This window comes from Talpa occidentalis, unplaced genomic scaffold (genome assembly GCF_014898055.3).
Source record: "Talpa occidentalis isolate TD23 unplaced genomic scaffold, MPIMG_talOcc4v2.1 talOcc4.11, whole genome shotgun sequence".
Lineage (NCBI taxonomy): Eukaryota > Metazoa > Chordata > Mammalia > Eulipotyphla > Talpidae > Talpa > Talpa occidentalis.
In genome coordinates this window covers 3,222,036-3,325,407 of record NW_023601104.1, presented here as the reverse complement: position 1 = coordinate 3,325,407, position 103,372 = coordinate 3,222,036, and the positions used below count along the sequence as shown (strand labels likewise).

Genomic DNA, 103,372 nt, shown 5'->3' with positions numbered 1-103,372 from the left:
AAGGAACACAGGTGTGGTCAGACTTGTGAGTGAGGGACTTAATTTGGGGAAACACTGGGCTATTAGAGTGTGGGTGAGGGTTAGAGCTAAGTGCAGCGCCTAGGTTTGAGAATTAAGGTGAGGATGGGGTGGAGTTAGGAGTTGGGGTGGTGAACCCTAAGGTTAGAATTTGAGATTAATCACATCCTGTGACGATGGCTAGGGATGCAGGTAGGAATTTAGTGAGGAATCATGTTAGAGCTGTTCTCAGGCTATAGGTATTTGTTCCTTGGCCACCTGAAAATCCCATGGCACTGTGGACAGAGGACAGGAGCTTCTGAGGAGGACCCCCGACTATGGCACCCCAAGCGCAGCCCACCTCCCTCCATAGCACCCTTTTCTGGAAGCACTCCACAGGGGCTTGGACTGACTCACTGATCCAGTGCAGGAGTGAGGACTGGGACCTCGGGACAGGACTGGAGTCAGGCACCATTTTCTCATTTAGGGAGGGAACCTCCATCTCCCCAAGGCATCATCCTCATCCTACAAGAGGGGTGGGGGAGAGCAGGAAGCTTGAGTTTCTGGCTCAAGGTCACTAAACTTGCCTGTGACAGAGTTGGGATCTGCCCAGGAGGGAGCCTGCGTGTCTGTAGGCCACACTGTGGGGACATGAGAAGGTTAGGGGGCCGTTTCCTGCTCCCCCTTTCCTGTACCCTCCTGCCTGTCAATCTCACATGATATGAACTGCAGCCCCCGAGAGCTCACACCCCAGTCTTCTGGTTCCAGTGCTTGAATTTTTCCCAACTCTAAGTTCTTCTGGGGCAGTGCTTCTCAAAACTTCCCCCCACCATAATTGCCCCCTAAGAAGCCCTTTTCAATATTTTCCCTTGTTCTGGCCACCCCCCCATTCCCCCCCGCCCCCCGCAAGGAATTTTAATCCTGTACACCGTGGGATTTCCTCCATGCAAGATCATGTTATCTGCAAATAAAGCTTGTTTCACTTTTTCCAGACTCAGATATACTTGGTGTTTGTTCATGTACTGGGAGCCTTTGGAGAGCTGGACACCGTGGTAACCCCCTCCCCACCCCCACCCAGTGAATTTTCACACAATGAATTTTCATCCTCTGGGAGGTGATATTAGGCCTGTTGAAAATGCATGATTTCAGTCAATGTCCCTGTTCTGTTCCCCACTCTGTCTCTGGTGAATCATCTCCCCCCTTCTGTGCCCCCGCACCTCTGGCCTGTACCCCAAGTATTGTATGTATAAATAAATAAATCTTAAAAAAAAAAAGAAAATGCATGATTTAGGGTAAGCCCCACAATACAACGAAGGAGTAAGTGTGTGTGAGGGAGGTGTTAACCCCTCTGTATGACTCGGTCCACAGGTGGGGATGAGGCGGGCAGGCTGCTAGATGGACCAGACCGCGGGCAGAAGTCTCCGAGGACGCGCTTCCCTGGAGTGGCCTTGGCCCTGGACTCAGGCCAAGCCCACTGCACCTGGGGCTGGGGGAGAGTTGGGGGCATCACCATCATTTGATTTTGTCTCCAAATCCAGGTGTGGGCCTGAATAAAGCAGTTGCTTCACTCCATTGTGAGAAGGGTAGAATTTCAGCTGACTCCCCTCCTCCCAAACAAAACAAAACAGAAAGTTTGGAAGTCTCTGTGTGCCTTATCCGATGCATTTGCTGACAAGTGAGGGGAAACTTTTCTCATTCTTGGCTCAAGGAACTTCCTTAAACTCAGCCCAGAGGAATTCTGTGAAGACCAGCTGCCCAGACTGTGCTAAAACCAGTTTATAATTATAAATATCCCCAACTTGATAGCCAAGCAGAGCACAAAAGCTAGCTCACCACAGAAAATTCCCACAGCGCTAGCCAGCCTAGCAAGTGCGATGGGAGAAGTTGTGAAATCCAGTGTCGCTTGTCTGATTGTCTAAACGGTGTTTTCACAGGCTGAGCACAGAGGGCCCAGGGCTGGCTTTTCCCCGCGGGCCAACTCTCCTGAGCTTCTACAGCCACCAAGCCCTGACTGACACCAGGTTGGATGATTCTATAGTAAATAAAAGGAAGTGAGGAGGCAGCGGAGGGGGAATGGAGATTACTCAGACTTGGGGTCACCTCTAGAATAACCTTTTTCTGGGAGAACATCGAGGCGAGATTTTGTCATCGTGAGAAGTCATGCCCCCCTCACCTCCAGCCACCAACTTGACACCCCAGATCTCTCTCCCATCCCTTACTTCAGGGCATAAACCCTCAGTCTGTCCCCTTTCCTCAAGAATCGATCGCCATGTAGAGTCTCCATATGCATTTAATTAGATTTGTTCTTTTCTGCTATTAATCTGTCTGATGTTATTTGCTTGCCTGACTAAACAAAGATGAACTCCAAGGGCTGGGAAAATCTCACCCTGCTCTCCTACCTCTACGTCTGTCGAAAACTGCGGGGATTAAATGATTTGACACACATAAAGCTTAGTGATAAAATATAAATAACAAATCCCTCTAGAGCCAGCCCAGCAGAGAAGGCATTGTGTTGACTCCCAGAAAGAATGTGGGTTTTTTCCTCTCCTCTCCCCTTGTCTGCCTCTGTCCGCCTCTTTTTCTTGGTTCTGTCCATTTAGGATCTGGGTGACCTATCTGTCCTTCTGTCTCCAAGCTTCCTTGACTGTCTCCTCCACCGCGCCGGGGTCACCTGCAGGCTGGAGGCTGGACGGATTTATAGCAGAGCCCTCCCTCTCCAGGCCTCCCCGGCTACCAGAAACAGCCATATGCTGGAAGGTCACTTTCGTGCCTGCGCACTGGCAGACGTGTGGGTTGGACAGAGGAGCTGGGAGAAGCAAATAAATACATCAAGTTTCCAGCTGGGTCTGGAGATAAGGGCTCAGGGAGACAGGCTGATGCGCTCACAGGCACCAGGAGCCGCCCAGTTCGCTGTCCTAGCCTGACGGTGCTGGCTTCCCAGGGGAGCATTTCAAAGAAATGGCAGGGACCTGTGCTTGAGGACTGCCCCTCCTGGGAAGGTCCTTCCAGAATGGGCCCTGCCTCAGTTGAGGATCTGATAGGGACAAGTTTGAGCAGGGAGTTAGAATGTGACAGGTCTGAGCCACTGTCCTGCAGAGGAAACGCCATTAGCCCCACAGTTCAGGAGGGGTAACTGAGGCCCAGAGGGAGAGAAAGACTTCTCCAAAATCTCACAGGAAGTAAACTGTGGAGACCGCCCTCTAAGCCCTGATCCCCTGCTCTGGACCCCTTAGGCTGCACTGTGCCTCCAGAGTGGCCATGAGAACCCGCCTAGCGGAGATCTGAAGTGGGAACACTTGCCCCACCCAGAACAGACATCAGAGAGGCCACAACTGTGCAGGAGTCTCTAGGGCCTCCTAACCAGCAAGGTCAGCAGTGGTCAATGAGCTCAGCCAGACCTTGACCGCACTGCCCTAGGGGGCATCTCAGAAGCTGCACACTGGGGCCATGTCCCAGCCCCCATCCCTGTGAGTTCCTTCTTTTTTTCAAAAAAAATATTTATTTATTTATTTATACAATCAGAAGCGCGGGAGGGTGAGAGAATTCACCAGAGCCAGAGCGGGGAATAGAACAGGCAGACTGACGAAATACACTGCTGAGGGGAGCAGCGGGCACAGCAGGAGAGGTCTGCCATGCCTTGTGGGACCCTTGCTGGTGGCCAGGGATGGAACCAGTGCTGCAGAGGCTGCGGGCAGCTTCACAGCCCAGAGCTCAACTGCTGCGCCACCAGGCGAGGCCCTGTGATTTCCTTCTTGACCTCAGTCTTCCTGCCAATAGAGTAAAGGGGTGGGACCTTTCCAGCTTGGTCCAGGTGGACTGAAGGAGCAGATGGAGCCTGGTCTGGAGACATTCATTAGCCAGGGAAGCCCCAAGTTTTGTGTGGAGGTGATCTGAACACACTGGGAAGTGCAGCGGCCTGCAGGCTCTCTTAGGGCAGAGGCAGCATCTGCCTGGTTCATGCTGCACCCATGCCGAGCTCGGCACCTGGCAACACAGGCAGACACAGTGACTACGGGTGGTGTGAATGACACAGCAGACAGTGTCCAGTCCTGGCCTGTGCTTTGCTTCTTACAGCTCACCCCTTTGACTTTCCACTGAGTCCACCCTTGGGCCACTAGAGCTAATTGACAAAGTCACAGAGAGAGGGAAATGCCTGGAAGTTTCAAAACCCAGGAGCAGCTCCTGCCCAGAGTCTGCCTTGTGTGTGTCCACGGGGGCCAGAAGCTGAGCTGCTCTGCCTATGTTGGGACAAACTCAGGTGTGATTATGGCCAGAGCTCCCTGGGACCTGGCATGGCTGAGGCTGCCTGAAACCCCACCCCGGCTGGGCCTCTTCCCTTCCTCTCCTGCTTCCCCTTCCCCTTGCACATTTCTGCTGAGGCATGTCCACTGTCAAGCCCATGCACAAGGACACTCATCTCAGATCTGCTCTGGGAAACCACTTCTGAAAGAAGCGAAGAGCCTGTTGGTAGTGAGAGACTGAAGATACTAGGGAGGAAATTCAGTTTATTCCTTGCCCAGTGTGCCCATGGTATTCTGACCCGGGCTTCGATGGGGACTGTGGATGAGAAGGCTCCGGGTGACCTGCCAGGAGCACTAAGCCTGGGCAGGGAGGAGGAAGAGATGCCCTTAGCCTCATGGGCTCTGGTGGGGTGACCCAAAGGGTGTTTTCTGTGGCCTCTCTTCAGTTCCTCTGATGGAACCATGCAATGGAGAAATGAGGATGTCAGGTCAGGGAGGAGTGACCAGTCCTGCTGGAGGAGATGGGTTTCCTTCCTGTTTGCCCCCCCACCCTCACCCCAACCAGGGAGCCCCTGGCAGCTTTGTCTTTCCTCCTGGGCCCAGACAGGAGGATCCTGATATCTTCAGTGATCTTGGCTCCCTGCTCCCCCTAAATCCTACCAGGTGAAGGGCCTTTGGGGGGTTGTTTAGAAGCAGGACTTTGCCTAACCACAGTGTAATGAGCAGTAGTTTGGGGAAGGAGCTCCCAGCCCAGGTGTGCTGCTGACCTCAAGAGATGCCAGGTTGCAGCGTGATGGAAGAAACTGCGCAAAGGCATGAGGAAGGCGAGCTGTGGTCCCCATATGTGAGACCTGAGAAGACTGGTCCTGCAGGGAGCCCCAGAGGTCCTGAGAGGCCCCAGCTCAACCTGCAAACTGGCTTCTTTAATCACGGCTCCAAGGAAAGAATAGAACCCTGGGAGGGCCTCAGAGCACCCCTAGCCTGCCCACCTTCACAGGGGAGAAAACTCAGCAGAGAGGGCAGAGTTGTTTAAGATCACCCAGCGAGGGTGGGAAGTTGGCAGCTGTGAGCTGCCTCTGCATTCTTGGTAAGACCAGGCTAGATTCTTCCTTCTGTTTGCCACCTCGAGAGTGAAGTGCCTCTCTTCGCTGCCACGGAACCGGATGACATGTTCAGGATGTGAAGTCCTGTAGAACAGCTTTGCGTTCATAAACAACTCTCGTTCGTCAATATGCAACGAAAGGCTGAAGCTTCCACTGCTCCCAAAATAGCTTTGGATCCCAGCACAGGCATTTTCAAGAACAGATTTTTCGCCTTTCAAGAATTCTGTGAAAGCAGAGAATCTTCTAGTTTGTCTGCCTACCCCAGAGTGTTCCTTGATCCTGGTCACACACTAAGCCCTAGTCCTGGTCACACACTGGGATCTAAACCTGGCTACACACTGAGCCCTAGTCCTGGTCAATACTCAGCCCTGATCTGAGTCAGCTCACAGGCTGAGGACAGAGATGTCTAATCTCCACAGAAGGGGTAACGACTGTGGTGTATCTGTAATTATGTCACTCTCATTTCAGTTTATTTGGACACGATATTAGATTACTCTGACCACACAATTCCCAGCCCTCCTGTTTAAAGGGGATTTCTTGCTTGTAGTGTCTACTCTAAATTACTTTAAACAAGTCAGTTCCTGCCGTTTGCCAGTGATTGGCTCAGGGGTACAGAGTCCTAAGACCTACGGAGAAATAGCTTCTGGAAAGAGAATCCAGGATCTCCCTGGTGGTGCATGGGGTTAAGCACAGCACTATGAAGCTTTCCACAGTCTCTGCAGCACAAGTTCAATCCCTGGCTAGGGAGCTACCCACATGGCACGGCAGACCTCTCCTGTCTCGCCCACTGCTCCCCTCAGCAGTGTATTTCAGTCAGTCTGTCTGTTCTGTTCCCCACTCTGTCTCTGGTGAATCTTCTTACCACCTGCACCTCTGGTGAATCTTCTCACCACCTGCACCCCAGTTCTTGTATGCATAAATAAATAAATCTTTAAAAAAAAAGAGAGAGAATCCAGACTCGGTAGCCTCCTGGTCTGTTACCCGTGAGCATATTACCCCAGCCACTGCTGAAACACTCTGACTGCACCAAGGGCCGTAACAGGCTGAAACCCTGTTACAAAGGGGACAAAGGAGAGAGACAGAAAGAACCTGAATTAACCAGACCTGCTTTTTGCTTAACACTTTCAAGCCCTTTGAGATGGGAATTTATTATCTGCAGCTGGATATATCTGCCATCCCTTCCCCTACATCGCCCTGCCTGGGAGATGCTGTGGTGGTGCACCCTGCCCCCAGGAAGAACCCGTTGGGCTGGGCTGGGGAGAACAGCTAAGCACGAGCCCCTCATGGGAAGCAGTGTTGCTTTTCCAGGCAGGAGTTCCCCAGCTTCAGACAAGCTTAGACCCAGATAATTACATGAGATGCCACTGGAAGAGCTGTCGTTAATTTTGATGGCAATAAAGGGCCTTGCCAGCATGTTAAACTAATTTCATGAAAGCTCTGGGAGGAAGGTCATGGACTGGATCCCAGATTATTAATAATGTCGAGCTTCATTTGAACCATTCAGAAAATTCCTCGCTGTTGCCTCCAGCAAACTGCCACAGGTTGCCACTTTCCTCTGAAATCAACAGTCTTCCCAGATGCAAATGTGGAGTTTTTGTTTTTCCCTAGAAAATAATTAAAGTTATAAAGCCCATAAATACTTAAACAGATTGTGGCTTTAATTAAAAACTTCCACCAAGGCTGCAGCTGCAGGTCTATCTTCCTAAATAGGCATCCGTGACAGGAGAATTTGGATCTAAGTATATGAGACCAGAAAAATTTACAAATAATTGTAGCAATGCTGGTCAAGACCTAAGCTCTGTGTGTGTGTGTGTGTGCGTGCGTGTGCACGTGTGTGTGTGTGTGTAGGGAGGGGGGAGTTAGTGACAAAAATAGTGGAGACAGGACACAAGGTTGCAGGGGCCTGTGCAGCAGAACCTCCCATCAAACCTGTACCCAATTGTGCAAGACAATCAAGATGGCTAATTCTAGCCATTGTTGAAAAAAATAATTGCTCACTTCTGAGCACTAAGTGCCTGGGGCTAGGTGCTTTGCATGCACTGACTAATTTAACCCCCATAGCAACCCAGTAAAAGAGTTTTTCTAATTCATACCCTTTTTTCTCCAAGAGAAGTTAAGTAACTTGGCCAAGGTCACACCGCTAGTACATGGTAGAATCTGAGGCCAGAACCTTTCCTCCCAACCACTACATAGAACATGTATGAGGGAAAGGAGGGGTGGCAGGAAAGAGGAGAGCTTAATAAATAGGGACTGGCTTCCCAAAAGGTGAGCTTTCTGCCGGGGATAAGAAAGGGAAAGCCGCTTCCTGGGCAGAGTGGCCCAACGCTAAGCGAATGTGAAGCAGGAAGTTGCTAAGTGTGCTGCTTGGACTCTGCTGCTTGCTGGAGCAGAAACTTCCTGCAGTGTGCTGCTCGCCCACAGTAGCATCCAGGCTACCTTCACTCCCTTCCCAAACAAGAAAGAAAGTCTATGATGGATGGGTAACAAGCTTCCTCATATGAACTGTATAAAACCTTACCATTCCTGCAATTCAGGCCTCAGGCTTTTGGGAGCGATCCCACTGAGCCTGGCAGTGTGACAAGTCAATCTCTCTCTCCATCTCTCTGAGTGCCGCCTGATTCCTCTGGGAAACTGCAATAACAAATGTGCGTGTCCTGGGTGTGTGTGTGGGGGGGGGCGGTGAAGCCAGGATTGCAGACACTGCAAGGTGGGAAGTCCTGGTTTAGGAGACTCTGGCTGGAGAGCAACTGAGGGGAAGGTCTCCGGGGCAGGCCGCTGTGCTGGGGATAGTTAGCACATGTGCTGCCCAAGCAAGCACTGTGCAGGGGATATTTAATGTCCTGCTGGGCCCTGTCTTTCTGACTCTCACAGGTTCTCCCACGTCCATTAATCATCCACCCGCCACATCAAATACAGAGGCACACACAACCAGCAGTAGTTGCAGCTGAATCATTTGTATACTGTTACCCATCCTAAACAGTTAATCAAACATCTATTACTTTCAATTTTGCAATTTTCTTTTCCCTTCTTTTTCTGGTCTTAGACATTTTATAGGCCCCTGACAAAGTCTTAAGACAAAGTCTTCCAGGGCCTGTAGAAGACTCACTTTTGTGCTCAGGCCAAAGGAAGGGATGGGGAAAGATTTCTTCCCAGGAGAATAAGCTCATGCCCTCATGCCAGCAGCCTCCTTCAATGTATGGAGGATGCCTACCCCACCCTGGGCTCTGGAAACAAGGGGGCAGGAAGCTGGAAAACAGCCCTGTGTTGGGCAGGAGAGACGAGGTTGTAGATTCCTGGAATGAGTCTGGGTAGGTAGATGAAGGAAACTTCTGGGCCTTGGTGTAGTGTCCCTCACTTTGGGGCACTGGGAGGCGGAGGGACAGCAGAGTCCAGGACCGCTCCTGCGCTGGGGCCTGGCTCTGGCTGCAGCTCTCCCTGTCCAGTCCCCGCCTGGCGCTGCCCAGGGCGCTGCACCCGGCAGGTAGTGTCCAGCAGGGGGAGCGCACGGACCAGACCTGGGCCCGACACCCCGCGCGGACAGAGGCAGGGGAACCAGTGGCCGGATTCCCGGAGTTTCTAGCCGCTCCACACCCGGGACCTCTTGGATGGGCGAGGTCGGCGTGAAAGGCCGACCCGCAAGAATGCTGTCTGCATTGTCCGATCTCTGCCCCTGGGTCTGCCGAGGGTCGGGACCTCAAAGCCTGGTCACAAATCCTTACCCAGATTCTGCACGGTGGAGCCTTGAATCGGTTCTCGCCCCGCACCTACTTCCACACACCTGACGAGGCGCCTATTTCTTTAACGATCAAAGACGTGGGCGGCGGGTGTGGGATCCTTTCTTCCTTCCCCGGCCCGCCCGCAGCCGCACCGTTATTAGGCGGGACAGACTTGGCACCCCCTGGGCGCGCAGGGCGGCGCTGGGCGGGGACGCGCAGCCTTCCCGGGGGCCGAACTCCGCGCCGCGGCTTCTTCCCCGGCGTGGCGGGTCCTGCCCTCGTGCGCGCGGGGACTCGGGCGCCAGCCCCGCCAGAGCGGGCTCTCCAGGGTGCAAGGCGGGGGTAAGGGCTGTCTCCCCCCCCCCGTGCCCCCCCCCGCCAGGGCGCGCGGAACAAAAGCGACGGGCGGGGGTGGGGTGCGGTGGGGTGGGGGGGGTGTGCGTGCGGCGCGCGGGGAGGGGGTGGCCTCGGGGGCCCGCGGGGGGCGGCGCCCCGGTCTGGGTGGGCCGCCTTGCCCTCGGCTGCCCGCGCGCGGCCCTTTCAGCTCCCCTCGGAAGACAGCAAGGAAAGGGGTTCTGGCCTCGACTCCGGGACCCTGGAGGTGTCTGGGACGCTGACGGGGCTGGTCCCAGCGATCCGGGCCGCTCGTCGCTGCACTCCACTCCTGCCCACCCGCCACCCTTCCAAGTTCCCCGCCCGCAGCCCGCCCCGCGCCCGCCCCTTCGCCCCAGGCAAAAGGAGCCAGAAAAGAGGGGAAAACTGGGTGCAGGCCCACGAGCAGGGCGCCTCCACGCGGGAGCCTGGGTCCCTGCTCCAAGCCAGGCGCGCGCCCCACCCCCGCGCGGGGAAGTCTCCCGGGCGCGCCCTCAGGGACCCGGGCTGCTGGGCCCCGGCTCCCCAAACTCCTATTCCAGGGACGTGGCTCCCAGAACCGCCCCCCTAGGACTCCCTAGACGCGACCCTGCGCCCAGGGAGCCTCCCACCCCCGGCTGCGCAGACAAAGAGGCTCTGCCCCGCGGGCCCGGCGCACCCCGCCCCAGCCCAGCCCAGCCCACCCGCAGGCGCCGACTCTCCGGCTCGGGGCCCGCGGGGCTGCCCGGGTTAAGGGGCGCTCACCCTCCGCCCTCCCCGAAGACTCCTTCTCCCAGGGGGCGTCCCCACGCCCTCCGTGGGGTCGGCTGTGCAGACCGCGGGCCCCAGTCGGCAGCGTGAAGTTGGGGTTCTGCTTCCCGGCGCAGCCGACGCGGTGGTTCCAGCCGGCTGGGCTGCCCGCAGCGACGGCAGGAGGTGCAGAGGGAAGCCTGGCACTCGGCACGCGCCAGTCTGTTGGTTTCTAATTTACAAAGGATTCCTGGAACCTTTGCTTGGTGGTCTCTTTAGATGCAGCGCTCCTAGCCCCCCCCCCTCCCCATCTCATTAAAATGCTCCACACTCAAATCCCAAGATTGATCGCCGCAGAGGCCCCAAACCCGCGCCATCGACCCACACCCTGAGACCTCGCCGCCCGGGTGAAGGCTGGGGGAGGGGAATTTGTCCTCCAAGGGCTCAGTGTCCCCCCGAAAAGATGGGGGTGCGGGAGGCTCTGCGTGACCCCCAGAACCTGTGACTCCTTTTCCAATTCTTGCCTCCAGGGCTGCTGTTGGCAGCGAGGAAATGGGGGGGGGGGGCGCAGAAATCCGGTTTTAGGCGACATGCCCTCGCCTCCACCTGCTTGTCGCTGAAAGAAATGTCCAGGTTTTGTCAGAGACAGGGAGAGCCGGGAACAGAGAGGAAGGAGTCCTGGAGTCTGCAGAGGCCAGCTGTTGTGTGAGGGTGTGAGACTGTGGGGCGGTGGGGGCTGCGTAGGCTTGGGGGATCGTGTGTGGGGTGGATGGTGCGTTTGCCTGAAAGGCTGCGAAGAGACTGGCTGGGGAAGAGGAGGGAGAGAGATGCTGGGGCCTTAAGTCCGCAGCCCACGGTGTTCAGAAGAGCAGACATCTGCAGGCATCCCTTTTCCTGCTGCTCCCGGCTGCAACACCCGCACCGCGTCGCCTCCAGCGGGCAAGCGAAGCGCCTGGGTGCATTCAGGCCGGCTTTCGGGGAGCCCAGCTTGACAGTCCACACCGCCTGCGCGCAGGTCCGGGGCTCCAAGCGCTGGCTTAGCCACTAAAGACCAGAGGTTAGGAATTGGGCTTTAAGAGGCTCGGCGGGGACGGCAGTGATTTGGGCAGGAGGCGGTCACTGCCCCGCGCGCCCTGCTGGGTCTTGGTTCCCTTCCCCGGGTGGGACTCGTGGGGGTGGCGGAGTCCAGAGCTCGTGTCTGCCCAGATCCAGGCAAAAAAAAAAAAAAAAAATGGCAGGGAGGGTGAGGTGCTCTGCTAACACCATCAATTATGCATCGTGTTGAACGTGGCTTCGGGGAGGAGGAGGCCAGCAGGGGGAGGGTGCGGGCAGGCAGCGCCCGCGCGAGCCGGGCTGCGCGCCACTCCGCTCCAGGTCTGCCCGCGCCGCCGCGCGCCTTGCAAAAAGAGTTTCAAAGCAAAGACACGCCCCACCCCCGTTGTGCGCCTTTCTTTCCCCCAAATTCCTCAAAGATGGTTTGTCTCACGTGTCGCGGGGTGTAAAAGCAGCTCGCGTGCAATTAGCAGCGAAGTTGGCGGGCCTGGAGGGACCGGCGCGCGAGGGTGAGTGGACGCCGCTGCGTGGGCGCGCGGGAGGGCGCGGGTCCCGGCGACGCTGTGCCTGGGGCAATGTGCGGGGGAGCAGCGCGAGCGCAACACTTGGGCGCGATCATGCCGTGACCACGGCTGGTTCTCCCCTGTGAAGGCTGCCCGCGGGTCGTGCGAGGCTCTCTGTGTCTGAGCGTCTGCGCGCGGGGAGGGCACGGGGTAGGGAGGGGGAGAGACCAAGTCAGCAGATGTGTAAATGGGGGGGGGGTTAATGGAGGTGATGGGCGTGGGGGCGCCCCGGCGACCAACCTGTTTGGGCCACCGGGAGAACGTCTACGGCTTTAACAAATGTAGCCGAAGCAGGAGGTGGGAGAGGCTGTGCGCGTCCCTGACGAGCCCGGGCGCGCGCGAGGACTCTTCCATCGGCAGCAGGCGGGACGTGGGAGAAAGACGAGCAAAAGAAAGAGCTGAAGTGGCACCTCCGGGCCAAGGGAGTCCCCACACTTACCTGTCTTCTCTGCCCCCGCCCCCCATCTTTCCCACAGCCCCTGCAACAGATGTGGGACTCGCCCTTGGGCTGTCGTCCTGGCTTCGCGACACCCCGTCTGGAGCAGAGCTTGCAGCCCGAGGGCAGCGCGCCGGGAGTCGGACAGCAGCGGGTGAGCCTGGAGGACTGCCCCACCGCACCCACCCAGGTGTGGGCGCACGAGCCCGGCGGCACCCTGACCGCCAGACTCGGAGGGGAGGGGAGGTGCTCTCCCCCTGGTGCCCCCGGAGCAAAGGCGGAGTGTGTGTGTTGGGGGTAGTGGGGGGTGTGGAATCGGAATTCCCAAAGGCCGCGTGTGGGAGGGGCTCTGCCCAACCCGTGCGAGCCCAAGATGGGGGCAGGGAGTCTGTGTGTGTGTGGTGTGTGTGTGTGTGTGTGTGGCTGCGGATGTGAGGGTTTTAGGGGGGCGGGGAGCGGGGTCCAGCGCGGAGGAGCTGCGGGAAAGGAGCACCATCTAGTGCCTTCTGCCTCCGTAGATAGGGGACCTGTCGATTGGGACTCCACCCCCTCCCCCAGCCGCCGGGGCTCCGACGGGCCAGAAGGGGAATCTTTACTGACGATCCCCGCGGTCCTGGTCCGTGCCAGGAGAAAGCCCTGGTTCCTCCCTCGTGGGAGCCTCGACCAGAGCGGAGAGGGCCTTCCCCGGGTCCCACAGGTCTTTCTCTCCCACCACCCCAAGTTCTTGCACTGCGATCCATTGGGGCTTCAGTCTCAGCGGAGGGTTTTGTGCTCATCCAAGGGCGCACCTGTATCCCTGTGCGCGCGCGCAGGGGTCGGTTCGCGAGAGGACTTGTGCCCTTGTGTCTATCGATGCTCACAATGAACAGAAAAGTGCTTTGCCTCGTGGTGGAAAACGCTGTGCACATGCCTGGGTGCAGCCTGAGAGAACAATGAGGTCCCCAGGGTATACGGTGTTCACGTCTGGGTGCGTGTGTGTGTGTGTGTGCGTGTGTACGAGGTGTGTTATGAACCTCTAACCCCCTGCAGAAGTTGGCGGTGAGATGGCAGCCCCGGCGCGGGTGTTTGCATTGTTGTGCTCGTGCATGGCTGTGGGTGCAGGTGCTGTGCGTGGGTGGGACAAAGAGTTCGAGGGAGGGCAGCCGGTCAGGAACAAAAATACACTTTCTCTGCATCCCTTTCACGGGGTTAAACAAGGCTGGGGACCGCAGACGAGTCAGTGCAGAAGCCAGGGCACCTCAGTGAGCGGCGGCGCTGTGGAGGGTCCAGCGCCAGGGTGAGGGTTCAGGCAAGAAAAAAAGAGGGAGGTAAGAATCCTCTGGAAAGGGGTCTCGGGGTCCCGAGAGGAAGCAGGAATTGAATCCGGAGGCTTTCCCTGAGACCACTCGTGCTCAAAAAAGTCTCCTGGGCCCCGAGGGCAAGCTACCAGCGCCCCGGGGCTTGCTTTGGCCAGGATTTCGGAGCAACTGGTTGCTGGGGAGGAGGGGAAACCGAGTCACCTCCTCCCGTTCCCCGGCTTCCCTCTGCAGGACCCGCGATGATGCCGCTGCGGCTGCTGGGGCTGGCCTGGGCGCTGCTGGGAGTGGCGGGCGCGTGCCCAGCGCCGTGCGGCTGCGTGGACAAGTATGCGCACCAGTTCGCGGACTGCGCCTACAAGGAGCTGACGGAGGTGCCGGAGGGATTGCCCGCCAACGTGACCACGCTCAGCCTGTCCGCCAACAAGATCGCGGTGCTGCGGCGCGGGGCTTTCGCCGACGTTACGCAGGTCACGTCGCTGTGGTTGGCCCACAATGAGGTGCGCACGGTGGAGGCCGGCGCCCTGGCCGTGTTGAGTCAGCTCAAAAACCTCGACCTGAGCTACAACCTCATCTCTAGCTTCCCGTGGAGTGACCTGCGCAACCTGAGCGCGCTGCAGCTGCTCAAAATGAATCACAACCGCTTGAGCTCGCTGCCCCGGGACGCCCTGGGCGCGCTGCCGGACCTGCGCTCCTTGCGCATCAACAACAACAGGTTGCGCACCTTGGCTCCCGGCACTTTCGATGCGCTGAGCGCGCTGTCCCATCTGCAGCTCTACCACAACCCCTTCCACTGCAGCTGCAGCCTGGTGTGGCTGCAGGCCTGGGCTGCCAGCACTCGGGTGTCCTTACCGGAGCCCGACTCCATCGCGTGCGCCTCGCCTCCCGAGCTGCAAGGGGTGCCCATCCACCGCCTGCCGGCCCTGTCCTGCGCGCCGCCCACGGTGCGTCTGAGCCCCGAGCCGCCACCCGAGGAGCCAGGCAGCCCCCTGCGCGCGGGCCAGACGCTCGTACTGCACTGCATCGCCGAAGGACACCCCACGCCCCGCCTGCAGTGGCAACTTCAGATCCCGGGGGGCACTGTCGTGTTAGAGCCGCCGGCCCTCAGTGGAGCAGGCGGCGGGGACGGGGCGGACGACGGGTTGGAGGATGGAGATGAGGACCAGCCGACACAGACCGAGGCCCCAACTCCGTCTCCCGCACCCGCCTGGCCCGCGCCCCCGGCCTCGCCGCGCTTCCTGGCCCTCACAAATGGCTCCTTGCTGGTGCCCGTCCTGAGCACCAAGGAGGCGGGCGTCTACACGTGCCGTGCGCACAATGAGCTGGGCTCCAACGCCACGGCAGTCCGCGTGACGGTGGCGGCGGCCAGTCCCCCAAAGCACTCCCCTGGCGCGGGGGGAGACCCCGATGGACAGACGCCTTCCTCTGAGCGCAAGTTCACGGCCAAGGGCAGGGGCAACAGCGTTTTGCCCTCCAAGCCCGAGAGCAAAACCAAAGGCCAAGGTCTGGCCCGGGTCGGCGTCCTCGGGGACACGGAGGGGACCCCGGAGGAGGAGCTCGGCGAGGGCGCGGAGCAGGAAGACCCTCCCGGCGACGCGGCCGAGGAGCAGCGCTGCGGCCGCGGGGACCCCGCGCGGTACGTGTCCAACCACGCGTTCAACCAGAGCGCGGAGCTCAAGCCGCACGTCTTCGAGCTGGGTGTCATCGCGCTGGACGTGGCGGAGCGCGAGGCGCGAGTGCAGCTCATGCCGCTCGCCGCCCGCCGGGGCTCTGGCGGCGACGGGGTGGGCGGGGCGGGGCGGCCCGGGCGGCGGCCGGTGCGCCTGCTGTACCTGTGCCCCGCGGGGGCGGCGCGGCGGTGCAGTGGTCGCGCGTGGAGGAGGGCGTCAACGCCTACTGGTTCCGCGGCCTGCAGCCCGGCACCAACTACTCCGTGTGCTTGGCGCTGGCCGGCGAGGCCTGCCACGTGCAGGTGGTGTTCGCCACCAAGAAGGAGCTGCCTTCCCTGCTGGTCATCGTGGCGGTGAGTGTCTTCCTCTTGGTGCTGGCCACCGTGCCCCTGCTGGGCGCGGCCTGCTGCCATCTGCTGGCCAAACACCCGGGCAAGCCCTACCGTCTGATCCTGCGGCCGCAGGCCCCGGACCCCATGGAGAAGCGCATCGCCGCGGACTTCGACCCGCGCGCCTCCTACCTCGAGTCGGAGAAGAGCTACCCGGCCGGCGCGGGGCCAGGCGGGGAGGAGCCGGAGGAGGTCCCCGGGGAGGGCCTGGAGGAAGACGCGGAGCAGGGGGACCCCGTTGGGGACCTGCAGAGGGAGGAGAGCCTGGCGGCCTGCTCGCTGGTGGAGTCCCAGTCCAAGGCCAACCAGGAGGAGTTCGAGGCCGGCTCCGAATACAGCGACCGGCTGCCCCTGGGGGCCGAGGCGGTCAACATCGCCCCGGAGATCAACGGCAACTACCGGCAGACGGCTGGCTGAACCCCAGTCCCCGGCCCGCCGTTCCCAACCCCCACCTGGGTCCCTGGGAGCTGAGGCCTAGGGCTGGCTAGATTTATGACCCCCCCCCCTTGGCCCCCTATACACCCCTACTTCTTATTCCCACTACCGCCCCATCTTGGCCGCTGGGGCTTCTACTGGGAGGAGCCCGACTTGACCAGCCCTCCTGCCGCCCACGACTGTCCTGCCCGTGTGAACTGAAGTTCCTGCCCAGTGAAGCACCTGCGCGTCCTCGCTATATAGAGGCCGTGCGCTGGCCGCGAGGCGAAACCCACGCTCTCCATCCCCATCACAATTGTTATCTGCAAAATTCACCCTCCAGCCCGGTCCTCGACGGGCGCAGGAGTCAGCGGAGACGCGGCTGGACGCCCGGAGCGTCTGGTGGTCGCGCTGCGGCCGCAGGGTCAGCGCGTCCCGGCAGAGAAGTCTGGACTGGGGCGCCGCGGGGGGCCCCTCCCCGGCCTTGCTCCGCCCTTTTCGGTTGCGCTTTGCAGAAACCACGACTCGGTGGCAAGTCCCTCGTTTTTTAGTGTTCAAGTCCCCTCCCGGCAGGGAACGCCACCTTTTTGGCTCCCCACCCCCTCTCTATTCCGACCAGCTGGGGCCCAGTCGGGTGCCCGCGGCGCCTTTCAGCTCCGCGCCCTGATTTTCGTATTTTCGTTGTTTCCAAAGACAGCGACTCTGCAGGTCTGGTGCTAGCATTCCCTTCCCGACCTCTGGGGGTGGGGTGCGGTGGGGTGAGCGTTCGCGGGGAGGGAATCCGTCTGCTCGCCCCTCGCTCCTAACTGAAAGCCGGGCGCAACCCGTGCCCTTCTTAAGCGCAGACGCGGGCTGGGGCCGGGGCCAAGGCCAGTTTCGTTGAGGCTGAGCTGCGGTTTTCAGAGATCGGGGCCCTCGACCGCTCGGTTCCACGGCTGCGCCTCGCCCGGACCCCGGCCCCAGCAGCCCCCGCCGTAGGGAGCACCCGTGCGCCCCAGGCCGGGTCTCCAGGGGGGCTGCGCCCTGGTTCTCCCCAGCCGGCGCGTGAAGGTGCTGGCGGGACCCGCGGGGAAAATAGCCCCCGGTGCTCGCGTCTCCCCGCCCTGCCTCCTCCTGGCGCGAGAATTCTGGCCGCGCGCGCGGTCCTAGACGGCGCGCCCCGTAGCAGAAAGTCTGTCCTGTCGAGTGTAACCGTGTAGTGGGGGGTAGGGGGGCGGGGGGCGGCTGGGCGGGGAGGGAGGGGCAGAGCGGGTGGGAGCCGCGAGGGCACTCGGGCTGGGGTCTTCTTTTTTTCATTCCGCAGGAAGGGTCGGGGTTGGGGGGTGGGGGGTGCTGGGGCTTGGGGACCTGCCCTGTCGGCGAAGCGCAGCACAAGTGCGGCCCGGGGCGGAGCAGTCCCCGGGGCCCGCGCCCTTTTTCTACACGCGTCTGTACCTAGACAGTCAATAAAACAGTCGATTTGAACCGGGCTCTGTGGTCCTTTGTGGGGGACAGAGGCGGGAAAACTGGGGCGAGCAAGAGGAAACCTCAGAAGGAAGGATCCCCTGGGATCCTCCCGTTGGGATCCTTTGTGTGATTTCGTGCTTGTTTGATGGTCCTGTGATTTTGCCAGGGGGCCTGCTCGCGGAGCCCCCACACAGGGGGAGGATGAGGGAACCCCCAGTGGCCAGCAGCGGGGTGCAGGGAGGGGAGAACGTGCTGGAGGGGAGAATGGGGCTCCACAGACTGAGCAGGGAGTGTGTGCGTGAGTGTGCTGTGTGTGTGCACGGTCCTGGCTTCCAGACAGTTCTGCAGCAGGTGTGGCAGTGTGTGAGCACGTCCCCAGCTTCTGTGTCTCAGTACCAGACTGTGAGTTCTCCTCTGTTGGCAGCAAGGGGGTGGGGTCCCCAGAGGGGCCAGGCTGCTATAGATTGAGCAAAAGAAGTCACAAAGTCCCGGGCAGATAATGATGGGGAACAGAAAAGGGTGGCACCTGGCAAAGCTGACTCCACAAAACAATAAAAGCTTCGCCCTGTCCCCAGTGCTGTGAGTGTGTCGGGGAGGGCTGATTATCCTGCATGGGAAACTGGGGGGTATGGGAAGCTGTGGGGCGCTAAGGTGGATGGACACACATGTACCCTCTGGGTTGAAATTACGCTGAAATAATAGTCTTAAAAATGGGACTTCGTGGGTAAGAACAAGAGAGACAGCGGGATCAGTTGTGGGTGCAGATTCCTAGTGAACCTGGAGCAGAAGCCCTGGGGTTTGCCTGACTGTGGGTTCAGCTGAAGCCCCCAGGGGCTCTGGAGAGGGGGTGGCCAGAAAGGGCAGTGGAAGAGGAGAAAAAGGAAACAGAGGATCTGGTGAATTTCCTCCTCTATCTTCCCTTCTTCCTGCTTCCAATCCCTTCTCCTCTCCTCCCTCCCTGTGGGCGGCAGATCATCTCATTGAACCAGGCCAGGTTTGGGACCAGGCCCAGGGGCAAACCCCCAGTATCCAGCCCAGCCTGTCTCCTGGCAGAGGTGGTGGTGTGACACTTCCCAAGGACCCCACTCTGGTGCCCTGTCTGGAACAGCAAAGCTATTGCAGAAAAACTCCCCTCTGAGGGCCAGGGTTTGAGCCCTGTCACTACAGGCACCCTGATATCCGAGCTGAAGCTCAGAGCTGTCTTATAAGTAAACGGCTGCTTTGTTCTACCAGCAAAGCCTGCCTCTGAACAGGGGTCAGGGGTTGACCCAATTGTTATGACTGGCTCAGGAATCCTTCCCCATGACTGTGTCTGGGCACAGGCCTGGTGGGCTGTGAGTGCTTATCCATTCTGGTCCCACCCTGTTCTCCGGGCTTAGGGCAGAGCAGAGAAGGGCCTTTCCTGTCATTGTCTCCTCTATCCCCCACCCTGTGGCAAGGATGGAAGGCCCTTCTGGAGACCACTTAGGATGTTGAGCGCCTTCAGGGGAATGTTCAGGTTTGCTAAGAGGTCTGCCCCTTCTTGTCCCAGGTCAAGCTTCCTAGGCCTCATGGTCCCTGTGCCAAGCCAAGCCCAAAGGGTCAGCACACAAGACAGGAAGCAGTGTGTGATGGAAGTGGAGGTCTGGGGTGCCTGACACTCCTCTGACTGCCCACCCAGATACCAGCCCTCTCTGGAGTTTTCCAGTTTCTGTCCCATTGTTTGGTACAAAACGGTCTCCAACCTCAGACCTTTCTTTCTGTTTCCTTTTAGAGTTTATTCTTTCATTTCCACCTCCCCCATCTCTCCACTTTGTTCTTTTTCCTTCTACCACTTCCCCTTTCCTTCCTCAAGAAATCTCATCATTAAAAGGGGCCCTGAAGACTTGTCAATTCAACTCCCCCATTTGAGGTTTCATTCAAACCTGTAGCTGCCCCCCTCAAGTGGTTGTGCTTATCCAGAGATGCAGAGCTCACTCTCACCCCCTTCTATCAAGGAACCAGCTATTGAGCCCTCTAAAATGTGGCCTTCGGGCCTCCCTGGTGGTGCAGCGGTTGAGCACTGGGCTGCGAAGCTGCCCGCAGCATCTGCAGCACTGGTTCGATCCCTGGTCGCTGGGCAAGGGTCCCACATGGCACAGAGACCTCTTTTTTTTTTTTTTTTTTTTTTATAGAGGCATGTTTTATTTATTTATTTATTTGTTTGTTTGTTTGTTTTGTTTATACAAGCACTGGGTACAGTCAGAAGCGCGGGAGGGTGAGAGAATTCACCAGAGCCAGAGCGGGGAGCAGAGCAGGCAGAAGGACCGAAGTACACTGCTGAGGGGAGCAGCGGGCGGCAGGAGAGGTCTGCGCGCCATGTGGGACCCTCCTCTGGTGGCCGGGGAGCAGCCGGGGATCGAACCGGCGCCACAGAGGCTACGGGCAGCTTCGCAACCCAGAGCTCAACCGCTGTGCCACTGGGGAGGCTTCTGCCGCCCACTGCTCCCCTCAGCAGTGTACTTCGTCTGTCTGTCTGTTCTGCTCCCTGCTCTGGCTCTGGTGAATTCTCTCACCCTCCCACACTTCTGACTGTACCCAGTGCTTGTATGAATAAATAAATAAATCTTTAAAAATAAATAAATAAAATGTGCCCCTCCCTCACTTGCACCCTGGGGCTGGCAGATACTCTGTGAGAAGCTGCAGAGGCTTGGAAGTGAAATTCCCACCTCCGTTCCTCACTGCAGGGCTCCAAAGCTTTTCATTCAGCGCATCATTTTTGAACATCTACTCCGTACTTCAGGTGCTATGCTGGCTTAGGTCTTGCTGTTGTGTTTTGACTTAAAATTTGTCTTGCATGCTACATGGGGGAGGGGCCTAATGGGTTGAGGACAGAGAAACAGAGAGACAGAGAGAGACTAAATGTGTGTAGGGGAGACCTGGAAAATGATCAGAGAATGCAATGTGACAGCAGTAGCCTTGGAACGTAGAGCAATTCATCAGGAGCAGTAATTCTTTGAGCTACAGAAACCAGATGCCCAGGATGTGGCCTTGAATCAGATCGGAAACCTGTCTGCAGAAAGGCGATTTAAAGGAAAGGCATCCTGCCCCTAAAGATCCCTTAAAGATTAGCTAGAATGAGAACCTTCTCAAAGATCATTAGAGAAAGTCCATTAATACAGAAGGACAAAGGGAGGCAGGGCTTCTTTGAGGAAGAGGCAGCTGGTGTGGGGTCGCCTGCTTCCTGCTCCTGTGTCTGGAATGTGGGCCTCAACTCATGGCATCTAACCACAGTGAATGCTGAGGCCTCTACAGAGCCCTCTAGTCAGTAAATGTTTGGACTGTTACTCCCTGGAGATTGATCCTATCAGGTTTTCCCTTCTGAATCTCAGACTTTTTTTTTTTTTTTTGAAGATTTATTTATTTATGCATACAAGAGCTGAATCTCAGACTTGCTCTGACAGCCTTGCCCCCTATTTGTTAACATCAGAAACACAGTTATGACACACCCCACCAGGAAAGAGGGCCCTTCTGTCTGCACAGAAGGAGGGAGGCATCATCTGCATGGAAAGGACCATATTGCATGAGTACTGGGCAACAGACACAGGGGCTTTGTCCTTTCATATGCCAAAAAGCCAAGCCCAGGTACCAGGACACCAGAAAGGCCCCACTCAGAGGCCACAAATCGTCAAGTCTGATCTAACAAATCTCTAACATAAGAGGAGAGCAATTCTGCTGAAACAACGCGGATGGAGCCAGCAAGTCATTTCAACTGTAATGTGTCAATTAATTGATTGCATTTGCAACACACCCACCCACACATATATGTTCGATGACAAGATTTTGCCTTAGGACTCAATAGAGAATAACATTATATTGAAAATGAAAGATCTGCTGTGACTGGCATATAAAAGAGATTGAATTATAAAATGTCTTGCAACATTAGTGTTTAGTTCAAAATATGGCCAGTGTACTTAATGAGACTTGATAGGGAGAAAAAAAACAAAAAACAAAAACGCCATCCAAAAACCCCACAATAGATGGAAAATAAAACCAACTTATTGGGGAGTTGGGAAAACTTTGTATCATCCTTTGGCTGAATAAGTAATTTAGGTAATTTGAACTGAAGAGGGTGTAATTTTTTTAAACTGGCTAATTGTGTGTGCTTTGTCTGGACATGTAAGTGTAAGTTTAATAATGAAATTTAAACCCACATGGAATAAGGAGAATAAAAGTGTTTATATTTTTATTAACTGTTTACTGCTTAAACATGTCCCCTTGTGTATTAGGAGTTAATTTGGTTTTGGCAAATTAGATGCATTTTCTCTAAACAACATTCTGGCAAACTGGTCCTCCAATTGAGGCTAAAAGCCACTTAAAGCATCCAGCCATTTGAGAGAAAAACTGCCACCATCATTGAAATCAGAGAGGAACTTTATAAGAATTGATCAGTGCTGAAATTGGCAAAGAATGAGATGAGGATTAATTAATTCTGAAAGTGGCTCATGGCACTTTATATTGGCTAAAAATGCTAATGGTCACCTAATGTTAATATTAATACCAATAATACCAAAGGCAACTAACATTTATTGAACACACCATTTCCAGGCACACACTATAGAATTTATAGCATTATTTTATTAACTTTTATAATCCTATCAGATAATGATATTATCATTCCAATTCATAGGCAAAGAAATCAAAGAGCAGAGAGGGTTTGTAATTTGCTGCAAGTCACATAGCTGATTTCCAGGTTGAGGTTTGTACTTTTGCCACACCAGTTCCTACCCACCAAATTAAACCTCCTCCCCATACCTCTATAAATCAGGTTAAGTGAAAGATAATGTATTTTATGTATTGTTTAGTTTGCTGCTAATTATAAGTGGTTTAGAAAAAAGGTTTCTCTTATCCGTCTCCTTTCTCAAAATAACACTTTCCCCTTCTAAGGGATCATAAAAGTTATGCATAATTATATACTATGTTTAAGTATAGCCACTTTGTAAAATTTTGACAGTTTACTAAAATTAAAGATACACATATCTTAGGAATCAGCAATGTCATTCGTGGACAACAGAAAGGAGCACTAAGTTTGTAAAAAAACGAGTCTTTTTGGAGGACACAGGTGCAAGAATATCCATAGCAGCTTTCTTTGTAACTGGAAATCACACAGATATCTACCAAGAGTAGAAAGGGGCAGGAGGAAACTCTAGTATTTTCATACAATGGAATATTTTACACCAATGAGAAAAAGCAAAGTGCAACTACATACAACAGCTTGACATCATAACGCCGAATGAAAAAAGTCAGACACAAATATGTGAAGTTCAAATACAGGCAAAACTAATTTTTTTTTTAAGTATTTACTTTTTTTTTAAGATTTATTTATTTATTTATACAAGTACTGGGTACAGTCAGAAGCACGGGAGGGTGAGAGGATTCACCAGAGCCAGAGCAGGGAGCAGAACAGGCAGACTGACGAAGTACACTGCTGAGGGGAGCAGTGGGCTGCAGGAGAGGTCTGTGCACCATGTGGGACCCTCGCAGGCTGCTGGGGATGGAACCGGCACTGCAGAGGCTGCGGGCAGCTTCTCAGCCCAGCGCTCAATCGCTGCGCCACCAGGGGAGGCCCAGGCAAAACTAATTTTTGGTGAAAGAAGTCCAAATAGTGTTGGAAGTTAACTGGGATTGGAAGGGTGCTCAAAAGAACCTTCTGTGCTAGAAATATTCCATATCTTGATGTGGTAGTTTCATTGGTGATGCATATATAAAAATTCATCAAATTATATGCTTAAGATTTGTGCCTATTATGGTGTTTGTTTTACCCCATTTTTTAAAATAGGAAAATGGCCCTTGAAAAAGGCAACAAAGTTAATATACACTCTTTATTGAATAACATTGTCTAATACAATAGCAATGACCACATGTTGTTACTTAAAATTAAATTTTAATTAATTAAAATTAAGTCTAGTTTCCAATTACACTAAACTCATTGCTAGAGGCAACTGCATAGTGGACAGCAGAGATATAAAACACTTCCATCATTACAGAAATTTCTACTGTTAATGCTATTCTAGAAAATTAAAAAATATAGAAGTGTATAGAAAAAAATTTTATTTATAATACTCCTACCCAATGAAAATCATAGTTTACATTTTATAGTCTTCAGCTATTCCTAAAAGAAATTTGATTAAATCATGTAACATAAGAATGCATTCTTTCTTGTTCCAAAATCACCAAATACTGATTGAAACTCTCCTTGACCATCACCTCCCAGAATCCTCCCCAGGAATAACCTCCTTATCAGGGTAGCAGGTATCTTTTTAGACTACACTTTGCATGCATTTATAAATATGCACACATCCATATGGGAGTATCATCGATGTCATTTCAACCACCCCAGTGCAGGGAGGTTCCACCTAGTTCAATTCAGTCTCCCCAAGTGCATTGTGAAGGGTGCTGTCCTGACATCCACACTCCATGGGGACAATTCTACTGTTATGGCAATTTCCCAGAGAAATCAGGTGGCACTCATAGAGATGGAGAGAGAGATTGAATTGTCACATTGGCGGGCTCAGTGGGATAGCTCCCAAAAGTCTGAGCCCCCGAATTGCAGGAATGATAAGGTTTTAAACACTTTGTATGAGGAAGCTTGTTACCCATCCATCATAGACTTTTGTTTGGGAAGAGGGTCAAGGTAGCCATAGCTACTGCTGTGGCAAGCAGCACACTGCAGGAACTTTCCTCTCCAGCAGGCAGCAGAGTCCAAGCAACAGACTCCAAGCAGCAGACTTAGCAACTTTCTGCTTCACTACTATCTCTCATTTTGATTTTCTGTGGTCCTGGGAATGTCCCCTAGTCAGATCGGGACCAAGCACAGTCTCAGTGCAGAACTGGCAGTGCCACTTCTAGTGGGTACTTCTGGAACGGGCATTCACTATAGAGTCCTCACTCCATCCTAACCGCCTGGAGAGGTGGCTTGGGGTGCAGGCCAGCCTGACTGCAGGGCGTGCTGCTGGAGTCTGGAGGTGCGTAAGCATGACTCAGCTCTCACGGGCCTCTCAAAGAAGTCTTCTGTGCCATACAGCACAGTGGAGCAGGGAGCTCTTTTGTGAGGCTGCGGAGGAGCTAGTTGGCACCACATAATCATTTTCTCTCTGGGGAGCAATGCAGGGACTCAGAGCACAAGCTCTCTTTGACTCAAATCAATATAGCTCCTAGTGTTTACTTTTTGAGTCCAGTTCTTAATTCATTAATTTTTCAACTTCTTTCACTTTAATATGTGCCTTTATAGCAATTAATATCTCCCCTAAGAACCACTTTCATAGCATCCCCCAAGTTTTGATATGTAGTTGTTTGCATAGTCATTTAGTTTTAAATATTTTATTTCCATGAGATTTGTTCTTTGCCTTATGAATTATGTAGACACATGCTTTTAAATTTCCAAATGTATTGTTTCTGTCACTTTTGTATTGGCTATTAGATTATTTAAGTTTTCTCAGGGAAATAGTATTTAGCTAACTTCTAATAAATGTTCATATATGTTGGAAAAGAATATTCTTGAATTGCTTGGTTCATGATTATGTGTTCATTAGATCAAATTTGTTAATTTGATTATTTATATCTTCTATTTCCTCACCAATTTTTTGGTGTGCTTGTCCTATTAATTTCTGAAATCGGTGTGTCAGAGTCTCCTTCTATCATGAATTTATCTATTTTTTTCTTTTAGTCATGTTCATTTTGTATTCTTATTTTTGAGGCAATGTCATAAGATGTATTCTTTTTCAGTTAAATTTTAATCGAGGGCCTCCCCAGTGGCGCAGCGGTTTGAGCGCCACACTGTGAAGCTGTCCACAGCCTCTGCAGTGCAGGTTTGATTCCCGGCCGGCCAGGGAGCTACCCACATGGCGCAGCAGACCTCTCCTGCCTCACCCGCTGCTCCCCTCAGCAGTGTATTTTGTCAGTCTGCCTGTTCTGTTCTCCATTCTGTTTCTGGTGAATTCTCTCACCCTCCTGCGCCTCTGACCTGTACCCCAGTTCTTGTATAAATAAATAAATCTTTTAAAAAAATTTTAATTGACAGGTAACAAGCATATAGAAAAGCATTTTCACAAGGAGAAAACATGTATAACCTGCACTCAGATCAAAAAGGAAATGGTCAGCCTCTTTCTAGTCATTTCTCTGCCCCCACTATCCTGACTTCTAAAGTCATATAGTTCAGTGTTGACTGTACTTACCTTATAGTTTCAAGATTGGTCTGTGTAATTGCATAGTTTGTTTGTTTTGTGTAATGACATAGTTTGTTCATTTTTGCTGCTGTATAATGTTCCTTTATGTGAACATGTTACAATTCATTAATTCATACCACGGTTGAAGGACATTTATGCTGTTCTAATTAGAGACATAGAAATAATGTTATTAGGTGTGGCTGACCTCTCCTGCCGCTCCCGCTGCTCCCCTCAGCAGTTGCCTGTTCTGTCAGTTTGCCTATTCTGTTCCCTGCTCGGTCTCTGGTGAATCCTCTCACTCTCCTGTGCATCTGGCCTGTACCCTGGTTCTCGTATAAATAAATAAATAAGTAAATAAATAAATAAATAAATAAATCTTTAAAAAAAATCATTAGAATCATTTCTGTATGTGGGGAATCTAAGGGAATTTATGCATTTTTGTAGGGGTGGAATTACAAGCCCCCCCCCCCGCCCCAGTATGCATATGCTTGGTTTTAGTAGATGCTGCCATTAAGTACTTACTGAATACTTGCCCCGGCAGTGAGAGTCCCCACCAGCACTCGGTATTGTTTGCTGTGGGTTCAGAACTTCTGTTGGGTGTGTAGCACCATTGCACTGTGGTGATAGTTGATATTTCACTGATGATTAATGAAATAAGCCATATTATTTTTATTCACTTGAATGTCTTCTTGTGTAAGATGTCTTTTGTCTATTCTTCTATTGGGTTCTCAATTCTTATCGATTCATAGTTGTTCTTTATATATTCTGGATATGATTTCTTTGAATTTAAATATCCTCCACCTCTTTTCACTCTTTTAATGGTGTCTATTTATGAAGAGCTGTTCTTAAGTTTAATGGATAATAAGCCCTCACTTAATGTCTCCAATATGTTCTTGGAATCAAACAACACTATGCTCCAGGATATTGATTTTTTTTCCTCTATGGTATTACTTTTTCCTACCAGGATTAAGAAATCTTTGGTATAACCAAGATCATGAAAATATTCTTCGATGTTTTCTTCTAGAAGCATTATTTTTTCACCTTTTACATTTAGATCTATAATCCATCTGGAAGTTATTTTTTGTGCATGGAGTAAGGTTGAATTAAAATTTATTCTTTTTTAAAAGATTTATTTATTTATGTATACAAGAACTGGGGTACAGGGCCTCCCTGGTGGCACGAGGGTTAAGACGCAAACTGTGAAGCTATTCGCAGCCACTGCAGCACGAGTTCGATCCCCGGCCAGCCAGGGTGCAACCCACATGGCACAGCAGACCTCTCCTATCTTGCCTTCTGCTCCCCCCAGCAGTGTATTTCAGTCAGTCTGCCTGTTCTGTTCCCCACTCTATCTCTGGTGGATCCTCTCACCCCCCGCATCTCTGGCCTGTAACCCAGTTCTTGTATGCATAAACAAATAAATCTCTGAAAAAAAAGAACTGGGGTACTGTTCAGAGGTGTAGCGGGTGAGAGGATTCACCAGAGACAGAGTGGGGAACAGAACAGGCGCATCTACTGAAATAACCGGCTGAGGGGAGCAGCGGGCGAGACAGGAGAGATCTGCTGTGCCATGTGGGTAACTCCCTGGCCGGGAATTGAACTCATGCTGCAGTGGCTGCGGATAGCTTCATAGCACGGTGCTTAACCCCTTGCGCCACCAGGGAGATCCCAGGATTAAAATTTATCTTTTCTACGTGGATATCCAGTTGATCTGATACCTTTTATTAAAAAGATGGTCTTTCCCCCACTTTCAGGCCAAGGCACCTTTGTCATCAGCTTGGTAACTGAATTTGTTGTTTCCCCCTGAACTCTGACCCTGCTTGTGATTGTATCTTTTTCTGTGACACTCTTTTGTGTCCCTCCTCACTTTTAAAGTCTTTATGATAACATTAGGACTACCTGGATAATACAAATTAACCACTCCCCTTTTTAAAAAAGTCAAATCACCCCCCTTGAAAAATCAACTGATTAGGGGCATCCCTGTGGCACAAGGGTTAAGTCTCTTCACTGTGAAGCTACCACTGCAGCACGATTTTGAGTTCGGAAGTGACCCACATGGCGCAGCAGACCTCCCCTGTCTCGTCCACCTCTCCCCTCAGCAGTGTATTTCAGCCAGTCTGCCTGTTCTGCTCCCCACTTTGTCTCTGGTGAATCCTCTCACCCCCTGCACTTCTGGCCTGCACCCCAGCTTTTGTATGCATAAATAAATAAATCTTTTAAAAAATCAATGGATTAACAATTTTAATTATATCTGCAATCTTAAATCCCCTTTGCCGTGTATCCTATGTGTCCCACACATAGGGGCACATGCCTTTCAAGGGCCATAATTTTTTTAACCAGAAGTGATTCTGTTTTCTTGAATCCTTGCTAATGTTTGGCATAGTCTCTAGTTTTTATTTTGTCATGCTAAGAGGTGTACGGAGCTGTCACATTGTGATTTTAGTTTGCACTATCCAGAGGCTAATGATGTCGAACAGCTTTTCATGTGGTTATTTGCCATTTGTATATTCACTTCAGAAAAATTCAGAAAATTTAATTGGATTTTCTGGATTTTTCACTGTTGAGTTTTAAGAGTTCTTTGTATATCCTTGATACCAACCCTTTGTTGAAGATATGGTTGGCAAATATTTCCTCTTAATCTGTAGCTTCTCTTTTCATCCTATTAACTGGGTCTTTCATACAGCAAACATTTTAAATTTTGAAGAGCCTTACTTAGCAATTTTTCCTTTCGGGGATTGCGTTTTTGGTGTCAAATTGAAGAACTCTGCTTAGACCAAGATCCTGAAGATTTTCTTTTCTTTTTATAATTTTATAATTATAGCTTTTACATCTAAATCCATGATCCATTTTAAATTGACTTTGGCATAAGGTGTGAGATTTAGGTAGAGAAGCTATTGCTTCTGAATGTTCAATTGCTCTACCACCATTTGTTGAAAAGGCTATACTTCCTTCTTCCATTGGATTGCTTTTGTACCTTTGCTAAAATCAGTTGGGCATATTTGAGTGGGTCTATTTCTGGGTTTTAGAATAAGCTTGTCTATGTTTATAAAAAAAACTTGCTGAGATTTTTATAGGAATGACATTCAACTTGGAGACTTCTTTACTATGTTAAGTTTTTTAGTCCATGAAATTTTATGTCTATTTATTTAGCTTGCCTTTGATTTCTTTCATCACCATTCTGTAATTTATTTTCAGCATGCAGATTCTGTACCTATTTTAAGTGCATAAGCAGTTCCTTTTCTTTGGGGTGATTATAAAAACTTTATGCTTTTGGCTTTCACATGCTCATTATTAGTACATAAAATTTTAAGTTTTATGTGTTGATCTATTCTCTGCTTTTGTTGTGCTCACTTAGTCTAAGAATTCTAAGAGTTTTTGTAGATTCCTTGGGATTTTCCAGGGACTTATTTTTTTAATGAAGATTTATTTATTTATGCATGCAAGAACTAGGGTACAGGCCAGAGGTATAGGGGGGTGAGAGGATTCACTAGAGACAGAGTGGGGAACAGAACAGGCAGACTGACTGAAAGACACTGCTGAGGGGAGCAGTGGGCGAGACAGGAGAGGTCTGCTGCGCCCTGTGTGTAACTCCCTGGCCTGCTGGGGATCAAACTTGTGCTGAAAAGGCTGCGGACAGCTTCACAGTGCTGTGCTTAACCTCTTGCGCCACCAGGGGGGACCCTCAGGGAGTTATTTTTTTTTTCCAAAGATTTATTTATTTATTTATTTATTTATTTATTTATTTATTTATTTATTTATTTATACAAGCACTGGGTACAGTCAGAAGTGTGGGAGGGTAAGAGAATTCACCAGAACCAGAGAGGGGAACAGAACAGGCAGACTGACGAAGTACACTGCTGAGGGGAGCAGCGGGCGCGGCAGGAGAGGTCTGTCGCGCCATGAGGGACCCTCGCTGGTGGCCAGGGGTTGAACCAGTGGTGCAGAGGCTGTGGGCAGCTTTGCAGCCCAGCGCTCAAACGCTGCGCCACCAGGGGAGGCCCCAGGGAGTTATTTTTAATGTTATTTTTGTTTTTCTACATGATCATGTCCTTATCACTTAATATTTTTTCTTTATGTCTCCTTCCTTTTTCTGATGAAATTCCCAAATTGTGGACTTTTCAAAAGAAAAATAAAACCCAGCTTTTATTTTTGTTGATTAACTCTATTTCTTTTGGTGTAGTTCATTAATTTCTGATATTTATTTTTACCGAATTTTTTCTTTCTAGTTTCTTTTATTTATTTATTACTTCTTTCTAGTCCTTGAGTTGAGAACTTAATTAATCTTTTTAACCTTTACTGCTTTTAAGTAAATTCAAAGGAGGTTATGGATCGTCTGCCTTTTACTTTTAGATAAATCCCACAAATTTTACTGTGTAATGGTTTTGCTTCTTTAAAAAACTGTGCTTCAGTGTAGGATGATGAAAAATGTCTAGGGATGGATGCTGGTGAAGGTTAAACAACAGTGTGAATGAAGTAAATACCACTGAAGTATAGATGGAAAGATCGTGAAAATTTTATGTAACATATTCTGCCACCATAAAAAAGTTTGTAATTCTAGTTTGAAATTTCTTTTTAATCAGGATTTTTAGTAAGTGTATTTTAAATCTCTCAGGGGGTTAGTTTTGTGGTTGTCGTTACTATTGTTTTATTTAACTGTTTTTTTACTTTAATTTTGTTAAGTGTGATTCGTGAAGGTGCCATATATGATTTCTGTTTTTTGAGTTTATTGATTTTTGGTGTAGCTAAAAAATGTCTCATTACTTTTTAGAAAATTTCATATAGGCTTGAAGAAAATATTTACTTTTTAATGACTGGAGAAAATATTTTAGATTACTTTTATGATCAAGCAACTTGATTATTACCAAGTCATCCATAGTCTTACTTATTTTCTTTCTGTCTGATCTGTGGACTTCTGAGAGATGTATTAGCAATATCCTACATTTTTCATTTAAAACTTCTTTCTATTGGGGTAACATTGGTTTATAATACTGTATCACTTAGGGGTACAGGTTCACACCCCTTCAGATGTATATTCTTTCACTTCACCCACCGCTGAAATCTACCATTTTGGCTGTCGATCTGTTTTCTCCTATCTCTAAAAACTATATTCATAGGTGCACAGATGTTTATGCCTATTACATCTTCTTGGTGAGCTATCATCTATTAATATGAAATAGACACCTTGTTCTTTTTAATGAGTTTTTCCCTCAAATTTTCTCTTTTCTGATGCTAATATTGCAACTCCTACTTCTTAAAAAATGTAAAAAATGTTTATGTCAAATATATTATTTCCTAGTATTAAAATGTCTTCTTAATCAAACAATTCAGAAAGGCTTATATTGAAATAGCAGCCCTGTACTTTATCCATGATTTCATTTCCAATGGGCAACTGCTGTCAACATTTTCAGCTATTTCTTCTATTATTTCTTACCATATTAAAAAAACTTTTCTGTTATTTTTTCAGCTTTATGTATTACCTCTTGAGTTTCTATAGAAGTTGAATTAGGTTTTTCTCTCTCATATACACTCACACACATGTGCGCACACGCACACACGCCTGCACTCCTCCCTCCTTTATTCTTCTTTGTTAAATTACGATTTTGACATAAATCAGTGTTCAATGTTTACAATGTGATAATCATGCAAACATTTACAGCTGGTCCACATACTGAATTATGCTTCTATTTTTTTTCTATTCTCCCAGAATAATTCTCCCCAGAATAATTGCCTTGCTCTTTCCTTTGCTTATTTTTGTTTCTATTACTATGTTCCAAAACTCATTGCAAAAATATAATTTTTTTAAAAAGATTTATTTATTTATGCATACAAGAGCTGAGGTACAGGCCAGAGGTGTGGGGGGGGGGTAAGAGGATTCACCAGAGACAGAGTGGGGAGCAGAACAGGAGGATCTACTGAAATACACTGCTGAGGGGAGCCCCAGGCGAGACAGGAAAGTTCTGCTAAGCCATGCGGGTCACCTCCCTGGCCGGGGATCGAACTCATGCTGCAGTGGCTGCTGGTAGCTTCATAGTGCTGAGACTTAACCCCTTGCACCACCAGGGTGTCTCCCAAAATATAAATTTCTTCTCTATACATTTTAAAAGGGAGATATTTAATCACTTCCTCTTCTCGGTGGTGCTGCCTTACCTCGTCCACCATGGAGGTGAGCCTGGAGGGCAGAACTAGAGTTACAGCTATTTCTCTCCAACCTACAAATCTCCTTCCCAAATATCTCTTGTGGTCACCCTGATTGGAACTGAAGAGAATCTGGGAACGAGGACTCTAGCCTAGCCAAGTGGATATATTACAAAGTTAGCAGCACTTCCTGATGGTAATGCTTTGCAGTGTTTCATATTTTCTGTCATGAAAATAAAAAGCTAACTCAGTCTTTTTGTTAACATGTTTGATCACATTTCCCCCTCTTATTTCTAGTTGAAATTTCACAGGAGCGGATTTGATGTTTCTTCTCTTGTCATTTTGCCTCCCACCAATGCAGGGATGCTGATAAATTCTATTTCATGTGATTCTCGCTCAAAAAGAGAAACACATGACTTCACATTTAATCAATAATTTGACTGGGTCTAGTAGAATTCTAGGTTTGAGAGTACTAAGACCTGACTTCCCTTAGTGTTTGGAAGGTATTTTGCAATATTAAATATATTTTTGATGGGACACACTGTATTGGTGTTGACAAAGCTTCAATAAGAGCTATGCTCGCCTTATAATTTTGTCCATCTGATAATGAGGAGTTTCCCACAGTCTGGCCTGTGGTTCCATACTTCTCAAACCTTGTTTATTCTCCACTACCAGCACATTGGATTGCCAGTTGCCAAATTCATATTACGATACAGCATTTGGCCTGCCCCTTCACATCCCAGTGCAGGGAAGACCAGGCAGGGACCAGCAGGCCACCAAACAGTTTTACAATCGGATGACTATCCAGGAGAACTGTATATGGAATGACTGAAGAATGACTTAAATCTGTTAGCCCAAACTATCAATAAATGCATCCATCCCCCAATTCAATATAATCTCAATCTGACCCCAAATATGCCTGCAGTCACCAAGACCACCTGACATGAGCTGAAAGTGTGACTGCCCTGACCTATAGAAGGTTCTAGAATGATCATTTGAATCCTGAGATTGGGTCTTCAGGGGCTTGCAGCTCCCTCTTTCTTGAAAGTGCCTGGCCACTGTGCTGTGAGGAAGACCCATCAACCTCCTGTGGAACGAGAGGCCATGAGGACGAGGACCGAGGAGCCCAGTGGGCAGCTGTCGCCAGCTGCCAGCCTCGTGTCCGGTGCATCATGGACTCTGCAGCCCAGTTAGGCCACCAGTTGCCAGCAGCCACTCAGGGATCCAGGCAAGCTCAGCAGAGGATTGGGAGAAATGGCAAGTCACTTTTGTCATTAATCACTAAGTTCTGGAGTGGTTGGTCATGGAGCCATGTGTGAATCACGTATATTTATTTGGATTTTTGGAACCCAGTCTGAATGCCTTTCTTTCCATTGGCAACAACTTATTCACAATCTGCTGGACTTTCATCTCTTGGGATCTCTTCCTAACACCTTATTTTGAGTTTTCTCCCTAACACCAGTTTTGTTTCCTATCTTCATCTTGCCTCTTGCCTTGTGTTAGCTAGGTGAGGTTTTATTTATTGCATTTTTCTCATTTGGTCTGGAAGATACAAATTCTATTTCCTTCTTCTGGCTTTTTTATTTAGGAAATAAAGGCATAGAGCTAAACCTGCTTCCTCATTTTTCTTTGGCCACGGGGTGTGCTTTGGATGTAATTAGGTTGAATTTGCCCATCAGAAGCTACTGTTTGTGGCCTACAAAAATATAAAATATAGAGTAAAGCAATCAGAATCACCACAGGATATGAGCCGTATGGGTCTGTCTATATAGGGGAGTGTGAGTGGATGGTTATTGGCTAATGGTCGAGGAATATCACTCACTCATCAGCAGAGGCCTTGTTTTTATCAGGCCTCCATCTGGCACTTATGAGAAGCATTGGTTCCTGGCTATGTGCCAAGTGTCCACATGCCCATTCCTGATACTGTTTTGCCTTGACCCCACTTTAAGCAGGCTTCTCTCCTTCCTACAGGCCCTGAACACTGCTTATCCCTCTCCCCAGCCTGAGAGAGCACAAAAAGTGGGATGTGCCCCACCCCCGTTATCAGCTTTTCCTTGCAATTGACTGACCACCAGCGACCAGATCTCACTGTTACCTCTTTTCATGTTCAGCTTCCAGCCAAAGATTCTGCTGGTCTCGGCTTGTCTCTCCTCTACCCTGCGGGAGAAAACCCTTTTGACCTAAACATACTTGCAGATTTCTGAGGGAAGAGAGTTCTCCCCATTGCAATAGTCTGTCTTTCTAATTAAAGGCTCTCCATACTGAGGCTAGATGTGTTCTTTACCGGCCAGACAGAGGTATTGCTTGCTGGGTGGGGAACAGAGACAACCTAGGAGCCTGGAGGGGAGACTCCTGACAGGCAGGAGGGGGGTCTACTCACCTTCTTTCCTAGAACTTCGTCATGCCGTAGGCTTGGAGGGACTGAGGATGTGTTTTCTGAATGAACAAATGAACAGGTGCTCAACTCAGGATACAGTAAGGAAGCTGGGAGATCTGGTACCTCCTCTCTGTCCTGGAAACAGGTTCTCCCCATTCACAACTGTAACTACCAAGGATTCTTCTGGAAACATCTATCTGCCTTGATGATATGTGCCATTGCAGAGGTCACAGGGAAAGTTTAAGTCACTTTTCTGAGAGAACCACAGCATTGAGAAGCAGATCTCTTAAAGGACTTGCTCCTGCAAGAGTCAGTGATGAGTGACAATGGTGGCGTCCACGTGGTTGGTGCTGACAGTCTCCCTCAGAGCTATTACAAATGGGTAGAAATGCAAAAGTTTTAGCCAATTACTTGCGCTCCCCGCCAGCCTTTTCCTAGCTTTCTCCATGTTGACCTTCTCCAGCTTCTTGCAACCCGGTGTACCTGCATCTCCACTGCGGCCTGGCTGCCCTAGTGGCTGAGGCAGAAGGTTGACCTGCTCGTCTTAGCTGCTTTTAACAGTTGCAGCCACTAAAATCTGTCCACCCTTCCTCTGAAGGTGCAGCTAAGGCTGGTCCCCACCCTTGGTGGCTTTGCCAAGACTCTTTTATGCTCGCCCCACTCCTGCTCCACTCCGAACTATTTCTGGATTGTATGTGGGTCCTCTGACAAACCCCACATCATCGCCACCTTTCTGGTACCTAGACTCTGAGTGGCGTGGAAACCACAGCACTGTCTGACAGAACCTGTGTTCCACTGTGTCAAAAGAAAAAGAAAAATCGGCTTGTCAAAAGCAATTTGAGCACACAGGGATGTCTCCATCACTGAACACCCCCACTGGCCCCCATTGGCTTTTCCCACAGAGAGATTTTGCACACGCACTCCATCATTAAGAGTTGTCATTGTCTGATTTCAATTTTGGTGCATTTTTTTCTTCCTCATAAATCATTTAAATCCATTTTTGCCAGGCCTCCCCTGGTGGCGCAGTGGTTGAGCGCCACACTGTAAAGGCGTCCGCAGCCTCTGCAGCGTGGGTTCGATCCCGGCCAGCTGGTGAGAGTCCCACATGGTGCAGCAGACCTCTCCTGTCTCTCCCGCTGCTCCCCTCAGCAGTGTATTTCGTCAGTCTGCCTGTTCTGTTCCCAGCTCTGTCTCTGGTGAAACCTCTCACCCTCCCGCGCCTCTGGCCTGTACTCTGGTTCTTGTATAAATAAATAAATCTTTAAAAAAAATTAAAAAATCACTCATTTCTGCCTGCTCATTCTGTCTCTGGGCTGTTGTAGTAGAAACGCTGTGACCACAGGACAGTAGGGGACATCCCCCCGCCAACCTGGTGTGCGTATCCTGAGCTCACTGGCCTCCTCCCGCTTTCTCTGAGCTTTCTTCTCCCCAAAAGATACTACTGCTTGGGTGAAGCCAATGGCCACTGAATTCGCCTGGGCATATCACTCAGACCAACTTTCATTCCCTTATTTTTTTTGTCGCTTCACAAAACTAAGTGAAGCTGTAGTTCCTGGGGCCTAACTCTCATTTCCAACCAGATCGGTCCTTCCCAGTCTGCTAGCGCAGCCTCTCATTCCCAGGACCCCGGCTGAATGGAGGAGAGTCGCGCCCACTCCACCCACAGGCAAAGATGCTCCTGATCTGTGCCCTCAGCGTGCCCCCTCTTCCACGAACACAGTTTGGATCTCAGGAGCTGTATTTGCTCATTCTCTCTGCTTTCTTCCCCACGGACAATTGAGGTTATTATGTGAGTGAAATCCTCCCATCACCCACAGTGCCAAGCCCTTTGCACACCTCTCAGTCTAGGCTGGCCTCGAAGCAGTTATGATGACCAGTTATGCTCCCTCTCCATCGGCCAATTGAGAGATGCATCCGTCTAGAGCAGTCACCCTGAAAACCAGCTCTGGTTTGCAGAGGGAACTCATTTTTTAAAAGAATTATTTATTTATGCTTACGAGAACTGGGGTACAGGTCAGAGCTGCGGGGGGTGAGAGGATTCACCATAGACAGAGCGGGGAACAGAACAGGCAGACTGACTGAAATCCACTGCTGAGGAGAGCAGCGGGTGAGACAGGAGAGGTCTGCCTCGCCATGTGGGTAGTTCCCTGGCCTTCGGGGTTGGAAGTCGTGCTGCAGAGGCTGCAGACAGCTTCACAGCGCTGTGCTTAACCCCTTGCGCCACCAGGGAGGCCCGAGAACTTTCTTGTTCTATTATATGAGCCATTCTTCTGCTGTCCTTGCAACATAAAGCATACCTCCTGCGCTGGGCACAGCCCCTGGCTGGGGATGGTGGGGTGTGAGCCGCATATGGAGGCTCAACTCACAAGTCTGGGATGGACAGTATTTCTGCAAACCCAGAGCTTTCAATTCCCCCAAAGATACTACTACTCGGGGGAACTCAGCAGCCCCTGAATTCACTGGGTATCTCACACAAACCAACTCTTGTTCTTGTGGTGTTTCTTTGATTGCTTCACAAAACTAAATGAAGCTACAGTTCCTGGTTCTGAAGATGCCACTAAAATGTCCTGTGGGGAAACCGAAGGGGAACATCTTGCTGGATGCGGCTGTCAACCCTTTACAGTAAGAGCAGATTTCGTGAGCTACTCCAACAAACATACATCCCTCAATGTATCAAGGTATGTGTTGAACATGGCAACAAAGAGGCGTTCCCCCAGCTCTTAGGGATTTTGATCTGAAAGATGGAGTTTCAAATCATTTTTCTGATCTCTATGAATAAATCACAAATGTATGAAACAAAAGATGGTTCGTATCTTGTCCAAATGCAAACTAGCCTTTGCTCATCCTGTTTGTTGAAACAGTTCTCACAGAGAAAAATCTGTGGGACTTCTAGATTTCAGATTCTCACTTTGATTATCAAGCAAACTCTTTATCTATCATTGAGGCTTTATTTCCAGTTAACTAGCTCGGAGTGAAATCGATAGACTGGATGGTAAATGTATGCTTCGCTTTTTCCCAAGGAAGCATTAACAAGTTCCTGAACATGAGCCTGAAGCTGTGCAAAACTAGAGAAGGTATCGCTGTCAGTGGGTCTCCCCCATGCACTCACAACCGCAAGAGACAACTCAGACTGATAGTGCAACAACACTGAGATTTATTAGCACAGGGGAAACTGGGAAAAAGGAATTTCTAAGGCCACAAATGGTCACCTGTCCTACCCAGGTAGTGTCCAGTTGTTTAAACCCAAAGCTGCTCATACAAGATGGCGTTGTCCTTCTGACAAGAGCCTGGAGCTTGTGGCACACCGACAAGTGGTTGACCAGGACCCAAATCTTGGTGGCAGCAGGAGGTAGTCACAAGTGGCACTGCTGAGGTGGCACTCAGCAGCCAGCAGCACCTATCCAAAGGGACAGTGCTGGTCCTCAGGCAACAGCACTAGGAAGTGGTACTGGATGTGCAGGAGGCAGGGGTGGTAGTCACGAAGCACTGCCAGAGGATCAGAAGTGGTGGCCAGCTCTTGGAAGTGGTCAGGCACAGGTCAGCAGTGCCAGTCAGTGCCGATCAGCAGGCAGAGACGTGGAGAATTGAGTAGTGTTGGACGGCTCTTTGAGGCGGCGCCAGAGGATCAGGCACCTGTGTGCAGCTCTTTCAGAGGTTCCAGGCACAAGCCAGTGGTACCTCTCGTAGGCCCTCTGGAAGCAGAGCCGGAGGCAGGAGCAGCAGTCCGGAAGCCAGCCAGCAGTACTCAAGGATTTGAAGCTATGAGTAGAAGGGAAGGCAGGAACAGAAGGTCTTTCCAGGAGAGATGTCTTGGAGGTCTGAGTCTCAGAACTCAGGAGTGAAGGAGGTCTGAGTGTGAATCTGCCTGCTGCCCAGGCGTACATGCCCTGCAGGGTACCTGGGTCTCAAACCTGATTGGCATGTTTTCAAAGTCATGCTGGTTTCAAAACTGAAACCCCATGGGCAATCTGACCCCATACGGTGGTCGGTGGTCAGTGGTCCGGGTCTGTAAAGGGCAGGACTGGACATGGTGCAGGTTTTCTATGATCCAGCAGACCGGGTAAAGGAGGAGTCAGAGTCCTCAGTGGCTTTTGCAGGTCTTTTATTGGGATTTACCCGGTACACAGCAGGCAGGGGTGCTGGGGGGCCGGGAGGCTGGCAGGCCTCCCAGCCCCCAGCAAATCCTCACTCTATCTGGGCTCTCCGGTGATCTCAGCTTCTGCTTCTGCTTCTCTTTTGGCTTCTGCTGGCGTCCCCGTGATGCTGCCCTTAAAAGCCCAGTCTCAGCCCAGGTGAATCCCATCTACCTATGCCCACACCCTACTCCAGGTGCCCGCCATCAGGCATGCATTCAGGACAAGGATCCATCATCTATCCTGATGGCGGGAGGGCAGAAAAGCCTGACATTTTTCCTTACCCTACAGGGTCTCACACTGGGACGCAGCAGAGCGGGGCAAGCTTGGCTGCATCTCTGACCTGGGAACCCCTCTTCCAAGCCCAGATTGTTTTCCAAAGTGCTTGCACCATTTCGTGCTCCCCTCAGCAATGTATGAGTTTCTCTGCCTCCTAATTAGCACTTGATAATTTCAGAGTTTTATAAAATGTTTTCTTTTTCAGCCATTCTGCTATACTGCAGTGGTATTGCATTATCCTAAAATGTCACAGCAGCCCTTGGATGGACGTTCACAGCTGTCTCCAGTGGAACTGGGACAAAAACAAAAACAAGGAAAATTCCTTCTGTGAAACTGGAGAGTGGGACAGGTGTGGGCAGGATCCTGGGAGCATGCTTGATGCTGAGCTTTTTCTGGGGAAAATAGCAGCTTTTGGCCCGGGAGCAGCATGAGGGAGGATCAAACAGGCTCCTCCCCAGAGTCCTGGAAGTTCTCAGAGGAAAGAAGGAGGGGGGGAGGGGCGGGCGCCTGCTGGCTCAGAGGCTGGCAGCCGCTGAAGCTCTGGGAGGCAGCCTGCTGTCAACCTTGGCCCTGCTTCTCCCCAGAACCTGCCTCGCTGCCCACAGCAAGAGCCCAGAGGGGAACATGAACTGAAATAGTGTCTAGACTGTTGGGGTTGCTGCCTCCCGCCACCCCTTTGTGACTGGCGCCCAGGAGTAGGCGCTGCGTTCTTCCTGCAGGCTAGAGGAGAGCCCCCTTAGCCCCCCTCAGGCCCAACGTGTGTCCCTTCGGCCGTGTCCTTACATCCCTCATACCTGCTTATTCCCCTGCCCCCACCTGCCCCCTGCTTCTCCCTGTGCCGGGCACGCCTCTCCCCGCTTCCTAAGCTAGCAGATCTGCACCAGGTGCTGTTCATAAATCCTAGCTCTTCTGTTGCCCTCACAGCCATGTGTTGCACCAGCACCCTCCCCCCACCTCCGCCCCCCCTCCCCGGCACCCTGAGAGAGCAGCCAGTGGGCACCCTGGCCCCGACTCCCTTCAAGCATGTCAGTTCCCACTGGCCCTCCGCAGAGCTTGGGCTTTGGGCTTTGGATCAAATTCCTCCTACGTGTCCTTTATCCTTCTCATTCCTGTTGAAGCCACATCCTAGGCAGCCCATAAGCCCTCTCAATGGAATGAAAGAACTACTAGGGCTGGAGAATCCGATAGATGTGAGTTTGAACCGGTCCCCTATTTCTAATCAAGGGGCATTGAAATGCCTTAACCTGGACCTTAATGCTTTTATGTCTAAAATGGGCAGTGCAAATACCTACCTTCTGTGTGGTTGTAAGGAAGGAGTATTTTTTTTAAAGATTTATTTATGCACACAAGAACTGGGGTACAGGCCAGAGGTGTAGGGGGTGAGAGGATTCACCAGAGACAGGGTGGGGAGCAGAACAGGCAGATCCACTGAAGTACACTGCTGAGGGGAGCAGCGGGCGAGCCAGGAGAGGTCTGCTGTGCCATGTGGGATGCTCCCTGGCCGACCCCGGGGATTGAACTCGTGCTGCAGAGGCTTCGGATTGCTTCATAGTGCGGTGCTTAAACCCCTTGCGCCACCAGGGAGGCCCTGTAAGGAGGGAGTATTATAAAATATCTAACACATAGTAGCTATTTAAAGAAAGGTAGATATGAGTTTTGGAGAGCCTCATGCTCAGATGTGAACACTGGGGCTCCTGGGGGGCGAGCAGAGCAGAAGCAATGGAGCGGTGAGCCACAGGACGCAGTCCTTGACTGGGAGCTGCAGGAGGACATCCCTGAGTGGGGACTGAGCTGAGTGGGAGGGGCACCAGAAAAGACCAGTTGTGGGTCCGGGTTGGTCCAACAAAGGGAGCCTCAAAACTTCTCCAAAGAGAGGGTCTTCTTGGAGTAGAAAGTTCCCAGCTCTGACAGTATCCCGGGAGGGACATTATGGTCACATACTGGGGAGGAGAGTGTGTTCTCTCTACTCGGCCTCCTATTGGGTCCTCAAGTTGAGAAGGCTTTGGGGTTGCCAGGGGCTTCCAACTGCTTGCAAGCAAAAATAAACAGAAGGAAAAAAATAAACAGAAGGAGCCATAGGCGGATGAAGCAACTAATTAAGAAAAGTAGGAGCCGCTGATCCCAGGCGATGCCAGCGCGAGGGGATGGATACAATGCTGGGTCATTTTTAGTGCTTGGCAAAGGCATAATGTTCTTTTGACAACTAGAATAAAGAAAGCAATTAAAAGCCCCAGGAAATTAAAAACTGGACAAAAAAGCCATCACCCAAATAGAAAGGAAGCAAAATGTGGCTTGTCTCTGAACAATTGATGGGCCTAAGGAAATGGAATATGTTTATTTGACCTTGGTGTGTTCTCAGCCATCTCTCTCGAGGTGTCTGGGGATCGGGGAGAAATGTCATTTTTGGATACTCCTGGATGCAGCAGCATGAGGATGTGATATTCTTGATTGATTTCTTGAACTTTTAAAGTCAATCTGTGGGGCCTCCCCGGTGGCGCAGCGGTTGAGCACTGGGTGGCGAAGCTGCCCGCGGCCTCTGCAGCGCCAGTTTGATCCCCGGCTGCTCCCCTGCTCCCGGAGGAGGGTCCCACATGGTGCGCAGACCTCCCCTGCTGCCCACTGCTCCCCTCAGCAGTGTACTTCGGTCCTTCTGCCTGCTCTGCTCCCCACTCTGACTCTGGTGAATTCTCTCACCCTCCCGCGCTTCTGACTGTACCCAGTGCTTGTATAAATAAATAAATAAATAAATAAATAAATAAATAAATAAATAAATAAATAAATAAATCTATAAAGTCAATCTGTGTACAAAATGCAACTGTGCTATTATAAATTCAGCAGAGGAAGAGGTTTGCAGACTTAGGTTGAGAGGCAGAAACTTGGGGAGGTAAGAGAAGGGATGGGAATGATCCAGTTCTCATTTTATGTGGTGGGAACTCGTTAGGCTGTGGTCTCTACAGAGTTGGAGGTAAGATGTATTGTTTAGGGCACACATAAAGCCCATAGAACAACCAAGGTCATTTTAATTAACAAAAACCAGGAGTAGGGGCCTCCCTGGTGGCACAAGGGGTTAAGATGCAACCTATAAAGCTGTCCACAGTCACTGCAGCATGAGTTCGATCCCCGGCCAGGGAGCTACCCACACGGCGAGCAGACCTCTCCTGTCTCCCCGCTGCTCCCCTCAGCAGTGTATTTCAGTCATTCCGCCTGTTCTGTTCCCCACTCTGTCTCTGGTGGATCTTCTCATCCCCCCGTACCTCTGACCTGTACCCCAGTTCTTGTATGCATAAATAAATAAATCTTTAGGGCCTCCCTGGTGTTGCACGGGGTTAAGCACCACACTATGAAGCAAACCGCAGCCTCTGCAGCACAAGTTCGATCCCCGGCCAGTCAGGGAGCAACCCACATGGAGCAGCAGACCTCTCCTGTCTCGCTTGCTCCCCTCAGCAGTGTATTTTGTCACTTTGCCTGTTCTGTTCCCCACTCTGTCTCTGGTGAATCCCTTCATCCTCTGCATCTCTGGCCTGTACCCCAGTTCTTGTATGCATAAATAAATAAATCTTTTTTAAAAATTAAATAAATCTTAGGGGAAAAAAAACAGGAGTAGGGGAGAGAAGAAAGAGTCTCTAAATGACCCAAAACCTTATTTTCAGAGGCGAGTGTATTTGTGTCCAACGGTTGCCATAAGCAAGTACTAAAAACTGCGAGACTTAAACAACAGAAACACATTGCCTCGCAGCTTTGGAGGCCAGAGGGCTGGGAAATAATCTGCTTCTAATCTCCAAGCTTCCGATGACTTGCCAGCAACCTTTGGTGCTTGTGGGCTTGTGAATGCATCGCCCCAATATCTGCCTTCATCTCCATCTCCCCTGTGTCCCTACATTGTGTGCCCCCCAGGTTCCTTTTTATTTTTATTTATTTATTTGTTTATTTATTTTTAAATATTTATTTATGCAAGCACTGGGTACAGTCAGAAGCACGGTAGTGTTGAGAGAATTCACCAGAGCCAGAGCGGGGAACAGAAGAGGACAGGCAGACTGACGAAATACACTGCTGAGGGGAGCAGCGGGCGCAGCAAGAGAGGTCTCCATGCCATGTGGGACCCTCGCTGGTGGCCAGGAATCGATCCAGCGTTTTAGAGTCTGCGGGCAGCTTAGCAGCCCAGCACTCAACTGCTGCGCCACCAGGGGAGGCCCTCAGTTTCCTTTTTAAGGGAATTATACTGGGTTGGCGCTCACCCTAATGACTTCATTTTAACTTCCTTCTTTAAAGACACTATTTCCAAATAAGGTCACCTTCTGAGGTAGTGGGGATTAGGGCTCCAATGCATCCTTTGAGGGACACAATTTAACCCATAAGAGAGTCATTACATGCTGACTATAATTTCTATACCAAGACGAGGTAATCTAGGCATCCATTCAGACATAGGCAGGTCAAAGCATTTAAATCCACACGATGGGGTGCCTGGGCCCAAGCCCCATGCTTTAGAGGGCTCTGCTCTGGCCCTTCTGTAGCCTAGAGTTGCCAAATTTAGTTGATTTTAGATCAGCAATGAATAAGATTTTGTTGTTGTTGTTGTTATTTTAGCATAATATAATAATATATCCCTTGTAATATTTGGGACATACTTACCCTAAAAAGTTATTTGCCATTTGTCTAAAATTCAATTTTTTTTAAGATTTATTTATTTATGCACACAAGAACTGGGGTACAGGGCAGAGGTGTGGGGGGGTGAGAGGATTCACCAGCAACAGAGTGAGGAACAGAACAGGCAGACTGACTGAAATACACTGCTGAGGGGAGCAGCGGGTGAGACAGGAGAGGTCTGCAGCGCCACGCGGGTCACCTCCCTGGCCAGAGATCAAACTCACGCCGCAGCGGCTGTGGATTACTTCATAGTGCTGACACTTAACCCCTTGTCCCACCAGGGAGGCCCTGAAATTCAAATTTGACTAGTGTTCTATATTTCGTCTGGAGCCCTACCCTGGCCTTGCCTCTGCCAGGGGGAAACCTAGAGCCTGCGTGTCCACTTCTGAACCTGGGACCCTGGGATTCTCTGCCCAGATGAAATGGCCTTAATCTGCTTCTGGGACCTCTGTATTTTTACCTTCTGCTCCTCTCCAGTACTGACTACCCCTTCCCAGAAAGGACTATACTTACCCCCCTAGATGTGAGGATTGGGGTGCCTACCTATTAAACCTGGGGTCCTTAGTGGTACAGGACGGAGCCTGAACTGGGAGAAGAAATATGGACAACTTCAGGCTGGGGGCCGGGGCTGCCTGCCTGTCTACTTCTGGCCTGGGACTCCAGGGGTCTAAGAATTCTAAATTCTGAATTTGAACTAGGCCTTCAAGTGATTATGAAGGTACATGCGTCAAGGTAGAAGAATAGAAGATAATACATAGTTTGTAGGATTTGTAACTTTTAAGCACTTAGACATACGGTGTGTGTGCCTCCAACTGTATCTGTGCCCCAGGCCCTGTACATATTATGGGCAGGCCCGATGCGTGTAACCGCAGCAGAACCGAAAACAAACCATCCGAGGTTGTTGCTTCTGGGGAATGGATGGGGGAGGGAAAGAGGGAGAGCAGAAAACCATGGCATTTTGTTATAAGCCAAGCTGTCCATTTGATTTTTTTTATATAAAGATTTATTTATTTATGCATACAAGAACTGGGGTGCAGGCCAGAGGTTCAGGGTGTGAGAGGACCAGAGAGTGTGCGGGGAACAGAACAGGCAGACTGACTGAAATACACTGCTGAGGGGAGCAGTGGGCGAGGCAGGAGAGGTCTGCTGCACCATGTGGGTCACCTCCCTGGCGGGGGATCGAACTCGTGCTGCAGTGGCTGCGGATAGCTTCATAGTGCTGACGCTTAACCCCTGGCGCCACCAGGGAGGTCCCTGTCCATTTGACTTTTCTTTCACCAGGTGCATGCTTTTCTTTGATGAAACATGAAAACTATTCAAGTCCTAACTCTTCCCTCAAATCTTCCTGATCCCTCCTGCTTTCACCTCCCTTCCTGTCCTATTTCAGGACTTCTACAGCCCTTAGTGGCTGTGTGACATTTTGTCCCGCCCAGTTCACTTCCCAAGTTTACTTGGCCGAGGTCAGCATGGCCTGTGAGGCCCACTCCTACCCCCCTTGCCAGGTGCTGCTTCCAGGTGCAATGGGCTGGGGAAAGCCCAGGGGCCTGGCTGCAGCCTCTTTCTGGGGGTTGGTGGAGAGCGTCTCACAGAGACAGCGCTGCAGCCCCACCTGCAGATGCGAAGCAGGTGCCGAGTGGCTTTCTGCTGTCAACCAGACCCTCCACCTTCCTCCTGCTGTCACTGGTGTTCCCCACCCCTGTTTTCCTCATGCCTAGCTCTCTGTCTGCACCCCAGCCCCCCAGCTCTGCCTCTGCCTCCCTCTTTCCCCTTAGTCTTTCTCTTTGCCTTACTCCTTAGTCCTCTGCCTGCTGCTTGGACTCCACTCTCTCGACAGGACAGAGACTGTGGCTACTCTCCCGTCTATACTCCAGACTCTGCCCTCCCCGCTGAGCCTGAATCCACATTTAGACACTGTCTTTTCTAGCTGACCCCTAATAAATGCCCCTGGCCCATCCCTAGGGCCCACTGCCCCTGCAGGTGGACTAGGGTCCTGCTCCTGTAACTTGGGCCCCCACCCAGCACCTCACACCCGCTCTCATTCATAACACACCCAATTCCATCCCTGGCTTTGGGAGTGAGTGGCTGCGGCTGAAAGACGGAGATCTGCTATGTGCCCTGGGTGTGTGGCCAAGGTCCGCATTCCTGGAGATGGAGGGATCAGCCCAGGGAGGAAGAAAAATAATTCCTATGAAATGTACCCCAGTCAGTGCTGCTGCAAATGTGCCTGAGGACTGAGGGAACGTTCTGGAGCGAGCTGTGAGGATGGTGAGGAGCAGGGGCGGGGGGAGTGGGGGAATGCTGTGTGGGGAGGTCACAGAGGGGAGGGGCAAGGAGGGGCTGGGGACTCCAGGGCAGGGTGCAGAGGCTTCCTGTGGGAGCCAGAGGGATCCTCCAGTTCTTCACCGGCCCTTTCCCGAGCAGCCGAGTGGCTGGACCTTTGGCAGGCGCTGGGGTGAGGAAGTGAGCGAGCACCAGGTGCAGCTCCCTCTGGGGCAAAGAATATGCCCACAGCCACGTCACGTCATGGCAACGACAGGAGGGGGGCATAAGGTTCAGGGCGAGGAGCAGAGGGTGACAGGGCTATTAATTTGGTGGCATGGGAGGACCTTTCTGGGGAGCCAGCCTTTGAACAACTCTAGAAAAGAGCACAAAATAGGGGTACAGAGTACCCCCTCCAGGTGGGAGCAGGTGATGTGCAGTGCTGGACACAACGAGCAGGGTGGAGACGTGGCTGGAGAAGTAGCCAGGGGCCAGCCACTGGCCCGCGTGCCGGTAGGGGTGCGCGAGAGCGAGGTGGAGAGAGGGGAAGGACAGAGGCAGAGGCCCGCTGTGGGTCAGCCTGGGAACAGGTCAGTGGGCTGGGCCTCCCGCCAAGGTTGCCGTCGGGGAGAAGACAGGCCTGCTCTCCGCTCCACCCACACCCAGGGAGCCACGCTCACAGCACCCCTGTCACCCACCCATGTGCGTGGAAACGCAGCACAGATGCACACGTGTGTGAACACAGACAGGCACGCAGCTGCCGGGTAGGGATGTAGGTATTCACTAGAAATTTTAGAAGGGCAGGACCGAACTTTAATCCAGTTCCACCACAGCACAGAAGAACCGAGGCCCAGAAGGGGGGTCACGTTGTGAAGTCCCCACACTTGGGCGATCTGGGAACATATGGATGTCCTCTGTGCCCCACCTCCCCGAGCTTGTGTGCACCCGCAAACATAGGCACCAGCAAGATGCCTCTGGAACCCCATCTTCTCAAGGACCAGGCCAGCCTCCGCCTGCAGGAGACTCAGAGGCTTCAACATGTCCTGCCAGGAGTCTGCTGAGCTTCCTCCCGCTTATTCCAACAAGCTGCTTAGAGACGGGTTGAGATCCAGACCGGCCGGCCCCTCTGGGCCCTGTGGCCAGGGCTCGGCGAGAACAGCTGGCCGCACATCTGAGCCCCACTGTTTCCTTCCTCTTGGGGCTATTCCAGCCTCCTCCAGATTCCTCTCCTCTCCCTCGGAGGCTTGCTGCCCTCCTTTACTTTCTGTCTTTACTCTCTGTCGACTGGCGCTGGAGGCCCAGGGCCTTCCTCCTCCTCTCCCGCCTGCCCTCCCCCCCACCCGTTTCTCCACCTCTGGTCTCTCTCCAGTTCTCGCCCTGCTGAGCTCTGGACCTCCCACTCCATTTGCTTTCTCTCTCTCTCTCTCCAGGATCTTTTTTTGCCTTCCAGGAAAAGCTGACGTGGCAGTCAGCAGCCCCCAGGTCGCTGGAGTGGGGCCTCTTTGGGGTGGGAGAGTCCCAGCTGAGCAGGACCCAGAAGGCGGGATTGGCCGCCAGGGCGGAGGCGGAGTTGGTAGGAAGGGGAGGAGGAAGGGCTGGGCCTCTGAGGGTTGAGGAAGGGGGAGCAGGAAGAAAAACTGGGGGAAGAAGTGAGCATCCCCTCCTGTGCTGTGGTGACCAACAGCCCTCGTTTGCATGGGACTGTCCAGATTTTAGCTCTGAAAGTCCATGCCCCCTAAAACCCCTCAGTTCTAGGCAAACCTGTTGGTCACTTTACCACAAGCTACTCTGAAGCCCACAGGAGCAGGACCAGGGCTGCAGGAGGGGACCCCAAGCCTGGGCCCTTAGTCCCCCCGCATCCATTCTTCCTTCCACTGCTCGGGGCTGCTGAGGACCCCAGGGAAGGGGGAGCGGCTTGAAGGTCTGAGAGGAACGCTCCAGGCCTGGGCATCTAGGCCTCCATCTGTATTCTGGGACAGTTAAGAACTGCAAGGGCTCCACCTACTCCCCGAGGGCCCCATCTCCAGGACTGAGTCAATCTTGGGGTGGGGTTGGGACAGAGAGGAATGAGTTTCTGAGCCTTGAGGAGGAAGGGGAGCATCCCTCTGGCTTGTCTCAGGCCTGCTTGAATTTTCTCCTGTGGGATGAGCCTTTCAAGGGAACTTTTGGGGGAGTGGAGGACTATCTAAGAGGCAACCGGCCCCTTAGTGAGCCTCACCCATCTTGAAAGGTGTGTGACTAGCTGGGAGGTAGAGACGCCTGCTCCTCCTCGGGCTCCACGGGGTGGCCCTGGTGTCCCCCTGTGAAATGCCTTGGAGGATGGGATGGTTCCTAGCTGAGGCCCCCTGGGCGCTGGTGGTCCTTGCTCTGCCACCCTTCCTGATGGGGTTGGGGCATAGTTGCCCCTCAGCAGTAAGGGGATCTGGGCAGCTGGGGAGGAGAGAGCTGTTAGTGATGCGTTTCCATGGTGGTGGAGAGGGAGGGCCTGGTCTCTCTGATTTCTCCTGCCTTCACCCCATGACTTCCTCAGTGGGGTTTTGAGGGCAGCCTAATGTACATCTGCCATCAAAGTCTTCAGTGACCAGAAGTCGGGACCCAAGGGTGCCCCTTCCTGGGAAGGCTGGGTCTCCACGTGTGAGAAACAGTCGTAAAACATCCTGTCATGAGGAACCGCTCAGCCTTGGACCCATCCCTCCCCCTGTCTGGGCCCAGAGGCCCTGTCCGTAAAACAAAGAGGTGAAGAAGCTGACCCTAAAGCCCTTCTGTTTCCGGCATCGGGCTGCCTCGCCCATTCATCCATTCATTGACTCAAGAGATGTTTTCTGAGCTTCTCTGTGCCAGTGATGAACAGCCATTGAGAGGGCGAGACCCACCCCTCACCAGGCTTCTGCTCTAGCAGAGAGAAGCTCTCGTACTCAAGAGAGGTAAAGAAATCACTACAGATGACAGTTAGAACCATGAATAAAAAACAGGAGGTCTGTGAGGGCAATTAAAGGGGGACCCTATGTCTCAGAAGGGCTACTCTGATGAGGTGATGTTTAATGGAATCCTGACATGCTTTGCCGGGAGGCGCCAACCACAGCAGGAGGGGCAGAGAATAGGGAGATCTTCGCACTTTGACCCTGGTGTGCTTTGGAGGAGGGCAGGGTAAAAACTGAGCTCCAAGGAAGTGAGGTGTCCCCTATATGGGTAATAGTGGTTTATGGTCTGTGCCAAAGCAGAGGGAAGCCCCCCTCCACCAGGAAGTCCTCCCCGACTGGTTTATTGAGCCCTGGATATGTGGGCTTCTAGCCTCAGACTGATCCACCAAATTCAGAACTTTCCTAAAAATTCTCCAGCACAACAATGATGCCAGAGAGGGCTTCACCGGCGGTGGAATGGAGCTCAGGCTATAAGGATATCATCAGCATCAGCCTGGGTGGGGGTCATGCTCTGAGTCACTTTGCAGGGAGCACACTGTGCTTACCAGGACTTGTGTGCCCTTGCTCAGTGGCAGGGGACTGTACGTGAGACCAGCCGGGATGGGGGCCCCTTGGGGATGCCTTCAGCCTAAGCTACACCCGTTTGTCTTTGGCCTGCCAAGAGGGTAAATTGAGTCATGAGCAGAATTTAGTCAGTTACACAGAGAGAAAGGGAAGGCAGTGTGGGCGGATACCTGTAGGTGTATGTTATGCCGGACAAGATTATCCAGTCCACAAATTTCCATTCTGGGGGCTCGCTCATCTTTTTATCCTCCAGCTTTCTTGATTGGGGCTTCTTCCTTCTTACCACTCTACTCCCCTGGGCCCTCCAGGGAAAAAGTTTCAGTTATGGTCCCCTGGAGATACAGGCCCCTTTCATACATTGCTAGGAGTCCCGTGTCCAGAGAGGGCAAGGCTGCCCCCCAGTTATGCAGCACCTCTGGGGGGTGGGGGTCATGCTCTGAGTCACAGAGAGAATATTCGGCACTAGACTTTAGCCAAAAAGCCAAGAAACAACACAGAGAGCATATTCTGGAAGGAATGAGGCCCCTCAACCTCACCTCTGCCTGCCAGGTGGGCTGTCCTCGGTGACGGGTCCACCTCTGAGCCTCTGTGTTTCAGAATCCCAGCCAGGGAAGGCGGAGCCCAGCTGGCTCCTGTTCCAAGCTTTCTGCTGTGGCTTCTGCTCCCTGTCACCTCCCACCCAGCATGGGTCTGGAGCCTTGGCACCTTGGGACCTGCTTAGACAGTGAGGTGTGTTCAGAGCAGTCCAGTTGGGTCCAGTCTCGGACCCAACAGGACATGGGCCAGGGGGACGTGATTTCCTTACAAAACAGGACCAACACTGTGGCTTCTCATAGAGGCGCTGGGGCCTTGTGAGTGTTCGTACACTCTGGCCTTCTCAACTTTTCAATGAAACACATGCATCACCCACACAGACACACACAACCCAAACACACATCCAAACTCACACCTATCACCACTAAGTCTCCACAAACTCACACACAGACAGCCGCACACCTACACAAACACACACACTCAGACATTCCCAGACACACACAAATTCCCATACACAGGGTCTTGTACCCACAAGTACACAAACTCATCTGCACACATAGAGATATCGCACCCACACGCGTGTACACACAATGGGGATACACACCCGCTCAAACAATCCCGGCTTGGTGAACTCCCCCCCACTTTTTTATTCTTGTTTGAAGCGAGGTTAGAAGTCCCCTGCCTTCCATGAGATTCAGCCAGTTTCTCGCTTTTCCTCCATAAAAGCCCTTCTGGCCCCTTCTTTTCTTGGGTCCTGTCCAGATCATGCTGTGTCTTTAAGGAAGCTGAAGCTGCTAAAAGTGAGTGAGAGAGAGGGAGGGGGAAAAAAACCCCAAAAAATTTGGCATCTTTTCTCCCTCAAGTTTCTGGTGTCACTTATGAAACACGGGTCCTTGTTGCTGCAGAGAAGCGGTTGTTTTTCTGGACGGAGGGAACGCGGGCCTGGGCTCCTTCTCCAAACTCTAGCCTCCTCTCAGCAGAAGTCCTAGGCACCCTGTAAGGAGGGCAGGCGCAGGGCAGGGGCGGGCATGCCAACCCAAGGGGGTAGGTAGGGGCCAGGCTGCCCTTCTTCCAGCATCTTGGGCGTCCCCCGGTGCTCTCTACCCGCCCTGCAGACTCTCAAGCTAATTTTGTCCTTTGTTGCTTTTTGGGTCCATCTTAGAAGCGACTCAGCTACCAAGAAAGAGTACTTTGAAGGTAAGTCAGTGGGAGAAGGGGTGGTCTATTGCGCTCAGGGCCAAGCCCCTCGGGGCACGTCCTTGTTGGCTTGAGGAGCTGGGCCCCATCCCCTGCTGGGATCTGTCCAGGGGCATCTTGCCCCTCTGACAGCTGCAGCCTGGAATCTCAGCAGCGTTTTGGTTGAGCAAGTGGCCTCGCCCAAGCCAGCTGAGAGGTTGGGGGCCGGGGGTGGGGGGTGGGTTATTTAGGCAGCTGCCTGGTGTAGTTTGAACAGAACAGGCCACGGGTGTGATTCTATAGAAAGAGTCTGGTGTCTGCTGTGGTCACGGCCCATAGGAGCGGGAGGGGGGTGGGGCGGATGGGGGTGGTGTGCACTGCACAAGGAGCCTTGTCTGGACTAGGGCAAAGCATACCTATGGGGGGCTCTGGTGGGAGGGACTGCAGCCAGGATGTGGGAGGGCAGGAGGGAGGTTCTGTGAAGTGCTGGGGGAGGGGGCGGCTGAAAAGCAGATTTCAAGTCATAAAGTCAGCTAGAAGCTGTCCGGGCAGGGAGAGCTCTCTGCTGGGAGGAGGTGCTGGGGCTGCTTCTGTCCTGTCTTCGCCCAGCCTGGCTGCATGACCTCAGGCAAGTCCTGGTCCCTTGGGCCTCAGTTTCCCTTTCTGTGGAATGGGGGTAGTGGGCTAGGTGGCATGGGGTCTTAGCTGGGTTGTGTAGGGCATGGCCTTCTACTGGGGGAGGGCTCTGAACCGCGGTCCTGAGGGGGTGAGCTCCTTCCATGGGTCTTTGGGGTCACCCGGGTGCCTTGTCTGTCTCCACAGGAGCAAGGATGCAGGAGCTTTATCTGCTGTGCTGGGTGGTCCTCCTGGGCCTGGTGCGGGCCTGTCCCGAGCCCTGTGACTGTGGGGAGAAGTATGGTTTCCAAATTGCTGACTGTGCCTACCGAGACCTGGAGGCTGTGCCACCCGGCTTCCCGGCCAATGTAACCACGCTGAGCCTGTCAGCCAACCGGCTGCCAGGCTTGCCACAGGGCGCCTTCAGGGAGGTGATCCTGCTGCAGTCGCTGTGGCTGGCACACAATGAGATCCGCACGGTGGCCGCTGGCGCCCTGGCCCCTCTGGGCAACCTCAAGAGCCTGGACCTCAGCCACAACCTCATCTCCGACTTTGCCTGGAGTGACCTGCACAACCTCAGTGCCCTCCAGCTGCTCAAGATGGACAGCAACGAGCTGACCTTCATTCCCCGCGACGCTTTCCGCAGCCTCCGTGCCCTGCGTTCACTGCAGCTCAACCACAACCGCTTGCACTCGCTGGCCGAGGGCACCTTCGCGCCGCTCACGGCGCTGTCTCACCTGCAGATCAACGATAACCCTTTCGACTGTACGTGCAGCATCATGTGGTTCAAGACGTGGGCCCTGACCACGGCCGTGTCCATCCCGGAGCAGGGCAACATCACTTGCACTTCCCCCCACGTGCTCAAGGGCACCCCACTGAACCGCCTGCTGCCTCTGCCTTGCTCCGCGCCCTCCGTGCAGCTCACCTATCAGCCCAGCCAGGACGGCGCCGAGCTGAGGCCGGGCTTTGTGCTGGCGCTCCACTGTGACGTGGATGGGCAGCCGGCCCCCCAGCTCCACTGGCATATCCAGACGCCCGGTGGCACCGTGGAGATCACCAGCCCCAATGTGGGTACCGATGGGCGCGCCCTGCCCGGTGCCCTGGCCGCTGGCAGCCGGCCGCGCTTCCAGGCCTTTGCCAACGGCAGCCTGCTCATCCCCGACTTTGGCAAGCCGGAGGAAGGCACCTACAGCTGCCTGGCCAGCAACGAGCTGGGCAGCGCGGAGAGCTCGGTGAACGTGGCCCTGGCCACGCCGGGTGAGGGTGGTGAGGATGCCCTGGGGCACAGATTCCACGGCAAAGCGGCCGAGGGCAAGGGCTGCTACACAGTTGACAATGAGGTGCAGCCTTCGGGGCCTGAGGACAACGTGGTGATCATCTACCTCAGCAGGGCAGGGAGTCCTGAGGCTGCAGTAGCAGGAGAAGGGGTTCCCGGGCAGCGGCCCCGCCGCCTGCTCTTGCTGGGCCAGAGCCTCCTCCTTCTCCTTTTGCTCCCTTCCTTCTAAACTCGCCCCAACCTGGGCTGGGCTGGCGGCTCCAGAGCCTCCCCGGCTCCTCCCGGCCTCTGCTGCTGTAAGTACTGCAGAGCTCGCGGGGGCGGGGAGGGCCTCCACATCTTCCTACCTCCCCCCCTCATCTCTTCTGGAACACTCACCACCCCTAACTTCTAGACTTGCTCCAAGCTAGTGACTAGGACAGATCTGATCCCCAGATTTCCCACCTAAAGTGCTCACTGCTGCTAACCACGCTGCCCACGCTCCCTCGCTGGGCGGCACACTGCCGGGGCAGGGCATGTCCTAGACAACTGGTGGCGCCTCACTGGTGGGAATCCGGGTCCTGGGACTGATCAGGGGGTGAGGGCTGGGGGCAGGGTGCGGGCTGGGCAGGGAGGTAGGGCGCAGGCGCAGGCGCAGGAGAGATGGGTCGGATACAGGCTGTGGCTGCAGGGCCCGAAGCTCTCTGAGCTCCGGCCCCCCTAGTTGCTCTCTGCTGACTGGGGGCTCAGGAGTCTCTTTGTCTGAATCTCAGACAGGATCTGGGATGGGCCTTCATCTCCCCTCACCCTTACCCTCGGCCTGCGCTCCTCCACCCTGCACGCCAGCCCCTCCTTGCTCTCCAAGCATCCATCTGTAGCCTGCTGCTCCCAAGAGGCCAGTCAGCCTGGGGCCAGCAGAGAAATAAACAGCATTTCTGATGCTCTCCCATGTCTGCCTGGAGTTTTGTGTGTATCTGGGAGCCCTCAGTGGGGCACAGGACCAGGAGCTGCACCGTCAGGACGGCCAGCACCAGCGCCGGCCCACATGTGACAGGAGCCCTCGACCAGGGGGCAAGCAGGCTGGAGGGCGGGGCCGTGTGGGCGAGGACCGCCTGTTCCCTCTCTCCTGAAGAGCTCCTGCGAAATCAGGGGTTCGAGCCTCACCACCATTTCAGAGGCCTCCCTGGGGCACCCAGTGGCACTGAGTGGTCCTTTAGGCCAGCTGTGGCCTGAAGCTGCATTTTGGAGGGGGGCCTGGGTTGTGGCCCCTCTCCCCAGTCCTGCTCTTGGAAGAGATGTTAGGGAAGGGGGGAGAGTAAAAGGGCGGGGGCAGGGTGTGTGCAGATAAGGGGGGATGGGAACAGGGAAGGGACAGGACTGGGGAGAGAGAGGGGAGCGTGAGACCCAGAGAGACGGAGAAGGAACACATCTGAAGGAGCAGTCAGAGAAAATGAGTGGTGCTTTCTAGGAAGAAGTGGTGTTCTGGAGGCAAGTTTTTCCCTAGGAGTCTCTCCCGAAAGAGCAAGTAGTACTGGTCTGGAGGGGAGGTGCTGGCAGCAATCTCGGGGTTTCTTAGAATGGGAACCGTGAGAGTGGGGTCAGAACCTGGAGCTGCAGAGCCCCTTATCTGTGCAGAGTCAGAGATGTCTCCCTACTGCTGTGGCCCTTTCAAAATCTGGGAGTCCACATGGACAAGACCCGTGGGAGGGGCTCTGCAACCTCAGCCCAGAGCCCCACAATGGCCGAACCCAGCAACTCAGAGGCAGGGAGGCCAAGGAGCCTGGGGGCTGACTAGACCCCTTCCCCATCCTCCTGTGTGTAGAGCCTCCCTGCCCCTCAGGCCATGGTCACCCTGGAGCTGCTGCTGAGCTGGTGTCACCAGCAGCCAGTCAAGGATGGCTGCACAGCTGGCCTCTGAGGGCAGGGTGGAGCCCAGTCCCTGTGCCGCGCTGCCTGTGGTAAGTTGCTCTCTCTCTCTCTCTCTCTCTGGGCTTCAGTTTCCTGAGGTGACGGACAATGGGGTAGGACATTGAAATGCTTAAGGGTCCAGTCCACGATGATAGCCGAGTCTTGATCATCCTACCCCCTGGCATCTCTCGCTCCATTCACAGCTGAGCAGGCTTGGATCAAGTTCCCCAGCCAGGCTCATGGTCCCTTGGACTGGCTCTCTCATGTCACCCACCCTTTTCCACCTTGCTTGGGATGCTTTAGCAACTGTCCCCTTAATGCTCTGGGATGTGTCTTCCTCTGTGCCTTCACTTATGCTGCTCCCTTGGTCTGGACACCCTTTCCCTGCTCATTTGACTAAATTAGCTTTCCAGACTTGGCTCAGGCACCACCTCCTCCAGAAAGCCTTCCTAGATGCCCTCTCCTCATCTGGATCAGGTCGCCTCCTCTGGCTCACAGCCCCCCTGGTGCCCGGTGTCCCAGCCTGGTTACGCCCATTGTGACTATTTCTTGTGTAGGACAGAGACCCAATCTGCCTTCCCGTCCCTGTGACCCTGTCAGTCCCCAACACAGGGAGGGCCAGGAAGACAACTTTCAACAGGCTGCTGTGGAATCAGTTTGCCCTCCTGAGGAATGGACCCCCGAATCCGTCTCCACACCCCTGCTAGCGGCCCTTCCTCTCTGCACTCGCAGGCACAGCCCCCACCTTCACACCTTGACCCGTATTACTTCCCCATCTCCTGAAATCTCTCTTCCTCCCTACATCTTGTCATTTCTTAAGACCAGACTAAGTCTTCCTTCCAAAGCCAATGCCCACACCACTCGGGGGTGACATCATGGGGCCTCCTGTCCACCACCCAAAGGGGAGCAGAGATGGGGCCCCGCCCACTGCTCAGCCCAACGTGTGACTGGACCACCCCACCCCCACCCAAGCCTCATGACATGCTGATTTACTGAGTGTGGCCCGTTTTCCCTGCGCCCCTCTCTCCAAGGAGGACTGTTTCTCAAGGACAAGTTTATTACGCGGAATACACTCACCTCTTTCATAATACCTAAAGACACACCAGCTACAAAAATATCTGACTCTCAAGTGTGGGCAGCTCAGGGTGTGGGTCCTGGTTGGAGCTGGGACTTTGCTGCTGGTGGGAGCACAGAGCTGCCTTGCAGGCCAAGAGGCCCCCAGAGAGGAGAGGGCGGAGTGGGAGGAGAGACAGAATCCCTGCGTCTGGTCCCCGGTGGTGAGGCTGAGGGTGAAGCGGGGCTGAGCTGGAATTTGAGGCTTCCCCAGCCTGAATCACCTATTCCGCTCAGGAAGAGGCCCAGTGGCACAGCCAGCTTGGGGAGGGTGTGGCTCTCTTGGACCAAGGGCCTAAACCACTGATTGCTTTCTCCAGAGTCCTCACTTTATAAGGCTAATGAGGCAGACTAGAGTCTTCCCAAGGCTGGTAGTCCAGACACACCTCCACCCAACTCCTGGCTCAGAGCCCCTGGCCTCTGGGACTGGGTACTGGGGCGCTGATCCTGGGGGAGCTGTTGGCAGAGCTGGTGCTAAGCAGAGAGGCAGCCATGTTTGGGGAGATGCTAGGAGAGCCAGGCAGGGAAGCCCCCAGTACAGATGAAGACAAGGTGGCTGGGCCTTAAGCATCCTTAGGACTGGGCACCTAAGAGGGCCGGCTTCCGGAAGGCTTGCAGGGCTGGGTTGTGCAGCAGCGTGTAGGCCAGACCCCAGCGGGCTCTGCCTCGGTGGGCCCTGGACCCAGCTGCCTTGGCTGTAGTGTCTTTCGTCTGCAGCAACAGCATTCCTGGGAGGGAGAGACCTTTTGTGAGTCACTCAACAAACCCCTAGGCTAGACCCCTACCACCCAGACGTGAGCAGAGTCTAAAAAACCCATGTATAGTATGAGAAGTTGCTTATAGAGTTGGGGAAAGAGTGTGGCTACATGGGGCCTCCCTCGTGGTGCAAGGGGTTAAGACGTAACTAATGAAGCTGTCCCCAGCCACTGCAGCATGAGTTCGATCCCCGGCCAGGGAACAAACCACATGGCACAGCAGACCTCTCCTGGCTCGTCCCTGCTCCCCTCAGCAGTGTGTTTCAGTCATTCTGCCTGTTCTGCTCCCCGCTCTGTCTCTGGTGGATCCTCTCACCCCCACACTTCTGGCCTGTGCTCCAGCTCTTGTATGCATAAATAAATAAATCTTTAAAAAAATAGAAGAGTGGGGGCTGCAGCGAGACCTCTGCCACGGCTGGGGATGTCATCCTGCAGGTGGCAGACAGAGAAGGAGAAGGATGAGGCCTGTGGCAGGACAGGAGGCAGCTCAGGGGCCTGTCCTTCCGCAGCAGTGGGAAAGTGGGGGGCATGCTTCTGGGGGTGGGGGACAGCAGAGTCCCTTAGAAAGACAGCGATTTACCCCTCTGCGGAGGTGGGATGTGTGCTCACATGTGGAGAGAGAGAGAGAGAGAGCGCACTAGCATGGAAAAAGTGACCCCGAGATAGAGCTAGACCAGGGAAACTTTCCCTGCCTCCCTCCCACAGGCAGCCGAGAGAGGAAGGCAGCATTTTCCTGGCATGGCCCCTGGCCCGCGGTGGGGTGGGAGGGGCAAGCCGCCTTCCTGGGAGGAGCTGGCTGGCTTCAGCGCTCGGTTCGGGGTGGAATGTGCACCTTCTTCCTCCTCCAGCCTGGGGCCGTCCTGGGGCGCTGCCGCGAGCCGGGGCCTCTGCAGGAGCAGGGCGCAGAAGGCGGTCACAGCCGGATGAGACTGGCTGACCTCTATCTTCAAGAAGTTGCAGTACGTGTGGTAGCCTGGGGGGGCGGGCGGGGGTAGTGCTGGGGGACGAGGGCCACCAGCAGGCCAGAGGCCCCAGAGGACCCCAACACATACCCAGGGCACCCTGCACCCCCTGCCTGTCGGCACGGGCAGTACACACGGGCACACGGGCCATGCTAGACGCACTGCAATGCACATGTCCCCGCCCGTGGTGACAGGCACCTCCCCAGCCAGGCTAGGTCAGGACAAGCCCTCCGTCACTCAGTCGCTGAGCAGCCGGCCCTGGCTCCTGCCCAGGGACCTTACCAGGGTCGAGGGTGGTGGCTCTAGGGGGCAGCAGGCCGAGGTCCATCTGGCCCAGGTGGACAGCGTTGTAGAGGGCAGACAGGAGCACCCGCCCGGCAGCCACCAAGGCGCCCACCAGCACGTTGATGGGGAAGAGAAGAAAGGTGGTGGCATAGAGCGCTCGCCTGGGGAGAAGGAGAGGCTGAGGCCCTGCACAGAGCCCTCCCAGGTCAGGCCTCAGTGTCCACAGCTGCTGGGCATTTATTGAGTACCTCCTGTTTACTGCGTACCTGTGTACCTGCCCTGTGCTCGGTCCCCTCTCTCACCCCACTCTCTCACCCTCATGGGGGACTGGCCGTGTCACCCCCTTCTGCAGAAGGGAAGCCGGGGCCCTGAGAATTTTGTGACTTAGTTACAAATGAAGGGTTCTGAGCTAGTCAGTGGCAGGGCTGGGGTTTAAATTCAGGTCCACTGGATCATTCTGAGACCTCACAGTGTCCCCCTCCCTCCTGTGGGTCCTAATCCACTGACTCCGAGTCCCTCCTGAGGCAAGTTTCTCCCATAGCCTTGCCATCGGACACGGAAAGAGCGCTTCTGTTAACCTCCCTCCTGCAAAGGAAGATTCTGTGGTTTTGAGGGATCAGAGGCTCCAGGGGAGAGCACTGCCTGTCCCCAAAGCAGAGAGAGCTCATCAGGGTATTTTGGACTCTATGGCAGATAAACAGAGGTATTTGGGAGGAGGCTGCACCCCTGCCTCTTTCTCTGGAGACAAGGCAGGTTCTCCTCACTGCCTGCTGCTCTCCCTGAGAGAAAGGAAGAGATGGCAGTGGAGGGATAAGATCACAAAAGGAAAGACACTTGAAGAAGAGCCTGACGGCCCGAGGAAGCCACAGCCCAGAAGTTGGCTTACCGATTGGTCAGCTCTGGGCGTCCATGGTGCGTGTCCAGGAAGACCCACTGGGCTGCCATGTTCTGCAGCATCACAGCCAGGACCAAGGTCAGCCAGAAGGGCCTGCAGGTGGGGTGGGGTGGGTTTTACATTAGCAGACCTCCGGGAAGGGGTCCCCGAGCCCTCGGCCCCTCGCCTCTCTTACCACGAGAACTCCAGGGAGCGGAGGAGCAGGAGGTCCCTGCCATGGAGCATGGGCATGAACACCAAGAAGGCGAGGGTCACGGTCCCCAGGAAGAAGATGATCTGCTGTACCAGGAGCCCTGCCAGGGTAGGCGGAGCAGGGGAGGCCACCAATGTCAGGGTCTGCGGGACCCAGCCTACCCCCCCACCCCCCCGGGAGCCTCGGGGCTTTGGAATTGGCCTGGCCTGCCTTTAGGTCACTGCTAGGCCACTGCCTGCTGTGAGAGGTGAAATTCTTTACCTCTCTGGGTCTTGGTTTCTTCCCCTCTAATGTGGGAATGGCGGCCCTGACCTGGGAGGGCTGCTCTGAAGATCCAAAGAGATAATGTCTGGGCAACTCTCTGCAAACCATAGAGTGCTTTGCAAACCTTATTTCTCCCCGATTGCTCTTGAATCCCTCCGGACAAGACTGCTTATAAAATGAATGTTTGCATTCCTCGTGCTAGGGCCTGGCCCGGGGCAGGTGCTTGAAGGTGGTCAGTTGAAACCACCGGCTAATTGTTTACCCGGGATAATGTGCACAGAAGGGCTTGGGCGGTCTAAAGTTTACCAAGATGAGGAATTACCGCTTCTAGTAATTCCTCTAAGCGCTAATCACCCTTCTCCTCCTCCCCTGTGGAGGCGAGCCACAGAGAGGGAAAGCAGGCCTTGCTTTAGCAACACTGGCCCCAGCCCCTTCATACTCAGAGGGCTTTACTGACCGCAGGGCCCAAGGGGAGAACTGGGGCGGGAAGGGGTCCTAGAAGTTAAACTAGCCAAGGGGTCCTGGAAGTTGCCTCAGTCAGACTCCCTCAGGGCAGCAGTTTGACCATGACTCTGCTTACATACCCCCAGTGACAGGGATCTCATCACCTGAGGCAGTGGTGGCGTGGCCTCCCCTACACAGCAGGAATGTGTCTCAGGAAATTCCCACCTTTGGGACCTGGGCCTACCCTCTGTCTAAACACCTGGCGGCTCCCAGGTCCAAGCTTTCATGAGGGGTCTCCTGCTCTCATCAGAGTGAGCTGGCTGAGGAAGGCCAGGTGCCCCACCCCGCCTCCTGCTTTTCACCCAAAGACAGATACAGCAGACACCTGGGGCAGCCAAAACCTGCTGGGATCTCTCCCCTCCCCCACTGGGACCCCGTCTGGGGTTGGTGGAGGCCAGGGGCTCTGGATAAGGGGGCGCTTACCGAGGCAGGTAAAAGCAGTCTGGTAAGCACAGAAGCTCATCCAACAGAAGATGGCATGGCGGGAGGGGTGGAGGCTCTGGGGCAGAGGACCCAGGTCCAGGGGGGCCCCTCGGTGCAGAGCCTGCAGGTTGGCCCTGGGTGGGGGTGAGGAAGGCGGGGACTTCAGGGAGCAACACACGCACCCTAAATTCCTCCTCTGGACCAACCCCTGACTGAACTCCCAGTCTCAGTACAACCCGCAGCCCTGGGCAGGGCAAGTCCAGTGGAGGCCGCTAACCCAAGCTGGGAGGCCAGAGAGGGCTTCGGAAGAGGTGATGGCCCAGCAGTCTTAAAGGGTGAGGAAGAGTAAGATGAAAGGGTGAGAACGGGGGAGGGAGGCATCGAGGGAGACAGGCAGGAGACTCAACCTGAGCCAAGTCAGGGCAGTGAGAAACAACAGCAGGAAAAGAAAGAGACAGGCAGCTCAGCCGTGAGGGCAGCGCAGCCCCTCGGTGCCCAGGTCCCAGGAGGGTAGAGGCTTAGGGGCCTAGAATATCAACTGAAGCAGGACCCTGAGGTGTGACAAATGCACAGTGACTGTGAACCAGTTCTCTGACATTGTTAAGCGCCTGGACTTCCCCTTTCGCACCCACCCTGTTCTCTTCTAGAACCTTCTTTTCCTCTTTGCTCAAAATCCCTCAGTACTTCTTATCACTCATCACAAAGGACACATTCATTCTCCAACCTAGAGGAACCACAGGCCGCCCCTCCTTCCCCCAGCCCCTGGCAGCTGGGCCTGCAGAGCCTCTCCCTCCCTCCAGCTCCAGACTCCTCTCTACCCCCAGGGCCCGAGCTCAGGGCTCCAGGCTGTAGGACTCACCTCTTCCCACAACTGCACCGGGGATTCTGAGCCTGCCACTAACCTGTGTGTCACCAGCGAGCGGATCAGCATGAGGAAGGTGAGCGAGCAAGACAGGACCAAGGCAGAGATGTAGCAAACTGGAGAGGCAGAGAGGGAGCAAAGTCGGAGATCAGGGCCTGCAGGGGCTCCTGGGTGCCTCCAAGCCCTGCCTGGTGTTGACAGCCTTGGCCACCGATGACCAGGGGGAGGAGAGGCCACCACTGAGGCTGCAGACCCGGCCTTCATTCTGGTCTTGTGCTTCCGCTAGGATTCCCAGTGAGAGACTCCATCCAAGCTGGCAACTGCCCTCACCTCCTCCACTTCCTAGGCATGTGGCCTTAGGGAAGGGGCACTTCCTCTCCCCTAGCTCAGCTGCTCATCCAGGCACTCTGCTAGGCTGGTCCTCTCCCAGCATGACAGGAGCCAGAGAGCCCCACCTGTGCCCACGTGGCCTCTGCTCAGGGCACAGAGAATGCGAGCGCACGTCAGCTTGGCCTGAGTCCATCAGAATGTGGAGGTGGCCACTGCTACCCATCAAGGGGAGGGCCTCACCCTCTCTTCCCCACCCCCCCTCCCATGCGCACAGGTCATAACTTCCCAGCAGCCAGGCGAGAACGCAGGACCTGCTCTCACCAAGCCTGGTAGTTTAGCAAAGCAGGGGCAAAGCGCAAGCCCCTCCCACTCTGCGTCCTCATCCAGCCTCACTCCGCACCCTCACAGCAACCCCACAGGAGAGGCACCGGGTCCACCAGGGAACTGAGGAAGTGACTACTGCCAAGAAATGCCGCGGGGAGACGTGCAGTCCTCTCCCAGCAGACCCAGGATGTGCCCCGTTCCTACACCTGAATTCCCCAGTGAGTCTGGGGAGGTGTTCCTGGTTCCTGTGTTCCCCCACTTCCTCCAGAGACTCAGGAGGGGAGCGAACACACCCAGCCACAAGGACTGGAGAAGGGGTCAGTCCTGGCAGCACGTTAGGGTCACTTGGAGCTGTTAACACCTCCCATGGCCCAGGCTGCACCCCGGGGCCAACTAAATAAAAATTTCTGGGTGTGTGACCCTGACTGTAGCCTTCATGAAAGTACACTCGGTGATTCCCAGGTGCAGTGAAGGTTGAGGGCCACTGCCCTGGCGGCTTCCAGAGACAGAACCCCCAGGACTTATTTCAATCAGCAGTTGAATGAAATCAACCAAGCAGGCACATACAGCTTGTCTCCGCCAGTAGTTCTGGAACTTGGGCTTGTATTAGGGTCGCAGAGGCAGGCCCCACTCTGAGGGTGCTGCAGTTCTGCATGTGGCTCGAGCCCCGGGATTTTAACAAAGTTACCAGGTGCTTCCCAGTCCCAGGAGGGTTGCTACAGAAACCTGGGGCCTCTGTCCCCGGCTCCCTCCTCCAGTGGCAGGAGGGGACAACATCGTTCAGAATTCTGGAGTGGGGGAAAACACTGGGCACAGACAGCTCCACTCTGCTCCATCTGTTCTTCCAGAGCCAGCTTTGCACCAGCAAAAGTGTGTCCTAGATTGCATTTCTACAGAGGTGAGGAGTCTACCCCTGGGCCCGCCCAGGTAAATGCATAGGTTAATGCAGTGTAAAGGGTTAGCAAGTCCCTGGGCCCTGTTGGGCTCTCCTTACTCGAAAGTGCCAAGGGTGTTAAAAGCAAACATGCAGGGGCCTCCCCTGGTGGCGCAGCGGTTGAGCTTGAGTGCTGGGCTGTGAAGCTGCCCGCAGCCTCTGCAGCGCCGGTTCGATCCCCGGCCGCCGGGCGAGGGTCCCACATGGCGCGCAGACCTCTCCTGCCGCCCGCTGCTCCCCTCAGCAGTGTACTTCATCAGTCTGCCTGTTCTGCTCCCCGCTCTGGCTCTGGTGAATCCTCTCACCCTCCCGCGCTTCTGACTATACCCAGTGCTTGTATAAATAAATAAATCTTTTGAAAAAAAAAAAAAAGCGAACATGCAGCTGTACTGCAGGCAGGGCCATCGAGTGAAATGAAGGAGCTTGCCCAAGGTCACCCAGCTTGGGAAGAAACAGGAATTCTGATCTACTCTGCCTGACTGGGTCTGAGGTTTCTGTGAATGACAGCAGGCTTATGCTTTTAGGGAAGCCCTAAAACAGGCTCTCAGATCTCAGAAGACTTTCGCTACCCTCGCAAAGAACAGACCAAGGGCCCCAAGCCCAGATCTAATCTCAGTTCCTCCCTTGGCTTGCTGAATTGCCATGGGCACATCTCAACCCTCCTGGGCCTCAGTTGTCCTACCCTGTAAAGTGGAAGAATAAACGCAGCTCTGTTTGGCCCCTGCATCCAAGAAGCCAAATGGGAGCATTTGCTCTTGGGAACTACAGTATGTGGATATAAATGTCAGGCGTGATGCAGAGAATCAGAGTCCGATGTCCCAGACATGTCAAGTCCTGTATCAGGGCCTCAAATTCCTGCTCTGTGAGACGGGAGCAATGCTGCTGACCCTTCAGGGCTGCTGAGAACGAGGCCTGAGCTTGGATGTGAGCTGACATGAGCTGCGGCTGCTCCTGCCTGTGGCTGCGCTTACAGCCAACTTGGAAAATCTTCCTGGAGATATTATTTTCAGCCCACCCAGAAGCTGTCACCTGTCCAGTTTCTAGCACTTGGCCACAGTTCCAGGGCAGCTTCTGGTATGGGAGTGGAGGAAGTCAGGAGGGCGGTGGAAGTGGGGGATCACGCCCACCCCATGCCCTGCCTGTCTCCATGCCCAGCACGTGCAGTTGGTGGGGCCAGGATGCTGTTAACCGTCAGGAACACCCACCAAGCAGTTCTGCTTCCACCGGCCATGCTGGCAGCCTAAGCTCCAACCACCGCATGTTACTCCTCAGGAACAGGGTGCCCATAGCAGCCTGGCACTCCTAAGTCAGAGGGTGTAGGCCTGTGACTCCTGGCTGCTGGGCTCTGTCTCTATGTGGTGGAAAGAGCCCCAGCGGGGGTGTCAGGAAGCTGCGCTCTTCCCTGGGCCCCGCTTCTGCCTTGCTGTGTCCCCCCCCTCGCCCCCCCGCAGGGTTGTCGGCAGGGCCTGGGAGGTGGGAGGTGGGGAGAGGGTAACAGCTCAGGACTGAAGGAGACATTAGACCACAGAGGGGAGGCTGGTATGGTTCCCTGGCTTGAGGCGCATGTCAAGGGAGGGAGGAGAAGGGAGGTGGCCTGGGAGGGCAGCCCTGGAGGAGAGAAAGCCTTGCCCTGCCAACCCCGCCTACCGGCCTGGGGATTAGCTCAGGGCCCAGCCCACCCTCCCACAGGAGGCCTCCTGGCTCCTCCCCCGCACTTGGCAAGAGCCCAGGGCTGTGTCCCCTCAGCTCACACATTCCATAGCCTTCCTCCTGTTGGTGCCCCGGGACCTGGCAAGGATGAGGGAGGCCGGGGTGGGGGTGGGAGACACCCAAGTGACAAGGCTCTGCCCTCTGGTCTCAGAGACTTGAAGCAGGAGGCTCCAGCTACCCCGATTCGGAGATGAGGCAATGGAGACTGAGCCAGGCTAGGACTGGCATGGATGCCTGGCTGTGGCTCCTCAGGGACTCCCGGACTTACCCTCCAGAGCCCACAGGTGGTGCCTCACCAGCTCCACCACCTCCTGCCTGTCATCCGAGAGCACGATGCCGAAGCCAGCCAGCATGTAGGACACGTCCGTGCTCACGCCTGCCCTCACCTTGTGGATGGCGGGCACGACGCCCACCAGCAGCAGCAGAGCCACCTGGAAGGGCACCAGGATCAGGGCTGCAGGGCCTGGCTGTGCTCACCCCAGGCATTCCCATCCCAAGAAAAGCGTCTTCCAGGCTGACGGGAGACCGCAGGGGAGACAGTGCCACCCCACACGGGCGGCCTCTGCGCGGTTGCCATCTGCTCTGCCCCTCAAGCAGCTGCCCAGGCCTCCAGCGCGTTAGCGACAGCCCTACGGCCCCCAGCCGCCAGGCCTGGTGTCAGGGTGCACCTGCGGACATGGGACTTTGGTCTAACAGGCCGCTAATAGCGCTCAGGCAGCACACCGGTGCCTCCGGCTCTCTCTCAATCACCTGTCTAAACTTCAGAATACAGAGCTCTCAATACTTCCATGTTGGAGACAGCAAAAGACCTTTGTTAGGGGGACCTGGATTCCACTTTTCATTACCCTGAGAGATTCGTTGCAGGATATTGACCAAGTCAGATTCACCCATCGGAGCCTCAATGTCTCCTGCTTGTAAAATGGAGCAAAATCATGACACCCACCAGGATTTTGTTTGTTGTTGCTTTTGAAAGGAAATGTAGGTGATGGGGGATTTAACCAACATAGACTAAATTCTCCCAACTGCCTAAAGAGGAAAGGAATTCTGTTTCCTCCCTCTGACCGCTGAGCTGATGGGCTCAGCAATGTTGAGTAGCTTGCCGGAGGGACATAATCAGCGCATGTTTATGTCACCCTAAAAGCTCTGCTTGGACGCTCTAGAAGCCCCACAAGAGCTCACACTCCCTCCCCAATGGGTGGGTCAACTTCCCAAGATGGCCAGGAGCAACTGGGTGGATTGCGGCTGGAGCTATTGGCGAGCTGAGCTGAGCCTAAGCGGTCCTAGCTGGAGTTGAGGCAAGTGACACCTCGGAGGCAGGACATACCTGGTAAATGGCTGTGCCCGTCAGGGTGGCTGAAAGTACCAGCTTCAGGGGGAGTTGAAATCCTGCAGTACCCAAAAGGAGGGTGCATGTGAATGCCAGCACTGCACAGACCCAGAGCCCCTCCTCTTTCCCAGGACACCCAGAAAATGGGTTAGGGTTCACAAGCCCAAGGCCACGCCAGGGGCTCCCCCTTGTCCCAAGCTGGAGGTTGTTCTTCCTGATGACAAGGGTTAAGAGGGGGGCAGGGCAGAAGCTGGCCTTCCACTATGACGGTTCTGTGCAAGGGAGGGAGGGGGGGCCATGTGTCACCCCATCGCCAGTTCCCCCTCATACCTTGCTGTGGAGTGTAGATGTAGTGTCTGAAGCAGATCCGAGTGCAGGACAGGAAGCCCTGCTTGGAACTGGGGGAGCTGGAGAAAGACCCAGGCAGGAGGGGCCCTCAGGAGGAGCCCCTGCCCTGAGCCGAGCCCCACAGCTTGGCTCGTTGCTCATCCCTGCCCTACCATGTTGCCCAGTGCCAGCGCCCCAACCAGCCAGCCCACCAGCCCTGTCCACGGCCTGCCCAGGGTGTGCCTACGACCTCACCTGCTTCCCAGCTTCTTCCGGCAAAGGAGAGCCCTCAGATATTCCTCAGAGTAGCTACTCTGCAGCCCCTGTGGAAGCAGACAGACCCACGGGCAAGCTGGTGAGACCCGCCTTGAGCCATCCCTGGTACCCCAGCTCAGGGAATCACAGTGGGCACCCAGTAGATGCCCTGTAAAAATTCAGGGTGAGTATGTGCGGAAGTAGGGGCCCACCCATGAGAATGAGGCCTGTGCCCCCAAAGCTGCCCTTTGCTCCTCCACAAATATAAGGCTAGTCAGTCTCCTATCTAAGACCGCGCTGGGAAGTTCTTCCTACGGTCTACCTCCAACGCTTCTTGCTTCAGCTGGTCATAGCTCATCACTGCGTCCCCCCCGGCCCTCTGGCCTCTGCCAGCTGAGACTGAGGTAAAGGGATGACTATGTCCTGCAGCACTTGGAGCCAGGATACAGGAGGGGGCCTTCTGGGTCAGATCCCGCAGCCTCTCCTCCTACTCAAGGGAGGTCACAAGGGAGACCAGATTTGTCTAAGCCACATCCCAGGACTTAGGCTGCCTGCCAAGCAGCAGAGGCCCATGGGAAGACGGGGTGGGCCCCTGGTATTGGTCATTAAAAGAGTGTGGGACCTTGGCACCTGTTGCCATGGCAACCTTGAGATCCAGGGCAGGGGTGGGTCAGCTCAGTCCTTGACTATGTCCTTTGAGGCTTAAACCTCTTTGCCCAAGGCCCAGAGAGGATTTTCTTTCTCTCAAGACTCCTCCAGAGAGAAGTGAGGCAGAAAAAAATTCCTGGACTAAAGGGAACAGGATGGGGGTGGGGTGGGGGTAGGGTAGAGACCTGACAGGTGCACTGTGTATTCTGGGCAGCTGTTCCCCACTTCTGAGGGGACACAGACGAGTGTGGGCATAAGGAGGGCAGTAGTGACAAGTACCGAGAGTCCTACCACCTGCCAAAGCTGGGGCAGGTGGGGGACCTGAACCCATTGGCCTCTCCAGCCCTTACCCTCCACCCTTCCCTGAGGGGCTCACTCTTCCTTTGGCTTCAGCCCCAAGTCCTCTCTTGAGCTCCAGGCCCAGAATCCAGCTGCTTTCCAGACCCTTCAAGGCCACACACTTGAAGCACGCATGGCTTATCTAGGTTCCAGATGTTAACAATGGCACCCCCTCCCCCACCTGCCATCTGTCCTAGTGGCCACTCCCCAAACTTTTTCTCCTCATCTGAAGAGTAACCAGCCCTTTTGCCTCTGTGCCATTCTCGCTCTCTCTCCTGAATTTGGGGTCCCCCGGAACAATCCTCCCTCTTCTCTCTCCAAGAAGACTACTCGCCCTGCCTCCACCTATACTCCCATGGTTTTGGATGAGTCCTGGTGCATTTTCACATGGCACTGCAAATATTTGTTGCTGCATCCTGTTCCCCCAGCGCCCTGGCAACTCCTGGAGGTCAAACCTGGGGCAGTTGGCTCCAGGTCCATTGCACCCAGCCCAGGCCTGGGACACGTAGGTGCTTAGATGGCACCTCCATAAGCTTGCCATATCTTGTAAGAATTCTCTCTGACCCTGAAGTATTTATCCACCCACCCACCCATCTCTGCAAAACTTCAGAAATATTCGTTGTCTACTATATGCTGCGACCTGCCCCAGGCCACACAGCAGACATGAAGAAACAGAGGTAACCGACTTCTCCCCTCTGCTCATGCTCTTTGCTATGCCTGCAGTACCGTCTCTTTAGTCTCTCCCTACTCCAGGTCCTCCCTGTCTTTCATGCCCCCCAGTCTGCCTCCTCCAGGAAGTCCTCCCAGCCTGCCCTCCCCTTTATCTGACTCCATCCAACTTAGAGTTGATTCATAATGCAGTTCTACCCCAGGTGCTTCCTGAATCATTTCAGCAGCCACAGAGGTCCTAGCACACAAGGCTCCTGGCCTGTCTCATTTCTTCAGTTTCAGTGTTTTAGAAGAACTTCTGTCAGAGTCTATCTCCTGGCCAGTTTCTCCTCTGCTGAATTCCACTGTGCACACAGCTAGGTGCCTGGGTGCGCACAGCTAGCCTTTGCCCTGGGAGGGAGGACTGACCAGTCCCTCAGTGGCCGCTATGTACTATGATCACCCATAGGGACCAACAGACATGGGCGACCCAGTGTCTTGGGTTCTGAGTAGAAGCCCAGCCCAGCCCTGCCCCTTTACCTTAGCGCCTGCTCCTGTCCTGTGGCTGAGGCTCCTCGCCAGCTGCACCGGGTACCAAAGGCTCAGGAATCCAAGACCCAGAAGGAGAGGCAGGGAAGCCAGGAGGGAGTAGTACTTGTAGATCTGGACAAACAGACACCAGCACACCTGCCTGCCGCCTTCCTCCCCCAAGCCGAAGACCAGGATCATGTGCCTCCCGCCTTACATGGGGCCCTGAGGGTGGGGTCAGGTACCCTGGAAAGGCTCTGGTTCTATTGCTCCCCGCACTCCCTACCCCCAGGCTCCTGGACTGTCATGTCTCTTAGAGGAGCCAAAGCGGGGGATTATGTGATTTCCTCCTCCCTGCCCCAGGGGTCTAAAATGGGGTGGGGGAACCCACTTTCTATGTTCCTACATTCCTACTGCTTTGGACACGTGCCCCTAATTTTGTCTATGCACAGTCTGCAACCTGGGCATCAGCAAAGTACATGCCCTGCTTCCCGAGGCTGGGCCCTTCTATGTTCGTTCATCGATTTGTTAATTCAACAAGTTTCCATGGAGAGCTTAGTATGTGCCAGGTTCTGAGTGGTGAAAAAGACCAACCAGTCCCTGCACTCAAACCAGCTAGTCATCATCTCTACTGGGAGGGGTTGGTATTATCAACTCCGTTTACAGAGGAGGCCTGAGTTACAGTGGACGTGGCTTCCTTTAAGCCCCTGGCACCACCCGGCATCTCTCTGCACATCTCTGCTTATTTTATTGTGTCTCCCCTCCCAAATGGCAGCACTTGGGATGCCAAGGTCTTCGTTGGTCTTGGGATGCCAAGGACTTTGTTGGTCTTGTCCACAGCTGTATTCTAGTGCCTGGAATTGTCTCTGGTACAGAGTGTGTGCTTCAAATATGTTAGTTGAATAAATGAACGAACGAATGAATGAATGAATGAAGTGGATTCAAATTCAAATCCTGGAGTCCAAAGCCGACACCTCCACCCTTGGGACCGCAGCCTGGGCAGCTTTACTCATGTGCAGCAGCCTATGAACCAGGTTCTGAGGTTCTGGAATTCTCTTTTTAGCCCTCTGCCACCTCCTCCAACAACCTGATCACGTCCTTTGTTGCTCTTCACTCTCACACCAAAGGAAGGGGAATCAGTTGGGGGGTGCGGTGGATGCCGGACTTCTCTTCCTCCCCCCCAGCCTGCTTGCCTCTCCCTGTCCCCTTCCGGACAGGAAGGTCCTGGGGGAGGGACAGCTTCCTCATCTCCCGCTTGTCCCACAGAGGGGCGAGCTTGGAATGGGGTGCAATGTGAGTGGAAGCCCATGTACAAAGGAAGGCCCCAGGGATCATAACCAGAGATGCAGGACCCCTGCTGGCGCCAGTATCCCTCCCCGCCCAGGCTGCTGGGAGTCCGCGGTTACCTGTGGTGCCTGGGGACACTCCGCTCTCTGCCAGACCTGGACCCCAAAGTGAGCCCAGGCCAGCGCACTGCCCAGCAGGTGTGCAGCTCCATGCCTGACCGTGGCACAGGCGGCCAGAGGGTAGTACAGGGCGGGGTAATAGAGCAGGGCCACCAGCTTCCAGGCTTCTGAAAACCAGACAGGCAGAGTGAAGCAGGGACAGATGCGGGGCCTGGGAGCAGCCCACACAGGACTCTGTCTCCATCTTCCAGGCCCCTCAGCTGGTTCAGTGCGCAAGAGCCCAGGTTTAAAATCCAGGCTCTGCGATCTTGGGCAAGTTACCTCTTGGAGTTTCGGTTTCCCCGTCTGTGAAATGGACATAATAGTGACATATCAGTAAAGCCAAATGGGGCACCCCATGTAGCCCAGCACCTCTTCGGCACTCCACAAAGTAAGCTCTGCTGCTTCACTGGCTCCTTCGGCAGCCCTGACGCCTGGGGCGAACAGCCACACTCGGCTGAGTCACCGTGAGCACTGACTGACCAAGGTCAGCCTCCTGAGGGCAGCTGTCCTTGTGATCATCAGCTGCATGAACCCAGCTCAGTTCTCAGGAGCCCTTTGTACCCCCTTCCCACCTTCCTTCTCACACAGGGCTGAGCTGTCTGGAGGACTCAGCCTGTGCCCACGCACAGCTTCCCTCATTCCCCCGCGCACAGGTGCGGCTTGCATGAAAACCAGTTCTGACCCGAGCAGGTGGGACCCCCAGAGGGGAGGTTTCAGGTATGGTGGCAGGACAGTGGGGAGACTCATGGCACAGCCCCTCCTCAGGATGGCTCATGACAGGGCACAGGGAGCTGCGTGGCTCACTCTGGAAGCAGCCTGCTCTGATGCTCTGGACTGGCCCCCACACCCCCACTTCATCACTGCAGCCCCAGGGCCTCAGCTACACTGGGTACCTTGGTCGGGTGGCAACACCAGGGTCAGGAAGGGCAGCGGGTCCTTGTCGGGGAGCAGCAGGCACAGGGAGCTGAAGAGGACCATGAAGACAGCGGTGGGCACTGCCCGGGGCCTGTCCCCCGCCAGGAAGTCTGCAGGGCTGGTGCAGAGGAGGAGAAGAGAATCCCTCAGGCCCCCTCACCACCCGTTCCGCAGGCCGCGCCCCACCAGCGGGAGCTGTGGAGTCAGTTCCACTTTCCAGGCAGGGAAACTGAGCCGCAGGGAGAAGCCGCTTTGCCCATTCATTCCACAAATATTTGGGGAGTGCGTGAGCTCTGCGCTTGGTCCCACCAGTACCCACACAGCAGGAACAAGCCTAAGCTCCGCTCCCTCTGCCGCCCTGGAAGCGCCAGGAAGGAGCCGCCTCCACACTAATGGGTCTGTCTGGGCTGGCAAACCTTCAGAGAGCTCGCAGAGTCACAACATCCTTGTGCAACGGCTGCTGCTCTGGCCTGGGTGTAGCCGCGGGGCAGAGGGCAGATGGCGGGCACGGCCGTCCCAGGAGTGACACCCCCAGCAGGACCAGCTTCTTCTATAGCACCCAGAGTGTCAGTCACCCGGGGCTACCTCCCCAGAAAGGCCGGGCACACGCGCTGTGCTGACAGGTGTGGGATGCCCGGATGTCTACAGTGGGGCTCTACCTGCCTCACCCCACCCTTAGGTCTGCCCCATGTGAGCTCAGGGTCATCCCCACACTCAGCTCTAGGGTTGCAAGTCTGAAGCCGGCTACAGGCCAGTCCCTTATAAATCCACCTGCAGCATCAGGGCCCCATGGGTATCCTCAAGGGAAATGGAGGGCACCACGGCCTGTGCAGGGGGGAGTCCTGGAGCTGGACCCTGTTGGGTTTTGTCTCCTGAATAGGGACTGGGCCCCTCCCCCTCCCTCTGGGGGTCCCCACCAAACCTGGAGAGCTGAGTGGAGGTGGGAAAAGCCCCCAGGCTGAGCGCGGTGGGAGTTGCCACTGAGGCCCCAGCTGGTTTCTTGTTACCCAACAAGCCACCACCTTCCTGAAGTGGCCCTTATGGCTGGGTCCCCTGAGAGGGGTGTGCCCAGGCCACGGCACCCACCTGGGCAATCCGGGCCTGCCACGCCCACAGTGGGGCCAGAGCTGGCGGCGCTGCTGTAGCACGGCCAGCAGCAGCGACACGAGGACCTGGAAGGACAACACAGAGGAGGGGCTGGAGTGCCCAGGCCTTTCCCAAGGGGCTGAGTCTGAGGACTTGACTCAGTTCCCAGGACGCCCCAACCCCCACTGCACACTCATGCATCCTGCATCCTAGTTTGGGTCCCCAAGCTGGGAGAACTCCCAGATACCCCCTCCCAGATTTGGGGCTCTTAGGGTCCCCTTTCAGCAGCCCCAGCAGGAAACATGAGTTCCCTTGCTCAGGCAGCGGTAGCTCAGTAGTCAGTGTGGACTCACCGACAACACGGCCAGGCAGGCATGGAGGAGACTGGGTGGCACACTGGGGTGGCAGGAGGGCACCACTCTGCAGAATAGGGGAAGGCTGGGTCAGGCCGGTGTAGAGACTGCCCAGTATGCACCATACCTGGGATTTCAAGTTGCCCGCACTGGCGTTCTACCCACCACCTCCCTCTATCCTCTGATCTCTCCTACCCAAACTCGCCCAGTTCTGTCTCCTCAGGATCTTTCTGGGGCTCTCATGCCCTGCTGTGTGCTGGCCCCATGCTGAGCACTGAGGTTGCAGGACTAAAGGAGACAGAGGAGTCCCAGGGGAGATATGGGAGAAGCCAAATGGGCCGGCTCAGCTTGAACCATTCCTCTTTCCCACCCAGACCCTTCCCACCCTTGAAGGCCCACTTCATCCCTCCCGCTTCCAGGAAGCCTTCCTGATTGCCCCGTGGCCCACAGATCTCTTCTTAGAACTGGGTCAAGCAGGTCAAGTAATCAGGTGTTTGGCCCTACATTTCTTTTTTTTTTTTTTTTTATAGAGGCATGTTTTTATTTATTTATTTATTATATTTGTTTGTTTTGTTTATACATGCACTGGGTACAGTCAGAAGCGCCGGAGGGTGAGAGAATTCACCAGAGCCAGAGCGGGGAGCAGAGCAGGCAGAAGGACCGAAGTACACTGCTGAGGGGAGCAGCGGGCGGCAGGAGAGGTCTGCGCACCATGTGGGATCCTCCTCCGGTGGCCGGGGAGCAGCCGGGGATCGAACCGGCGCCGCAGAGGCCGCGGGCAGCTTCGCAACCCAGCGCTCAACCGCTGCGCCACCGGGGAGGCCCTGGCCCTACATTTCACTCGCTAGTATCTGAATTTTGTCTGTCTCTTTGACTAGAATGATCTTCCTTGGTCTTTGAGAACAAATGTGTCTTCTTTTTCTGTTTCCCTTTCATGAAGGGCTGCCTCGTACAGCTGGGCAGTTTACACACCGCACAAGGATGCCCAGCCAAGAGAGTGAGTGTGCTCTGCGATCCAGGCCACACTCCTTCTTTCTAATTACCACAGAGGCTCCATGGCCTGGCAGAGATCTTGCTATTATCATAACTGAGCACAGAGGAGGTAAGCCCATGGCAGAGATAAAAAAAAAAAATTGATGAGGACAATTAGGGCCTCAACTTCCCTGACTGAGAAGAGAAAGGAATATTGTGGCAGAGAAAAGGATCAGGCAGGTTCAGGACCTGACCTAAGGGGGACCCCAAGGCCCCATCTACCAGGGTGACTTCACAGCCCTAGGACCCTATGCTGGGAGCACTCAGTGTCCCCTGAGGAGTCACTCCAGGGAGTGAGAAGCAGGAAAGACCCTGGTTCCTCGGGCTTGTCCTTGGGCGGAGGGCAGAATAAATCTTTCTTCCCATGGATGGGGCTGGCCATATAGAGGACCAGACTCCTCGATCTGCACGCCGACCTCCCCACTTCTAACTCTGAGCCTCTTACTCTGGCTTGGTGGGTGGGGTTTGGGGAAGGCAGGCCCCTGTGTAGCCCTGAGAGTGCAGAGGATCCGCTCCACGCCTGCTCAGCCTGCACTCCTCGCTGCCTTGGTCCTGCTCGACCCTGCACCCCAGACCCAGCCAGGTGGGTCTCAGCACACTGTCCCTGGAGCAGCCTGAATTTTCCTACTCACCCCAAAACAGGAGTCACCCCACCCCACGGATCCCCTCCAGGGCCCTGTCTGGGGGAAACTCTGGTCTCTTCTGTACTAACCAGATTCCCCTACCTGTCCCTTAGCTCAGTTTGACTGAGGATCATGGACCCTCAGTGTTGATCTGAGCATCAGAAATTTGACTAACCAAAGGCTTGGCTGCTGGGCCCACCTGTGTGCTGTGGGACAGACGAGAGGCACAGACCCAGAACACACACCTCAGGGAAGGTGGGAAGCCTGATCCTCAAAGAGGTACAAGGAGATGCTGGAGGATTTCAGGGAAACAGACATCTCCCAGATGTGAGGTGGTATTGCACGGTGGTTTTGATCTGCATTTCCCCGATAACAAGAGATGGTGGGCATCTTGCCACGCCCTGTTGGCCATCTGCGCATCTTTAGTAAAATGTCTGTTCAGAGCCTCTGTGCATGTTTTAAGTGGGTTGTTTTGTTTTCTGTTATTGAGTTGGATGAGTTCTTTGTATATTCTGGATGCAACAAGTGTTGGAGAAAAGGAACCCTCTTATACTGATGGTGGGAATGAAAATTAGTGCAGCCACTATGAAAACAGTACAAGGATGCCTCAGAGAATGACCAAGTACCATGTGGTCCAGTCAGTCCACTTCTGAGTATTTATCTGAAGGACACGAAAACACTAATTCGAAAAGACACAGGCATCCCTGTTCACTGTGGCCTTAGTCACAATGACTGGACAAGGAAACAGCCCGCATAGCTATGGATGGCTGAGAAGATAAAGAAGAGGCGGCATATATACACAGTGGAATACCAGCAGCTAGAAAAAGGTGACATCTTGTCATTTGTGACAATGTGGATGCACTGAGGGGCCAATGCTAAGTGAAATAAGGCACATGGAGAAAGACATTTGTCTTTCTGTATGATTTCACTCACATGTGGAATATAAAGAGACAAAGCAAGCAAACAGAACAAAACAGAAACAAATTTAGGTATAGGGAACAGAAAGGTGGTTACCAGAGGGGAAGGGGGCTGGTGGGGAGTGGGTGGAGGGCTCGCCGGGGGTGCAACAGATAGAAGGGCGTCAGTTTTGTGGTGAGGGATGGAAAGGAGACTTTCGTGATGCTCGTGCCGTTGTGGACACAGGTGCCCGATGACAATGCTGTGCACTTGAAACCTGCAGACTGTCAGACACTGCTACCTCAATAACTAATGTATGTAAAAAAATAAAAAAGGGGCCTCCCTGATGGCTCAAGGAGTTAAAACGCAACCTATCCGCAGCTATGGCAGCATGAGTTCGATCCCTGGCCAGGGAGCTACCCACATGGCACAGCAGACCTCTCCTGGCTCGCCCGCTGCTCCCCTCAGCAGTGTATTTCAGTAGATCCACCTGTTCTGCAACCTGGTCTGTCTCTGGTGAATCCTCTTACACCGCCCACCCCCCACACCTCTGGCCTTGTATGCATACATAAATCAATCTTTAAAAAAAATAAAAAATAAAAAAGGATGCAAAGGAGGGAGAGAAACTTGGGGTAAGGCATCAGAGGGGGTGTGGTTTGATGTGGGTCTAAGATGGTTTGTATCTCTTCAGGCAAAGAAGGGGGACGGGTGCCCCATGCAGAAGGAGTTGCTGGAGGAGAGAGGAAATGAGGCGACAGGCAGTAGACAGTGTGACTGGGGCCAGGGAAGGCATTCGGTTTGACTGCGGCCCGGAGGGTAGGCCGAGAGCAGGTTATAGCAGGCATGGGAGGCGCTGGGGTGTGTGAGCGGGACAGTGTCTGGGTTTTAGATTCCATAGCTAAATCTCAATAACAATGGCAACGGCGGTAACTATTGACATTACTTACTAAGCACTCATGAGTGCCAGGTTTTTTGTTCCCTGCATTAACTTGGTTAGTACTTAAATGATGGTTGCTGTGATTATCCCCTTTGTGTGGACAAGGAGACCAAGGCCCCGAAAGGCTACATCTCTTGCCCAAATCACACAGCTAGTCACGTGGCGGTCAGGATGTGCATGGAGCCGGCATCTGATGGGGAGCACATGGGGGGAGATATTAACTTGAACCATATGAAGCTGCCATTTCTGTGCAGCATTAACAGTCACATTGTTAACGGGCGCTGTGTCAAGAGCTGCTGCGGGGTGGAAGCGCCGCTGTTCTCGGAGGCCCTTAGGAGGAAGTATGGACTCGCTTGATGTGGAGGAGCAGAGGGAAAGGGAGTTTCCGGGACGGTCATAGGGTTCTGGGCCTTCCTCCAAGAGGAGGGGTGTAGCCCCAGGAAGCTTGACTTGGTCTTGAACCCTCTAGGACAGAGGCCGATGGTGTGGCGAGGATGCTGAGGCAGGGAAGGAGCAAGACAACTGTTTCTAGAAGTTTGGCTGTGGCGGGAGCCTATAAAAAGCTCCATCCAGAGAAGAGGGAAGAGCACATCCCTGGGGCGTGAAAGGCTGGCCATCTGGAGTGGGGGGTCATGGCCTGAGGTTCCCAAGGAGGGGGAGCTCTGTCTCCTGACACATTCCCCACCCTGTAATGGGGCCTGTGAGCACACATGGTGGGCGGGCCAGAGGGAAGCCCTTTGAAGTGGTGGGGGGTGACACCCTGGATGGCTGCCACAGGCACACTGGTGTCCCCAGGCTCTAGCTGGGAAACTCAGTGTTGATGAGGATGGAATACACAGGGGCACATGCCAGGCTGGGCACATAACCTGGCTAGAGGGGCCTCTGGGGTAGGAAAGAGCTAGTTCGATTTGCACACATCAGTCCTGTGCCCCACCAGATTCACCCCGACCTCCTCAACCAGGTCTTGGCACCAAGGGGGCACCTGGGTAAGTGTGGCCAGGTGAATGAGCCCGTCCAAGTCCATCACCAGTGCCCAGCAGCCCCCACTCCAGCCTGCCTGGGCACATGGACAGGCAGGGGATCCCAAGGTACAGAGCTCCTCAAATCTTTGCCACACCAGCTCCCTGGGGTATCTGAGTCACACTGGGAGAGGTAAACCCAAGTTCACCTCCTTGGGATTCCCCTGAGAACCAGCTTCCTGCTCCCACCTTTTGGTGGGGAGAGGCTTAGGCAGCTGGGCTTAGTTTGGCAAAGCAGATTCAAACAATCCTCTTTATTCTTCCCTGAAGCAGTAGAAGGAAACTGCAAATTCTAGATGTCACCCACATTAGAAGCAGTATTCCTCATCACCCAGTCCCTGCCACTACCGAGCTTCACCCAGACACCTTCTCTAAATACCCAAACCACAGATCTGGCTGCCGGCCCAGCCAGTGCCCAGGTCCTGAGGTTCAGACGCCCAAGGACACGGGTTCAAACTCAGGTCAGGGTCTGTGTCCTCCTGGGGTTTCTGGGCCCCTCCCCATCCTGCTGTTCCTTTCATCCATACATAAACAGCAGAGCAGACATGCCCGGATTCTCAAGGCCAGCCAGGGAAGGGGAGTAGGGGCACACCCTCTCCGCCAGCCAGCGGGGCTACTTTCCAGGTGGTGGGAACCCTGAGTCCTCTAAACAACAGCTCCTTCCCCCAGGCCTGGGTGGGGCCTCCATCCCTGCTGGGTGACCCAAGCCTGGCCAGGCCACAGCCCCAGCCCCTGGGGAGACACGCGAGCAATTTTCCTTCTTCAGTTTTGGTCATTGATGGAGAACAGATGTGCACACATCTGGTTCGGCACCCCCCTCCCTCCCCCCGGCTCACCTTTCTAGTTCCCCAAACCCTCAGACAGAGCAGGGAGGCGGAGGATGGGGCCTGGGCCAGGAGCAACAAGGGGAGAACTGGGCTCCGGGGCTCACACAGGCGAGGCGTCCTTGGCAGCTGGCGGGGGCCCAGAGGGGCCCAGCCCCTCTGCCAGGGTGCCCAGACTAAACAAAGTGAGAAAGGGTCTGCACAAAGGCAACCGTGGGCTGAGTCCTCGGGGCACGTTGGGCTGGGCAGAGGCCACCTCCCTCCCCTGGGCTGGCATGAGCCGATCTGCTATGGAGAACAGACTTCATCTTCAGGGAGACACTGAGACCGGCCAAACACAACAGGGGCGGCTCTTTCCACAATGGCTGCCCCCCACCCCCACCCCAGGCTTTCCTCCTCAAGTCTTCTCCTGTGCTGCCCGACAGGCCAGCCCAGAGGACCGAAGCTTACTGACACAACACCCCAGATACTCACCAGTGGGACCAGTAACCCCTCAGGGCAGTCCAGCTCCTCTCAACCACTCCCCCAGCACCCTCCATCCTGGCTGCAGGCCAGAATCACCCAGGTGGCCTCCTGAGACTGGATCTGAATGATCAAGATGCAAATCTAGGAATCTGCATTTTGGACACACCACACAGGTGCTTTTTAGGTGACCAGCCTGGCTCAGGTCCACCGTCTCACGTCTCTCAATCACAGAGCAAGAGCTGTTCTCCGGGCGCAGAGGCGGGGAAGGAAGCCCAGCGAGGCTGCGAAGTGCCCAGGGTCACGGAGCATCAGAGCCGCAAAAGCCTATCACAGTCACCCCCGCCGGGGCCTCCCCTACCCCGCCAGTGACCTCTGCCCCCGGGCCCACACAGAGCCAGGGGTTCCAGACTCACTCTTCTGGCTGGAGCTCCTGGCCGCCGGGGGGCTCGTCGATGTACCAGCTGCCATAGTCATCTGTGGCCCCGAAGGAGGTCTGGTTCGCCGCTGCCTGGGAGGACATTCTCTTCTCTCTTTGACCCCGACCAGAGAGAGAGAGAGAGAGAGAGAGAGAGAGAGAAACCACTACAGATGTGAAAAGAGACTTGGGGGTGGGGGTAAAGAAAGAAAACCCAAACGAAGAACTGTTTCTCTGGAATCCTAAAGGTTACTTTCTTGCTTTTAGCTGTCTGGGAAAAGCCCGTCTTGGAGTGTGGGCCTGGGCAGCTGGCACAGGAGGAGGGGAAGGGCTTCTCATGTCCCCTCCCGTCCCTTCCCGCCCAGTCTTGCCCGATCCTGCAGGAGGTTATCCCCTTGGGGAGAGTGCACCCCCTGCCCCCCGCCCCAGGGTCCTTGGCTCCAGCTAGCACACCTGTCTTTCTGTCTGTCTGTCCGAAGGGCCACCAGCTGACTGACCATTGCTCAGAAGACCCCTTTTAAAGGAGGTTTGTCCAATCCGAGCTACCCACAGAGCCCCTTTTCCTTTCCTCTCCCCACACCCCCCCCCCAGATGGACCCGCAGGCACCCTCAAGGAAGGAACAGGGAGGAAGGAGCTGCAGAGATGAAAGGCTGGGCGGGCTCTGCGGCCCCTCCTGCTCCCGCTGTCGGGGGTCCAGCCCAGTGCTCCCTCTTTGTTTGGACTCCCTCGAGACCTCTTCCCGGGGACCCTCCACCGCAGCCTGACCTTTGCTGGCTCCTTTGGGCCTAATGGTGGGAGCACACCAGGTCCTGACAGAGCCCCTGGCCAGGGAGGCGCCTGGGCCCTCAGCGCCTGAGCCAGAAGGGTGTGGCCAGATCCCCCCACCCGCACCTGCCTGCCTGGCTACCCACACACATACCTGCCCTTCGCCCACCACATCGGCAGTGCCCCACTCGTTTTAGCAACCAAGGTGGCCACGGGGGCTGGGCTGGGGCTGGCGGCAGGAGGCAGAGCCTTCCATTCCTTCTCTTGGGCCTCCACGTGTCTCTCACTGGTAAAACCTTTTTGTTTCTCCAACTTGATTTCACAAGGAGATAACTCACCCCCACAAGGCGGAAATTAGTCCTTTAAACGGGAACCAGACCCGCAACAACTCCGCCTGCCTCCTGCTCCTCCGGGAGTGTGGGTTGAGGGTGAGGAAGACAGGGCAGGACAGGGACTGGGGATCCTCTCTATCCTCCCTCCCCAGAGAAGCTGCACCCCGGCAGGACCCCCACCCCAACCCCCCAGGCCCCAGCCAGGAGACAAAGTCTCCACAACCCCACAGAGAGCCTGGGCGGTGGGGCTGCCCTGGCATTTATCCTTTTATTCTCTGAACACACATTCATTGACCACCTACTATGTGCCAACTTGCTCTGCACCCTGGGACAAGAGTTCACAGTTGGTGGGCGGCAGGTGGACACAGACGAGTAGGCAAATAACCTTGAGTCTGAGGGAAGCACAGAGTGTCCAAATGTGCGCACCGTTGGGGATGGAAGTTGGTCAGAGGGAAGGGGGCATTCCTGAAGAAAGAAACCTTTCATCTGAGATCTGAGGCAGGGAAAAGTCAGCTCAGCAGGAGGTGGGGGGGTGGGATGGGAGTGGGGGTGAGGGGAAGCGTGTTCCCTAACAGAAGAGCCGCAGGTGAGGCTCAGAGGCGACAGGACTTGAAATCCAGACCCCTCCGGCCAAGCCGCCAGACCCACAGGCCTTCCAGGACCAGGGCCTCTGATGGTTTTGGTTTCTCCTCCTTCCCAAACGGTCCCTCTTCCAGGAAGAGGCTCTGCCCACCCTTCTCACAATGCTGAGGAGTCTGTGTCGCTGACTCAGAGCTGAACCTGAACTTTATTTGATGTAATGCAGGAACCAGCACCACAGCTGTCTGATCCCGGGGATTTGGGGTGAATCCAGCCTCCCAGGCCGGGCTGTGAGCTCCCTGAGGGCAGAGCTCCGCTTCTCCTTCAATCTCTCCCCGCTTCCCCTGGTGCACAGTGCTGGGTGGGTCAGAGGCACTTAAAAAACTGGGGTTGGCAAGTCATTGCTTATCTTTGAGACTATCGTTCCTCCATGCACCTGCCCCCTGAAGCCTCGGGTTGGGCCACGGTTTCTCCAGCCACAGCAGCAGAGCCCAGCATTCCCTCCCACTGCTCAGGGGCCTCAGGCCTGTAGCTCAGGGAACCACCAACTCTAATCTGAGTTTAATGCCTCCTTGTGAGAGCTCTTGATCATTAAAGTCAAGTCTGTGATGGGGAGTTCACTCCCTCTCCAAGGCAGATTTGCCCCCAGTCTGGTTTGGTCATTCATTCATTCATTCATTCATTCAACAGATGGTGATTGTAGGTTAATTATGTGCCCAGCCAGGTTCTCCACCCCAAGCCTACAGCAGCAAGCAAGACAGATACAGGCCTGCCCCTCAGGGAATGTAACCTCTAGTAGTGGTCGCAGGGCTGGGGTGGGGGTGAGGGAGACAGAAACAAGTCACTAGTGCTGAGAAGGAAAACAAGGTAATGCAAGAGAAGAGAGACAGACAGACAGAAGTTGATTATTGAAGGCTGGAGGGTCAGGGGCGTCCTTGCTGAGGAGGCAACATTAAAGAGAGATCTGAGGGAAGGAGGGGCCACCTTCCTGGCCCTGAGCTCCCCATCCACCCTGGTGAGGGCCAGGAGGCTGGCCAGGTGGAAGCTCCATGGTTCCAGAGTGACCACATGACTCAGGCTGGGAAGGGGACCCCACTTCTCGAGCCCTAAGTACCTCCTCAGCTTGGAGCCACAACAGCTCGGAGTTCCTACCTGCAGTCTGGGGTTAGCCCAGAGGGGTTAGGAAGGATGTCACTGGCCGGGGAACATATTGAGAAGAGAAAGCCAGCAAGGAGGTGCTCCTGAGGAATTCTCTGAAGGCCTGGCGATTGTACTCAGGGCCTGACCTCCGGAGCAGGCTTTCCAGTAGCAGACTCACACCCAGAGGAGGAGACCAGCACCTGCCCTCAGGAAAGGAGGGGCGGATGAGCAGAGGGAAAGACTGTGAGGCTCAGGGAAGCGGAGTGGGGGCAGGGAGCCAGGAGGTGGCTGGGGCAAGGTGGGAAGCTCTGAAGAGGAGGGCCTGGTCAGCAGTGGTAGCAAGAGCCAGATGGGAGTGCCTGAGGAAGGTGGACGGGGGAGTTTGAGGGGCAAGGAGAGAGCAGGGGAGGGGCAGGACTGCATATAGTGACCCACGTGGGCCTCCCTGGAAACACTCAGATAAGGTTAAAGGCAATGCCCAGGGAGCAGCCCAGGCCAACAGAGCTCCCATCCATTGGGGCACAGATTGGGGGGTGGCCAAGCCCTGGTCCTGTTAGGGGGAAAAGGCTGTCCCAAAGCTAATTCCATACAGGCTTTGTGGACTCCACCCCCTCCCAGGCCAAAGCCAAAGACACTGGGAACTCCAAATCCCATCACCACCCAAGGGAAGGTGGCTGGGACCTGAGGGTGGGGTTAAGCAGCCAGCTGGATATAAAAGGCAGACATGTGGGCTTTGGGGGATCCCCATTTTGGCTCTCCGCCAGCTCGCAGCGTCCGGCCAGCTCTGAGAGTGCCTTTGGGTTTCCAGGTCGGCGGATCGGGTAGGACGCATTAAAGACTTTATTTCCCTATTTTCTCCCTGAGTTGTACATTTTCCTTATTTCCTTTTCCCTTGTAAATAAACCTTTTATGAACCTTTTGTGTGTGTCTGTAGTGGAGTATTCATAAGTCCCTTGTAAGCGCGCGGGTGAGGACCCACAGCCAGGAACCCGTTTAATATCAGGGCTGCTCTATAACAGTCCTTGTGAGAGAGGGCCCCGAAAAGCTTCTGGGCTCTGAGCAAAGGCCGTCTGCCGTTTTTGGACCTGGCACCGGAGCTTCCCTGCCCTGCCCTCAGGCTGGAGCTGGCCTGTGAGGCCTCGGGACACAGCTTCCTTCCTCCCTGTGTTTTTGTTCAAGTTGATTAAATCTGAGGTATTTTTGTGTCTAGGAACAGAGGCTGGCGTGCATGCCTTCAGCAGCGTGTGGTTATCAAAATCCTCAAAGGACAAAGTGCTAAACGTAAAGCAAGCCAACAGTGGACGCCAAAGAATGGAGAAGGCCAGCAGCATCCCCAGCTCAGAACCACCCCCAGAAACTCCCAAATCCCCCATGCTATCTCCAGAATTTTGGGAGCACCACAAGAACGCTGGGGTCTCAGTATCACCTCCATGAACCCCTGAAGTTCAGTAACACCAAAACCTCCCAGAACCTGACTATATTCCACGGACCTCCAAACTGGCTAATCAAGCACAGGTCAGGTCAAAACCATGCTGAGCAACTGCAAAAGGCCTGGACACCCCCACTGCTCACCCCCCTTCCAGCAGTCCTTGGCTTTCAGAGTCCAACCGCACCCCCCCACACACAAAGTTCTATAATATTCAAACCTCAATGACACAGCACAGCAAAGAACACCCGGTGTCCTCTGGCCCAGGGTTGGGGAGATGTGCCTGCCTGTGCCGCCCAGCTGCTCTGTGAACTTGTGGGTAAGAGGCCAAGACAGGTCAACCCTGTGGAGGCCAGCCCCTAGCTACAAAGTGCACTCACGTGCGCACATATCCAACTGCCCCCGGCATGCACATGGGCCTAACCCTGGCTGCACAGCCAGCCCGAGCCCACGCAGTGGGCGAGAGGCAGGGGATGTTGGCAGCTAAGCTCACAGTGGGAGAGTGTGGATGGCTCTCTGCTTCCTACCTCCCTCTGGAAACCCATGCCTCCCTCACCAGTAACACCAACGCAGCCAGGACCAGATCAACTGGTATGAGTGTGGACACTGGTGAGAAGGGGGGTGTAGCTAGCTATTCCAGGGAGCAGTTTGGGTTTTTCCTTCCCAGAGAACTAGGCTAGAAGTGACTTGCAAGAGGGAAGGGAGGGAGGCAGATTTCAGCTCAGGACAAAGGTAACTTTCTGACTTCACAGAGTAGTGAACCCCTCATCAGGGGAGGCATCCAAGGAGCTGCAGAGGGTCTTCTGCCTCCAGAGGATGGCATACTCATCTAGCCAGGAAAGCCTGGCATTGTCCCTTCCCAGCACGTCTCCTGGGGTCAGGCCTGGAGAGATGGGCTTCCTGCAGCCCTCCTTCCTCAGATTGTTCCGGCTAATCACGCCGCAGGGCGCTCCATAGTCTCTTGCCCACAGGCATCAGACACAGCCCTTTGGCCCCTTGTGCCTTTTGGGGCCCATACTAGCTCACCCCACTCCCTGAGTACAGCTACCTCCTGGTCTCGGACCTCATCTCCCAGAATTGTTCAATCTCCCACTCCTGCCCCCTTCCTGTTTCCACCCTTTGTTTGTGCTCAGTCCCCCCTCCATGCCTTCTCCCTGCTCCCCCAACTGCTCCAGTCCTACCTGGCCTGCAGGGCTTGGCTCCAGCCCCGCTTCTGCCACGTGCTCTCTTGACCTCTGCCTCTTGGGCCTCTTCCTCTGCTTAGTGATCCCCCCAGAGAATCTTGTCCCTCCAGGCAGACAGGGTGCTCCCCAGTAACTGGGGCTCCTCTGAGGGCCAGCACCTGCTCCAACAGGGATCCTGGAGGGAGAGGGATGGCTGCCGGTGGGGTCACAGCGGTTGGACCCACCGGAGCAGCATCCCGGGCACCTGCTTTAAAAGGTGTTTCATCTCCTCCTCCACACAAGCAGCCCCCTCCTTCCGCCAGCTCTGGCCCTGCCCCTCCTCCCGCCCCCCAAGCCTCCTGCCCGTGATTTCGGGATCAGAGAAGCCCACCCCACCCCCATTTCTCCAGTTCAGCCCACAGCAGGGCTGGGGCCCCACGTAACACACAGGACGGCTTGTCTCCGGAGGAGCCTCTCCACCCCCAAACCATTTGCCAGAAACTTGATCTCCTTGGCCCTCAGAATCACCTCTTGGAGAAGTCTGCCTCGGGCTTTGAAGACTGAGCTTCCCCAGCTGTGGCCCTGGATAGGCTCAGGAACCCCCCACCTTCCCTCATTTGTCACCAGTCTTCACTCCCAGGGGGCTGCTGCCTGATGAATTGCACCAAGCCGAGGGGAGCCACCACCAGCTTTTAATAACCGGATCAGCAACCCCCGCTGCCCGGCTGGCCTGAGGGCTCTGACCTTGGGAAGGGGGCAGCTTGTCACACTTTCAAGGGGCTTTGGGGCTCAAATTTCAGGTAAGAGCCACTCCAGGGGGGCGCCAAAAGGAGGGCTTTCTCTTCAACTCCTCACAGCCCAGCCTCTCTCCTGACCAAAGTGGGGGTCTGAGGCCTGTTGCTCACCCCAAGCACATTCCTGTAGCAGCCAAAGCTGCAGGGACAGTGACCCCCAATCCTGGTGTTGGCTCACCAGGCTCTACTCTCCCCCAGTGAGCAGAGGATTTAACGACCACTGGGGAAGCCAGAAAGGGCTCAGAGGGTAATAAAATGTGGTGCGTGGTGGACAGGGAGGAGAGAAAAGGATAAAGGAGGGCCAGGAAGCAAGGCCCTAAGTTCTCAGGAGAAGAGAGTTGGGGCGTCATCTTCTTTCTCAAAGGAGAAAAGGGGTGCAGTCAATAAAAGGGTGAGGTAGCTCAGGGAGCACAGACCTTGGGCCGTGGGATTGTTTTTCAGTCATAGAAGAGTCCCTCCCCCTCCCCCTGCAAGAGGACACAGTAGTGATGGCTAGACCAGGCTGGGGGGGGGGTGGCGTGTGAGGGGGGTCGGGGTGTTGAGAGAGAGAGAGAGAGAGAGGAACTTGTGAGGGAGTGGGAGCACACACAAGGGCACACAGCCCAAGCCAAGCCTGGAAGGGGTCCGCCAGCTCTGACCTGACCCCTCCATTTTCACCAAGGACAGGAGGGTGTTTAGGGAGAAAGGGTTAAACCCACTACCCAAAAAGAAAACAAACCTTAGGCGTTCTTGGGGACCCATCCTCAAGAAACTCTTGCCTGTGTACGTAGAGAAGATGCCCAAGGCTGTTTGTCATGGCAACACACTGGCAGAAAGTCCACCTCCGCCAGTAAGCTTTGACAAGCGGATGGTGTTCGGGCGACACAGAACAGGGCGCTTCCTTCTGGCCTGGCGGGGTGGCCCTCCAAGATGGCCAAGTCACTGCCGCTGACCACACAGGTCCCGAAGTCGCCGAATTGCCGAACAATACTTGATCCTGTTTTGTGCATACGTGTGCATGTGTGTGTGCGCGTGTGTGCGCGTGTGTTCAAACAGAAACCAGGAGTCTGGCAGACACACGGTAACTCTGCATAATGGCCACGTTTTGGGCAGAGATGAGTTTTGGAGAAGGAAGGGATTTTCACTAGTTTGAAATGATGATACAGGGTAAGTAGGTGTGTAATGGTTGATCATTTCTCTCTCCCTCTCTCCCCCCCTGTAAAATCACTATGCTGTACCCTGAAAGTAATATATATCCAATAGATTGCAATGAAAAAAACTTCTATTGTACTATATATTTTTAGTAAGCAAAAGGAAATCGTAAGGCTGTGTTGAAGCTCGCTGTGAGAGAGGCACTGAGGACACCGCTGAGGTGTGTAAAATGGGTTTCATGCCCCCCAGTATAGCACACTCCCCAGCCCCCCTGAAGCTAGATGCAGTCCTGAGACTAAGTGTCGGCTGGTGAAATGAAAAGCTGGTGAAATGAAAGTGGTGCTGAACATCATTTTCAAAAAGAGGTATTCTTCCAAAAAAGAGGTGCTTTCTTTACTCCTTCCTCCCAGGTGACTGAAATGCAGTTGTGATGGCAGGATATCAAGCAGCCGTAGTGGACCATGAGGTGGAGGAGGTCGTGACTAAGTAAGAGGGCAGTGAGTTAGCTATGAAGACGGAGCCTGAGCTAAGCTAGATTACAGCGCTGGAGGGGCCCTCACAGGCCCCTGCTCTGTCTACCCTGTCCATCACGTCCAGAGGAAACAGACCAGAAGTCACAGGATGTGCTGGGGCAGTGACTGAGCTAGTTTTCCCAGAGATACTTCCACCCCCACCTGACCCTCCCCTCCCCTCCCCACACACACAGACACACACTCATACACACACAGCTCATGGCTCTTCCTAGACATTTCCCTTCCCAGAGTTTGGTCTCTGCTCCATTCTGTAGCTGGAGGACCCCCTTTGGGGCGTTGCCCCTGGGGTTGGGGCAGGCACCCAGAGTTGGTAAAGTAGCAGGTTGGGGGCACACCTCTCAGCCTGCTGTCTGATGAGGACAGAGCAAAATCCCCGCCACTGGTGCCCTATTTGACTTCTTCCTCAGTCTGTCTCTCTATCCTTCTGTCTGTCTGTCTGTCCTGGTCTCTCTTTCCATTTCTACCTCGATCTGATTCAGTCTATTCTGTATTTTATTTCTCTTATCTTTCTGTCTCGCTTTTTGTCTGTTGCGTTCTTTCTCTCTCTCTGTTTTCTGTTCTTCCCTTTCTATTCCTCTCTCTCCTGCCATTTTATTTCTCTCTCCAAGCCTGGATGTCAAGTTTGTCTTCCTCCTAAAGTTTCAGGCAGTGACTTTCCTTAGACTGTGCTGGTGCTAGCTCAACGCCGCCTCTGCCGGTGCCTGTGCCTCCCTCCTCCCCCTTTCTTCTTACCTGCTGTCATGGTCGGCGCTGCAGAGACTGCACTGGGCTCAGGACAGCAGGGCCCGCAGTGTCCCTTAGCGAATCAGACACCTCTGGCTCAGGGGGGTGAGTTTTCAGAGTCAGTGGAACAGCTGGGTCGCTGGGCACACAGAAAGCTGCTGAGATCAGTCTCTCCCTCCGGCCACCCTCTGAACTTTATTCTTCCCAAAGCAAGGCTGACAGAGGGGGGCTGTCAGAATGAGCCCAGGGAACATGTGTACAGGCAGGCTCCCCTCTACCTTTTTGCCATGCTGAAGGCCAGAGCTAAAGAACTTCAGGGATGGGCCTCCCCGATGGCGCAGCAGTTGAGCGCTGGGTTGTGAAGCTGCCCGCGGCCTCTGCAGCGCTGGTTCGATCCCCAGCTGCTCCCCGGCCACCAGAGGAGGGTCCCACATGGTGCGCAGACCTCTCCTGCCGCCCGCTGCTCCCCTCAGCAGTGTACTTCGGTCCTTCTGCCTGCTCTGCTCCCCGCTCTGGCTCTGGTGAATCCTCTCACCCTCCAGCGCTTCTGACTGTACCCAGTGCTTGTATAAATAAACAAACAAACAAACAAACAAATAAATAAAAAACATGCCTCTATTAAAAAAAAAAAAAAAAACTTTAGGGATAACCCAAGATTCTCCTGATTGTGCTCCAGAGCCTGGAGGGGGGGCGGGGCAGGAAGGGAAGGGTATACAATCTGAGGGGGGCAGGAAAAATGGGGACAGGATCAGAGTTATCACTTAAAAGGGAAACTTTCATGTAGCAAGGCCTCGGCCCTAACCGCCACCATGGGTGGAGGGAGGAGACCAGGCTTCTGATTGTGTCTTTTCCACTTACTAGCAGAGCGACCGCAAGCAGGCACTTTCCTGCTGTGGGCCTCAGTTTTCCCATCTGTGCAGTGGAGAGCGGCTGGCTGTTGTGCTTGACTTTGCCAGACTGTGCCTGCGAGTCTATAACCACATGAGCCTCTGGCACTGTGGTGCCCAGGGAGTGGGGCGAGCCCCTAGAGCGGTTCCGTTATGGAGCTGTAGCTGAAGCCCCAAGGCAATGAGGGTCACACGGTCACACCGGCGTGGGAATGCAGAGGCCATTCCTTGGCTCACCCACCTGATCTGCCTGAGTCTGTTTCCCGATCTGCAGAAGGGGCCAGTAGTCCCAGCCTAGGCCCTGAGGCGGATCCAGTAAATTCACAGACAGCGGCCCTGGCTGGGATGATTCAGCTCTGAACAGACTGGGTGTGGGGTGGGGTGGAAACAAGTAGGAGGTAGGTCCTTGGGGGTAGGGGCTTAAGGCTTACAAGAGCCATGTGGGGTGTCAGCAGGGGAGGCTGAAAGAAGCCATTGTGGGAAGGGCCTTCCCCGGTGGCCTAATTACAGGCCCAGGCGCTTACAAAGCCAGTGCCCCTGAGTGGCCATTCTTCCCGGGAAAGAAAGAAGACTTGAGGGCCCCATTAAGACCTTTTATACAGCAGGAGGGGGCTTGGAAGTCAGCACTGTTTCCCCCTCTTTTCACCCACACCCCTCCCCTTTCTGGACCTCTTCCAGGGGAGCCAGACCTCTGCATCAAGGGACACCCTCATCTGGAGTTTACACCTTTTGCAAACCTCAGAAACCAAATGAGGGAGGTAGCTGGGAATAGAAAGAAGCCAGGAAAAGAGTTTGGACCTGGTCCTGCCCTGCTCCCCTGGGCTCAATTTCCCCATCTGTAAAATGGGGGTGCCATCCAACCCTGGTTTGCTAGAATTCATAGAGGTTTCCAGATTTTCCCCATGGAATGGTGACCAGGCCAGAGAAGCCTGGGAACTAGGAACCACTGCCTCGTGCCTGACACTTACCCCCCACACTGCTGCCTTCCTCTAGAGCAACAGTTTGCCCAAGCCGGCTCAAGGAGGCCTCTCTCTGGCTCCCAGTGTGGGTCCAAGGTCCAAACAGTCTTCACTTCTCACAGAGGGAATCCCGAGGAGATAGCCCCAAGAGTCATTTCTTAGTCTTTATGTACAAGCAGAACCCGGGTTTGTTCATCAGATCATTCATTCATTCATTCATTCTACAATGCTTAGGCATTCCCCAGATAACTGTCCCTATCCCTGGCAGGCCAGGCCTGGGACAAAAGCAAGTCTTCCCTAGGACGTTATGCTAAGCAAGATAGCCAGTCACAAAAAGGAAAAGGCCGTATGATTCCATTTATATGAGGGGCCTGGGGTAGTTACACTCATAGAGACAGAAAATAAAAGGGTGGTTGCCAGGGCCTAGGGCAGAGAGTGGGGAGCTGTTTAATGAGGGTAGAGTTTCAGTTTTACCAGATGAAAAGAGTCCTGGAGATGGGGTACACAACAGTGTAAATATATGTAACACGGCTGAACTGCATGCTTAAAAATGGTTAAGATGGTACATGTATGTTATGTGTATTTTACCACAATTTAAAAAAAAGTCACTATACACACATCCCAAAAGGAAAAAAGGTCCTTTCTGAGAGACGGAGTGGGGGGATACAAATGTGGAGGAAACGCAAACCCTGCCAAGGCCACCACTGTCACCTCAGATCCTTTTTAGTAAGCTGGAGGGAGGTAAGCAGGAGGGAAGGAGGAGAGCAGTGTTGAGCGGCTCAGGAGAAAGAGAATGGGGCCTGGCTGAGGCATAGCACCTGCTTGAGGCGCATGGTGCAGGGTGCAGTGCACAAAGGCTGGCCCTAGCACAGAAGGCACCGACTCCCATTCGCATCTTGTAACACCTTTGGGGGTCACTTCAAGCATGTGAGGACAGAGAGCACACTTTCACCAAGTCACTGAATCTCCAAGACCTTCGAGCCAGCAACAGCCAGGGCCAGCTGTCGAAGCAAAGGTTCCTGGGAGCTCTGTCACTCACAATGTCCCCAAATGTCTGACTGTGGCCTTTCCCAGTATGACTTACAGTCTCAGGCTGTGGGAGGACTTGGCCCGCTCCTACTTATCAGACGGATGTGGTGGACTGACGCCCATGAAAGGAGGGAATCTGGGGCCTCCCTGGTGGTGCAGGGGTTAAAGACACTGCGCTCTCAAGCTATTGGCAGCCACTGCAGCACGAGTTCCATCCCTGGCCAGGGAGCTACCCACATGGCGCAGCAGACCTCTCCTGTCTCTCCCGCTGCTCCCCTCAGCAGTGTATTTCAGTGGATCTGCCTATTCTGCTCCCCACTGTCTCTGGTGAATCCTCTCACCCCCCACACCTCTGGCCTACACCCCAGTTCTTATATACATAAAGGATTCTTTAAAAAAAAAAAAAGAAAGAAAGAAAGAAAGGAGGAAATCTGCCCAGGTCTCCAAGCAAATCCAGTGACTAGAATTCTGGTCTTCTAAACCCTCTGAGCCTTGTCTCCTTGGCAAACGTGAAGACACTGAATTTTAATCATAGCGGAGGAAACTTACCACACACATGGGCGTCCTTGGCTGGGCTGGCCAAAGCCATGTTCACACTGGTTATCTTTTACTTTAAAAACGGATGCATTCCAGTCAAGGTGACTTAAAGTGAACTTTTTTGTTTCTTTTTTAAAAGATTTTATTTATTTTTGCCTAGAAGAACTGGAGTGTAGGCCAGAGGTGGGGGGAGGGGGCGAGAGGATTCGCCAGAGAGAGAGTGGGGAGCAGAGCAGACAGATGTACTGAAATACTCTGCTGAGGGGAGCAGCGGGTGAGACAGGAGAGCTCTGCTGCGCCATTATGTGGGTCAGCTCCCTGGCCAGGGATCGAACTCAGGCCGTAGTGGTGATAGCTCTGAGATTTAACGCCTAGGCCACTAGGGAGGCCCTCAAGTGAACTTTTTTGAATGAAGTCTATGCTGCCCCTACAGAGTTCTTTCAGCTCAGAACTGTGCTTCTATAGTTTCAGGGTATAAGAGTCCTTAATAGGTGGAATTTAAATATTTGAGCAGGCCCCAGGGCATATATAGTAGGGGAAAGTATAGATAGACTTAGAATCTCTAAGTTCTTACTAAGTTCTCTACTTCTTAGTCTCAGTTTCTTCATCTATAAAGTGGGGGTAATGATATAGAGTATGGCGTGCCTGCAGCCTTCTGGTACTAGCTACCAGCGAAGAGATTCATGGAAGATGATGATGAGATGATGGTGATGATATTAGATAAAGATGACAAGGGAGGTGATGATGGTGATGGTGACAGAGTTGGTAGTAATGATGGAGATGATGATAATGGTGGTGGTGGTGACAGTGGTGGTGCTGGTGGTAATAATGGTGGTGAGGCGGTGGTGGTATGGTGATAATGGTGAAGGTAGAGATGGTCCTTATTGACAAGTGCCCAGAATCTCCCCTCTCTCATTGGGTATCAGCAAGACTCAGGGTGATGGGGGACTGATTCCAGCTTGACCACTCTTTGGTTTAAGAGGCTCTGCCTATGTGACCTTGGGCAAATTCTCCCCTTTCCCTGAGGCACCCCCATCCATACAAATCAAGAACTCTTGGGAATGAATGGCATATGGGACAAGGAAGTCCTAATTAACCCATCCCCATGCCTCCCATGCTAGTACTCCTCATCCCTGACCCTGCTCTAATTTTCCCTGCAGAATTTATCATCTTCTTTTTTTTTTTTTTTTTTTTTTTATAGAGGCATGCTTTATTTATTTGTTTGCTGGTTTGTTTGTTTGTTTTGTTTTATACATGCACTGGGTACAGTCAGAAGCACGGGAGGGTGAGAGAATTCACCAGAGCCAGAGCGGGGAACAGAACAGGCAGAAGGACCGAAGTACACTGCTGAGGGGAGCAGCGGGCGGCAGGAGCCGTCTGCACACCATGTGGGACCCTCCTCCGGTGGCCAGGGAGCAGCCGGGGATCGAACCGGCGCCGCAGAGGCCGCGGGCAGCTTCGCAACCCAGCGCTCAACCGCTGCGCCACAGGGGAGGCCCAGAATTTATCATCTTCTAATAGATATTGTAATTTACTTCTTTTCTATAGTTAGTGTTTATTTTTGGACTGACTCTGGACTGACCCCTCCCCCATTAGAAGATATATTTCGGGAGGGCAGGAAACTGTGTTTGGTTCACTGCAATATTCCAAATGCCTAAAATAGTGCCTGGCACACAGTAGATGCTCAATAAATATTTGGTTTTTGAACATATCCCCTAAGGGAGGCATCAATGGCTGCCTTTGTTCCAAAGGCTCAGCTTCCTTCCTAGCTTGTTACCTGGTTTCTTCTCAAACAAACAGAGAGGGGTGGGGTGTGGCCCTGACTGCCCAGTGTGTAGGCTGCAGGCTGGGTCCAGGTTGGAACTGAGGACCCGAGGTGGCAGTGCTCAGCCTGGGGGTCAGTCCCTGATGAGGCCATGGACTTCAAGGGGCTTGAACCCTGGGTCCCTGCATCCCTGCTGAGCCCAAGGCTGAAGGCTGAGGAAAAGACCCTGGATCTGGAGTTTGAGGTCTTGAGCTTGGGCTTTAATGAGGAGGGCAGATACACCTTGCGTCTGTCTGCTGAGAACCCGCTGCAGGCAGGCTCTGGGGCTGGGGTGCAGCTGCAAGTGAATGATGGGGAACTCCTCCCTGTCTGCTCTGCTCTTACTGATGTCATTGAGCAGCAGGATCCTGGCCAGAGCCTCACCCTCAGCAGGAACAAGTTTGTCTTTACTTTGCCCAAAGGTAGGAAGTAAGGTAGGGGCGGGGGTGGGGGTGGGGGGGAGAGAAGGACCTACAACTCTTCCCCTAACCCTTGTCAGGGAAGCAGGGAGCCCCAAGGGAAGCCCAGGGGCTGGTTCAGAACTCTGGACTGACTCCTGAAGCTCTGCCAATGTGATCTTGGGCAAATGCTGGTCGACCATGAGCCAGTGTGACGTGGGGACACTGATCTGGTCACACGGGGTCAGACCAGGAAGGAAGGAACGAGGGAATGAGAACTGGCTTTGTGAATGTACACAGCAGGTTTGGGGCCGCTGGGTACCATTCCCGCCAGTGACATGGTGCCCAGCCCTGAGCACCACTGGATGTGGGTATGGAGGTGGGTAGGGGTTGGGGGTGGACAGGAAGGTTCCAAATCACATGATGAGGCAGGAATCCCAGAAAGAGAAGAGTTAAACGATCTGGAAAGAGCAGAAGATCCAGGCCCTGACCATGAGGCCACCCAGGCTGCTTTCCCGGGTGTGAGGGAATGGGAAACCCTGTCCCAGACCTTTAGGCAACCACAGATTAAATGGACCCAGGCCCATCCCACAGCCTCTCAACCTGAGTTAGGGGGGAAGGGAGCCCAGTTTCCTGAGGACCCCGTTTGTCCTCCTAATGCGCAGGGAGGAGGCAGGGAGGTCCCAGATTCAGCCTCTGAGCCCAATGTCGCCCCCAGGGTTCTGCAAGAATGACGGGCAGCATGATGCACGTCTGCGGGTGGAGGCGCTGCGGCTGTGTGGGGCCTCGGGAGATCCCGCCCAGCGGGTGGGCGAGGCCTTCTTCCCTATCTACCCGCGCCCAGATCAGCCCCGCATGAACTTGGGGGCGCGGGAGCACGAGGACCTGTACCGCTACAGCGGCCACCTGGCCCTCCTCCGGGCCAGCACTGACCCCACTGCACGCCACTGTGGGCGCTTGGCCTACAGCGTGGCCTTCCACGAGCACCGGGCCCGGCCTCCCGCCTCCAGCAGCCCTCCTGAAGCCGGCCAGTCAGAGCCTTGGTCACCAGGCGGAGAGCTCCAGTTGCCCAAGCTGCAGGTGGGTGTTCCCTGGGTCCAGGCACCCTCAGTTAGCAGACCCAGGGCTGTCAGCCATCGCCAGTTCCTCCCTGAACTTCCCCAAGTCACCTCGCTCCCTTCTGAAGAACCAGAACCCCAACTGGGAGTCCCAGTTTATTTATTTATTTAAAAAGATTTATTTATTTATGCATATAAGGCCAGAGGTGCGGTTGGGGCGGGGGGATTCACCAGAGACAGAGCAGGGAACAGAACAGGCAGATCTACTGAATTACACTGCTGAGGGGAGCAGCAGGCAAGACAGGAGAGGTCTGCTGCGCCATGTGGGTATCTCCCTGCCTGGCTGGGCATTGACTTGTGTTGCAGTGGCTGTGGACTGCTTCCTAGTGGGGTGCTTAACCCCTTGTGCCACCAGGGAGGCCCTGGGAGGCCCAGTTCAAAGGGGAAGACAGCAAAGGGAGCGAAGTTCACACAGAGCAGGAACATTCCTGGGTGGGGCTTCTTGTGCCCAATGAGTGTCACCTGAGCCCTTTCAGTCCCTAAACTCAATCTCACATTCTTACTAGGTTTCTAGGGAGGCTCCGAATGACCACCTCGGAGAAGGCTCAGGGTGCCCACCCTCAAACCCATCCAGCTTTCACCAGGGCTCGGCGGGACTCAGCCCTGAATCAGCACCCTGTGTGCCCCAGGCCCAGGTGAGGAGGTCCATGTCCAGGCTGTAGGAGGGGTCCCCCATGTGACCAGGCAGTGGGTCTCCCTGGCCTCACAGCCAGTGCAGGCGAAGCTAGCAGAGCAAGTAGCGGCCCATTTCATAGGTGGAGAAACTGAGCCTCATCCCCAAATGTTGATTCCATTTAATACCAACAACATTTCCCAGGGACCTCAGTGCACACTAGGGCATGGGACCCTCGGCTAGGTCAGTGGCTGGGCTCAGGGTGCCACCTGGCTTGAAGCCCGGTGGGCACACACCTGCCGGGGGAGAGTTCTGTGAAGGAGTATGCGGGTCCAATTTTGGAGCCTCACAAATGCTCCTCAGAGGAGATGTCCTTTGAGGTGACTCTTTCACTCATTTGATTCATTCATTTATCCATCAAACCTTCGTGAAGTGCTGACTCTGTCCCCGTCAGATCAACCCCGCGCTGGATGGGAGTATTAGGCTTTGGGGAGGATCTTCCAGGAGGAGACTGGCCAAAGGGAGGGAAAGCGTTTGGCTGGCAGCAGGGGTAGTGACTGAGGCCAAAACCAAAATTTTCCTGCCAGGGGTGCTGGGGTCTCCCATAAGGCCTCTCTCTCTGATCAGCGCGTTGCTCTGGGGCGAAGTACAGCCGGGGCGCTGGCCTGTGTTGGACTGGCAGATGGGGGGGGCCAGAAAGTGGAGGGACCTGGGTGCAGTGGGAAAAGAACAGAGGTGGATATTCAATTCAGGAGGCCATGGAGGCCCCCAGGAGGGGTTTCTGTGGGAGGGAATCGGAGCTATGGTTTCAGCCGTGACCTGGAAGCTTGTGCTAGGGAAACCAGAGGGGTGGACCTCTGGCCCACATACCCACTTCTCTTTTTCTACCCAAATCTCAGCCTCTGTTCACTCATTCATCAATCAACAAATACCTTTGACCACCTCCTGTGTGCCCGACTCTGTGCTGGGGGCTGGGGATGCAAGGGGGAACTTGTGAAAGAGATGGATATCTGGGTTCCTACATGACAATGCTCCTGTCAACAGCAAGATCCCTGACTTTAGGTCCTGAGCCCTGGCCCCTCCTGTCCTACAGCTTGTATCTACGGGGCTAGATACAGAGGAGGCTCGTGGAGAAGCCATGCCCTGCTCTGCAGGCCCCAGCTTGCCCTGGCTACCGCACCAGGGTGCTGTGGACGGTGCTGTGCAGGCTGCGGCTCTGAATGGATGAGTGAGGGTAGGACGACTGCAAGGAGGGTTGCTGAGCTGGCTTTGTCATCGCAGGCAGCTCTAATTTCTGTTATTTAATGCCATCATCTCCCTGCCACTCTCCCTCTTAAAGTGTCAGATGTCTGCTTCTACCAAGACAAGAAAATGGCTTTCAAGGGAGAGGAAAATCGCTTCCCTCCTGGGGGGTCAGCAATCACAGCCCTGACAACAGGGTCAGGAAGCTGGTGGGGCGCACACAATGGAGAGGGGCCCTTCAGAAGAACAGGGCTGTTTCTTTCACCTCAGGCGAGGCATGCAGCAGTTCAGCCTCAGGAAGGTGGGCGCCTTCTTGGTGCTGTGAGTTGGAGGCTCAGAGACACACCTGGAAGGACAGCAGCAAGACTGGGATCCTAGTCGGGGTACAGGGGCCTGGGCTACCCTTTGGGCTTATGACCAGCTCCCTGGGGAAGTGGTTGTAGCCTAGAACTGTTAGCAGGCAGGCTGGGGGGCACCCAGGACCCCCAAACCTGCCTGCACTAAATGGGTTCTGCCATCTACCACATCAACACCAAAACAACACACTCTTAGTGTGTAAGACCTTTAATAGAAAAGAACTTCAATACAATTAGTGTGCAATAGAAAGAAGAGAAAGAATATAGTTCAAATAGTTTCCAATGAAACACCCAAAGTTACCATCTCCCTGTGGGTAATCGCCCAGCTAAAAAGGGTTGGTCCAAAGTGGGGGGATACTGAGGCCAAAAGCTTGCGGCAAGTCTAGACACCTGGTGGGGAGCCACAGGAAAGGGGCAGAGTGGCCGGACCAATCTGAAAGGAAAAAAACAAAATCAAAATACAAGTCAAGACAAAGGCTGCCATTGTCAGCCTCCGCACGTTTTCTCACCCACATTTCTGTCTCTTTCAAGTGTCTTCTTACATGCCCCCCAAGTCCCTGGTATAATTCCGAGGCCGAGAAGAAAACACAGCTTCTTTTCCACATGTCTCTCTGCTCCATGTGCCTCCTCCAAGTCTTTGCCCAGGCTTCTTTTTTTTCCAAGTCTTTCTCCCAGTCTTTTGTAGCTTCTCCTCACTGCTCAGCTCCACCCTTCCTTGGGTGGGGCAGAGAACCTGGAGCCTCCCCTTTCTATGGATATCACACTGTTACAGAACCATAGGGACCCTCAGAGCCCAACCTCTGTCCCCTCTTCGCACATAGGGAAGTTGAGACGCAGGAGGGCAAGGCTTAACCCAGTTTTCTGTTGGTTTTTGACTGAAAAGAAGCTAGGATAGGGCTGGGGAGAGGTGAAGGCAGTGAGCAGGGAGGATGGAAAGAAGTGAGAACTGCATTCTTGGGTCCAGCCCAAGTTCACCAACATTCAATCCAAGGCCAAGAATGGATTTCTGAGCTCCAGATGCAAATGGAGAGACCCAAGGCCACCTTCTCCAGGAAGACTTCCCTGCATTGATTTTGTCTCTTCCAAACTATCCTCAGTCCCATAGGCTTCAGGCAGTTTAACCATTGAATCTATTCCGTTTAGAACCTTATTATAAGCTCACAAGTTGTTCTCTGGAAATCTCTCCCTGGCCCCAACCCAGTAATCAGGGGACTAGGAGCTTAGGGAGGGGCTGCAGAAGGCAGTTTACCCCAGGGGAAATCCCAGCTCTTGGGTTCCTGCCAGCTGCACAGGTTGCTCAGCCCTCCTCATCCTGCCTCCTGTGCTTCTTGGCAGGTTTGAGATCCTCAGGTTAAGAGGGAGTTTATCTGACCAGAATGACGGCGGCCTGTCTGGTGCTGACAGTGCAGAGTGGGTCCCTGCGGGCAAGGGAAGCAGAAAGGTGCAGGCCACAGCCCAGCTGCTCTGGGAGCTGGGGTGACCCCGAACATCTCGTCTCAGGGAGAATGAGGAGGTCTCCCCAGGGGCCACATCTCTCTTGATACCTCACTGTATCCCCAAAACCTCCCCCGCAGGTCCTGAAGGCTTAAGGACATCTCCCACGGGCAGAGCTGTCTAAGAGGGAAAACTTTGGGCTGGAAATTCCCAGTGATGAGATTTCTGAAAACATGAACTAAACAATTCCATGATTTTACCTCTGGGAGCCATCCTGGGGGTTTCTTCACCCTAGGCCCTGCGCTTCCTCCTCCCACAAGGCTGGGAGTGAGGGAGGAGGGGGGAGCATGTGGGGCTCCCTCACCACCCCTTCCCTCCCTGACATTTACCTCTTCTCGAACAATTGCAGTTTTGTTTCATGAAAGGATTTCGTTCCCCAGGAGCCTTTTAAATGATGCTTTCACGGGTCTTTTTTTATTCTTTCCATTTAAAACACCTTTTTTTGCGTGCCCTAGAGGGGGGGAAAAAAAGGGAAGAAAAAGCTAATAAAGCAATCACCAAATGCCGAGCACCTGGCTCGAAGCCTGTGGCTTCTGATGCGGCTCTGGCACCTACAGGCTGGGGCTTTCATGAAGGAGAAGCAGAGGGGATCTCGGCGGGCAGCGGCCAGCAGCCAGCCCTCAGCCCTCGTCCCAGGCCCCTGAACCCCCGTCTCTGTCTCTGGGGCCCTCTCTTTTGTTCCCTTCTCCTCCCCCAATTTCTTCCTCACCTCCTGCCCGCTACTTCCCTCCCCCCACCCCTAAGCAGACTCGAGGTTCCCAATTCCAGCTGGAGCTCCAGCCCCCACCCCTCCAAGCCCCAGGCGCCTTTCTGCCTCCGGGCCAGCCCTCTCCAGGTCCTCCCTTCCTCCCTCTTTGCTCTGCTTTTAAATTCATTATGTCTTTTATTGCTCGCTATTGCACATGCTATTTCTATTGCCCTGGAGACTAGAATGGTTCAAGCGGGAAAGGCGCACAATGTGGATTTCATTAACTTTACTGCCCGGTTCATCTTGGGGTGGGGGTGGGGAGCTGTCTGGCAGGGGGAGCTGATGCCCCTTTGCTCCAGCCCCTTCACCTTGGTGCCAGACCCGCAGTGTGTGTGTGGGGGTGGGGTGGCGGGAGTAGTGGTCTGCTGCTCCCTCCCGCTCTCGGGGTGCTGGTGGTGCCACTGGCCCATTTCACAGGTGGGAAAGCAGAGGCTCTGGCAGGCGTGCTTGGATGCCACCAACACAGTGGTGTGGGGGGAGGGGAGAACAGGTTAGGGCAGGACAGCAGCGGGGTGGGGGAGGGGGCTCTCTGGGGTGTCCCATATTTATGTCCTTGCATCGGGACTTCAGTGTCTCCCCTCCCCCATGTTCCATCCAATACAAGTGAGGATATGAGCAGGTCAGCTCTTCCTTGCAAATGAGGCGGTTTTATGTGCTTTAGAAAAACACTCAATTGTTCCCTCAATTACCCAGAGCAGATTGAATATATTAATCTCTCTTAACTGGAGTGAGCGACTCCATGCTGCCCCACCCCCAGCCGCCAGCACCCCTCCGCTGGCACGTGCCAGGGACTGACTCCCCGTCCCCCACCCTCCAGGCCCCAGGCTCTGAGCAGATCATCCTGGGTCCTGCAATGTGCTTTGTCAGTGCCTACCTCTAACCCCCCCCCCCACACACACACACTTGCGCGCAGACACATGCATACACGCACGTGTGCACGCATGCACATGAACAGTGCAGACAGCTGCTTTACATTTCTCTATCAATTGTCATTGATTTTTCTCCTCTGCTGCTATTTGAAAGAGCCTTTCCTTGAGTAAACTCCCGGGGCTGAGGAGAGTTGCGGGGGGGGGGGGGGGGGGGGGGGGGCACTGCGGTGGCTCCCCTTCTGCTCCAGTGACAAGTGCCTCCAGCTTAAACACACTCTGCCCCAGGCAGCTGAGCCCCGTTAAAAGCTACCTGAGGTTTCTCTTTGTAGCTCGTTTTTCTTTTATTTCAGGGGAACAAAGACACTGTCAAGGCGTTCCCAGAGAGTGCTGTCACCCACCCTGGGAGGGGTGTGCCAACTGAGCTGAGGCTGGCAGGAGAGGCGGGCTGGCCCCAGGCAGGGTGGGGTGGGAGGCACAGCCAGCCCCCTCTGGAGGAGAAAAGCCACTCGTTAAAGGTGCCACATTTACCCTGTAGGCCACCCGCTGGTCCTTCTTCCTCAGTGGCATTAAAAGACTTTCTGCCCAGGGCCCGGGGCTCTAAAGGATCTAGAGATCTCTGGGTATAAGGGGATGAAATCAAAAAATACATAAATTGGGCCGTCGTCCGATATTTATCTCTTTGCTCAAGTATGCCCCCTCCCACCCTGCCTGCTTTCCAAGGGTTTGTCTATCCCTTTGGAGTCCTTTGGAGGTTGGTGCCTGGAACCTGGTGGGGTGGGGTGGTTCAAACTCATGGAGAGAGGCTGGGCTCTGATGGACCTGGGTTCAGATCAGTCTCAGGCATTTCTTTGGTAACTGTGCAGGTTACAGAGAGGCTGCCTCCGTCAGCCTCTATGGACACATCTCTAAAATGGGGTTGAACAATTTTTATGTCTGCTCTCGCTGGGAAGATGAAAGGAGCTAGCGTGTGCTTCGCCCTGCCTGCGGGAACCAGGCATGAGCTGGGATGTCTATATTGGGTAAAGAGTGTGGGTGGGTCTGGGCCTCACTTCTGTTTCTAGAAAGTACAGTGGCTCCTTTCTACTTGCCTAGGGGGGCTTCCAGGGGGAAGGGTGTTGGGAACTTGTGAGCCCTGCTATCTCTGGGATCTGGGTACTGGGGTTCAGGGTGGAGGAGGTGAACTCGGCCTGGATGCTAGTCTGGAAAGAGGCTCCCTTATAGCAGATTGTTGTAAGTGAGCACACCAGATGGCATGGCCACCACCCCCTCCCAGTCAAGGCTGCAGCTGACTCACACGTCCTGGAGGCCCAGTGAGTGTGTGTGTGTGTGTGTGTGTGTGTGTGTGTGAGAGAGAGAGAGAGAGAGAGAGAGAGAGAGGTGGCGTCGGGGGGACACAGAAAGGAAGGGGGTGCCCTCCTCCCAGGACCAGCTGGTGGGCCCCAGGGCCTGTAGCGGCCTTCTCATCGCCAGAATCACCTCACTGTGAAAGAAGGAAGCAGAGAGGTGGGAGGGTACAGTTATCATGGTTTTTAGGGTAACCTTTTCTCCCTCACTGTGCCCCTGGAAGGTGGATGTGCATCCACAGACATTCCTGAAAACCAGCATGGACAATCGTACACACAGGGACACACATGTGGATATACACAGTCCCACCACACTCTGGACATGTGGACATGCCCGCCCCACCCACACACAAGGATAGACTCACAGCGACTCTCCAATGGACACCCCATCTCCCTAGGAACTTCCTGGCTTCATCTCTGTACAACCCCCCCCCCCAGAGGAGAAAGAGGCTTCAGGGACAAGGCACATGTGATGTAGGCGGTAGAGTCAAATCCCATAGGAAACCAATCTTTAATAATACTCTCTGAGAGGGTGGGGGAGGGCAGCAGAGAAGCCGCATTGGCAGCACCCAGTCTGCCCACCTGGTTAGGGGCTGGCTGTCAGGAGTCAGCAGAGACATCCCAGCCTAAGCCCTGGCCTGGTTCTGCAGGGCTCTGGGAGTCAGGAGCAGCTGAGGCCACGAGGGACTGGCCCCCTTCCCGGGAAAGATGGAGGATGAGTGCAGGACATCTGTCGGGACCCGACAGCCTGCCCTGGGGCCCAAGTCCAGTCTCCGTCAGCCCAGGGTGGCATCCATCCACCCATCTCTCCATCCATCCGTCCATCCATCCACTTCTTGAGCAGGAATAAGCAAGATAGCTGTATCCCCAGTTCTTGGGGAGCTACCAGGCTGGGCGGGCAGAGGAAATAAGAGGACTTGGAGGCCAATGCTTTCCAAAATGGCAGCAAAGACTGCATGAGCCGGGTGGTCATCAGGGACTCGGTCTGCTTATGACCACCGGTTCTGGCTGGGAGTCAAAAGACCTCAGTGTCGGAGCTCGTGTCACAGTTGCATGTGAGCTGTGTGATGTGGCACAAATCACTTCTGTCCCTGGGCCTCTCTCTAGTCCAGGCCACTCTAGCCAGGCTGGCAGAGGGCACCTGCAAAGCCCGCTGGAGCATCTTACGGGTCTTGGGAGGTAGGCATTGCCGGGTCACTTTAATAAGGTCCGTTTTCTGGACCAGGAAACTGAGCCCCTGGAGGAGGTGAAGGGTTTCCCCAAATCTTCCCTTTGAGTCAATAGCAAAGGCAGGCTGGGATCCAGGCTCCACCATCTGTCTAGTTTGGTTTTTCTGATCTGGCACACAGTTGGGAATGACTCCCAGCATTCTTTCCCAGGGAGACTCACACAGGATCAAAGGGGAACAGTTGGGGGAATGGATTTCTTCCCGGGGCCCCACATCATACCAAGTCCAGCTGAATCAGGCTTGGCCATGTTAAGCTGACCCCAACAACCCGGGCTCGGTGCACTGAGTGGTTTGGGAGCAGGACTGGAAGGGGTTGGGGCTGCCCATGGCTCAGAGTTCCCTGGAAAACCCCCTGACCCATTGGCCTTGGTGGATGACACTTAGAAAAAATTTGTGGCTTAAAAAGCCCCAGGTGGAATTCAGCTCCCTGCTCAGCCTAGAGAGGAGCTGTTGAGTCAAGTCCAGAAGGCCAGAGGAAGGGGCAAAGGTTTAGTTTATATCCCTGCTCTGCCACCTCCTGCCCTGGGGTTTACCTCTCTGCGCCTCCTCTCTTTATCTCTAAATGGGGATGATGACAGTCCTCCCAACAGGATTGTTCAACTGAATTTGTAGTCATTTCAAGGAAACAGCAAATGCTTGCAACACTTGAGCTGTGATCAGTGTGTCTGGAGAATGGTGAGGGTGGAGGGCTGCGCTCCAGGCAGAGGGAACAGCTTAGGTGGAGGCCCCGAGGCTGGGGCGAGCCTGGTTTCTGCTGGGAACGCGGAGTTTGGGAGCCAGCGAGGGGGCGCCCTGGGAGAGAGAGGGCTGAGCCTGTCCTGGACTAACTGCTGGGAGACGGTGGGACCAAGTGGGGCTGTGGTCCGCGGGTGGGTGGGGTGCCGGGGAGGGGTGTGCCTATCATTTTAATCTTCCTCTAAAGCATAATTGCTTTTTGTCGGCGGGTGTTCCGGCGCCGCCTCCCAGGGAGATTGCTTTCCAGGTTCCTCTCCTCCAGGAGACAGGCAGGCTCGGCCAGCTCTGAGCTGCATTAATACGCTGCAAATGCGATTTCACGGCCTCAAATGAGATTAGGGCCAGAGGCTCTGCTCTCTGGTAGAGATGACGGGCGGTGGGCGAGGGGCGCCAGCGCTGCTCAGGGAATCCGAGACGGAGGGAATGAAGGATCCCAGGCAGACTTGGCCTGAATAAGCAGTTTCCTGTAACGAGAGCCCCTCGGACCTGCTGGCTCATCCCAGCTGTAGAGCAGGGGGGCTGGGTGCTCCCGACTGTCTCCGCCACCCCCAAACTCCCCATAAGCACCTCAGTAGGGGAGAGAGAGGGCTGATGACAAATGCAGACTTTAGTTAGAGGGCCCGGGTTTAAAGTTGGGGTCCTGGCTCGACCTCAATTTTCTCATCTGTTAAATGGGGCTACAGTTGTCCCTGCCTCATATGCAGTCGTGAGGACTAAGTTAACATATGTAAGTGCGCAGAACAGTGCATAGCACAGAATTGCTAGCAATAATGTGAATGTGAGATTTACATACTAATTTGCATACTAATTGCCCCCTCTGAGGGCTTCTGCTCTGGAGGAAGAAAGGTAATTTGGGGAACAGGAGTCCCTGACCCGGGCTATGGTGAGGCATCTGGGGACTCACAGGGAAGAGGATGGCATCTGCTTCTAAAGCCTGCCCTCACTCACTGAATGAGCACCCACCTGGCACCATCTCTGTGCCAAGCAACAGGCTGGCCCTGGGGATATGGGGACCACCAGGCATAGATAGTCCCAGCCCTCAGAGGAGACAGGCCTCTCCTGGAAAAGTCAGTGATGGCTCATGAGCCAGGGGAGCTCGGGCAGGGCCAGGGGCTGTGGATCTGATCCCTTGGGTAGGGATGGGGATGTTTTCAGGAAGACTTGCTAGAAGTTGTTCCGCTGGGTGTTGAAGAACGCCATGAATTATTCAGGGACCCGAGGGAAGAGGGTAATGCAGGCGGATGGAAGAGCATCTATGAAGAGTGCAGAGAACAGAGCCCATTCAGGGCACCACAGGCACGGAGTGTGCCTGGAGTGAGGGTGTGAGGCAGACATGAGGTGCCCTGAGATCTGCAGGACTCTCCTGAGAGAGTTCTCTGCC

General features: G+C 54.2%; 3 protein-coding genes across 10 annotated transcripts; 2 read left to right on the top strand and 1 right to left on the bottom strand.

Moving 5' to 3' along the window:
- Nucleotides 1–9,310: 9,310 nt before the first annotated feature.
- Nucleotides 9,311–17,191, top strand: ISLR2 (immunoglobulin superfamily containing leucine rich repeat 2). Its single transcript, XM_037502131.1, is given in 4 exon segments — nt 9,311–9,399; nt 12,251–12,364; nt 13,740–15,344; nt 15,347–17,191. Coding segments are annotated over 2 exon segments (2,232 nt in total). The 5' UTR covers nt 9,311–9,399; nt 12,251–12,364; nt 13,740–13,747; the 3' UTR covers nt 15,982–17,191.
- A 28,202-nt stretch (nt 17,192–45,393) lies between these two features.
- ISLR (immunoglobulin superfamily containing leucine rich repeat) lies at nt 45,394–53,471 on the top strand. 4 transcript variants are annotated; one of them, XM_037502130.2, is made up of 3 exons: nt 45,394–45,437; nt 50,613–50,647; nt 51,449–53,471. In XM_037502130.2, the coding sequence occupies exon 3, from the start codon at nt 51,457–51,459 to the stop codon at nt 52,744–52,746; it is 1,290 nt and encodes a 429-aa protein (XP_037358027.1). In that variant the 5' UTR covers nt 45,394–45,437; nt 50,613–50,647; nt 51,449–51,456; the 3' UTR covers nt 52,747–53,471. The 4 variants fall into 4 exon arrangements, with proteins under 4 accessions (XP_037358027.1, XP_037358026.1, XP_037358025.1 ...); XM_037502129.2 differs by lacking the exon at nt 45,394–45,437 and adding an exon at nt 50,156–50,250; XM_037502128.2 differs by lacking the exon at nt 45,394–45,437 and adding an exon at nt 50,290–50,446.
- Nucleotides 53,472–53,626: 155 nt separating this feature from the next.
- Nucleotides 53,627–83,763, bottom strand: STRA6 (signaling receptor and transporter of retinol STRA6). Of its 5 annotated transcripts, none has more exons than XM_037502124.2 (19): nt 83,469–83,763; nt 78,043–78,159; nt 71,833–71,899; nt 71,480–71,565; nt 70,372–70,511; nt 69,758–69,781; nt 69,437–69,603; nt 68,043–68,165; nt 65,868–65,935; nt 65,616–65,692; nt 65,283–65,344; nt 64,227–64,389; nt 60,701–60,776; nt 59,799–59,932; nt 58,590–58,707; nt 58,406–58,507; nt 57,517–57,680; nt 57,105–57,245; nt 53,627–56,245 (listed from the first exon to the last, which is right to left on the bottom strand). In XM_037502124.2, exons 2-19 carry the CDS (start codon nt 78,147–78,149, stop codon nt 56,091–56,093), a joined length of 1,974 nt encoding a protein of 657 aa, XP_037358021.1. In that variant the 5' UTR covers nt 78,150–78,159; nt 83,469–83,763; the 3' UTR covers nt 53,627–56,090. The 5 variants fall into 5 exon arrangements, with proteins under 5 accessions (XP_037358021.1, XP_054556174.1, XP_037358023.1 ...); XM_054700199.1 differs by lacking the exon at nt 83,469–83,763 and adding an exon at nt 82,508–83,426; XM_037502126.2 differs by lacking the exon at nt 83,469–83,763 and adding an exon at nt 80,874–81,525.
- Nucleotides 83,764–103,372: the final 19,609 nt, after the last annotated feature.

What these genes read in the sequence shown, in the direction of transcription:
- STRA6 (XM_037502121.2), bottom strand. Translation starts at nt 78,544, where the DNA reads ATGGTCAGTCAGCTGGTGGCCCTTCGGACAGACAGACAGAAAGACAG. An exon ending in ACAGACAGACAGAAAGACAG is followed by an intron (nt 78,160 to 78,497) that starts GTGTGCTAGCTG and finishes TCGGGGTCAAAG; the next exon opens with AGAGAAGAGAATGTCCTCCC. An exon ending in CCACCTGTGGGCTCTGGAGG is followed by an intron (nt 60,777 to 64,226) that starts GTAAGTCCGGGA and finishes CTGCCTCTCCAG; the next exon opens with TTTGCTACATCTCTGCCTTG.